General features: G+C 39.5%; 4 protein-coding genes across 6 annotated transcripts; 2 read left to right on the plus strand and 2 right to left on the minus strand.

Moving 5' to 3' along the window:
* Positions 1 to 34,142: 34,142 nt before the first annotated feature.
* Positions 34,143 to 46,977, minus strand: cpsf2 (cleavage and polyadenylation specific factor 2). The gene is made up of 15 exons (XM_041805479.1): positions 46,820 to 46,977; positions 46,313 to 46,479; positions 45,545 to 45,704; positions 45,344 to 45,449; positions 45,121 to 45,250; positions 44,886 to 45,001; positions 44,215 to 44,402; positions 43,716 to 44,006; positions 43,492 to 43,592; positions 43,035 to 43,238; positions 42,781 to 42,933; positions 40,610 to 40,832; positions 40,087 to 40,404; positions 37,947 to 38,081; positions 34,143 to 34,602 (listed from the first exon to the last, which is right to left on the minus strand). Exons 2-15 carry the CDS (start codon positions 46,459 to 46,461, stop codon positions 34,510 to 34,512), a joined length of 2,367 nt encoding a protein of 788 aa, XP_041661413.1. The 5' UTR covers positions 46,462 to 46,479; positions 46,820 to 46,977; the 3' UTR covers positions 34,143 to 34,509.
* A 102-nt stretch (positions 46,978 to 47,079) lies between these two features.
* LOC121521469 (NADH dehydrogenase [ubiquinone] 1 beta subcomplex subunit 1-like) lies at positions 47,080 to 50,684 on the plus strand. Its single transcript, XM_041805483.1, has 3 exons — positions 47,080 to 47,236; positions 49,276 to 49,420; positions 50,504 to 50,684. Exons 2-3 carry the CDS (start codon positions 49,281 to 49,283, stop codon positions 50,538 to 50,540), a joined length of 177 nt encoding a protein of 58 aa, XP_041661417.1. The 5' UTR covers positions 47,080 to 47,236; positions 49,276 to 49,280; the 3' UTR covers positions 50,541 to 50,684.
* A 43-nt stretch (positions 50,685 to 50,727) lies between these two features.
* On the minus strand, positions 50,728 to 60,805 carry riox1 (ribosomal oxygenase 1). 2 transcript variants are annotated; one of them, XM_041805480.1, is made up of 15 exons: positions 60,674 to 60,805; positions 60,304 to 60,444; positions 60,045 to 60,196; positions 58,082 to 58,181; positions 57,649 to 57,762; positions 57,236 to 57,342; positions 56,610 to 56,717; positions 54,451 to 54,485; positions 54,178 to 54,356; positions 52,028 to 52,132; positions 51,808 to 51,949; positions 51,590 to 51,710; positions 51,381 to 51,480; positions 51,204 to 51,290; positions 50,728 to 50,968 (listed from the first exon to the last, which is right to left on the minus strand). In XM_041805480.1, exons 1-15 carry the CDS (start codon positions 60,758 to 60,760, stop codon positions 50,909 to 50,911), a joined length of 1,638 nt encoding a protein of 545 aa, XP_041661414.1. In that variant the 5' UTR covers positions 60,761 to 60,805; the 3' UTR covers positions 50,728 to 50,908. The 2 variants fall into 2 exon arrangements, with proteins under 2 accessions (XP_041661414.1, XP_041661416.1); XM_041805482.1 differs by having other exon boundaries at positions 60,045 to 60,190; positions 60,674 to 60,797.
* Positions 60,806 to 63,911: 3,106 nt separating this feature from the next.
* Positions 63,912 to 121,694, plus strand: extl3 (exostosin-like glycosyltransferase 3). Of its 2 annotated transcripts, none has more exons than XM_041805450.1 (6): positions 63,912 to 64,090; positions 108,954 to 111,597; positions 112,478 to 112,605; positions 116,972 to 117,116; positions 117,223 to 117,351; positions 119,707 to 121,694. In XM_041805450.1, the coding sequence occupies exons 2-6, from the start codon at positions 109,462 to 109,464 to the stop codon at positions 119,914 to 119,916; spliced, it is 2,748 nt and encodes a 915-aa protein (XP_041661384.1). In that variant the 5' UTR covers positions 63,912 to 64,090; positions 108,954 to 109,461; the 3' UTR covers positions 119,917 to 121,694. The 2 variants fall into 2 exon arrangements, with proteins under 2 accessions (XP_041661384.1, XP_041661385.1); XM_041805451.1 differs by lacking the exon at positions 63,912 to 64,090 and adding an exon at positions 97,085 to 97,204.
* Positions 121,695 to 125,319: the final 3,625 nt, after the last annotated feature.

Consider the following 125,319-nt stretch of genomic DNA (forward strand, 5'->3'; position numbering starts at 1 on the left):
TGGGGGCCGGATGGGAAGCTGTGGGGGACCTGATTTGGCCCCCGGGCCTCCAGCTGATCAATGCTTTAAAGAATGAATGGGCACAAATAAAATCTTGTGGCTTTCCAGGAGGAGTGGAGGCTGTTAAGCTGCAAAAGGGGGGCAGAGGGGCCAAATATTTTTGTCCATATTGTGTCTGTTACATGCATACATTTTCAATCTCATGCTGTTTCCTTTTTAAGAGTCACATGTATCCCATATTTAAAAAACGTTAAGGCAGAGACTGTAAACAAAGGCTATTTTCAATTTAATCTTTTTATGTGACACCTCTGCCATCTCAGCAGTTTGAGGCCTTAAAAATAACAAGATCCAAATATTCAGTTTTATAATGATGGTCTCTTTTACTTTTTTAGGTCATATAGAGGCATCAGCTTCAATTTCAGTCTGTTTCATAACCAGCCAAAAATACCTCACAGCTTTAATAACCGCCCCTCTCTTCACCTGCTTTCATAGTGATCATTTTCATGCCATGCTGAATAATTGAGGTTATAGATCTTCAGGCTAACGGGCAACGCTTCCCTCAAATCTACAACCTGGAAATAATAATTTCTCTTTGCCTTGAGGGTTTCCTTTGTTGAGATTTAAATGGTTTGTCAGATAACAGATACGCACAAACAGAGCTGTTTGACTAGAAATGCGTACTGTGTAATGAGTGGGCGGGTTTGTGTAGCGTAGAGTAGTAAATTAAAATTGCCCTGCAGTCAGTGATGATAATGAGCCAAACAATCATCATAATAAGGAAAAAAATCAATTGAGCTATAAATCCAGAACAGCATTTACCTTGTTTTGAAGTGCCATGAATTTTTCACAAATGTACATGTCAGCTTAAAATGCTGAGTGAAGTTGATTTAGCTGCAGCTACACTCCTAATTATTGTTTGATAGCTGGCAGCCCTGCAAATGTGTCACCCATACAGGCCAACTGAGCAGTAGAGTCTTGTAGTATCCTGCAAGGGATAAGCCTTGTTTATACTTCAGCCTAGAATGTATGCAGTCATGAGCTATGTATACTTGTACGCTGGTATGTCTGCATAGCTCTGCAGGACTCCGCCTGCTCTCTGCTTGGTGTGTACAGGAAACCATGGTGGCTGAAACTGGTCATATTATGCTGAAAACTGAGTTGATAAGTTTGAGCAGCAGCAGATTGTATTGCAGTTATTGCAAGGAAGAAAAGTCTAGCCCCTGAGAGACATGCATGAGGAAATGCACAGTACTGTGCAGAACTGTTAGGCATGTTAAGGACAAAAATTTATGCTGATGTTAGGTGTAGATGTGGCGATCAAGCCACCTGAAGGCAATATTAGGGGGGAAGGAGGACTGACACAACCCCTCTGGGTGTCCTTGCATATTACCAGGGGCACAGGAAAATAATCTGTTAAAAAATGTAAGTCCACACCCTGATGGGTGGAGTAAGGGGTGAATGTGGCAAGTAAGTACAGCCTAGGGTACTGCCAAGGTGGGAAGTAGCGTTGCCACAAGCCTCTAGTCATGCTGTGGATGTCCACAGCAACAAGGGAAGAAAAGGCTCTGAAAAAAGAAATGCCGTCAAGCCTGACCTTGTGTGTTGACATGTTTTGTGTGACTCTAACCCCCCACCCCCCCAAATCTCTCCAGCCTTTTGTTTGGACACAGCCATGAAGTCTCATACCCTTATAGGGGTCCAAAATTTTCTAAGGTTTTAAAGGAAAATGTGCACAAGCTTCAAGTTTGCAAGGGCATGGTACTTATCAGTTTGAGAATTCAAGAGGGGTTTGGCTGCAGACCACAGATGGTTGCAGAGGTCAAATTATGTATGGACCTGTTTCAGAAGTAGTTGTGTGAACAGTGGCTTACTTACCTACTTCACTAGCCATGTCGTCATATTTCTATATAAGCTACTACAGAAGCTAAAGCGAGCCACCGTTCACATAACTACCCCTATAACAGGTCTAGCTTTAGCAAACGTAGCATAATCTAACATAGCTAATGTAACTTCATTTGCTTTATCTTTTGCTACGTTAGTTTTGTAGCCGTGTTACTCTCACAGCTAATTGAGCTTTCTAAGCTCTAAATTGAGCTAATTAGCTAATGTAGCTTTGTTTGCTGTATATTTAGCTGTTAGCTATGTAGCTATGTTATCTACATACATCTCTTGTATTGAAGAGGCAACAGACTTTTGCTACATCCTCACACAGGTAGGATGTTGCAAAGGAAAAAGCGTGGCGAAAGCTCTCGTGCTTAGCTAGTACTACTCCTTTTCCATCCAATCCAAAATGACGACAATTTCTTGGACTTGAATTGCAATTATATTGTTGAATCTGAGGGGACTTCAATAAAGTTCTCTTCTACAGGGCTGAAGTCATCAGCTTGACCTTGCCCCCCCATCTTAAAAGCATACATTTCTGACCTGACAGATGCAGAGTCTCACTGTAGTGATCTGCAAGGGGCGTCTGTGGTCTGCAGTCTGCAGCCAGATTGTCTTGAACATTTCAGCAGCTTAAGGACATGTCATGGATCGCAGCTAAAAGCTTCTCACTGTGTCTTAAGGACCAGGTGTCTTTTCTCTCCTCTGTTCACTTTATGCACCTGGAGGTAGTGTATTCCATTGTGTCAGAAAAAAAATCGACAATTTCATTCCCTAGATGCTCACATGTATGAAAAGATCAGTATGAGAAAAGCTGTTATACTTTAATAGAGGTAGCCAGTTCAAGCCAAGATATTCCTGTGGTATTTTCAGCGTTATTCAATTTTGTTTTGCTGTTTTCTCCCACCAGAGTAAGATTCAAAGCAGCGAATTAAAAACTCTATAGCTACTAGATTAAATTTTGCAGCAGTGTTAGTGAGAATAGACCCGCTGGCCTGTTGTTTTCTCTAATGAAGAATTCCTCTAATACTCACCAGCTAATTTTTAGTGTAATTAAGTCACTGACCACTGCTGAACTTTTAATAGTTAGACCCATTCAATTAAAAGAATATTATGCTTACTCTTAGAAAAACTTTAGTTCTCTGTAAGTACTAAAACAAATTGAAAAACAAAGTAGAAATAAACTTGAAATTGTTCTACTTAGTAGTAAATGTGCCGAACGTAAGTTCAAGATCAAGAGCTGAATGAGAAGAGTGCTAATACAATGGGGATTAATAAATCAACCAAATATTAAATTGTGCCTTGGATGAATGGTTTTTCAATCAGTAACACAGTAAAAACTTTAGCCTTTTATCTCAAATTCAAAGCCATTTGGGAAGGAGTAAAAAACAACCCCCAGGGCCCCAAAAAGGACAAAAAAGCTGACACTTTAACGTAGATAGATGGCAGTGCCTCAACTGGCCACTGGAGGCTGGCTCCAAAAGCCAGTCAGTCTCCATGTAGAACAATTTTCCAAACTCACGATTATGTAAAAGAAAAAAAAAAATGTTAAGGGCACATTGCATGATAGATGTTTGCCACCTTAAAGCTAGGAGACAAATGACACCTGAAGCAGGAGTTTTGTGCTCATCATGCGAGTTAAGTTTTGAATATCTGAAATCTGGATCTGGTTTAGCACAGCAAGAGGGATGGAGGAATTTGAAAACAATGATCAACACTGATAAGTTTCATACTAAGCCAGTGTGTCGGTTTGACCCTAAGAGGACTAAAGTAGTGACAGTGATAACATTAAAAACAGCATGAAAAACTAAGACAAGTTCACATTTAACAGCATCAGTCAGGTAAAGAAAGAGAGAACGGAGACCAAGGGCTTAATAGGGGGCTGTTTTAGTCAAATACACAGGTGAGCTGAGGTTTTATTGTTATTCTTTACTATACTTTACTATACATGTCTTTACTATAAATTTGATGCTGACTTTAATATTTCTGGCTTGTATGAATGTAAGTTACGGCGGGTGAGTGTGCATTTGTGTTGTAAAATATGAGATTGTTGATGTTTGCACCGAAAATGTCTTCTGTGTTAATGTGGCGCTGTCCATGGTGCTGATATGTGTCACTCACAGAGAGGGAAAAATTAAGTGTAAGAAGTGTGTGCAGATAAATAAAGAAATAAAGATAATGATTATATCAGTATCATTAAGGATAGAAATGAATAACTGCTGACTGATAATAGCACTAAAAGACAAAAATAATGAAATACAGTTGCAAGAAAGAGTATGTGAACCCTTTGGGATTTCTTGGATTTCTGCATAAATTGGTCATAAAATGTGTTCTGATCTTCATCTAAGTCACAACAATAGACAAACACAGTCTGCTTAAACTAATACAGCACAAAAAATGATATGTTTTCATATTTTTATTGAACAAAATATGTAAACATTCACAGTGCAGGTTGGAAAAAGTATGTAAACCTTTGGATTTAATAACTGGTTGACCCTCCTTTGGCAGCAATAACCTCAACCAAACGTTTCCTGTAGTTGCAGATCAGACCTGCAAAACAGTCAGGAGGAATTTTGGGCCATTCGTCTTTACAAAACTGTTCCAGTTCAGCAATATTCTTGGGATGCCTGGTGTGAATCGCTCCCCGGAGGTCATGCCTCAGCATCTCAATCAGGTTGAGGTCAGGAGTCTGACTGGGCCACTCCAGCTTCCGTTGAAGCCATTCTATTGTTGATTTACTTCTATGGTTTGGGTCGTTGTCCTGTTGCATCACCCATCCTCTGTTGAGCTTCAGTTGGCGGACAGATGGTCTTAAGTTTCCCTGCAAAAAGTCTTGATAAACTTAGGAATTCATTTTTCCGTCAATGACAGCAATCCGTCCAGGCTCTGAGGCAGCAAAGCAGCCCCAAACCATGATGGCCCCTCCACCATGTTTTACAGTTGGGATGAGGTTTTGATGTTGGTGTGCTGTGCCTTTTTTTCTCCACACATAGCGTTGGGTTTCCTTCCAAACAACTCAATTTTGGTTTCATCTGTCCACAGAGTATTTTGCCAGTAGTGCTGTGGAACATCCAGGTGCTCTTTTGCAAACTTCAAACATGCAGCAGTGTTTTTCTTTTTTTGGACAGCAGTGGCTTCCTCCATGGTGTCCTCCCATGAACTCCATTCTTGTTTAATGTTTTACTGATTGTAGATTTGTCAGCACAAATGTTAGCAAGTTAGCAAGTCTTTAGCTGACACTCTAGGATTCTTCTTTGCCACTGTTCCCTCTAAGGGGATTTTCTGCACAATTGCGCACTGCTCTCCACGTCTCTGCGCAAAAGAAAAAAAAGTTGCACACTCAAATATCCCCGATGAGTTTTCACTGTTATTTTCTAATGTGCACTGTGATCAAAGGGGCATTGTTGCACAGGCTAGCTGGTACTGTGGCCTAGGGCTTCCACCTGCATGGGTGCCTCATACCTGAGAGATGTAAAGTGTGGCTACCAGATAATGCAATAGCCAGCACACCACAGCTGCCAAATGGATGGATGGTGGATTCCACCCACGGGAGGTTCCTCAGTGAGGCGCTTTGGTGAGTTACATTTATCAGCATCACAAACTCCACCTTCCTCTAACTGTGCTCGGCTCTTACTGCCAGTGTGTGGGAATTGGAAGGTTGTTTCTATGACTGATTTACACATAAAGGGAGGATTTTTTTTCCCAAAAAACTGCCATATGGCCGAGTCTATCGGTGCGTCTGTCGTGCGTATTTGCGCAGACACTTTTGGCTTCATGCCATCCACACAGCGACGCAAACACTAACGCCACTCACAGACAGACAAACACAAGCTAGCGTGTTGGTGGTGCAGAGGAGAAAAGGATTCAACACAAAGCTGAACTTTTCTCCTGCTTTAAAGCTCCTCTCTGATGCACACGTACATCTATATGAATAACCGCTCTCTCTCTTTCCTCCCTCTCTCTCCTCAGCGAGCTGCAGACTGTCAAATGATTGTTTTATTAACACTCTACTTCCATATTTTATCACAACGACAAAGATTGATTAAACATTAGTATTGAGCTCATTATCAAAACATTTGATAGGTGACCCATTGCAGGAAATATTATAGATTTACTGTATATTGATAATAAACCAATTAAAAAAACTATAAAATCTCTTAAACCCTAATAACTGATCAGCGGGGCAGTGAAAAACAGAGGCAGACAGGAGCCAGGCATAGAAAACTTCTACAGGAGTAAAAAAGACTTCAGCTGAAGAGAGTAAAGCTGTAAATTTCTATTTTTAATCATTTTATTATAATAATGAGAGTTAAAACAGCTCACTACATCTTTCCCACATGTTAACTTAATGTTACACATTCAAACAAGCTATTATTTTAATAGTTATCTATAATTTTTTGTAACATTAAATGGATATCTATTTTTATGTCAACAAGGTTCCTTTAAAGAATGAAGCTGGCCAAAATGATCTACAATGAGACCAGGAAAGAGTTGATCTCCTATAATGGCCCTGTTATAAAATGATTTAAACCCTGATGTTTCTAACAGTGTGACATATTTCATATAATGTGTAGGTAGAAGTCCTTTAGGAGACCTTACTCTGATAAGGTTGATAAAGCAAGGGAACAGAGCAAGAGTTTTATCTCATCTAAGACATTCTAGATTTCTGCCTTTTTATATGAAACTACAAACTTTATTAATGTCGGTTTTCACCTGAGGACAAATGCTTATAAGTTAGAATCACAGTTTACTTTCACATTTCAAAGGATTGTAAATCATCAAAATGTAAACCTTGATTTAAAAAAACAGGGTTTGCAGACATCATAATTGTGGCTAGCTAAAACTGAGAGTGGCTTGTGAATGAATGAATGGTGAAATTCATGACTTGAACAGTGATTGTTAATCTTTATTGTTACAGTCACTTGATAACACCTGTCAATGATATTTGAGTTTGGAGAGGTGATTCCATGGCGCTGCCTTGTGGACGTAGTGTATGCATCAGATGCCACCCACAGTTGATGATGTAGTTGCTCAGTGTAGTCGAATGTCTGCTCAGGAGTTTTGAAAATTAAAGGGAACATTGTTCTTCACCTCATTGAGCAGTCTGCACTGTGCTCTCGCAGTCATCTTTACAGGATGACCACGCCTAGGGAGAGTAGCAACAGTGCTGAACTTTCTCCATTTGTAGACAGTCTGTCTTACTGTGGACACATGAACATCAAGGCTTTTAGAGATACTTTTGTAACCCTTTCCAGCTTCATGCAAGTCAACAACTCTTGATCATAGGTCTTCGGAGAGCTCTTTTGTGCCAGGCATGGTACATAGTATGAGAACAGCAAAATTCAAAAGTGGTCAATCTCATCACATTGATAGCACTCCAGGTTGGCTGACTCCTGGCTCCAATTAGCTCTTGGAGAAGTCATTAGCCTAGGGGTTCACATACTTTTTCCACCCTGCACTGTGAATGTTTACATATTTTGTTCAATAAAAACATTAAAACATATAATTTTTTGTGCTGTATTAGTTTAAGCAGACTGTGTTTGTCTATTGTTGTGACTTAGATGAAGATCAGAACACGTTTTATAACCAATTTATGCAGAAATCCAAGAAATCCCAAAGGGGTTCACATACTTTTTCTTGCAACTGTATGTGCACAGTTGTTTCTATTGTAGTTCTGAATCCATGCATGCATCAAAATGAAAATTATGATTAAAAGCCATGTAGAATAGAATAACAACTAAGTGGAAAGTTCTCATCAAATATGTCAATGGATGGCCACATACTTTTGCTTTATCAGCTATGTCATAGACAAAGACTGAGGCTGATTGACTGCATCACCTTCTGGTTCAAATGTGTTTTGTGGTTCTTCAAAGATTTTCTGGAAGGGGTTATGGACAAAAATGGCTCTTTGACCTGAAAGGTTCCCGACCCCTGGTCAAACCAGTTAAAAACCTCTTCTAGAACTTTTATAACCCTTCAAATATAAAGAGTAATTAATATAATTTGAGGAATTACTAGGGGTATGAACTAAAATATCTCTTGCCAGGGTGCAATAACATGTTTTGATATTTTTAAAGGACCAGATGAGGTGTTTCCAGTCTTTATGCTAAGCTAATGTGCCCTGTTTTGTAGCTTCTTGTTCAGCAGACAGACATGAGAGGGGTGTTGATATTTTTTCTTGGCAGAGGAAGCAAATAAGCATGTCTCCAAAATGTCACACTTCAGCCTTTACCGCTGGAGAGAGAAATCTTTTCTTTAAATAACAAACGCATCAGGGGACTTGTGAGGCTGCAGAGCAGAGACTGCCTTTTCAGCCTCCAGGCCTGCTTGCGGGTCACCTTTACTGCCAAGATAACAGACAGGAAAGCTGCCTCGCCCTCAGAGCCATCTACGCACACAGATTGACACGGCTGAAGCAGCATGTCAACTTCCTCAGCCACCGCTGCTGCCCACTTAAGCAAAAACCAAGCTACACATAGGGGTCAGAGGCCGAACACTCAGACGCAATCTCCTGCAAACTGAGGTTATGTAAGATCAGGACTCTCCCTGTCTGTACAGTAAGAGGCAGACCTCAAAAACATCACCAAATATCCAAGACTTTGTGTTAAGGCTGCTAGTTAAGGAAGGCGTGGAGGTTATAATTCAGTGCTCTCAGAATCCGTCGCCAGGTCTTGGCTTTATCCTACAGCTTGGGTTTTCTGCATGAATACACACGAACATACGTACATAGGCATCAACATGTGTGACCTATGCCCATGCCAAAGGATTAGTCCCCTCCAGGCCCCTGCCCGCACAGCAGGCAGGCAATTGGGGAGCCATGCCAGGGCCTGCTTACAGAGATTTAGCTACTGCTGTACACTCCCCGGCTTGGTCAAACATACACACATGGCCTCCTTTGCTGTCTGCAGGACCCAGAAACCGTCCGCCAATCTGCAGCAGAGATAACATCCAGCGTGAAATGTGGTTATAGCTGCAGGGAGACAGCGAGAGATCGGCTCTGTAGGAGTGTTTAAATGTGGGCAGAATGTCAAAAGGAGCAGTCAGTGTAATGTAAATGTGTTGTTTGATATAAATGCCAAGCATGTGTCACCTCCTTGCACAGCAGATCACTAATGACTTGATGTCAAGGGTGTTAACAATGAACGGTGAGAGTGTTACACAACAATTGGTGTTTTGACTCAGCGTTGTTCATTTCAGCTTCCAACACCGTCACTTCTGTGATGATTCATGAGCTTTTTCACTGTTTAAATGCAGCGATTAAGATGTGGGCTTTAACGCTTGTACAATAAAACAATGGAAATGTTTTAGCAATGCTGTGGATGCAAAAATGGACAAGTTTGCCTGTCTCACTCTAAAAATGCACTTATATGGATTTTATTTGTTCTGTTTTTGATGCACATGTCATTGTCATATCAGAAGTAACCAGCCACATACTGTATGTGGGAAACTTAACCTAGATGGATGGATGGATGGATGGATGGATGATAAAAGGATGGATGTATGGCTGGATGGATGGCAAGGGGATGGATGGATGGATGGATAGCTGGCTGGCTGGCTGGCTGGATGGATGGATGGATGGATGGGTGGATGGATGATAAAGGATGGATGTATGGCTGAATGGATGACAAGGGGATGGATGGATGGATGGATGGATGTTAAACAGATGGATGGATGGATGATAAATGGATGGATGGATGATGGATGGATGGAAGGATGGATGATTAATGGATGGATGGATGATAAATGATGGATGGATGGATGATAAATAGATGGATGGATGGATGGATGGATGGATGTTAAATGGATGGATGGATGGATGATACATGGATGGATGGATGTTAAATGGACGGATGGATGGATGATACATGGATGGATGGATGGATGGATGATAAATGGATGGATGGATGGATGATAAATAGATGGATGGATGGATGGATGGATGGATGTTAAATGGACAGATGGATGGATGATGGATGGATGGATGGATGTTAAATGGATGGATGGATGGATGATAAATGGATGGTTGGATAGATAGAAAATAAAACAGATCTGCATCCACAAAGGAAATTCTCAGATTCTTAAAGATTTTTAACAGATGGATTAGCCAAACTGCATGTCTGTTAACGGGTAGATCCATTTTTCAAAGTTCTGATCTATGGGTCTAAAAACTGGTCCACCCAATCAGCATAATTTGAGGAGAACGTGGTTGTAGCTACAGGCAAGGTTTAGTTGTACTGGAAACAGATAGCAATGGCTGCCACCGATGTAACCATTACCCCAGTTGTAGCTATAGCAAAGAGACAGTTTTACCAGAACTGGACCACATTTTTTTACGATTTGTCTTTTTGCTTTGATTGGACTGTAATGAATTTCACAGTCCCCTTCCAAGAAAAGTCCTGACCTCCTTAAATACTTTGTATGAGAGGTTCTAAGATGAATGTGAAATATGATCTATGCAATGAATACATGAAAAAGTCTAATCGGGGTGGAGCTCGGACATTCAGAGGGAGCTCAAAGTAGAACTGTGGCTTCTTCACCTTGAAAGGAGCTCATTGGGGGTTCCTGCATCAGAGCAGGATGCCTCCTATCACCTCCCTGTGGAGGTCTTCAGGGTATGTCCAAATGGGAGGAGACCCCGGGGTAGACCCAGGACTTGCTGGGTTTATATGTCTCATCTGGTGCCCTGATGCAGAGATGGGAAATGTTGCTGATGAGAGAGCTGTCTGGGCGTACTTGCTTAGCCTGCTGACACCGGAATCAGACCCTGGATGAGGGGAAGAAAATGGATTCATAACAAAAGGCCATAAAAACAAAACAAAAAAATGTCATGTAATGAGAAATCATTCTCTTTCTGATAACTACTGACTGTCATAGGAATTATAGTAACATGAGTAAAGTCATTACTTTCCACCCCTGATTGTACATTGGCCTGCAGAGATGGTGGAACATCTATTGGTTTTTATCAGCTATTTATGCCACTTTTTGTTATCTTTCTCTGATCATTTTGGGGCCAAGGGTTCTTCCTGGGGTTTTTTTTGTTTTGTTTTGTTTTGTTTTTAAATAAAGATCTATCATTATGTCACTTCATTTTCTCTTGACACCTTGTTAACATTTAAATTTACATGGAAAATAGTTTTAGCCGTGAACCCCATATTTGATGAACACCTATAAAATGACTAAAGCTTGAGGCCCCTTGGAGCATGAAGCCCCAGGCAGTTGCCTACCCTCGCCTAATCAAAAAACCTTCAGTGGTTGTTCACATCTTATCTATGCTCTTTTAAGTTCAGATAGAAAAAGTTTAGACCTTTATCAAAATAACATTTAACAAGAACTCACTCTGAATCTAGCTTCAAAGTCTCGGTTTCTGCGAGTATACAAAGAGAGAAAAGGGCAGATGGAATACAGTATGTCCTTTCACAGTATCCACACAGTGCTGGGATATCCCGTGTATAAGTGGGGCTGATTCTGCTGACGTGTGTTTGTGGTGGATCGAGATGACAAGGTGACACCGAGCCAAAGAAAGAGGTGTGACACCGTCCACTAACGCGCTGCTGGCATTGCCGCTAATATTTCACCAATTATCTAAAGCAAGTAAACAGATGGAGGCAGAACTGCTCTGAACCCATTTTTTCCCCTCAATCTGCCAACTTTCACTGAGCCCATTTTAGCCAACGGCTGGTACTTAACTGTACTGTACAAGCTCGGTCTACATGCACACGCACAGGAAATGTCTCTGGAGACCTGCTGATTTTACTCCTTGCATAAGCTTCTCAGTCAGCTGCGGGAAAAAAATAAAATATTAATCATGAATGTTGAGCATTCTGAGGCAGCACTGCAGGTTTATTTGTATGCCTGCTCAGGTGTGAAGAGTAAACAGGGCAGAGAAGAGCAACATCGAGTCTAATCTGTGTATTCTAGAGGCAGCACCTATCTCCTGCACTCTCTTTATCTTCCGGGACATGAAAAATTACACAAACAGCTGTCGACAACTAAGACGACTCAGTCAACCTCAGACAGCCAGAATCAGCACCTAATATTAAGATTCATATGGTGCCTGGTATGCCATAACCACAACAAACAGGATTTAGTGCTCGGGAAAACAGCAAATTGATGATTTATGTGCTCTGCTCCTCCTGACTGTAGGTTCCTTTGAATCAGCTCTGAGTGAACTGCTAGATATCTTACATTTACAGATTTTAGAGAAGGAAAATTTTGAACCACAAACATTAGTATACATATCATAAAGTGTTCAGACCCGAACTTCACCTTTTCCTGTCTTGGTATGTTGCAGCCTGATGCTACAGTCATTTACTTTTTTTTTTTTCTCAAAGTGGAAACAGAACTTTAGATTATTTCTGCAAAATTATTGAAAAGAAAAAAATTGAAATATCACATCAACACAAATCTTTTTTAATAAGCTTTGCACACCTTGTTTGGGAAATTTTCTGCCATTCGTCTTTGCAAATCCTCTCAAACTCAGTCAGGTTAGGTGGGGGGACCGTCCACTGACAGCCTGGTCTCTCCAGAGATGTTTTAATGGGGTTTAAGTCAAGGCTCTGGCTGGGCCACTCTGGGAGATTCACAGAGCTGTCCCTAAGCCACTTCTATGCACACTTGGCTTTATGCTGAAGTTTACTGTCATGTTGGAGGGTAAACCTACAGAACATGTTTTCATTGAGGATATCATTGCTCCACTCAGCTCCATCTATCCAACCCTGACCAATCTCTCAACCGCTGCTGAAAAACACCCCCACAGCATGGTGCTGCCACCACCATGCTTCACTGTTAGGATAGTACTGGGCAGGTGATGAGTGGTGACAGACATAACGTTTAACTGAGGCCAAACAGCTCAATCTTTGAATCTTGATTCTCTCAGTCTGAGAGTCTAGGTGCTTTTTTTGCAAACTCTAAGTGGGTTCTCATGTTTTGCACTAAAGAGAGGTTTCCTTCTAGCCATTCTGCCATAAGCTCAGCTTGGTGGAGGGCTGCAGTGATGTTTGTCCTTCTGAAACTTTGTCTCATCTCCACACAGGATCTCTGGAGCTCAGTCAGAGTGACCATCGGGTTCCTGTCACCTCTCCTATGAGGCCCTTCTTCCTCAGTTGCTTGGTTTGGCCGGGTGACCAGCTTTTGGAAGAGTCCTGGTTGTGCCAAACTTCTTCCATTTAAAAATTATCGATTCCAGTGTGCTCTTGGGAACTTTCAGTGCAGCACAATTTGTATTGGGAGACTTTCCCAGATCTGTGCCTTGCAAGGCTCCTGTCTCTGAGCTCTGCAGGTAGTTCCTTTGACCTCAGGTCTTGGTTTTGTGTTCTGATATACATTTTCAACTGTCAGAGAGGTGTGTGTCTTTCCAAAATATGTCCAATCAGTTTAATTGACCACAGGTGAACTCCAATCAAGGTGTAGAAACATCTCATCAATGGTAAAGAGAAATGGGAGGAACCTGAGCTAAATTTCAAGTGTTTTTGCAAAGGGTCTGAATTCATAAGTCAATGTTATATCTCAGTTTTTTCTTTATAGTGAATTTGCATTATGAGGAACTGAGTAAAGATTAATGAGAGAGAAAAAATAATCAGATAAATGATTTCAGCATCAGGCTGCAACATAAAGTTTAAAAAAGTGAAGGGGGTCTGAATACTTTCTGAATGCACTTTAAGCAGTAATGTAGGATTTGTCGGTCAGTGTATTTTGTCACAGTTCAATTTCCTGTTTGATATGAATCTCAGAAATCCAGAGAAACTCGTCTCATTCTCCTTTTTCGTTTCATTTTTTGACAGAAAATGGGCATTGAAAATGTTTTTTTTCTCTTTTCTGACAAAAAATTGAAAACTTGTTATTTTCCTTTTTTTTCCATTTGAGTCATGAAGATGGAAAAACAGGACAACAAAATTTTAAAAATGGATCCAACTTTTTTTTCAACTCCATTATTTTGTTTTCTTGTTTGATGAAATACCTGAGGAAAAGGAAATCATGTGACCCAATGGGAAATGTGAACATTTCAAAATAAAAGCCCTCATGTCAAAATTAAAGGTGACATATTTGATCCCTTTAAGACAAGTTTATATTTGTCTCAGAGGTCCCCAAAACATGCCTGTGAAGTCTGTTGCTGCAAAAACTCCTGTATTTGATTTTTGTGTTTCTAAAACCCTCTGTTTCAGCCCTGCTCAGAACAAGCTGTTTCTGTGTCTTTAAATGTTAATGGTCTGTCTGACTCCGCCCCTGACTCCACCCCTCTCAGGACATGGATGTGGCTTAATGGATGTTGCCCTCCTCTCAGCTGCAAGATCAGGACAGGAGGGTGGAACCTGCTTCCAAGCTGGGAGGGCCATTGAACTTGGGGGCGGGGCTAACTTCCCACATGATATCATGAGGGCAAAATCTGAGAATGGCTTGTTCCAGCATACATTTCCTGAAAGGTGGAGGAGTGTGTGTGGGGGGGTGGGGGTGGGGGTGTTTTTTGCATACGTGACCTTTAAAGCCTACATAGCCTTCCACTGTGTTTAACAGTATAATAATAGGCCTCATTTAATGGATGTGTAAAACTTAATCACATTACTGTAAATATGGACAGATGGACATCTTATAAAAATAATGACTCTGACTCTTGCTATTGTAGCATGGGGGCATTAAAATGCAGTTATTGAGGGAATAAGCAACAAAAATTGCTTCAGTTGTTGCAGACACAATTCACTCCAGACCCTGTACGCTCACTGTAGCTGCACAGCTATGTGTAAAGTGTTCTCAACCATCCTCTAAATAAATACAGTGTTTTATTAAAAAAGAAAGACCAGTGTCTGAAGAATGATACATCAGTAGAATTTCTGTTGAAAGCTTATGGGGCTTTTTAAAGCTCACTATAATACTGCTGAATTGAAATGCTTTACACGGCTGAATGTTTACATTATTTGGTCCACATCTATACACTTAACAAAGGTTAATGAATGCCCTCATAACTGTAAATATGCTCCTGTTATTGTGGAGCTGTCTCTTCAACACTTCAGATGAAAAATCTTAACACTTATTATGCTAATTGTTCCCAAGCTGTTACTCCTCTTCATTATTCTCGTGACAAACTCCATCAACAGTTCCCTGTATTTTCCATATTTGTCACCTGTCCTACTTCCCACCTACAAACATTGTATTTCCTCCATGAAAACATTGCCTTCATCCCCTGGGCATAAGACATCCATTTGACTATTTGGAATGGCTTTATGCATCTGAGCATGAGCATCGGGGCTGTGTGAAATTGGATGAAGGTTTCACTGTTCAGGGCTGTGCTGCTGCATAACAGCAGACAGGCTGGAGGAAAAAGACCATATCTGAGAGAGAGTTACCCTTTTGTAATGAGCTGAACACAAATAACTTCATTATTCATTTGTCTGCAGAAAAGAAAAAAGAGGGAGGTTGGGCAGGCAAAAGAGCAACCCTTTCCCCTGTCTAAGAACAGCAGAGAATCCCTCATTCAGGCTGACCACAGAGGTTATTCCCAGCAGAAACATGGAGCCAATTCATTCTTGGATGATAGCATCAAAGTTATACAGACAAGGCTACAAAGTCAGTATTAATGCAGGCAAAAGGGGCTCTGAAAACAGAGGGCGAGTGAGGGTGAGTTCCTGCTCTTCATTCACTTGGAGCCGGAGGTGGAGGGGTGTATAATAAAGTCAATGAGCCGGGAGATTTCCCTGCAGTGCGATTTGCTCACACCTCCATACTGGACACAAAAGTTATAGGCACAGTGTAGTAGGAGGATGAGTAGGAGTTGTTAATGTCACAGTGTTGTTATTCATGAGCAGGCACGAGGCCTGGAATGTGAGTTTTGATGGAAAAGTCATCCAAAGTGTTTTTAAGAAGTAAAACCCCATTAATATTCAGACGCAGTTATCAAAGTGTACAGCTCAGCTTGTGAAAATCTTGAATGGTTTCTTTTGTGGGTATGATGGGGGATTTTAAACGTCAGTTGGCGCATGTTTGATGACTACTATCTCTTTCAGTGAGAGTATGAGAAAGTTATGAGGGCAGAAGTTGAAAAATGTTGGCATTTTTCAGGCAACACTGCTTATCCAAAAGATAAGGGAGTAACGTGGGAAATTTGAGAACACAGTTAATTTTGAACGCCTTTGTTGATGAATTTCTTTTAAAATCTGTCCTTTAACCCCTAAATTACACATACTCCATTTGAGTAGCAATCTGTGTGTTGCTGGACTATTAATCAATTAAAAACTTTCCTTATAACTTTAAATTCTCAAAGAAGTTAAAAAGCCATCAACACTTAGGACTCAACAAAAGTTGCACAGGTTCTGTGTTCTTAAATCAGGGGTGAGCAGAGAGAAAACACCAACAAATATAAAACGTTAAAAGGGGTTATACGATTAAATTAAAGACACAAAAGAATGAAACTAGTTTAAATCCTCCAAACACATGTAAAATCAATAGGAATGCAACGATATCAAAATCTCATGGTACTATAATAATTTGGCAATATGTCCACAGTACAGTATTTATTGCAGCAGATTGATCCAACCAGGAGGAAGAATGTGGGGGCAAGCGTTTGTAGCCTGTGTGAGACGGTAGATGGCCTCCTGGAAGCAAGTAATGCCCACCAGTTCCTCGCCGCGCTGCTCCGCAGTAAAGGAAGAACGTGAAAAGCATCCAGTCAATACCAAAATGCAACACAATGCACCAGTGTTGTATATTAAAATTTTCTGTATTTTTTAGTACTTTTTATTTCAAACAGTACGGTACCAGAATTTCCAGGACCGTACTGTTTGCCTGGTAGATATTAATGACCCTGTAAAGTGAAATCCAAAATTTGTGTCTTAACACACTAGATATGTTGGAAAAGGTTGCTGTAAACATGTGAAAACACTGAGATCTAAATTTGACTGAATTTTGGATTAAGACCCTCTTTAACTTGTTTCCTGGCTGGGTTCAATTTGGGCGAATCCATCTTGCAAAGCTCCCGTCTGAACTGTTCAGGCCCGGTTAGAAAGTGACAGGACCAATCAGCGACGAGGGGCAGTACTCTCAGGCACGGCAGAGTCGTGATGTATGCAAGCAGCAACAAGAGGCCGATGCAATTATGGCAGAAGAGCTTAGCGTGGATGCTGCTAAAGCACCAGTTTTATCAGAACTTGACGACATTTCTCTGTTAAAAGAAGAACAAAGAACAGCGGTGGGTTGTTTTCTTTTCAAAAGTGACAAAAGTCGAGTACTTACATGTCTATTGTCGTCATGGTTCGCGTTATTCCTTGGTAGCTGCGCAGGTCACCTGTTTTGTTGCTCTGATTGGCCCGTAAAGATGTGACAGACAGAACGTTCATTCAATCACCCTGCAAGTTTTTTTCAAACGCCCTGGCCTTTCCCAGTCGCTGTATATTGAAGGTTTTCCAGATGGATATGTGAAACAAATCCATCTGGCATGTCAGGTTAGTTTCAAGTCTCAAGTATTGTTTTAGTATCGTGATACTGAATAACGTATTGTATTGAACTTAAAATTTTGGTATAGTGACAACATTACAATGCACAGACTCCTGATTATATCTCAACACTGTATCATCAATGCATCTCATCCTTTGGCATAAGCTAAAGGTTCTCATTCTAGCAGAGGTAGCATGCTGCAGTGGACAAAGGAGAGTTTACTTTTGAGGTAGAAAACCACAGGAGTTTATATAAAACCACACTGCCCTACAAAACACAAACCTTCTAACCTCCAAGCAAAAAAAATCACAGAACAATATTGAAGTAAAAGCCCCGGAAATATCTTTAAAAGGCAAGCCTAAGGTCCAACCCACACTAAAAGATTTTTAAATCCTAAGAGACGTGGAAAATTTGAGAACCAAACAAGACAGAGTTACAGCAAAAGAAGAGCAACAGCATGATCCAAACAGCACATACTGATAGAATCTGATACCAGAAATCTCTCTGGTTAAAATTCAACTTTATAGTAAACAAGCATGGTGGACGACAGGCAGAATGATCATTTTTTGACTTTTAATGGAAGGTTATTAAGAAAAACTGTGAATGCAGTCACTGAGATGGCTTAAACATGGTCTCTACAGTTTGAAACGAGCTGGAGGTGAGTAAAAAATTGATTTGCTGCAATGTTCTGCTTCTTTTTCTGTCAGCTGTCGTTTCACTGCACGTGATAATCCACAGAGCGTGTGCCCTGCTGTCCTTGGGGTTCCACCCTCAGCAGGAGATCAGATTGTGGATTTGAAATTGGTGCTTTCTCCCCAGCAGCTTGGATCCCCCCTAACACCCCTCACACTGCAGGAAAATCTGGCAAGATAATCATTAGAACCATCAAAACAAGAGCGACCGCCTGGTGGTTGTACACCTCCATAAGGAATACTAATTTCAAACAGTGTTGTTGAAAAAGAAGGGCTCGGTTGATTTTTGTTGTAGTATAATTGGTAGAGATTTGGTTTCTTTCAAAAGCTACAATACACTACAAGGTCACTGTAGTATTATATGTACAGTCACAGTGACCTTTGACCTTCAAACTCTGATCAAGTCACCCTTAAACCCAAGTGTAGGTTTGAGCTGGGAAACCACTCATAGACAGCTATTGGGAAAGGGCAGAGCATTTGAAAAAAAACTTGAAGGGTCATTGGATGAACGTCCTGTCTGTCACATTTTTACAGGCCAATCAGAGCAACAAAACACGTGACGTAGCCGCTACCAAGCTGCACCCGTACCGAAGGAGTAAACTCTCCCACAGAACTGCATAACCCGAACCGTGGCGACTGTAGACATGTCAGTACACGACTTTCGTTGTTTTTCAAAAGAAAACAACTTCGTGCTGTTGTTTGTTCTTCTTCTGTTAACAGAGAAATGTCATCAGGTTCTGATAAAACTGGCGCCTTAGCAGCATCCACACTGCTCTGTCTTCTGCCATAATTGCACCGGTCTCCTGTTGCCGCTTGCATATGTCATGACTCCGCCTTGCCAGAAAGTACTTCCTCTCGTCGCTGATTGGCCCTGTCACTTTCTAACTGGGCCAGAACAGTTCAGACGGGAGCTTTGCAAGATGGATTCGCCAGTGAGAAACACGTAAACGAGCGTATCCATCTGCTTTGTAAGGTAAGGTTTGAGCCACATCTAGCAAAAATCCTTCAAACCACAAACACTGTGCTCTCAAGATTTGAGTTCACAATGACCTTGAACTTTGATCTCAAATCTATTCACTTCATTCAGAGTCAGAAATATAATTAATTCAAATTAAATGTAATTTTATTAAAATCAAATCAGAATTTTTTGGGGGAAAATTCAATTACGAAATACCAAGAGTGCAGTTAAAAAGATTCATCAGTTAAAATATGATAGTAAGATGGTAGAACTCACCACTGCAGTACTTGGATGGAGTGGGGTCAGTGCACATCGATTATTTTTAGATCAGCTTTTTTGGTCCGCAATCCAAAAATGTTGTGCACTCAAACTTTGTGTACTTGATCCGTCACAATTTATTGCAAAATTTCATAGAATACAGCAAATGGTTTTGTACAGCGAAGAGAAAAATCACCAACCATTTAAATGACTTGGACTGCTGTGAAAAAATGAAAAAAACTAAACCTGTTTGGAAAAAAGATAATGAAGGACGATTCCTTAAAAAATCATGGAGAAATGTCTTATGAATTTGGGTAAATTCACAATGAAAATTCTTGAATAATTCAGGGAAAGAACTATGCAAAGCCATTTTATTTCCCTTACTGTCAAAAGCTTAAACAATGGGAAAAAACATACTTAAAAGACCCTTAGGCAAACATCTAAGTGTGGCTAACATGCAAAAATAATCACAGGAAAAGTCTCAGAGAGAGGGGCTCCAAAAGTTTCAGATGAAAACACCCAAAGAAAACTTCAAAGAAATAAGTAACAGGGTAAATACTTTTCACAGCACTGTATACAGTCTGCCTCCTGATTCCACTCTGCCCTTAAGTGAAAACTTTATGTTATTAGAGACAAGTGTGAATAACAAGATGGTAAAATTTCAGGGGCAAGCTGTCTGCAGGCTGCGTATATGAAAACAGCTTTAGCAGCTTCCATGAAAGTGATACAGCAGCTCCTTTCAAACCCATAATCTCATTTTATTGCCTTTATGAGAGCACAGAGCTGGATTTGTTTCCAACATTATTCGCCTGTTTCAGTCACGAAACTCAGGGGGTCTGGAGGATCAAGGATCCCCATGTGGTGTTTGTGATGGTTTGATTAAATGCACATGTGTTTTTGTACCACGGCACCACAGCCAAACTGTAGTGACATGGGTCTTATAGTGACATCTGCATCATTACATAACCTACAGGCTGGCCTTGTAGAGGAGATATGAAGTTAATCTAGTTCATTAGTCTGGTCTAGTCAGTGAATCTTGTGCTTACACAGTGCATATTCATTACATACATGTCAGCTAGAGAAAGATACCACAAATTAATGCGTAAGATATAAACAGAGGAGGAAAATGGAGGGGAAGCTGTTAATTATCTGCCTGGAAGCATCCTTGAGGGCTGACAGTACACTGGGTTGATTCATTATCATGTGATATCAGATGATTGTGCATGAAGGGAAAGGTTACAGCAAGTTTTGTTTGTTTATTTAATATTTCTACAGAGGGACTATTACATAAAGAGGCTGCTATAATAAGACTGAACTTCACAGGAAGATAGAAGACATAAAGAGGTTGGCACTTAGACTGAGTTTTAAGTCATTGAGTGTATATAGTCTATGTCCATTGCTTATTAAAAGGCTCAATTATTACCTACAGTCAATGACAATTTTTACACAAATACAATTCTATTTCTGATGGTAACTGATCTTTTTTTTTTTTTTTACACTGAAAATCAAGAGAACTTTTGGCATGTAACGAACTTACCACAGAGCCATCTTCACATCGCTGCTAGTCACGTGACTGATACAGAGGCCCGCAGGGCAAAAAGAGCTCAGGACAACGGAAGCTACCTTTAACCACTATGTGGAGCTGCAGCACAGGATTTTTCATTTTCAATGACAAGATTACATCCCTTGACACCTGCAGAAAAATCTAATCTCCATAAACTTTATATTTTAAACCACATAGGGCTCTCTATTCATCATTTTCCTGTCTATTTTGACTGAGAGATGTGCACAGCTCATAGGAAAAAATAGACAAGCTTTCTATTTGCTAGATGCGGAACTCAGTTAAAAGGTCCCGACTTGTTAACATGCAGATCACAATGACAAGCTGTGTCATGGCCAAGACATACAGTATGTCTCACTTAAAGTCCCTGTTAAGTGAAAAAAAAATCTGTATTTTAAGTTTGTAAGGCCACTGTGTTATGAACCACCAGGCCAAATTTTAGTCATGAAAAACATTTCTAAGTTTATAAAACTAAGCTCCAAAATCATGAAAAATGAGGCTGTAAAATCAGCTCTACACTGCTGTGGGCGTGTCTGTTGAATGAGCCAAAACCACACCCACTCACGAGAAATATCTTCAGCGCAGCTGCCTAGCTCTGTGCCAGAACAGAGACAGAAATTAAATGTACTGTTTTCTGGCACAAATCTACATTGCCCCTTAAGGGACATAGGAGAAAAAAAATGGGAGAAAAAAAATGTTTTTCAACAGTTTGCGAGATCTCGCAAAAGTAGATTTAAATGGCGTAGCAGTAACTATTTCCAGGTCAAACCAACCAAAACAACAGAGGGCGAGCATCTGTGGGGGAGATTCATTGAATTTTCCTTCAAAATTGACCTAAAATTTAAAGAAATTCAATCCATGCTTAGTCGCAGGCATGCTTTTCATCTCAGAGAAAGGCATTTGAAGGCATTTTGGGTGAAAGGGTACTCTTTGGTTGTAAAACTTACTCGGATCTAGTGTACCTGGTCGAATTCATCAGCAACTGGTTTCAATCTTCCGGACAGCTGTACAGTACAGATGGGTCCACCAGATCCGAGTGTTACAACAAGAGTCCCCTTTCACCCAAAATGCCTTCAAATGCCTTTATTTGAGACACAAAGCATGCCTGAGACTAAGCATGGATTGAATTTCTTTAAATTTTAGGCCAATTTCGAACTTCAGTAAAGTGATAAAGATACTCACAGATTCGGCCTTTCTGCCATAGCAGAGGATCATCACATTTACAAAAACTCTCAATCACCGTACATATTATGGTATAATTTCAATCTACTTTTGCAAGATCTCACAAACTGTTTAAAAAAATTTTTTTCACCCATTTTTTTTTCATATCCCTTTAAAAAAAAAATTTCTCCCACTCCGTACAAATCTCTCCATTATGATACCTTTAATGACTTGTAGGCCACTGTAGCTGATAGATCTTCGGAAATTTACCTCACAATCAACAAAAGCACATTTAGCTGTTATGAAGGCAGAAACATCAGCTCATAACAGATTATATTTAGAAGAACAGGCCTGTGATTTTATTTTGTTGTCGCATTAGGGAGGCAAGGTAATTCCCCATAGGGACCAGTGACATGGCGAGTCCCTATATTTGCCCTGCTCAAATTAAAACAAAACAGGAAAGAGGTGAAAAACTTCCTAACTGTCTAATTCCAAAATTCTATCACACGTACAATCTCAGTTTGTTCACATGTTTACAGCAACTTTATTCCTACAAATCTCACAACAAATTTTGGATTTCGCTTTACAAGGACTTCACGTATTCTCAGGCAGTTATTTTACTTGGATGTCAGCAAAGTGTCTAATAGTGTTAATCTCCATTAATCTAATCTCTGTGAAACTATTTCTTTCTTCTCTTTCTCAGTATGGCCCATGCATGTCTCCTCATTGGTTCATGCATTCAACCCTTTTTAAAAACATAGAAAAAAAGCTGTTTTAAACATGTAGTTGGCAACTGTGATTATCTGCTTCTCTTGCCTTTCTTGGCTGCCATAAGTGTGTGCAAACTATCAAAGGACAGCTGTCCTCTCTCTGGAAAAGAAATAGTAATCCTGACTCCCATAAACTGGCAAATAAATGCTCATGCGTGGAAAACTGAGTTAGACATGGGGCATGTATATGGAGTGTGGTCATGCATACCTGCAGATCAGTGCAAACATGTAAATAAATACTGAATTTCACTTATACCAGAGGAGCTGGATCATAGACTAAGGCTCTGTTTAAACTTTGAGACTTTCAGGCTTAAATCAGATTTTTTTGTTCAGGTCTGAATCTTTTGTTAATCTGTTCACAGTAGTTTTTAAAATGTCATCTGTATCAGGCACGCACGGCACAACCAACAACTCCCTGCAGACTAGAGAGAGTATGTATGTGAGCCGATCATAAGAGGGGAGAATGGTGAGACACCGATGGAGCCATTGTGTTTCCTATTATTATCATTCATACAAAATACATTTTGTAGAATAGGATGATATTCTGATGACTGATTTGTCCATGACTATAAACGCCTGGGTGAATTAAACTTGGTTTGTCATGCGAGCCGCTCCACCACCCACCCTGCCAGAGTAGACCTGTGATGAGTGACATCAAAGTTCAGACATCCTGACCTGGCTTTTCAGACTGAATCTGAATTCAATCTACATCAAAGGGGTCGAAATCTGAATTGAAAAGATCAGATTCCAGGCTGTTCCCACTGTCATAAAAATCAAATCCAAGACTGCAGTCAGTAAAATGAGATACACGTCACTGTTGCCTTAAAGCGTAAATGGTCCGTCTATTGGTCCAGTTAGCATCACAGCAAGTTATGCAACTGTCATTTTCAGCTGGGATAGACAGGCAGTGAGCATGAACATTTTCATGAAAAGTAACGGTTGAAAAATCTATCAAGCATGGGGAACAGATTGTTTCATAAGTAAAAATTGGAAGTTATCTCTGTTAGCCCATTTTTGGCAATTTTCAAACTGTGTTAGCACAAAGCTGTCAAACTCATAATCTGGCAGGGCTTTACTCTACATCCTGGTCCATCTCTTAGGGTGAATTTCTTTGACGAGGACTTTTGAAAGGTAATTCTAATTAAAATAAACATGGCTGTTTATCAGGAAACTTTCCAAAGAGACGTAGTTCTGCACCACAGCTAGCAGCACATACCACTCAGTGGTGCTTAGTATGCATTGCCTTAAGCCTAAATAATTTAAAAGAATAGACTCTCATGTGCCTGTCATATATGAGTTGTACGTATCTGGCTGTTAATATTTGTTTCGGCTGTAAAATGAGGTATTTCATTATGGGGCCTAATAAGGACTGTCTCACTTTTGGAGAAAGCCTCTAGTGGCCACCTGAAGAACTTCAAGATTGATTGTAAACCCAAAAGTTTCATTATCCAGTTCTTGAAGTTTCCTTGCATGTTGTTAATCTCCCATACGAAGCATTTGGGAAGGGCAGAACTTTTGAAAAAATTCTCTGAAGGCGACTGGAAGGATTTCGCATCTGTCACATTCATTATGGGCCAATCAAAGTGACAAGACAAAATGCAGAAGTAGGCACGCACAGGTCTGGCAGTAACCTGAGCTTGGCAGGCTGCCAAAATTTATGAACGATGGAGCTTGTTGGTGGATAAAACACAATGCAAAAACATCTTGTCTGCCAAGAGAAACTTTCAGTGTGACTCTTTGCTCTTGTTTTAATAAATTTACCCCAGTTCTGATAGAACTGCCGCTACGCTTTAGCTACATCTGAGCTAATCGCTACATTGGCAGTAGCAGTTGTATATACTAGCACACAGTTCAACTAAATCCTGCCTGTAACTTTTGCAAACTTATGCCAAAGTCAGGAGAAGAGCAAAAACATCTTTTCTGTCATGAAAAGCTTTTGGTGCTGCTTTTTGTTGAATAAAGAAGGTCCAGTCCTGATGAGACTGCCACTATACTGTAACTACAAATGAGCTTAATGCTACATCAGTGGCAACCATTGTTATCGCCTTCAAGTACAGCTAAACCAGCCTACACCTACTGCCTCATTCTCCTTCATTGATGCTGATTCGTCAGGCCCCAATTTCAGATTGGAGATTTGCAAGATGGATGATGAGAGTATGGGAGGGGTCAATAGAGATGATAAAATGCTAGAGTTATCGCATAAATTGTAAATGTGATGGTAAATAGACTATTTTTTAATGTAAGATCTTAATATGTGTTGAGTTTTTGGGCAGACACATTTACATAAATTAAATCAGACCTTTCATGCCCAATTCAAGTTCTAAGTCACCACTTTTGTGACTTAAATCTGGCATCTGTCTTGTGTCTCATCAGACAAAAACTTCATAGGAAATTCATCACTCTTTCCTGTGATTGAACCTATCTGAATATTTTATGAAGCAGCTCACTTTTAATGTGCTATGAAATGTTAAAGCAAGCAGAATAATTTGGACATTCTGTTTGACCGAGGTCTGCGGGCCACCACTCAGAGTGCTGGCATCTAAACTGAACTGCACGAAGATAAACAGTCGTAGTGCTGAGTCACTTCTCTGGATTCACACTCCTCGGTCTGGCCTCGACTAGTTTTCACATCGACATCATTCTCTGCTGATGATTCAGCCTTATTACACAGCCCCTTGTCATGCCAGAGACTCGTCCTGAGTTTAGGAGAGACGTCTGCAGGGGTAAACACAGCAAGCTAATCCTCATCATGTTTCCCGAGCTTGAATTAATCATCGGCAGGGTCTCCTCACAGCTCTCAAGGCGGTGTCAGCCATGTCACATCAGATAAGGCCGGTTACCTCTGATGTGCTGAGCAGAAAGAGCAGGCCAGCCAGGTTGCATTTTGCTGACTGGCTAGAACCACATGTCAGCCTGAATGCAGTTTGCTAAGAGGCTGATACTGCCCTCATCAAAGAACGTGTTCCCTGATCCTATTGCCTGCAGCGCCTCAAGTTACGGACAACCAAACGGTCAGGTTTGTTGTGCTCTGAGAGGAGAAGAATGTCCTGTTTGTACACAAGCCAAGCAAAACAATCTCATGTGATCTGTCCTAAATATCCACTCACATACACATGATCGTTAAGTCAGCCACATGTCTCTGCCAGAGAGCCAGCCGGGATCAGTCCCAGCCATGAATGCACCCAACAAAACGCATTGTTCCATCAAAAAGGAAAAAATGGCAGCTGCACCATTGTGGACGGTGGATAATCTGGCAGCCAGTGCCTTCATGGATTTGTGCTCATGAGCATTCCCGCTTTGTGGACGGGTGTGAGGAGCAGTTTGCATAAGAGGATCACATGCGTAATGGTGTAATTCAGGATTCTTGCTCAGCACAGCTTTTTAATGTGCATCTTCAAGGGTGGGTGGGCTAAAGTGGTCCCTTAACTAAAAGGACCATCACTACAGGAAGATACGGGCACATGGGGATTACCCAGAGAAACAGGAATTAGGAAAGAGAGGGAGGAAAAGGCTAGCAAGGGCAAAGAGGGGAATTAAGATGTGTAAGTTGGGAGGAAATGAAAAGACTAAAAATAGAAAGGGGAACAAAGAGTTTCAGTTCTCCCAAAAGTACAAAAACTATTATTACGACTACTTTAGGTTTATAGGATTGTTTAAGAGGCAACCCTTCATAAGGTGATTCTTAGAGACAATGGGAAATAAATCTTAGACACTTTCTGGCTGAAATCATGATCAGAAAATGCTTCTTTTTTAGCTGTGTAGAAAAAGTAATGAGTTTAACTTAGCATAAGAACAGAAAGGGGTCCTTCTGCGGACCTTACATCTCTGCCAGCCACTCTCAAGGACGGTTCATCTGAGACACTGTATATCCCATAAAGGAAGTGCCGTAACTTGCCAGTACAATGTATTTCCAGTTCTAGATGTTGATAAAACTTTATTCTTTTAAAAGTATGGTAGTTACATTCATGAAATTAAACTGCTAACATTATAGAGTTAGCAACATTTCAGAAACGAACAGGGAAAAGGTCAGAGGTCTAATCTGGGATTAAAATATGCATAGACCAACTTTAGAGGTAGCTTCATTAGCTTTCTCTTAAGCTAAAACATCTTAGCTAGCTACGTAATTACCGTTACTACATAAGCCAGTTTAGCAAAGATAGCTTTAGAAACATAAGCATTAGCAAGCATCGCTAAAGCTAACATAGAAAACATTTCTATGTATGAAAAGCTACTTTGTGAGCTTAGCTTTAGCTTCATAAAATATGTAGCTATGTATCTGAGTATCCAAATAGCTTAAATAACAACTTGGGGACTTTAGATTTTGCTACAGAAATTGAAATCTCAGATGAAATGGTCTGCAGCTAGACTGTTTTGTAAGAACTTGAATGGGCCATCTACTACTAGCCGTGATCAGTTCAAAGTTGAAAAATGTGTCTAAGAATGTCTCTTAACTAGTAAGTTTTCTCACAATGTTTGTTTACTCGACGGCCTTAAATAAAGTAGTAAATTTACCATTTTTTATCATTATAATTAGGCTATTTGTTAGCAACATTCTGTAGTGTCCAAAAATATGAAGAAATACTCAGAATTTTTTTCTTACTGATCTGTACAAGACCTTTTTTTTCTTAAATCCCAGTTACAAGCCAATATAAAGACTACAGAGATGCTGATTGTATGATAAGCTAGTTAGCAGCGTTGCAGTGTTGTGTATTTCATGGCCACCCAAGGGGCTTTCAGATGTGGTGTGCGCTGCTTACTGTAAGCTAACAGTAAAAGCAAAGAACACGTTCCATACTTTGTATTTTTTCACATCACAAACCATTTTAAAAGATAAAGTTGATAATTACACTTAAAAAAAAGTCCTGATTATTTTTGGGTTGAAACCAAGATGAGAAAATAGCCTTTCTTTCGACTAACTACGCAGCTTGGGTAAGGAGTTTAGCTTAGCAGGGGAAACCGCTAACAAGCTAACAATAGCCTTGCTCTCTTCATGGATTAAAAATATGCCTTCAACACAAGTAAGGACATTTTTTTCAAATGGATAGAAATCCAATAACTACCTGTAGTGATAACAAGAGGAAAATCGTCCATTTTCACCATTGAGTAGTTTGTAATATGTGTTTGGCAATATACTAAGACAATCAAGGACTAATATCGCATTTCAAGACATGAGGAAGTTGGCCTGCCACAAACATTGCATATTAAAAGAGATATTTCACAGACGTACAAATGACCAAACAAACCTTTTTTTTCCATATTTCATATCAAAGTAATTAACCTTACAACATTTTATATCAGGCTGATGAATATAAGACTCGTTATAGCCCGTTAGCTAGTTAGCAGCTTGTTGGAGAGGGGTCTGGCTTCATTCCATACATCTCTGACAACCACTCTCCCCTGTTCATCTGAGACGACCTCTCTGTCAGAATGTAAATACAGGCTAAAAAAAACACAAAGCAGCTACCTAGCTATGTTCTTCACAAAGCTATGTTTGCTAAAGCTTACATTGCTAATGCTATCTTAGCTACATTGGCTTATGCAGTAATCTTGATTATGTAGCTACTGTAGCTATGTTAGCTTTAGCTAAAGCTAACAAAGCTAAAGCGAGCCACCATTTGTGTAATTACCTCTAAAACAGGTTTTAGCATATTTCAATCCTGGACTAGGCCTCTGTTCTTTTTCTCTATTTCATTTATGAAATATTTCTTAGCCTTAGTCTGTAGATAGACAACACAGGTGCAGACAGCTAGATGGCAATGAGCACAAATACTGTGTGAAGTTGTTAGTGTGACTTTTGCAGAGCTGTGTATTTTACTACAACTCAAGAGGATAACAGATAGGATGCAGTATATACCGCTTTCATTGTCTGCATGCTGTGAGACACAAAAGTGTATCTGACTCACACAGAGCTGAGCAGAGCACAAGGTCACGTTTGCCCTGATGAAGTTTAAAAAAAGTTGAACTTGGGAGCAGTGCTCTGTAACAACACCTCTGCATATCCAACAGGAGGGAAGATCAGATCACAGCACAGAAAATGGAGGAGAAAATCATCTTGGCGGTGTCCCACTTTCCTGGGCTTTACACCAAATTAAGGACCTACCGGGACCTCAACAAGAAAGCCCTGATTTGGAAAGAAATTTCCAACAGATTGGGCTTACGGGGTGTGTTGAAGAAAAAAAAAGCAGAAATGTGTGATTTTTTTTTTTTTTTTTTTTTTTTTTTTTGTACTTTCACAATAAAATGATCGCCTTAACTATAGTCTGTGTTTTCCTCATCATAGGTATACAGGTCTCCCCTCTCTCTGCTTGCCTTCTTCTCAGCAGAATACAGGACTGGGCTTTCCTCAGATTAGTGGACAGATACGCTCTGCTTCTAAAAACATTAGAAGTGATATGATCTTTCACTACTACTATCCCCAGCTTCAGATTAATCTTTTTGTCGCGAAACAATTTGCACAAATGACCAATATGTCTTACACTGTGAACGCAACCAACCCCTACAGTGAGTGGGGCGTTCGCCACCTTATCTGAAAGTCCATATACAAAACTTTTGGCTGACCTCAAAACTAAACAGAAATTCTTTTATTTTTCTCCTGTCTCTTCTTTCTGATCCTGTCTCTGTTTATGATTCATTAGTTGTCCTGTGGGATAAGATAACATTTTTGGCTCAAGTTGAGAAATCTGCAGCTGGTTTTGATACATCAGGATGTGCTGCACTGAATGAATTTGCATCTAATCAGGTTTAAAAGACTTCCTTTTTCCCCATCATTCCAGTCTTGATGCTAAGCTAATCAGTTTAAGACTGAAATGAGAGTTTGACAGAACAGGAAGAAAGGTTTGTTCTGGTGCCATTAAATAACCTATAGAAGGCAGTATTGCTTTGTTGTCTAGAAATTATGGCTGTCAAACAATTAATCTCTGAATTTCTGTTGTTACATTTAATCTCCCTTTTTGGAAATTTGCATTTAAAACTGTTTTGTTACTGAGTGCCAGAGTTCAGAGGGTGAGGGGACCCTATTGTAAATCCAAAGGATTATTTTGTACCCACATTTCCTCAAATTTCAGTGCCTAAACATACTCAAACACTCACCAAACTTGGCAGGCCCATCAGGCCTTGTGAAAGATGTGATATTTCATTGTTCCCAGGCACGAGTGTGGAAAATTGGTTCAATAGCGCCCCTCAACCCATTTAAAAAGCAGCCCATTTTACCTGTAAGATTGAAACTTGGTACACAATGGCATAACTCCACAGCACGTGAAATTTGGCTTAGCTAGAAGCCAGAGGAGATTTTTATCTAGAAAAGTTGTTTGTGGATAAACCAAAAAGTGTGTGGCCACGATGAGGTTCAAAATACAACAGGAAGTTTTTCATAACTAATGCCCTTATAACTAATAAGGCCCAGATCTGAATACATGTATGAGGAAATACATTGTACAAGTTATAGTAGCAACAGGAAATATGTCTTCTTCTTTGGAGTTCATCTCCTAATTTGTTGAATATTTCCTCATCAACTTTACTTTAAAATAAAATTAAGACACTGGTCTCAATGTGTACCAAAATCTGTACGTTTTTCCTCAGAGGGTGTAGATGTGGCGTCGCTTTGAATTTGGATTTTAAATGATGCTTTGCTATGACTTAACAAACTGGTATAACTGATAACTGGTATAACTAACCTCGGTAGAAAAAAATCCAACTGGAATGATTACATCTTTGATTTAAATGTGTGGTGGGCGTGGCTTAAAGGCTCAGTGGTGCCCTCTTCAAAATTTCAACAAAAATGTCTCTTGAACCCATATCGCCAAATCAACGGGAAGTCTGACATTTTGAATTTTTGGTGAACAAAAAATTGAAAACAAAGCTATTTCCAGGGATTCTTTCAGGGTTAACTCCTCCAAGGGGGGGCTCTTCCTATCCTCTTGAAATTGAGTTTGCTGCTGAAAAGAGCTCTGTGGAAAAAAACAAAAAAAAATCTACTTATGTACAAAACTCATGCCCCATCTACACGGAGACAAATTCAGTAGTATATGCAAAAGTTTGTTGTATCTGTGTTTTGGGAGGCCTTAAATGCTACTTTTTGAAACTGGGACCCAGAGTGAACAAATCTGTGTACGCCTACCATTTTGTCTCAGTGTGGACAGCCAACCACATCTTTCTTGAAACGATTACGTCATACATAGCATAGCCCACTCAAGCCACATGCGGGGGTCCAGCCTAAAAAACAATGGCGGATCCAGGGTTGTGTTTGGTTGTGTTAAGGCTGCAACATAACAAAACTGAAAAAAGTAAAAGGGAGTCTGAATACTTTGTGAATACACTGTACAGGAAAACTGCTCTGTCGCAGGAAAGCTAATATGCATATTTTTGAAGCTAATTCTCATTTTTTCTGCATCATAGTCTAACTTTATTGACATTTCTCCCTTTTATTTTAATTTTAAAAGGTCTTTGAAATTTTGGTATTACAATTTCATTACTTCATTTTGCATTTTCACAAGTCTTTGTTGAAAGCGTGATGCTGAGAGCATATAAGGCATGAATCTACAAATGTGTAAATATAATAAAATGTGGAATTGTCAGAGGACTTCTTCAAGCTTGTCAAACAAAAGTAATAAAGCTTGAGAATTATCAACGTGATGTTCATTTGGGCAAAGTGACAAGCACTGATCATGGGATTTTTGTGCCTTATGCTATGTTTGAATATTGTGAGGTTTCATAGAAATCCACCCCCTTTTCACATTATTACATTGATGTCATTGGCATTAAGTGGTCTGCTTAGTGAGTAGACCGGGAATTCAAAAGGGATTAAACTCATTCATCCTCCAATCCACACAGATGAATGGAAACACACCACCAAGATGCTTCTTTCTGAGTGTAGCTTTGTGCCAGTGAGTACAGTACGAGCAGCAGAGTGAGGGGTGTTCACCCTGGAGCCAGGTTATGGATTTATGCTTTTGACATAAATCGCCCTGACAGATTGGCAGGGGCACTTGTTGAGTAGGGAGTAAACCTCTCGCCGGCCTCTAGGGGGCAGAGCTGCCTCGGTCGGTGCCTCAGGGCCACTCTGTGCTGTGGGCTTAGCTGCTCGTTACATTAAAACAGGGGCTTCTGTGACAGAGTCAGCATTATGAAAGCTAAGAGGATTAGCTGATGGACATTTCTGGCGTTCGTGGTCAATTATCAAAATGAAAAGCAGTGACTGGGCAGGGGCTGGCATGCTCTGTGGCACTGAAGAGCTCCTCCACCTCCTCCTCTTCTCCACTCTAGCTCTCACTCAGCTTGTCTGTCACAGGTTAGGGGAGGGGGAGGGAAAGAAATAAATAAAGGCATCATTTCTGCACATGGAAGTTTTTAGTGTGAGCTACGGATTAAAAAAGAGCATTTAAATTTTAATGTTTCTAAAGTGCAAAACTGTATGTTATGCAACTGTATAAAAACAGGCCTGCACGTCAGCCAGTCATCCATGCTCAAGTCTAACTCCTCCATCCATGTGCATGATCATCCTCCCTGCACATACTCTCACTCTCCCACTTCTGTGTTTATGAGCACCCCCTTCACAGGCTATCAGTGTAGGAGTCATCTCCCCCACTATGCTGTGATGCACGTGTGATGTTGGAGAGTTCAATGATGAAGAGGAGGCAGCAGAAGAAGAAGAAGAAGAGAGGGGGGTTGTATCCATAAAAGTAGCATTCTGCAGCTGCCCGTGTTAAGGATCTACCCCCGGGATTCACACAACGCTGCAAACGTAATCAACCGGCTCAATGTGCCACCACGGCTGCACAGGACACATCACTCTGACAAAAATGACACCCCCGGCCTCACCTCCATCCAGCAACATTCCCCCTCTCTTATCACCAGACTTTCTAATAGTAGACCTCAGTGGAGCACAGCAGAGGTGAGGCTGTATATCCATGTGTGCCAGAAAAAGATAAGAAAACAAACTGCTGAAGCGTTTCATTATTTTTTTCAACCCTGGCACAAACAGCCAGGGAGGTAAACAGTTTTTTTTTTTTTTTTTTTTTGCTTGGAGAGACAGTTGCTTAAAATATAAAGTGACAGACGTTAATCCTAGCTCGATCCATACCTATCAGGCTGAATAATATTCAATCCCAGTTATCACTTCAGGGACAATGCCATCTCACTGCTGTATTACTGATGGTCCTGCTGCATGGGCAGATTGATATGGGTATTCAGAGGCTGGTTAGATAGAGCTGAAAATGTCTCCATCTGCTGTTAACTCAGTTACTAGATGACCTAGGTGGAAAAAAAGTGTATAAAAACAGCACATGCAGCAGAAAAACAAACTGGACTAAATTTGTTTAACCTACAGAGACCCTGCATGTTCATAGGAGGACATTGCATCCTGGTGTTCCTACAACAGAATTCCTGCTGTCAGAAACTTTGTCCAGATTGTACATTGAAGTTTAAGTATGTTTCTATGATGATGGGAAAATTTGCTATGAAATTTTAGGGAATTTGTTTGGAATATCTCATGTATCTTCATGAAATTTTTAAGGATACATTTGAAACTTTGGGAGTGTTTTATTGTGAGGTTTTTAGTAAATTTGTTTTGAAATGTTAGGTGTTTTCATGAAAATCCGTTTGGAAAAATTCATGGAAATATAGGAAATGTATTTGTAATTTTTGGGAAATTGCATTGGATATTTGGGGGGATTTACTTTGAATTTCATAGATATTTTCATGGAATTTGGTAAACTTCAATCAATTTTTGGAAATTTGATGAGGATTTTTTTGGTGGAGACTGCCCTTTAAAGGTTTCACGAATTTCATGGGAATTTGTTTGGATGTTTCAGGGAACTTTCCATCATTTTCATGGAAATTTAGGGGATTTGTTGATATCTTTGGGATGCTTTGATATCATCCTGTATTTTTGTGGAAATTTGGGGGTTATGGTTAAATATTTTAGAGTTTAATTGGAAGTTGGTAAATTTGGTGTAAAAAAATTTTGATTTTTAAGAATTTTTTTAGGAAATTTTGATGGAAATTTGGTAAATATATATTTTGGGGAATCTGATTAGATTTTTTGGGGGGCTATTTGCTTTGAAATCCATAGGTATTTATGTACAAGTAACATATTTGTAAAACTTATTTGAATTTTTTGGGGAAATATGATTGGAAATTCTGGGGTGAAACTTTGTTTGGAAGTTTCAGGGAGTTTTACATCACCTTCATGGAAATTCGGGGAATAAATCTGTAAGTTTTGTGGAACCTGATGAGAAATTTAGAGGGAAATTTATTTTGCAATTTAGAGTTATTTGCTTGAAAATTTCCAGGAATGTACATTTGAATTTTGGGGATATTTTTGATTGGAATATTTAGGCTTTATGATCAAGTTTCACTGAATTTGAAACTTGAACTGAATTTGATACCAGCCTTTCACCTACTGAAAAAGTCTTTTGGGACAAACCTTTGACAGAGATACAAACTTGAAAAAAATGTTTTAATGAGAGAATTGGAGAGGAATTGCATCATTTAGGATGTCCCTGTACAAGATGAGGAGTTTTAGGAGAAATAAACCCCATGAGCCTGATCTTTCGAACATGAGAGGTAACCCATCTGCCTCTCACATTATTGATGCAAACCAACAATAAAAAAAGTTACTTGGAACAAAACTATAAAAGGAAAATGTACAAAAAAGTTTACAGTGAAATGGCTGGAGCCACCAATGAGAGTGTCTTTCAGTCTCCTTCTCTCAGTAGAGTCCTCTGTGAGGATTGTCTCTGTACTGCCGTGGTTTGCTCTCTGCGGCGTGTCCTCCTCCTCCTCCTCCTCCTGCTGCGGCTGCTGCTGCTGTTATACCACGGCGTACTGCTGATACAGCAGCTCCCGGATCTTATAGTAGTCGTCACACAGGCAGCCTTCCAGGCCAATGCGTCCGGCCTCCGTCTGGACAAAGAGTACAAAGATTCAGGGGTCACACGGGTCCAAACATAACACTCATTTACACATTGTACAACGAGCTTTCACCTTTAATCACAGACAGATCAGCCAGCTTGTTTCTGACCTCAAAAATAAAAAAGGATTCCCACCTTTTCCCACAGACGCTCACAGATTTGGGATTTAAATGTCTAATGAGTCAATCCACTTCCAAGATTTTAAATAGCACACACGGACACACACACGGCAAAAACACACTCCTTTAAAAGACTCACTTCTCTTTGATTTCACTTTCTGGGTTGCGCCTATTTTAAGTTCTTGTCAATTATGCATTTTGTTGTTGGTGTCCTGACTCACTTCTACTTTTTCTTTCACTTCAGTTGTTAAGTTTCTGCCTCTGATTTTTTTTTTCTGGATGAGTTTCTTCTGAAGTGAGATGTTCTCGTGTACCACTGGGGTTTTTTATCCCACTTTGGCAAGCTGTGTTTGTTTACTCTTTGTGTTTAATGATGGAGTGCGTGTTAAGAGCAGATACTTTATTTATTGTTAGTAATTACATTAACCTCTAAATCAAACCTCTTTAAGCTCATGACCTGTGGACCAACATCAACTTTTAAACAAATTCAGTCTGGCTCGTTAGCTAGTTATATAAAGATAAAATTTTAACCTTCCAGTAACTTTAAATCTCTGCTATCAACACAAGCCATAGAACACTCACACTTGTAAGAGCACATGGTTTAAATACACAATAAAAATCTATATTCTATGGTAGGGTTGGGGCAATGTTTGGTTGTTGAATCTACTTAATTTCCCTTCTTTAACCAGAAAACAGTCATATTGTATAAGTATAGACAGTATTTAATATTTCCAAAAACAATTCACATCATATATTAGTCAGTCTTTTTCTTTGATCATCCAATAGTACCAGTACCAAATATGGCTGTCAGTGGATTAAATTTTTTAAATAGCAATTAATCCAACACACCACACTACTGATTACTTTTAAAAATAAAGCCCACTTTAGCATTACTTTGGAGAAACTCCCTTTGTTTGTACATAATGCCTTTATTTTGAAAAGCTACCGGCACACTTCCACTATACAATGAATCAAGTCGCTTGTAGGGAGTTTTATTGAGGTAAAACTTAGTAGCAATGACAGAGCTTTGACAACAGAAAGACAAAGCCAACACGCAGCAAACTCATGCCTGGTATGAAAGCTGTTATGGCAGCAACAGCTGCAAGCAGCAAAACATACTGCCAGTCTGAAAAAATGGTTACTGCATAGGAATGGTGAGGAGCGCTAGTGACGTCACAGTACCAGTGCAGACCAAAACATGGCGGCCTGCTGCTGAGTTTATAAGCTCAAACTTACTCAAAATGCAAATATCTAGGATATCTAGTGAGTTTTTTTTTAGTTCAATATACATATGAGACATACAAATATCTATCCAACAAGATGAACTTGTCTGATCATGCAGGGTTCCTTTTAAAGTATTGATTCAGGCACTGTGGCACTGTTTAGGCACCATCACCTTTTTATAAAGTATCAATTTAGCATCAGTATGGGAAAAAACTCACACGATACCCACCCCTAGTGACAAGTCCTGCTCCATCTAGTACATGATTGGTTGCCAGTGATATCACCGCCTTGATGAGCATCACAATCTGAGATGTGTCAGTGATCACGCCAAGAGTGGTTGAATAAATTTAAACAGAATGTCTATAATAATGGTATATAAATTCATACATACAGGCAGATATTTACAGCTGTTATTTGCAGCGAATATATTAGTTGTAAATGTTGGTAGTATTTTCATACATGTAGATACCAATGTCATGCAGATATCACAAATCCCTACTAATGAGCTACCATTCTAGCTAGCTCACAGTGTGACAGCTGTATGAAGCCAAATGCACACAGCCATCACAACAACTTGTCTTTGGTTAACTTCTTTCAGTGAGGATGAAAATATTTATTAATTTAGTAGCTGGTTCAGTCAGAGATTGATGGAGGATGATGATCAGTAACAGCTTTATTAATCTCTCCCGCCTTGGTTGTGCTGAGAGCATAACAGTTGTGTCACACACACACGTTGCTGCTTTTTAAGATTTTGGGGATGTGTATTGATCAGCTGTCAGTGTTTCTGTCCTCAGAGTCCAGTGTAACTGAGTGAAACAGACAGTTTACAGTGACAAAAGCTTGGCGTGGCATGTCAGACTTAGCCGAGAAAGACAAGGTTGAACTAGGGAGAGATGCAAGGGTCTTTTTTGGCTTAAAATCTCGTTATAATGCAAAGCAAACTGAATAAACCATCTCTTAACTATGATAAACAAACTTATTTTCTCTTCTTTTTAACTTACAAACAATTTTTGTTATTATTTCTTTCTTTTGTGAAAGTGAACCAGAAACAATCATCCTTGAAGAACTAAGTAAATATTTTCAGGTTATATAATCCACCCTAGTTCATAATTACTAATTATTATTCAGACAGATTGATCTTCATTGTCATTTCAGTGCACAAGAAAAGTACAAAGAAATTGGATGGCTGCCATTAATGGTGCAGATGGCATAAACAACTGATTCAACTAAATAAAGAAAGACAAAACATACAAAAAAATCAAACGCAAATTGCAGCTTTGGCTCAGACATGAAAAAAGAATACTTTCAGTCACAAACTGCAGTAGTCTCATGGTAAACAGCTTCTCTTAAAGGCTGCTTAAATACTGACTATTTTGCAATGAGAAAGACATTTATGGAAGAAATGTACAGCAAGTAGCCTTGGCCTGTGTTTTTTATAAACTCCAGCCTAAGCTGTTGTATTTCTTACTGCAGTGAACAGCGCTGACTGCTCAAGAGGCACAATCCATCATCACACTGAGGGTTTACAAATGTTTACAACTATGTGAACTATTTTTACTACTTTTTATGGCTCGGTCAACATAAACCAAAGTAATAAATCCTCACATCACTTCAAGTGCTTTCTGTTTGTTCCTATTTGTTGCAGTGATAAATCACTCTGCAAGTTGTGTCTAAGGCACAACACCTGCTGAAGGATGCAGACAGGAGAAATGACAGGATGCATTATTTTTGGAGGCATTTTTGTCTGGACATTTTGTTCTTATAAGTGTTTCTTTGAGCTTCTTTAAATGTAATTTCTTTTAATTTTCCTGGAACACTGGCTACAAATGAAACATCTAAAAATGAATGAATACAGAGTCTTTTGATTGCGCGGTTCTGGCGGGAAAAACAAGCCTGTGCCATATGTCGTCCTCACTGGCCTCTTTCCATTTTTCTAACATTGCAGGGAACTGATGGATATCACTCTGGCTTTGCCTGCGGGAAGGACACTCACCCTGCGGACGGCCACCATGTTGTTGCACACCAGCACTCCTCCTACGAACTCGGCCTGGATGCCCTCTCTCAGCAGGACTTGCTTGAAGTCAGACAGGCGCGGCTCGTTGATGAACACCGACTGATGGCCTGGAATCTGCAGGGAGAAAGGAAGAGCACGCCGGTCAGGCTGAGAAATGTCTCCATTGCTTTTATGCCCTTGTGGACACAAAGTTAAAGAAACACATTTCAAACCGTGGAGTCTCAGGGCATGAAAACAAGACTTTTTGTCCGCTAGAGTTGGCTGTCTGACATTCACTGTGCAGAATGATGAACATGCAGAGTCAGACATGAGACGGCTATGTTCTCATTAAACTGCAGCGGGGGGGGGGGTTCTCCGAGCTCACCTTGAATCTCAAATTAAAGCATGTTTGAACATGCATCATTTGTGCCCAAACAACTAATTTATGGGCAAATTACAACCCCATTTACTGCCAACACAAACATAGTGTAGACTCTTGAAGCCATTAGCCAGTACAAGGAGTTCTCAGTAATAAGACTTTTTTTCTAAACAGAACTCTGAAAAGACCAGTAGGGATGGGGCTTATTCATTGTTGTTACTGATACCATCATGATGACTTCTTAGACAGTCCAAGTCTTTATCCAGCATCATTGGTACCATTCCAGTAGAGATGCACCAGTGATAAAAAATAAGGGCAAATGCCACAGTATTAATTTTGGCAGTTATCTTGAATTTACTCTCTATATCAAAATGACTTCAAGCTTTGGTCACATTTAGTCATTTCTAATCTTTATAATTTTAGTCTAGGTGTAGCTGATGGAAAGTCCCTACAGTTGAGTCTTTACTTTTAATCAAGAAATGTATTTTCTTGTACTTAATCGGCCATATTGTAGAGTTAACATCAAATGTAAACACTAGTATTTAAGCACCATCAATACTTTAATTACTTCCAAATGTGCAAATCAGAGAAATATCACAGAATCTTAATGTGTGAAAACAGTGAAATAACATTTTAGTTAGTCTAAGTCTAGTCTTTCTCATGAAAAAAGGTAGTTGACAATTTTAGTCATGGTTTTAGATGACAAAATAAACACTGCAATGCCAGTACTGCTCAACTCAACAGAGATCTATGCCGATTCCTGAAGACACAGTGGACTGTTGAGATTTATATGTGGTATCTACTGTAACACCTCAGCTTGTGTCTCTTCGTTAACGCATTATTATGACTCCAAACATTTCTATTAACATATTCCATCAGGCTCTGTACTGACCACGGTTAACAGTCAAAATGTAGTTACTAAAACAGCAGTTTTCAGCTTAAAAAATCTGCTGATTCTCTTCTGATTTCTGTCACCAGTACAAACTTTCATCTCAGCAGCTGGAACAGCAGAGACTCTTGCTGCCTGTGATGTCACATGCATAGCCTCGACAGTCTGACTGAGAAGTAAGGGTACAGGTGTCTGTGGAAACACCAACTATTTTGGGGGTTCAGCCTACAAAACAATACAAAATTTTAATCAAACTGGACCACCTGATGGAAATGCGGCTTATGTAACTGAAGGAGCTTGCCACAATGTTTGAATGTGCTTACCAAGGATGCTTTGAGTGTTGAATGAGGAGGTATATCCCTTAAGCCCAGTCAGAGGCTTATTCGCAACGAGACGATCTGAAACTTGCTACATCGTTCTAAAACCGTCTCGTCTGGGCTTAAGATGCAACCAGAGTTGATCAGAGATTTTTAAGGTTCTGCATTCTGGTTAATTTTGATGCATGGCCATTGAGGTTGTGTTCCCTTCCTTATAAGATAAAGGCTGATTGTCCACTCACTACACGAATACAACTGTAGAACTATCATGATGTTCAACCATCCCTGCTAGTGACTGACCATCACAATCCTTCTTTGCATAGCTTAATACCTGTTAATCAATGTTATTACAGAAACTTTATACAAAAACCGATGTATATTGAAGCAATTAATAAATAACATCTGAGCTATAGGTCATAAATAAAACCTGGTTTCTATCCCAACCCCTACATAAAGGACAATAAATATCCAAAGAAAGCTGGGGAAAATCCGGCAGGACCAGAGATAATTAACTATCAGTTCTACAGCTTTGCTCTATTGTGTCCTCTCATTTACCTCATGTGGTGGCAAAGGCTCCAGCGTGGGAATGACATCATTCTCCTCAGACACCTCCTTCTCATCCTCCCCGAACAGATTCTTCATAGCCCGCTGTGCTGCAGCCGCTGCTGCAGCACTGTGGTCAAGGCTGAGATCCGGTGTCACCTCCATGGCTGTTTCCACTTCCTCTGCCTCCTCTTTGGCCCCTTCCTCTAGCAACACGCCCATGTCCACCTTTGCCACCCGCATGTCCAGCACGCCGTCGATCCAGGCCAGCTCAGTGTCTTTGGCCTTGCAAAACTGCAGTGAGCTCACCAGCGAGTCTTTCAATCGCACCTTTGGTGGAAACATGAGAGAAATGGAGATATTTGCCAGTCATTGAGTGTTGTAAAGCAGCAAAACAATTACTGGGCTATATCAACAATTACCTACACTTGATTATGTGAAAGAATCTACATTTTTTAATTTACACAAGGCAATGAAGGAGCAATTTGATGACATCCTTTTAAAAAGGGCAAACAGGATCTCAACTCAATCTGACCTGGTAGATGTGTGTTTCACTGGTGGCATCCACAGTCTCCTGCAGTTTGGGCGTGTAAACTTTGATGTCCTTGCTGAAAGCCCTGCAGGACTCAGCGAGGTCCAGGCTGGCTTCTGGTGGCCCATGAACGATCACCAGCTGTCTGGGCTTCATCTGATTAATGATCTTCTTGATGGAGTCGCCATCAGAGCGACCTTCATAGTCGATGTACGACACCCTCGCTCTGAGGAACAATGAAAAAAGAGGAAGAAAGGCTTGTCATAATGCTTATTTAAGACACAGTTAGCGACTGAAAATGCAAATGATTGTTTTTGTTATTTTGCTCGAGAGGTTTGCCAAGTAAACTTGACTACACAGATGCAGGAAGAGAAGCTACAAGGCCACACATTTCAAAGTTAAATAAAACACAAATCTAAAGTCAGGAGGAGCCAACAGGTCTAAAGGTTTAAATAAAACACTCAGAAAAATAGTCAAAATGGAGCAAAGCTTAAAGGCACTGGTGGTATAGTATACTAGTTCCTCAGAACCTCCCAGCTGATCCTTCAAAGAACCCTTAAGAAAAAATGATGTACTGTTGTCAAAAAAGCCCACATTTTTCATTAGAATTTAATAAAAAGGTTACTTGCTTGCTATTTCTATTGAGGAAAATGCACATTCAACAACTGTAGCAATAAAGCTTTGAATAAAACTATATATTTCAATTAATGTTGGAACTCAGAAATTCTGAGATACCAGTCAGTTCTGTTATCACAAATGCCTTCTAATGTCAAAAATCTGACTCAAAAACTCAGAGGAACTGCTACAGGAATGTGGCCAACTCTGCTGTGATGACATTCCCAGCTCCGACCTCCAAGGAAAATGAAATGCAGCAAAACTGTCCAGTTAGCGTGTTATTATTTTTGTTATGTGCAAATCTTATTTTTGGAAACAATAAAGCAAACAGAGCATGTGCCCTCCTGAGATATTAGGGCTCCCAGAGGGGACCAGACCCCAGCATTTAGTCCATAAGTTAAACCGGGCATACACTGTGCAATTTGAAGCCAACTCTGTGACAGTAGTGGTGGAATTTCACCTCATACATGTGACTGAATCCCAGTGCGCACGATTTATGTGCTCACATAAATGTCTCATCATCGTGCTCGACCTGAGTGCTTACACTGTACAATGAAGTATGGGCCGACTGTGACAGAAATCTGTGGACCTTACTTTGAAAAAGTCTCACACTCTGAGGTTGACGGTCTATCTAGTCATACCTTTGCTTTCTCACTATCTCTATAAACACACATACAAATAGCAACTTCATCTAGATCCAACTAAATCTAGTGTTACATCCAACTGAAAGTCGGTGCAACTTCCCGGTCCTGGCTCAATCAGATGAAGTTCAGAAAGTGTACGCCCGGCTTCAGGTAACGTCCATGTACTGTGGCTATAGTCCTCCAAGTGATTAGCACAGGTTCCAGTTTGTTCCAGTTTTACCATGACTTTACCAACTCTCTCTGATTTTAACTCTATGCACTGTCCTCTCTAGGGCTGGGCAATTAATCACAATTTAGATTAAATTGCAGTTTTCAAATTGCAGAATAATTTGCAAAAAAAAAACCCTATTTTTCTTGTTTTTGTATATTTTTGTCTTATTAAAAGTGATAAAGACATAAAAGAATTTCCCCTCTGGGGGATCAATAAAGTATTATCAGAAAAGTATTATCATGTCTTATCTTAAATCATCATTATTCCCTTTCATACAACAATTCATACTAGATTTGCAATGAGTCAAAATGATTGCAATAAGATATTTTTCAGCCTTAAATCTATCCACCAAATATAGTCCATTCATGTATTTTCCACACCGCTTCTCCCATTCAGGGTCGCAGCGGGCTGGAGCAATAAACTGCAATATTGGGCAAAAAACTGCAATTAAATTATTTTCCCATATCATTCAGCCCTATTCCTCTCAAATAAAACCAGGCCCATTAACTGGAGCCATCAATCTATCTAGTTACAGGTGGCTGCTGCATTACAGCTAAGACTCAACATTTGACTGGCATTGTTGGCCTATCTTAATAAAAATGTATAAATTATAAATAAGCTTTTTGCCCTCATTTGATAGGACAACTGTAGCTGTGCACATACTAAAACAGAGCCCAAACCAGACTGCTTTAAAACCTACTGACCTTATTTCCAGATTTTCCATGCTGGAGACACATTTAGTCGGTACAACAGAGAGATCCTGGTCCATGGGCTCATCACCATTGGTCAACCCAGATTCCAGTTTGCTTTTCTCCTCTTCTGTGGCTTGAAGTTCAGGTACCAGAAAATCCTCTAGTCTGTAAAAGAAGAACAAAGGTTGATTAAAGTGGCTGATAATCTACATTAAAGTAGTTTTTCCTGCATCTTTATGTAACCTGGTGTTAATATGCTGTTCTACCTGATGATTTCCCCGTACTCATCCCATTTGATTCTCTCTTCATGTGCTGGGAACATTGGATATGACTTTTTAGCTTGTTTGAAGAAGCTGCCCTTGCGGCTCCCTTCGGCCTTCATCATCAGGTCGTGATGTTTGGTTTTCACAGCTGCCGGTTGATCTAGATCATCATCCATGTCGCTCTCATCACTGGAGTCTACATCCACCCTGCAAGTGAGAGAAAAAACATTAATTTCTCCAAGCCCAGACAACAGTCTTTTTGGTCAGCTACAGAGTACAACTGTGTTTTTAAGTGTCACGACTCATCGTCAATTTCCAGATTTACATTTAAATTACCTGCTTTAAATGAGCAGTTTAGACCATCATTTATATGTATGACTTTCACATAATTTGCTGTTTCAGCTGTATACAGAATTGCTCTTAAACACAAAACCAGCGAGTGTGTTTCTGCTGAACTTACTCTTTTGCTTGTTCCAGCTTTTTAGCTGCCTCTTTCTTTATTTTATCTTTTTCAAGGTATTCTTCCAGCTCCTTGCCTTCCAGCTTCACTCTTTTCCTCACCTGTCAAAAGAGGACAAAGGATGAATGTTGTCCAGTGAGACATTCACCAAAAAAAAAAAAAAAAAAAAAATCCTCCCATCAGGACAAATCAGGGTAAATCAGCACTGTGACTGTCACACTCACCTCCAGATCCAGCATCTTCTCCCCTGGGTTGTCGATGAGGTAGCGGGCGAGGGTTCCTGGTGTAGTGCGGTAAGTGAGAATGACAGAGTTTTTGACATCTTGACACCACTGGATGAAAAGTTCTCTGGAAAAGCCAGACTCCAGGTCAGGCTGGCTGCAGAGCACCACTTTAGGACTTGGAACCCGGGCCAAATCTGCCAGACTGTGACAGAGTGTCAAGTGACGGAACTGGAAAGGGTTGTTTCTCTTGTCTTCAAAACACCTCATGAGCTTATCACTCATCCACTCCACCTAGAGGAAGATGGTAAAAATAATAATAAAACCTAGTTAGGAGCAGGTTCATAAATCCTGAGAAAGGTTTTTGTGCAACATCTTTGCTACCTATGTTACCAGGTTCAGATTTTGTGTACAATAAAGAAGTATCAAAAAAAATCATGCTACACCATCAGCTACTGAATCGACCAAAATGAATTGTGATCTCAAAATCCATGTTTAATACCTGTGACTTTGAGAACTCCACCACATTATAGCTGACGTTGTTGAGCAGAGCGAGAGGGTAAACTCCCAGCCCAGCATCTTTTGTCCTCCAAATCTGGTCCAGCAGCTGAGCCAGCTCCAGAACACGTCCAGCTGTATCCACAGCAATAAGGACATTACCGTCACCTCGCAGGGTCTCCATAACATTGGCTGTAGGTAAAAAAAATAAATTAAAAATTAGGTCATTTAGAAAAATTCCCTTCATTGCACTGTGGTATTAACCAAGCAGTTTTACAGAAAGCAAGGAATGGCTGAGAGAACAATTAAAGATGTAGAGCATCATTTCCCCAAAATTTTCATTCAATTCAACCTTTTAACATGTAGCCGTATTAAACAATTAATGTAAATGCATTAAGATTCCTACATAATCAAACTTTTATAACAGCAAAAAATTACTTACTTGCTCTTTTGAATTTCATTTTTGATGTTTACAATAAATAAAGATTGTAAACCTTATTTATTAGACTGCAACTGAGCTGGATTGATTGGTAACCTTTTTTCAAATCTTTATTTATCCAGTTAAGGCCCATTGAGATCAGATCTATTTCTATGGTAGACCTGGTCAAGTTTTTTTTATCATTATTATTATTATTATTAAATGCATTTAGAAGAGTCTTATGAAAATTGACTTACTCAGCAGCATCTCATCTCTTTGTTTACGACGTGGCTGCACATATGTGGCGTTGAAGGAGTCTGTGATTAGTAAGGAAGGACGACTGATGCTCTCTAATGTGCAGCCATTGAGGTGACTAGAAAAAAGGAAAATGGGGAAAAGGCAGCGATCAACAGCCAAATAAAATATAAATGCAAAGTTTAAAAAAAACAACTAAAACGTATTCTATTATATAAAATGTTCTCCTGTGCTTACATCTCTCTCTTGTGGTTGAAGTCCACAGCATACACAATCTCCTCCTCCCCATCTTTTACAATTTTCCAAATAGTACCACCTATCATATGACCAGCTGGAAGAGGCATGATGGACAGACCATGCCCTTTACCTGTTGGATAAATATAAAGTCTTAAAAATTTTGCCATCTGTGATGCTTAAATGGAGATACTCTTAAATCTACAGGCATCCATGTTCATCTTACCTTTCAGATTGACAATCTGTGAGTATTTCAGCTGCTGGATTTTATCAAAAGCAGAGTCCACATCATCCAGTGTGAAGAGTGTGAAATCTTCACTGTTATTTCGAGACTAAACAGAGAGAAGGATATGATTTCCAAAGCATGAGTAATCATTATGAAGTCAGGCTCTCATAGAAAGAACTTTACATACATGACATTTCTCACCTGATACAGATCATACATGAACATCTGACCCATCTTATAGACAGGGATTGTAGCATATATAGTACAGTTAAGACCCAGTTTCCCCACAGCATATGGTAGGGCTCCCAGGTGTATGGGGTCAGGGTGGGAGAGGAGCACAGCATCGACCTGATGAACATACCTGCAGAAAAGGTTGGCATCACAACTCTTAGTCAAAGAACAATGGGACAAAGCAATTGTTAAATGCTAAAAATGCAACTTTGAAAATTAGGGCCACCACTGATACTGATGTTCAACACCATTTAGCTTTTTCATTACTTTCTTTTGGTGAGAGACATCTAGTATGTCTACATTTTCTCTCATGTTTGGTCATGAAATCAGATCAGAGTTGGTCCAAAGGGTTCCTTCTTTTGTTGAAAAAAAAAATTCTTCTATGATTTTGCAGTTATGTTTACCCGATACCAGCATAAAATTGATTGGCCCAGACAGTTAATAAAGATAACTGATATCAGTTTACATCGTATTATTTGGCTGATGGTGGATGTTTGTCAAGAGGGCTGATTTCAGCCAATATTGATGTTGAAGAGATGCATCTATGTATCCCTAAATATAATACTGGCCTGTACTACTTTTGACGTTAGTGGCTGATACTTAGCAATGTCCTCATTTTTAATTGAAAAATACACATTTTTTATAGATTACAAAATTGGATGGCTTACAGTAATAAAGTAAAAAAGAACTTAGTTGAGTTTCTCGTAACATCATGTGTAAGGTAGATAAAGCACACACCGTTTCATGGCATCAATGATGTCCATAGAGAAGTTTTCATCCCATCCACAGTCCAGGAGGAAGCGGAATTCATCCACCTGTAGCAGGTAACAGAGAGCCGACTCCTCCTGAACCCCTGACACCGCTGTCAGCTTGATAATAGACGTCATGTTTCTTCACTTCTCACGCTGAAAGAACAACACAACTGCTTCAATAAACAAGTCAACATTACCTTGGTAGAAGTTGCTCTTTATGACTTTAAATACAATTGAGCACATAACACAGACAAAAACAGGTTTTGAATGAAAGCTAAACAACTGCTATTATTGCATGAATCACCCTCAGTGACATATTAGCTATGCTGTTGACTAGAAAATGAGTTAAACGTAAACAGTTTGGTTTCTAGCTAAAGCTAGCTCGTTTAGCCTAAAACAAATTACCCGGCAAAGTCTTTGTATTCAGCATGCTAGCTACATTTGAGTCTGCTACTAGGAGTGTATTGGGTCAACACAGGAACATACGACATACCATTAATGACTGTAACATGAATTTCCTCCCGTTGGAGATACAAACACAATAAGTTTCTGACCTATAATTTCAATATTAAGACATTTTGGCTAGCTCTTTGAACGCACACTTCACTAGCAGACATGTTAGCCACTGCGTCATGCGTCAAAGGGTAACGGGCGTACCAAGTCGAGGGGTGTTAATAAAGCGCACTTTTTTTTTACAGAATTACTGGTACCTGCATATTGAAAAATATTGGAAAAAGGGTACAATATAATCAAATTTATGCGTACTGAGTTGTAAGAAAATACACTGAAACAGATGTTATTGCAACTGAAGTGATTTTATGTTCAAGTGACGTGCTCACAGTTGGTAGAGTCCAATGTCCTCTGCCTGCACGGTGACGAACTGAAGGCCACGGCTTGGAATAAACAGGAGGTAATTTTACACATGCTTTTATATTATGTCTCTTAGTTTTTGGTCCCCTGATTCAAAACATAATGTGTTTGCCAAATATTGATTGTTACTTGAAAATAAACCTCTCACAACGGAAACTTGACACCTATTACTAATGCTAACAAGCTAGCTGTTGAGCTAGCTAGTACAAACAGCTTGTGCTGCAAGGTGTGTAAAAAATCCTGTTTATTTTATCAATTACATTCATCTATTTGGTGGGTATAGCTGTAATTATTGTGTAAAGGAGACTTTCAGTACATCTCTGAACTGTTGCACTGTTGCTTTAGTAGCATTAGATAATAAATTAATGCGGAAAGTAAACCCTGATCCATCTGAGGCTGACAGAATGCAAATCTCTGCCCTATAAATGTTTAAAACAACGAATGAAAAGTCTAAAGGGGAGTATTTCATAGTATTTTTATTCAAGGGGTACAGAGTTTGATGTCTAGTCGACGTAGAAGTGCCCCTCAAAGGCTAAAACAAAGCTGTCTTCAGTTATGAGTAGTTCTGTGTTATTTTGGATGGCATATCTTATCAAATATTCTGAATTTGAGCATTAACCTTAGTGTTAGCCTAGCTGTATGGAGACTGACTATGTAAATGGTTCCCCTGGCTTGTCATGTGAGTTTCATATCAATTCTTAAAAGCAGTGGTTTTAATCTGTTCCAACATCAGCACCCACTACCAACTCCTTACTGAGCAATCAGGACCCAAGTTTCTATTTATTTTCAAACTAGAGTCACTTAATGAATATAGTGTTTTTTGTACCACAGACAGTACAAAATGTGACTAAACAAAGATTGAACAAAATTCCCCGAAGTTTCTGGTTACCCCAAAGTCTCCAGGAGAGTTTCCAAGAATGAATTCCCTAATGTTTCCAACAACAATTCCTTAAATATTCCTGGAAAAGACCGCTGAAAGTCTCCATGAAATATCGGGTTGGGTGTTGTTTGGGTTTCTATTAGATACCAGTGCTAAATCGATAAGTTGTATACGGTGCCACTGTCCTTACAGTGCCTGAATCGATACTTGTGAGAGAAAAAAGGTGTCTTGAAAGTCAGTGGGAGAATAAAAGTTGTTAGGGTATCTTAAATGATTGCAGAAATATCTTTGTAAGATGCCAGTGGAACATGGGATAAGAAAAGAAAACTGGTGCAAATTAACACGTAAATTACATAAATACCATGGCATATTTCATGCCTTTCATTTATGATCAAAAGGGGTCACATTAGGGTTGCCGGAAATTAAGCTCTGTGTTAATTTGGTCCAGCAGGTATCAAATATTGGTACCTGTACCAGATTTCCATACGCATACCTAATGAAAAATCCTAATAATTACTGTTGAAAATTTCTTGTAGAATCTCTTTACATTTATAGGAAGGTCCCAGGGAATATTCCCTAACATTCCTGTGAAATTGTTTGAGAAAACTCCCAAAAATTGAGGGGAAATTACTTTGATTTTCCTGAAAAGGTTAACAAGGAAAATTCCTGAAAGATTTCAGGCTAATTTAGAAGAAAATTACTGAATAATACAGAAAAAAAATCTGTCAAGTGCTTTTTTATTCCTTTCTACTATCAAAAACTCAAACTACAGAAAAAAACAATAACATTTTGACGTATTTTTTTCCAAGCACACATTCACAACCTGCTGGAAATAGCCCAACAACCTGCTTTTGGGTTCCAACTCACCAGTTGAGAACCACTGCTTTAATGTATACAGATGATGCACTATTCTTGAAGGATATCAAAGTTTTAGATAGTACAACAGGTTTCTTAGAAGAGGAAATGCATGTAAACTCTCGTACACTTTTTACACAAGACAACATAGGCAATATTTTTGTCAATGGATGTGTGCTGTATAGACAGTATGAAGGGGTTTTCAGGGTAACCTGAATGATTCCATTGTTTTTACCTTGGCAGAACCCAATATGAAAGAGTCAGTCCCTCTACCTAACAGCAAATACATCTGTGTGTAACACAACTGCTACAGAGGTAATGCAACAATCTCTTTGTCCCTGCAGGAACCATGGTAAACTTTGTAGCATTCGCCCGGGCACATTGGGTGAATGTTTTGATACCAGTTGGCTTTCTGCTTGGGATGTATTTTGACAGACAACAGGACCAGAAGCTGACAGCTTTCAGGAACAAAAGCGCTCTGTACAGCAGGTATGAATTTTCCTCAGGATTCATAAACTATCTAAACAAAACCATTTTAAACCCATATCTTCATAAAAAGGATTGCCACACTTACCAAGTTAATCCAGAGAATATGAGAAATTTTACTGTTTCACACCAACTTAACCATAGTTTGATCAAAGACTTAATAACACCCTATCTGATAATCTGCAAGTTTTTGTCTTATTGATCACACACAAATAGGGATGCATGATATTATCAGTATCATATCTGTATCGGCAGCTTAAAAAAATGAATTGCAGATATCGCTACTTACGAAAATTTCTGCTGATATAGGCTTTAAAAGTCTGCCTATATCGGCTGTAATAGTGAGTTAGTGGAGTTTAAGGCTGGACCAATAGACCTACAGCAGCTGAAGTCTTTTTCTTTACTCATTCATTCCTTAAACTTTGAATTGTTTTTATAGGGCTGTGAGTTGTTCATCTCCAATCTTTAAATTGTGTTTTATGGATGGACTGCAGTTTTGGGTATGAACTACACTTAAATATCAGTGTTGGCAAAAATTTTTTTGTAAATATCAGCTATCGGCAAATATCCAATATCATGCATTCCTCCCAAAAAAAGCAACACATAGCTGAAAAAAAAAATCTCAACTTTCAGAGCTTATACTCACTTCTGCAACTTTTTCACTGAATCAAAAGAATGAATTGAATATTACACATAACCAGTTAAATGATCAAAGTAGTAAATCGTCATATTTAAAGGGCTATAACTACTTTATATCTAGATGTTAAACATTTAATTTAAATTTATCAGAAATATTTTTTTCTCTTCATGCATTGTTGCAGCTGTAGCTGAATGGTTTAAGCAAAACATAATATTTGACATGCTCAGCTGTCACCACATTTAAATTGTAACTCAGTTTTAGTAATGAAAATATTTTATGAAGACGCTAGTGTCAGTTTAGTACCAAAACTCCTGTTTTAGATTATACTTTTGTCTTTTCTGTGTGCTGCATCTAACTATTAACATTGAAAGTGACAGAAAGCACTAGCAGTGTTGCTCTGAGTTGTAACCTAAGCTTAAGAAACGTTTGACTTTTGTCTTCCTTAGGGAACTGAAGCCTGGCGAGGAGGTGACCTGGAAGTAGACTGGTCCTATCCAAAGTGTGTCCTGTCATCTGTGGTGTAAATGACCAATGGATGTCCCTCAAATCAGTAAATTTAAGAAGACCTCTATATTTCTGTTAATGAGTTGTATCAACCAGTAATAAACATGCAATTTGTCATTAAAAGTATTGGCATCTGTTTGATATCTTTGCACAACATACAACAGGATTTTTCATTAAAAAATGTTTATTTGATGCTTTAACCTGCAGGTTTTTTAAACAGGTCATTTGACAGTAGAGCAAAAGAAGACTACATGGAACAAGACATGTTTTGCATTTAGCATCATATGTTGTTCAGAGGCAATTTGAATCTGTTCATGCAGTCAGCATGACTAAAGAGTCTGTGGTCACTACAGAGCCTCTGCTGTGTGGATAATCCCCCTTTCAAAAAGCAGCTCAGCCAAAGAGATCTGGAGGGAAAAAACATAAGAGGAAGAACTTAAACCTTTAAAACAGATGCTCAAATAATAATCATTGAGTATAAATATTTCTACAACTGGATTTATTTTGAGCATGCCTTGTACCAAAAAGAGTCCCAAAAATGAAAGCCTTCATGAACTAAAAAATTATAAAAAGAATTAATACAATGTCTGAATTAACAGTATCTCATCTCATCTTGACTTGTATGCACTGTAAACGGCCTACCCTGTCTTCTGCAGAATCACACGGGAAACTTCCTACAGTCACAAATTTGGGATATGAATGGATCAGAAACTCCACGGCATCCGTGTGCTGGAAGAAAAACAAAATAGGCTGTGAGAAAATTCTTTAGAGAATTACATACAACCCATATAATTACAATATATCTTCCATGTTCTGTACCTCTGCTTTTATTTCAAAACTCTTGGGCTCCTCTTTGTGGTAAACTCTGGAGTTGTCAGTTGTGTAGAAAAGATGAACAGCTTCTCCATCGCTGCATAACCTGGGAGAGCAGAGAGCAAATAATCCAAATTACGCAACAGTTTTGCTTTCAATTATCACTGATGCAGCCATTTTCCAGTTATCAGATATGCCTTAAAAATATGGTTTACCTGGCACATCCAGCACGTAAAAGTCTGACTCTGGTCTGGCTAGTGATTTGTGTTCCCACATCCTTAGCCTGCCCACGCTCCCACCTAGCAGGTGCTCCCAGCACACTGCTGGACAGCTCATCTGTGACAGAGCAAATAAATAAAAGGAGATAAGTATTTCAAAAGTATCTCCTCCTGAATCAAGAGTTCACTCTAAATGGAATGTAGTGATCAGACACCTGGAGTAAGCAAAGGTGGAAGACAGTCGTGCAAGAAGTCTCGAGCTTTCTGATCCACTGCAGCGTCAACAGGAGCGTAATTTGTTAGCTTCTTCATCAGAGTCTCAATGCGGGAGAAGAACTTATTCCTGCGTGGGTCATCCTGTGCACACAAGGATGGTTTTGGTCATGAGTGAACAGCTAAGGATGGAAATGACATTGAAATATAAAGTATCTGTACCTTGTCAGAGTTTTGGACTCCCATGTAAGTCAGGTAGTCCAGAGGTAAACCCTGTCTGAACTCCACATCCTCCTCCATGGCCACTTCTAACGCTGCTGGGACCAACTAATGAAAAGATGTTAGGAATGAATGCACATTTAGTTAACATTTGAGTATCACAACATTAAAACACTGTAGAATAGAATAACCCTTCTCATTGAAGGTAGATACAAACAATGCCAATGCTAAAATTGATATCACATGAGAGGGAGTGATGTGCTGGGTATCAGCACTACTGTCTTAAATGACAGACATTGTGTGACCATGGAACAGTGGCTGTGTTTATAAATTTGTAACTGTGAGACATTTTCCAGCACTTTATCTGCAATTACCTATGCACTTTAAAAAATTATTTGTTTTAATTTGTTTTTGTAATCTGTCTCTGAAATGTATTATTTTGTGGCATGTGCTGCTGACCCCTTGGCCACCTATTCTGTGATTTGCCATGCTCTTCCACTTTGTGGCTGAGTTGCTGTTGTTCCTGAATGCTTCCACTTTCTAATATCTTTTTTACAGTTGACTGGAATATCCAGCAGGGATGAAATTTCACAAGCTGTCTTATTGCAAAGGTGTCCTCCATCAGAGTGCCACACTTCACAAAGTCACTGAGCTCTTCAGAACGACTTATTTTTATCACAAAAGTTTTGCAGATGGAGACTGAATGGCTAGGTGTTTGATTTTTACACCTGTGTCAACAGGTCTGATTGAAACACCTCAATTCAATAATTTACAGGCATGACTAATTACTTTTGTCCATATAGTGTACATAACACATAAACATACATCAGTATACACAGAGGAAACTATCTCACACAGGTAAAAGAAAGGAGCACGGTCCTTCAATTCCAGCTATATATTCCTATAAAAGGGAAGCAGAGGCCTAGATATTGATATGATTCATCATATGTTCTTCTCTTTGTCTTTTACCCAGAAGTTCTCTGCTAAAATCTGCCATGCCCTGCTAGCACTAAAAAAAACTGTCTGCATTGTTTTTATTTAACCTTGCTGAACCCCCCTGTCATAGCTTTGGGCCCCACTTTAGGGATCACTGCAGTCCCTGACTTGACTGAGAACACCTGGCTTAGGCAGAGAGACACATATTGTGAAAAGTCCTGGTGATGTGGTTCTCTGTCAGCACTAATGGACTGCCATGTCCCATTGGAATATGGGACTGAAAATAACTGTTGTATACACAAGCATTATTAAGAGAATCTGTCTCCTCTATTTTGCAGGTAAATCCTGATTGTATTTCAGGCATCTTACCTTGGTGTGGTTTGGTTTGATGGATATTTAACACCTTTAACTGTCAGTGGAACAGGAATTGCGAATTTGTGATAATCCACATTCTGGATTTAGTGTAGACATTTATTGTGATGGTGTGGTACTGAATTTCCATCACTTACCTCCTTGGTTAAACTGCGTTCCTCCTCTATATGTTTTACAACTTAAGCTATCACTTCTCACACTAACTTTTCTTCTACTATCTGCTTATATTACAAAAAACTTGAGCTGCTGTAGCAGCAAATGCAATAAGCAGGGTCTCCTGTGCAAATATTTCTCCATAATGTAGATTTATTTTGCATCCTTTTACTCTCCATGAATCAAAAACAATAAAAAGGTAGAATTATTCTTTAACTTTGTTCCACTTTCTGGTTTCTGAATAGAGCTTTTACATCTATATGAAGGTTTAAAGAAAAAGCTGTCTCCAAACTTTATTGAATATAATACTCATGCATAGGCTCTTATATTTTAGACTCATTTTAAAGGAGATAAGATGTTGATGTGTTTTTTTGTGTTACACAGTATGCAGGTTATCAAATACTTGCACAGCAGGATTACTGTGAGTAAAAGATTTTATTCTTTTATAACCTAAAGCATTTTTTTTGTGCACCAATGTACTATTGTTGCTTTTAATTTCAGAGAAAATAACATGATAATTATACAGTGTAACCTCTTAGTAAGTGGCTCCAAGGTAAAGGGTATCATAAGGGAGGTGGCAGTTACACTCTATCTTTAATGCTTTTTCGATGAAAATGACTGACATATTCTACTGAACCCATGCTCTGGTGAGGCTTTTTGTTAAACATGTATGAGACCCAGAAGTGTATCACCTTCTGCAGCAGATCCCCCCAGCTGTTCTTCTGGTAAGAGGAGACGGTGATGTGGAGGGAGTGAGCATCTGGAAGGCAGTCGCCTTGGTGGATGAATCCACGGGGGAAGTAGAGGAGATCCCCGGCCTCCAGAACCACTTCTAGGATCGGCTTCCCAATCTCTGCCTGATCAAAGTTTGCTAAAGAAAGCAAACATTTCAGAGATATACTCCAACCAGGTCAAAAGAATGGGTTTTAATACAATAAAGAAACTATGAATACATTTTTACTTACGACTTGAAAGCACTGGCAGGACCTCATCTTCTGTCCTTTAAAGTCAGAAAAGAAAGAAAATTCACAGTTTTTTTCTTCATATCAATGTCTCAATAACTTGTTTTTATCCAATTAGCACTAAGAAGCATTTTTTAGTCTATCAAGAGTCACAAATGGGAAAATTCATAAAAAATATTGGGGGAAGAAAAGGGAAGAGCTTTGCCTGTTGGGCCATAAAGGTCAGCAAAAACATGGTTGATTGAAAGGTTAGGCTTTGACAATAATTCAGTTTTAACCTGATTACTAACCAGGCTTATCAGTGCAACAAATACGCATTTTATTTATTGTTGCTTCAGTGAAATTCAACCTGTTTAAAAAATGTAAACCTTTTCTCAAAACAGTATAAGCCTTTTATTTGGAGGTGGAAAAAGTACACAACTACTGGACTCAAGTAACTGAATAATTACTCTGGTAAAAAAGTTACTTAAGTAAAAGTACTGGTCTGTAAATCTACTCAAGTACAGTAAAAAGTATCAGGTAAAGTCAAGCCTCTATAATTTAAGTAAACAGCAAAATTGACAGTGTCAACTGAACTCATTTATAGTTAAATCTAGTACTTTAAAAGTGTCTGTATTGGTCCAGACTTCATATAGTTGAACTACTTTTGGAAGTTTTAAATATTTTCCAAAATGACAGAGCAGCATTCACTTTTAAAATCTATGGCATTGGGGTCTCCTGTGGCAAGAACAAAGCACAGAGTCAACCTCACAGCAAGGCAATTCATACTGGTGAGGAATACACACTATGCATCCTTAGGACAGTGGTTTTCCAACTCAGGGCCCACTTTTAAGTTTAAAAAATTTTTGCGGCCCACCTCCAACCCCATAAATTGGGGCCATATAATATGTTCTCAGAGAACTTTCTTTAAATTTAAGATTGAAATAAAAGGTTAAGGCTGAATGACTGAACTGAATACAGGAGAAACATGTTGGAAGCTTCACAGTCGCTAACACAGCATCTGTAACATGTTGCAACACCTTCAGTATTACAGTTTTCAAGGAGCTGTCCACACAATAAACTCTAGATAACAACAAAAGTTCCTATCTCTCATTTGCTTGACACATGTCTAATGCTTGAAGGAAAAACAAAACAAAATAATGAAAAGAATATTTGAACGTTTTCAGTATCCTTTTAAACATAACTGAGGTTTAACATTTAAAACACTATTCTGTTATATATATATATATCTATATATACATATAGATATATATATATATATATATATATATATCTATATGTATATATATATATATATATAATTATCCCCCCCCAAAAAAATCATACTATTTTGGAAATGATTTGGTGGCCCACTTGCAATATCTTCAGGGCCCACCAGGGGGCCGTGGCCCACAGGTTGATAATCACTGGCGGGAATTCACTCAGTAGATAACTTCACTCACGATGCAAATGTCTCACATCAAAAACAATAATCCAATAGAAACATGACCAGAAAGGACCCCAGCAGGGATCACTGTGCAGCAAACAACATCCAAACACAACGAAACACTCTACCCAAGAACATGATTGGGAATTCCACCCACACATCCCCCCAGTGGGCGGAGCTTAGATCAACTGTCTTTTTACCAACACTGGTGTATTTATGCTGCCATAATATTTATGCAGGACACTTTCACTCAGAGTTAAAATGACACTTTGGGAGTTAAAATCCGCTCCGTCATACTTTTTTACTTTTACATGAGTAAAAATATAGGCCAGTACTTTTTCCTTGAGTGCATACAGTAGTCGTGTACTTTTTCCACCTCTCTCCATACACATGCAGTGAAATTTACAAAAACATCCTGGGAGGGCTAATTCACTGGATCGTTCCCAGGCCCAGCCACTCTGTGAGCAGACCTGCATGTTTACTCATTAACGGCAAAGCCCTCCCAACCTAAAACCCTGCAGTATCTTACAAGAAATAACAAAAATAAAAAAGTAATATAATGTAAAAAAAAAAAAAAAAGAATGAACTCTTTATGCTTACATTTTTTTTAACTGCTGAAGATTAATGCCCATTATTTGAAGTGTCGTCAAAAAATGAACTTCGTATCTATTCTTTAATATATACAATTTTGCAAAAAAATGTGTGCGATTTAACTTGGTGCTTTACTGCAGCTTACCTGGGGTAGTACACTCTCCAGTGTTTTTTTCCCTCCAGCTGAACCACAAATGCCTCAATGTCGTCATAATGAGGAGCAAAGCCTTGTGTTCCAGGTGGTGTCAGATATCTGGATAAAGGAAAACAAACAGCTGAGATGAGCAGGGGATCCCCAAGATTGTCCAAGATAAATTCAATGCTTTTAAAGACTGTTTTAAAGACCACTCAAAATTAAATCTTATTCAATGCCACAACAATACTGGCAAAGGTAGGGGGCATACTAAGGAAAATTTCTAATGAATTAAAAAGAAATGACACAAATGAATCTTTGCAAAAAATGTACTTACAGGTCCAAAATGCTAGCACTATGTCCTCAAAAGTGCTGGCAGCATAACTTAGTTTCAAATAATGAGCAAAAATGATAAACAGCTTTATCAGCATATTCCAACTGCAGTAAATCTAGCTGCTGTGCCATGCTGTGATGCTTGTTCTCCCCCTTTCTTTGCAGACTCATCAGTGAGACCACACAGACACTCAGACGGCTGATGTGAGAGCTTCAGTCATTTCAAGAAAAAAGGAACCCAATTACCCCACGTCTGTCCCTGCAGACTGCCTTAAAAACTCTTAGTTAACTGTATCCAAACTCACATGTTGGCCCCTGCCATGCTGCCAAACTGCTCCTGAAGGATGGAGAGCACGCTCCACACAGTGGAGGAGAAAGCCTGAGGGTTGAGCATGCGGAGCGAGCAGCCACTCTGCGAAACGGGAGATTCAATGATGATGATGATTACTAATCAGCAATGAGTGCAGATGGTGCACTTATCGCTAAACGCCTTCTAGCTTGCAACACAGGCATCTACTGCTAACTGCTTTTTAATGAAGGTGCTGCTGAAAGTTTGGAAATGAGAAGAAACTTTAACAACGCTGTTAGAAAAAAAAAGCTGGTACAGCTAAAGTACTGCAAACTTATAAGGAATGATGCAGCTTCCATACTAATGCAGAGTCACAGTGACGCTGAGTTTGAAATGATTACATGACGTATACATATCTTGGGGCCTGACCTCATAGAAATCCCACACAGTGAAAGGCAGAGCTCTTCCTGGAGGACTGTGCGTCTCTCTTTTGCCATTTGTGTAGCTTGTCACATCCAGGTTCACTCCATACTGGACATCCTCCTTCCATTAGACAACAGAGACGTATAGTTAAAGAAAACAAAAGACAACATCTTAATGTTAATGACTGAGGAGAAAACTGGAGCAAAAAATACACAGAAAAGTACAAATATGTCAAACATAAAATAGGATAAAAACACTTATTTTCTAACCAATTCTCCCCAATTTATAAGGACCATTCATTAAAATGGGGTCTGTAGACACACATCCAAAGCTTTGTTTGGACTTTGTGTAGTAAATGAGACCTGCTTTCAATTGAAAGCAGCTGGGAAAGCATTGTAGCAGCTTTATTTGTTTTGATGTACAACACTGATAACTTTACCTGTCTCAATATGCGATCAAACTCTGCTGTGGAGAACAGTCCTTTGTAGTAATGTGGATTCTTACGCTGCACGAGAATGGGCTTCTTCTCCCATGTTTCCCTTAAAAAGGAGGAAAAATATTAGCTAATAAATGATGAAAGATAGAACTAAACCTCTATCATTATAAGTTTTCAATATGTATCATTTTAGACTTTAAAAATGTTTTGATCCACAATGTGACCCCAAAGTTTGATGTCTTACAGTCTACAAAAATATATACATTTTTCCCTATATAAATCTTAATTATTTATCTATTGGAGATTAGGCATATCACAGTATGAAACTCTTAAAGATAAGCCTATATTTTTAGGACAGTTACAGAAACCTGCCCCACAGTCAGTGTACATCCTCTTATAATCAATTTACAATACTGTCACTGAAAGATTCCCCTGTGTAAGGAAATGTTATTATACAGTACTCTGTAGAACTTTTAGTCTTGAGGGCGCCATTGGGTGGTAAAGAAGATTGACACAACCCCCGCCGTGCTCTGGATATCCTTGCAATAACCAGTGGCATGAGAAAATAATACACTGAAAAATAACAAGCATCCACACCTTAACAGCGAAGTAATGGTTGGATGTGGTGAGTAAGCTCAGCCTAGAGGCAGTGCTTCCCAAAGTGTGGTTCGGGGCCAACTTGTAGGCCCCAGAGAGGTAATTTATCATTTCTTTTTTGTCTGATGTTTACATCCAGTTAATGGGTTAAACTAGTGTTGGATTAATTGGTGACACTTTGTTGAGCACTTGCTTCCCAATTTTAAGAATTTATTAGTGTCTTTGGAGACACTAATGCTACTAGGAAAGAGTTTGCTGTGCCACAAAATACATCTACAGAGATGAATATTAGAAAGTAAATTTAAGTGACTTTGCAGATGCCTGATTAGGACCAAAAATGCATGGCAGTGGCTCCTTAATTGTACTCTGTGACCCCAAAAAGACTTCTAATATATCTGAAAGCAAAGCATAAGTATTGATATTTGTTATTCATTAAATAAGAATATAATAGATAAAGGTTAAATACTTGAGTCTCGTATTATGGATGTACAAGGGTTTTTGGTTGGCCCCAGAAAATGTTCAGGTCTCAACATGGGCTGCAGCATACTGAAGTTTGGGAAAAGCTGGCCTAGGGCACTGTCAGGCAGGTAGTAGGGTTGCCACGAGTCTTTGGCCGTGCTGTGGATGCTCAAGTGCCCAAAACCCACCAGCAGTCTCTAGTTGTTTTACCAGAGCTGAAAAGGCCCAGACAAAAGAGATGTCCTCGAGTTCAACCTTGGTTGCCCAGCTACACACATGTCAAGCTTGACTAGGTAATTAGGGCCCATTCAAATAGTGTTACTAAAACATGCATGCAAATTACTAAATAGTGCATCTGTTTCACACAATGTGCATGCAACAGGTGCACAAAATACAAAGTGTGCATGTTTAGAGAAATAAATAAATGAAACCATCTTTATGTCCCCTTTGGGGTTCTGCAGAACGAAAGGTTGGACTTCACAGGTTTTCATTTAAAGTAAATCAATTATTATCTATCCTTTACTTTTGTGTGGAAAATGTTCTGTTTGGTAACGCAGAAACATAACAAATCCCTACAAATGTTTTAGCTATTACACGGATATGTTGTGTGAGGTAGATAATTGCTCTTGTCTTAGTGGGACATTTCTGTCATGTGTGGGATTATAACATTTGAAGAAGCTGCAGAACTGCATAATGTTCGTGGGCTGTTATGCATTGGTGGGCGTTACAGTCCCTACTTACAGAATTCAGTTCATAAATGAATATTTGAGTGTAATCATGATTGAATGTATCTGCATTTTAAGTTATTTGGGGCATAAACTGAACTGAACTGAAGGATAAATACATTTCGAAAAGACATGAGGCAAATTTACAAATTTGAAAACAGCACAGAGATCCCACTTATCCTTACTTAAAGAAGGTCTTTGCAGGGATAGGACTGATGAGCCACTGAAACAGCTTGCTCGCTCTCTCTCTGCTGTTGTTTATTTTTGAAAGGTCAGCAAGAACCTCCTCCAGGGCTTCACCATCTCCATTTACACACTCCTCCTCATCCTCCTGCAACTGACACATCATATAACTCATCAGAAGATATTCATGTAAGACTTTCAGGGTTAAAACAATGGTGTCTTTGAGATTTCATCACTTTCATAAAAACCTACAGCACCTACCTCTGCTATATCCTCACAGCTCTCCTCTCTTTGAACTGTCTTCTGGAGCTTCTTTCGCTTTTTCTTCACTTCAGGCTTTACCTGAGGTTTGTTTACCTTGCTCACACCATTCTCCTTCTTCTTTTTCTTCTTTACTGACACCTGAAAAAACACACATTCAATTGTACCGCTAAACACAGTTAAACTAAAAGTTAGACTTGATGAATAAGGAGTTAATGATCACATTATTGTTTGTCACTGACTCGATATCTGGGGAATGTGCTAGTTTGTGCACTGTTCCTCCTCCTGCTGCTCTTACAGACACGACTTTTCATAAAATAAAGCAACAAATTTTTAACAGATATTTATCACATCACCTTACTGACTTTACCTGCAGGGAAGGCTTCTTAGCAGGAGGAGGCGCCTCTACAGAAAGAGTTTGATACAAAGCAAAAGCTGACATGTGTTTTCTCTCCATTTTCCTGCTGCTACGTCATCACCATGCGTCCGCTGAACACTCTTCTTCACGACGCTTTGTGCGAATGTTTATGCGCTAAGTGACTCGCTACTGCCACCTACGGAGCTGTAGTACAAGTAACAACCAAGAAAGGAACAAAACAAACTTGTTTTCATAATAACTCAACAAAAAGTAATGTGGAAGACACCTTTTTGGGAGGGAAAGTGAACGCAAACAAACTTAAAAGATGTAATAATTGTATATGTCTTATTTTCTTGCTAAAACAATACTCAGTCACATCTAGACCTTCTACTTTTGATAAAAACAGAAATACTATTTGGCAATTTAATGTATTTGTGAAGTAAACGAACTCTGGGCAATAACAGAACAATGGTGGGTGAAAAAGAGGAAGTGCTGCGATGGTTTCTGTGGGACTATGATTAGCAGATATCTTTTCTTTGCTGGTGTTGATACACTTTTTGTAATAAATTTTGTAGAGCTAGTTAAATGAACAGGGGTCAAATTGATGCATACATTTACACATAAAATAAATACTAATTAATTAGGAAACTGTAGAAAGTGAAATTGCATGTATATGTGTTTACGTGAATATTGTTCACATGCTCAACAAAAAAGCTATTTCTATAAGGAACACATGTATAGTCACTTCAATAGTTCCAAAGAAATGACCTTTTTCTGCCACTTTAAAGCCTTAAATCTAAAGATACTATTAACCAGGGGGTACTGAGGTTTATAACTAACCTGAAGTCCTTAACTCATAATTGTCTCCTGTATGATTGTACTGGGTGGCCCTCATTAGCTGCTTGTAGACAAATCATTGTAATATCCTTATTTATGAGGCGATATTAAACCTGCTCCCATAGTACTTGTGGGATTTTATTTTTGTGAAAAGTTCTTGAAGCTACAGTCTTTGCTCTGTGACGAAGTCACAAGACTTATTTTTGCTATCTGTCCCCAAAGTCATGACATGGGAAAATGAATTCTGGACAATATACTCCTGCAGCTTGGAATCTACTGCAGGAAAATGTATGTCTTAGGGACTTGGTCTCTTTAAATTGTTTAAAAAGTAGATTAAAGGTGTTGGAGGAAGATGCATCATGTTGTAGATGTTTTGATTGATGACTTCCTGTTCTGTGACTCAGGAGTTGGTTGGTCGGTTTGTAGTGTTTTTTTTATTAATGTTTCATGTCTTTTGCTTTTAAATGTGCTGCTGCCTGTATCGGCCAGGATTAAAGAGATTTTTAATCTCAATGAGGTTTGCCTGGTTAAATCAATTAAACTAAATTATTCAATAACAGACAATGCTTTAAAGATGATAAAGCCTCTAAGAAGCTGGAATAAAGTTCTAGGTTACTGTAACCTCAGAATATGGAGTGTCATATTGACTTTTGGATCCAATAATCTGATCAGTTCACCAGCAAATTCAAGTTCAGGTTTGTGCCAAATGTGACAGAAATCTTTTAATGCATTATTTAAGCATTGTGCACGCAAAAGGTCCAGTGACCTTAACCTTTGATCTCTGGCTCTGGTTGTCATTGGCACAGAGGAATAACAAGGTCTATAATTTTCACACTGTATCATTTATGCATGATACAATGAATAGTTTAATTACTATGATTTCAGAGCTGTGTCTGTTTTGATAATCTCCTATATAATATTTCAAAATGTAGAGGAGGAAAAGTATTCTGTATTTTAGAGAACAATATTATCACTATGGTACTGGTATTGGCAGATATTATCTCATAAAGGGATTTGGCAGCGTCAGCAGACATGAACATTTCTGCGGATATTTTCAATTGATGTTTCGGTTCTAAAATTCTGCTTTCGTCAGCTATAAATTTTTGCTGCACAAACAAATAAGTTAGTGGAGTTTTAGGGTGGACCAACAAATCCATGTCAGCTGAAGTATTCATCATCAAGCCTTACACTTTAAAGTGTGTTTAAAGGACTGAAATGCATTCATTTATTCATCCTCAAACTTTAAACTGTGTCTGTTAGGTCTGATCTACAAGTAAATATGCATATCAACATTGGTGTTGATAAAACAAGTTACTTTTCAAATATTGGCATATTGGATATGGACAAAAATCCAATATTGTGCCCCCCTACTTTATTTGGGTTTTCAACAAAGTTCTATAAAGTGTTTTCTGGTTGCAAAATTATTGTTTATGCTTTTGTTTTATTGAATTCTTTGAATTTGTTTTTGTTTTTTCTCCTTCTCTTTTTAAAAAAATGATGATTTGAAATCAAAGGGGCAATAATGCTCCATGAAGTGACACTGGGAGAACAAAGAAACATACCAAACGTGAAAATCCCGATAAAATTACTTTTATCATATTAGTCTTTCTGAAAAATTTAAGAAAAATCAAAAGGGAAAGCTATGTATCAGTAGGTAGGAGGTCCCCGACTGGGAGGTTTGGGGTTCAATCCCCAGCTCCTGCAACCACATGTCCGTGTGTCCTTCGGAAAGACACATAACCCCAGTTTGCTCCTACTGCTTCAGTGGTGTGTATGGATGGGACTGAATGAGATTAGCCAATACCAATTCTCCACAGCAACCTCTGCCATGAGTATAACTAGAAAATATACAAGCTTAAGTCCATCTACCATAAATACAAAATGTGTGCAACTGAAATCCAATCCAATTAAAACCAGGGTTGTCCCTTTAAATATTGATTTCTGAAAGCTTATTAAGTTACAAGATTGTGTTTGATATCTTTATATTTGCATGATCCTGGTTTAGTTAAATTTTTGTCCATCTAATGAATTCCACTTTTTTATTGATTATCATTTTCTGAAAATAAAACACTTATATGGGAATTATGTATTTTGAAGTCGGGAGAAATGCTGATAAGAAAATAACAATAACTGTTTATTCATTCATTCAACACAAGTTTAGAAATAGTGGATTAGGAGAAAATCATTTTTGTAACCGTGTCTTAATTTCCTCTGGAGCTGTTGGGAAAAATGATTTAAAGCCATTTTTACTGTATAAAATACATTTCTTTTGCGTCCTTCTTTAAACGCCAAAACTGGCCACTAGATGGAGCATTTTGACTTGATATTTGTATGTCTCAATGGCATAGTTAATCAACACCGTTTCCCACAGTGCTTTGCGGCATGCTGTCGGTGCTGTTTGTCCATCCGTCGCTCCAACAATGCAGCTTTTAATGGTGCTGTGAGCGGTGCGAACCGAAAACGCAGCCGCACCGCAGGCTTGTCCGTAGACTGTAGTCGTAGCAAATTCAACACTTCGAGATTTTTACGGTTTGACAAACCCGCCGGGCGACTGAGGCTTAGTTTTTTGGACATCCTGGACTCCTCTTCTGGGTGAGTAGCTATAGAAGCTAACATTGGTGTGCCTGTGTAGTGGAGAGCAAATGCATTTTGTTGTGACCACTGCTGCTGGCTAGCAGGCTAGCTAATTGGCCAGATGAGACATATGGCCCCTTGTGTGATTCCCCTGCAGTTCAGCTTTATTACAACATCTTTGAGGCTTCTTGTTCCTCGCTGTGTTTTAGTGGTGATTAATGACGAGTTTAAATGGAAAATGTTCGCAGTTTAGGAGGAGACTTTGTTGAGTTGTCCCCTATGGACGCTGCAAGTCGTGAGTATGTTTTGCTTTGATCTCTGCTGAAGCACACGTCAACCAAGCCGGTGTAGTCGTTGCTTTGCGGCGATGTTACTACAGTCATGATGGGATTTACAGGGTTGTAAAATAAAGGTAGAATTTCTAAAGGGATCTGGCTTTATGTGAGACCCCTCTTATGCTTGTCAAACCCATAACACCGCGAAACATGCCGCTATTGGTGAGTGTAGTGTAGAGTAGTATAGTGTAAATGTCACGTAAACTCCATTCAAAAAGCGGGGATTTGTAGCCCAACAGTGTAGTGGCAGGTGTTACGATGTAAAGAGTTACCATGTTAGATGGGGATTGGAAGCGTTTGTGGTTGTCGTAGTTTCAACAGTTGTGAGGACAGAAAATTGACCCCATAACTGCCTCATTGTTAAACTTTATATAAATGTCAATAACGGGTATTAAAGAAAAGATAAAAAAAAAAACTATCAAGGGGCATTTGTGAGGAAAAATTCTGTCAAGCATCATGGATATCAAATGGATACCATTTGATACCATCATGGATACCATTCCTCAAACCATGGGAATAAACAGAGGAAAAATTCAGAAACATTAGAAACAATTATAATGACAGCAAAATAAAATAAATAAATCATAGACAGTCACACAGTCACAGAGTTTTGCCTGTAGGTTTTGAATACACCTGAATATGCCAGTCTGTCCGTGTATCAGCTAGGAGAAATAGTTGTAGGATTCTTCCTTTAATCCACAGTCAGTTCCTTTGTTGTAGGTGAAATAACTGACTGTGGACTTTAGCTACATCTGTTTGAGCTACAACAGCCATAGATGCATTGGGCTGAAAGTCGCCAGATAGCATGGTCACTCCTTGAAGCAAACATATTGGCACAAGTATTTGTTCTAATTATGAAGAGCTTTATCAGACATACATCCACAATGTAGCCATAGTTTTAAGTGACTTGTGTACTATAACTGCTATTGCAGCTTTATGCTTAATTAACAACCCAGTTATAGAATAGTCTATGGATAATGAAAAAGTCCTTACACAAACACAACTTTTTGCACATAGACATGGAAGCCAGAGGTGGAAAGTAACTAATTACGTTTACTCAGATTACTGTAAATTAGTAGTTTTTTGCTGTACTTGTCATTTTTTGAGTACATTTCCAGGTCAGGTCAGGTATGGGAGTATGCCAGTTCGACATTTCACCGCCTCAACCTTGATCCTGTACTGCTCTGGCCTCCTGCTGGCCTTTCTCCACACCTGTGTCAGGCCCATGCCCCATTTCTCCAGGTATCCTCCCAGCTGCACCCTCCATGACGCATGCGGTTATCCCCAGCATCTGGAACAGCCCACCGGGTCCTGGGTGCCCAGTATGCTGGATCAGGCCTAGGAAAGCACGCCAGGTGCCAATAAAAGTGCAGCTGCTGTCCCTGTGTCAGGCAGCTGACCCCTCCCATCCCCAACATGAAGTACACGACTGTTGTACTGAAGTAAAAGAACAGTTTCTCTGGTTAAAATTGATTTAAGAAGAAGTAAGTTCTGAATTATTAATCTACTCAAGTAAGAGTGAAATGTATGTAATTGAGAGTTTACTCAAAGTAATGAGTACTGAGTAGCTAATATGGTGTTGTACGGTAAAATATGATCTTTCCTTATTGGCAAAAACAACGAGAATAGATCTCCAAACAGGCTGTTCAGGTAATGTCACACCTCTAGAATTAAGTCAAACATACAGCAAAATTGACAGTGTTAATTAAACTCCTATAGAGTTAAATCTAACACTTTAAAAGTGTCTATATTAGTCGACACTTCATATAGTTGAACTACACTTTTGAAACAAATATTTTATAATAGAGCTGCAGTAAATCTAGACAATCTGTAGCAGGGTAGGTCACCTGGTTAGAATAAAGCAGAGAGTCAAGAATTGTCCTATGCATTCCTTTCAGACAGCTAAAATCACAGGCGGGGACTCTAACTCGGTGAATACCTTCACTCATGGTGCAAATATGTCTCACATCAAAAACAACAATCCACCAGAAGCATGAGGAAAAGAACCCCAGCAGTCATCAGCTGTTTTTGGTTGTGATGTGGACTCATTCTCTCTATGTGCTGCTGTAAAGTCAACAGAGGTGTACAGAGGAGTCTACATGTACTCTGATTAAAACTTGATTAAGTACAAGTAAAATGACTGATTTCAAAATAAACTCAAAAAAGTACAAGTCCCCAAAAAAGCTACTCAGTTACAGTACTTTGAGTATATGTAATGAATTACTTTCCACCCCTGATAAAATGCAGCCAGAGTAAGTTAATGATTAGGTTTGTGTTTTTAAATGTTGCAAACTAATATTAGAATCAAATCTCAGTAGAACATGGTGCAATTCAACAGCAGCATGAACTACAGCTGCCTGAAGGTGCAGAAAATTGAATCAATACCTCGCTAAAGCACTTTACATTAGACAGTAATAAACATAGTGATGGTCTAGGGGTTCTATATCAGATAGACTGCAGTCTTTGTTGCTAGGGCCACTGAATAAACTGCACAAACTGAACAATTTGCGTGTGTTGATCAACCATTGATTGTTCCCCTTAAGCCTTTTTGAAGTTTTAGAACAGTAGCTGCTATTAAGACCAGCTTTGGCAAGTTTGAGGGGAACAAAGAGGTTATGACGAGGGGTATTAATTTAACAAAATGTTTCTGTAACCTGTAAATCCTTTTACTCTGTTTTCAAAGCCCAGAGTTGAGCACATAATAGCAGCCCTACCGGAGCTGTCTTCAAAAGCTTTGTGGTCAGTTTATCTGTGGCTAGAAAGGATTGAAGAGTATGCCTTTGTGCATTTTTAAATAACAGTGGGGGGCTTTTGTCACATGTGCACACAGTATTGTAAGCCTTTTCCTTGTTTTGCAACCAATATTTCCGTCTTATTTGCTAGTTTAGAAACAGTTCTTGTCATGTTTGTTAGATTTTGGATGTTGAAACAGGCAATAACCACAGACAGGTTTGTAGATTTGAGCTTATTTTATAGATCAGGATATGTTTTAAATCCAGATTTTTAAAAACTGTACAATCCTTGCTATTTTAATGATTAATTGTATTAAAAAGTACTAAAGATTTAGAAAATCTTAAGATTGTCAGTCCTAATTTTATCCAAAGTTTACTTTTGAAAAGAAAGAGAGCACCACTTTGGACAAATAAGAGGTTTCAATGTATTTGTGTAATTTAGGCAGTATGGAGGAGCTTGGTTGGGTTGCTTGAATTTGACTACAAATGTATTTTGTTTAAAACCTAGTATCATAACAAGCCTTTTCCATGCTTTCTATTTCTTTGGTAGGTGCTGGTTTTTTTGTGGGTTTGCCTTTGTTGTGAGAAATACTTGCAGTTTTTTACTTCCATGTGTTCAACTTCAAACTAACCAAAAGAGGCTTGTTTTGTTAGTCACAGTCAGACAAAACAACAATGTAGATAAAAATGCATATCTTTTTGATATTAAAAAATCACTGTAGGAAAAGTTGTCAGTTTTTTATATTCAAGCCCCTCTTGTTATGCTGGGGTTTGATCACGTCATGCATTAATATGGACTGCATGTTTCTCCATGTGTCCCACTGAGGACAAGGATATTGATTTTTTACACACAGGGGTGTGATTGCCACGCTTCTTTGAATGATTTTTTTCCCCTCCTGTGGTCACGTAGTAATGAAGAAACGCCACAATGCTGAAAAATGGCAATATCAGCATTTCATTATGTGTCAAGGTGCTTGTAGATGTGCCGTCCTCATTAAACACTCTGACACCTTCCTGCTGCTGCAATTTCCTGTGTGCTCCTGTGTGTGCAGGCCTGTGGCACCATTAGGGGTGTTTGGCCTCTTTCAGTGGCTAATCATTGGATGGGCCCTTTTTTAAATGCATTTCCTTCCAATTTAATGCAAAGTTTAAATTATTTTTATGACATTACGTAAAGTTAGTGTGAGGATTTTTAGCCTGATTATGAAGTCAGTGGATGTTAATATTGATGCATCCACGATGTTACAGATGGGGGATCCTTTTTGATTGCCTTTTTTCATTGGTGCCTGTTTATTAGGGTTAAGATTCATTTGGGTTTTTTCCAGTACTGGTGCAAAATCAATGCTTTTTAAATGGTACTAGTGCCTAAACGGTGCCTGAATTGGTACTTTTAAGAGATGAAAAATTGTATTTAAAGTTGGTGAGTGAATTAAAGCTGTCTCAGTACTCCAGGACTCAGAGAAATATCCTAAAAAGTTGCATATACAACATAGGACAGTAAAAGGAAAAGGATACTGACTTTTTATTTAAGCAACCTCAACAAAATTACATACTGGCATTGCATCAGAAACAAAACAGAATTTTAACATTTTTGTGCCGGTCATTTGGAGTGGCAGAGGATCCCACTAGGATGACAGAGTACCAAAATGAGGCACAGAAATCTGTGTTGTAGTTTGGTCCGGTTGGTACCAACATGGTACTGGATTTCAATACTTATCCCTACTGGTTGTAATGCGCTAGTGCAGCCAGATGTTATGTATGTGCTGTCATCAAATTAAAAAAGAAGAGAGATGCTAGGAAATAAATTTAGCATCAGTTATATATAACCCTTAGAAGTCCACAGGCAATTTTTGCCGTTGTGTTTATACTTTTATTTTGACAATAAAAAAGATAAATGTCCCTGTCATTTTACAGAGGGGGCACTAACGTTCACAAACTGAAGCTCTTACACAGGAGCTTTAAATAATAAATGAACTACTCTCTAACAAACACCTTTACCTTTACTATTACATTCACCATGTCTACCCACACTATCATACAATGATGGCTGCTTATGTGCTCATCAGTGCTTTATGCTTTAGCTCATTTGCATCACACAGAAATCTCCCAGCCTTCAGAAGCCCTTCATGGCTAAGTGTGGTACACAAGGACAGTTTGACATGCATATTGATTGTGAAGGGGACCAAACTGCCAATTTTCTGATCAGTGGACAGCTCTCTTTATCTCCAGAGACACAGTCCAACAAATCCAGTTTAACAGGGAAATACTGCCCCTCTATGACCCTGTGGACAATAGCAGTTTTCATTCTCAAACTTTATACAACATGAATTAATTTGTTTAAAACTTTAATTCAAGGTCAGTGCTGCTGAGAGTGTCATTAATTCCCTCAGGAGGTGGTGGAGACCAAAAACAGAGCCAAAATATTGGCTTAGAGAGAAGCTTTTATTTTTGACAAAAATGTGCGTAGATAATAATGTGGCACAGTAAAAGCTGAATGTGAAAACAGCCAAAAGTCTGCAAGCAACAGGTTATGAGTCAAGGCTGTTATCTCAACTTGTTGTGCCAAAAAAGGTCAGCTGGTTCTGGTTTGTGTGTGTATCCTTGTCCTTTGTGTGGCATTTTCAATAAGAGAGAAAAACTGAATTTCCCCTCAGGGATTACTGAAGTATAAGTGCAGCAGGATTTAATATTACTAATAACACCTGTTATATGCTGGGCATGCTTTTTAGTATGCCTGTTAAAAAAAAACGCTGAATGCATGGCCTTGATGACTCATCAAGAGCACCCTCCTCCTGTGGATAGACCCTTTTCACAGCAGGAAAAGCAGTGATGTAACAGATAACAGTATTGATGGTTTTCTCCACTGAATTGTATCAGTGACCATGGCACTGAACCAGCATGAACAGTGCAAATGCACTGGGACTGTGACATAATTTTCCATCATGACATGCCAAAAATCTCTGCTCTTTAAGAGGCTTAGCATCTGCATTATTGATGGAACTTTTATGATAACTAAAGGCCACGTCTCCTCTTTGTGTTCTCAAAGGCGAGTTATAGATGTCAGCACACGTTAAACTGTCAATGACATTAGATCATATATTACTGGTAATTATCACTGTCTGAATGGGTGAAATGCATTCGTGCACACATGCGGCAACAAAGACACACTGCCTGTTCAGGGAGTGTCAAGGTTAATATTTGATCCTGATTGGCTGTAGGCTGACTGTTTCCTAACAATGGAATTAATGAGCTAAAAGCAGTCCTGTTAAAGCCATCTGTGCACCATTTAAATTAATGTGCCATGGCGTCTACATGGTTTCTGCTTTTATCAAATAATAGCTGTAATATCACCAGGGGGGGGAAAAGCCCCTCTGTTCACAATGCATCAACATCTTTCACAAATGTCTAAAATTATATGAAATGACTCGAGCCTTTTTTTTTTTTTTTTTTTTTTTTTTTTTAGATAATTTGAGGTTTTGACAGTTTTGGTGGCTGGGATGCATCTGAACAAAGAGATAGTGAAAAGGGGAAGTGTTCAACTCACATCCCATTTGCCGTTTATCATCAGGCGTTGGCCAGCAGTAACATGATTTGTCATTTCTGCAGGAACATCTTGAGGTTCCTTTCAGGGCAGTTGCGACTATAACTTTGATATCAATCGTACAGTTCCTTTTTTACTCTAAATTAACTTTGTTACATGGTGTTGCTGACTCACTAGCAAAGTGTAAGCATTATTCCCTTTTAAGTTCCTTTTGGGGGACATTGCCTTTACTAAATAGGACAGATATAGAGAGACAGGATTTGTGGGGAAGAGTGAGTGGGAATGGCATGCACCAAATACCATCATAATCAGAATGGAACCTGTGCAGATAAACCTGGTCTGAGTCAGTGATGCTCTGTGGGTGAATAATTTCAAATCCAGAGCTCAGACAGGATTGGTGCAAAGCAAAGATCTGGGGAAGACTACAGAAAAAATTCTGCTGCACTGAAGGTCCCCAAGAGCACAGTGGCCTCCATAATTCTCAAATGGAAGAAGTTGGGCACAACCAGGACTCCTCCCAGCACGGGTACCCCGGCCAAACTGAGCAGATCAGGGAGAAGGGCCTTAGTAAGAGGGGTGACCAAGAACCCGGTCACTCTGACTGAGCTCTAGAGACATTATTTGCAAAATCCAAGCAATACTTTCTGAATGTTATCCCCTTTTAATGGGATATGCCGTTGAAGTAAATCTGTGTGTGTGTTGTTTTGGGCACTCGCCTGTAACTTGTTTTTAAGCGTCTTGCAGCATGAATGAAATTGCAGTTGGCTAAAGCTTGTCTTTTTTGCTCTATGTGTAAATAAACACAGCCCATCTTTATCTTTTTAAAGCACAGACGTTGTCACTTTGTCTGATGATGGTTCTTATTTTTATTTTTCAAAAACTTCTGAGTGAGTGAGGAAAAAAGGCATGTGCACCATCGCACACACAGGTAAAAAAACTTGGTATCTGTCCTAAATCACTTTCAGCATCCCTGTAGTAAACGCTAAGTGTCCTTATTGGCTTGGTATTAGGTGTGCTATGGGCAAAAAACTTATCTAGAACAATTGAAGGCATGAAGAGGTACCAACAATATATAATGTGATAATGTGGTGGTAATACTGTTTACTGTGGAAGAATTTGAGTAAGGTTTAATAGTATCTAAAATGAGATTCTGCCCAGTGGTTCCTATTTTTAAAAAGGGGGACCAGAGGACGTGCTCACACTACTCAGCCTCTCAGGGAAAGTTTACTCCAGGGTGCTAGAAAGGAGACTCTGGCTGGTTGTCAAACCTCCTATACAGGAGGAACAATGCGGACCCCGTCCTGGCCGTGGGACAGTGGACCAGCTCTTTACTCTTGCAGGGCTTCTTGATGGAGCATGGGAGTTTGCTTATCCAGTGTATGTGTTTTGTGGACTTGGAGAAGGCTTACGATCGTGTCCCTCTGGTTGTCATGGGGGGGGGGTTACTGCAGGAATATAGGGTACCAGGGTCGCTGCAGCAAGCCATCAGGTCCCTGTTTGACCAAAGGGAGAGCTGTGTCCACATCCTAGGCACAAAGTTGGACATATTCCTGATACATGTTGGCCTCCACCAGGGCTGCCCCTTATCTCTGATTCTGTTTGTGATTTTTCTATATAGGATCTTGAGGTGCAGCCATGGAAAGGAGAGTTTTCAGTTTGTTGACCTTAGAATTTCATCTCTGTTGTTTGCAGATGATGTAGTTCTTTTGGCTTCTTCAGTCAGGGACCTCCAGCAGTCAGTGGGGCAGTTTGTTGCTGAATGTGAAGTGGTTGGGTCAGCACCTCCACGTGCGAGGCCGTGGTCCTCTGCTGTAAGAGTGGATTGCTCCCTCTGGGTGGGTAGCGAGTCCTTACCCCAAGTGGAGGAGTTCAGGTATCTTGGGGTAACGTCCCATGCTACCCTTGAGTGAGGGTAGAATGGGCTGTGAGACTGACAGGGGGTTTGATGCATCATCATCATCAGTACTGCAGGCGTTACACTGGACTGTTGTGGTGAAGAATGAGCAAAGCTCGATCTTTGTTCCAACCCTCACTTTTGGTCATGAGCTTTGGGTACAGAAAAAATGAGATTGGAGGCTGGACTAAACCTAGAAATAGGATGAGGAACTCTGACATCTGGAGGAAGCTCAAAGTAGAGCCGCTGCTCCTTCATCTCGAAAGGAGCCAGTTGAAGTGGTTCAGGTATTTGGTTAGGATGCCTCCTTTTTGCCTCCCTGTGGAGGTCTTTTTGTCATGTCCAACTGGCAGAAGACCCCTAGGACTCACTAGCTCATGGCCGCTTTGGAGAGGGATGTCTCGACTGACTTGCTTAGCCTGCTGCCAAAGAGACCCGGCCCCAGATATGTGGAATAAAATAGATGGATGGATACTACCCAATCCTAGTGTGACGAGGACTCTGTATGTGTCTGCCGTACCATTTGAGACAATCCTAATGGCTGAGCTGAACAAAACAGCAGAGAAAATGTCGTTCTGCCAAGTTTCACACTAGAGAGTATTAAAAAAAATCCATTGCATAGAAACAGTAAGGTATAATATTGATTCCATCAGATAATTGTCAGATTTAGGTGTTACTGAGGCAACAGAGTTCTTGCTTGTCGTAAACATTGTAGCAAAACAAAAATTAACTGGCCATGCTGTAAGTGTAATAATGCTCTTTGAGATGTCTGTAATCAAGAATTAATGGACTCTGTGGAGGTCGTCATCTAATGCACACATCATCCATAAATTCTTGATAATGGACACCTCACAGAGAATTACCTCTAACAGAGGGCCACCATGCAGGCTCTGCTGATACCCAGGATTCAATGCACTTCTTTATTACAGCCCTCATATTTGATTTAAGTCCGATAGAGTTTCACAGGTCTGAGTGGGAGGTTTTTTAGCCGTGGTGTTCAACTCAGAGGCCCGGGCATTAATTGCAGCGTCCTTGTAATGCGAGTCCAAATGAATCACCGAGGGGATCTGCTGCCTCCTGGCTCGCTCGCTGTCAAACTGTCCGGCTCCTCGTCTGAAAAAGTGCAGAGGTTTAGCTCCACTTGAATAGCTGAGTGTTCCCTGGTGTGGAGGCACAAGCGCTTCTACTCTAATGAACATCTTCTTTAAGAGGAGAGGAGAGCGAGGCTGCATTAACCCGGGATGGCCTGTTCTGTGTGTTTATTGAATAACAGCAGGATGTTTGAGAGGAATAAATGTCACTGATAAAAAACACAGATGGTGTAGAGGTGAAAATGCTCAGAGAAAAGAGAGATGCTTTGGTTTTATTTCCGTCACAGTTAGTAAACAGCAGCTCCAAGCCATGCCTGCTGGTCAAACTGTAGGATGTCCAAGCAAATCAATTTTCCAAGCAGTAGTAATATGGCAAATTGAAGGCACCTTTTGCTTTCCCACAGTGTAGATCTTAGTTAATGTTTGTCAATGTCAAGGTAAGTGCTATCTGTCAGAGAAGCAGGTAAAAATAACCTTGTTGCAAGGCAAGATTGGAAATATGATTGTCCAGTCTGTCCTATAGAAAAATTCTAGAGCAGGGTCTGAAATTAACAACTGCCATACAGACAGTCAGAATATTTCAGGGCTTTTTGTTACTGCAAGATGTTTTTTACCAGAGTATTCATGTTAAGGTGGCAATTTAGCTCAGTTAGTAAACAGAGGCTACAGTCCTCTACACACTGGTTTTGTGCATGTCTTCTCCAACGCTCTCATGTCCCTCTTCAGCTGTCCTATCAAATGAAGGGAAAAAAAACCCAACAAAAATTAACCCTGAAAAAAACGTATGAATTTTAAATAATTTTCTGCTTTGTTTTGGTGACTCTTCAGCTTCTTTCTCCTGCTCCTCTGCTCGTCAGAGCTTTGCCTGGGTTTACACACACATGCATACACTAATGCATGTGCACACAGGAATAGCCACCATGCTCCACTGTTTACTTTATGAGACATCAGCTACTCTACTGTTTGCTGCTAGCTAGTGTTAGGCCAGGAACCTCTGGTATAAATGGGCAAGTAGGGCCAAGCCCTCCCTCATGTATGAAACACAGATAAGAAAATTATTCTACAGTAACTTATAACAGATAGTTTTACATTTTTGTAGGACCTACTGTAGTAATCAAGCCCAACAGCTGCAAGAAGAAACAGCCCAAGCACTGCAGCATCCTTTTCAAAGCACATTAATAGTAAAGTGCCTATGAAAAGTATTCATCCCTGTGGATGTTTTACCATTTTAATGATTTTATACATCGATCATGGGTAATATATTTTTGCTTTTTTGGTAAAAAAAAATACAACAAAACTTGTTCGTGTCAAAGTGAAAACAGGTTTTCACAAAGTAATTTCTATTAAATAAAAATATGGAATATAAAATGAGTGAATGCATAAATACTCACTCCCTTCAACTCAGTATTTAGTGGCTGCACCTTTGGCTGCAATCACAACTCTGAGTCTGTGTTGATAGGTTTTGCATATCTTGACACTGTAATTTTACTCCATTCTTCTTTGCATAACTGCTTTTCAAGTCCAACCACAGTTCTCTATTGGATTGATGTCTGGTCTTTGACTCGGCCACTCCTGAACATTTACGTTCTTGTTTTTTTTACCATTTCTGTGCAGCGTTTGCTGTGTGCCTCGGGTCATTGTCTTGCTGGTAAATAAATCTTCGCCCAAGCTGTAGTTCTCTTGCAGACTGAATAAGACTGTCCTTCAAGATTTTCCTATATTTTGCTGGATTGATTTTTACCCTTTACAAGCCTTCCAATGCCTGCTGCTAGAAAGCATCCCTACAGCATGATGCTGCCACCACCATGCTTCACAGTGGGTGTGGTATGTTTTTGGTGATGTTCAGTGTTTGGTGTCCTCCAAACAAAGGGTCTTGGCTGATGGCCAAAAAGCACCATTTTGGTCTCATCAGAAAAAAGAACTTTCTTCCACTTGACCATGGAGTCTTCTACATGTCTTAAGGCAAACTGTCGTTGAAACTTAATGTGATTTTTTTCAACTCTGGCTTCTCTTTGCCACTCTTGCAACCTTTTCTCTGAGTTGCTTGGAGTGTTCTTTTGTCTTCATGGGGAAGGCAGTCTCTGTCCTGAGCAGTGTTAGTCTCTTCCCATGCTCACAGTTGCAATTAGTGCGCTCATCAGTGTAACTTCAACCTAGATGACCAATCAAAATCTAGAAGAGGTGGGACTTCTTCTTGCTTGTCTTGTCTTGAAGGTGTAATTTCTAGGTCTACAGCAACTGTTGTTTTTATGTTTTCTTGGTAATATTTCCTCAAGTAAAGGAAAAAATAAAACACACGTAGCCTTTTAAAAACAACCATATGAGAGTTTTTATGGTCATTTGTAATGAACAGATTCCGTACGGGGCTTTCGGTACTGTGCAGATTCGTAGCACAAAAGAAATAACTTGAACACTCCCTGCTATTATTAACATCTCCTGTTTGGGAACACTTTGGCTTCCCAGTGAATTTGATCAAAAAGTAGAGTTTAAAATACAATAAGAAAATAATACAATCTAGGGAGTATGTCCTACGTGAGCGACACGCCTTTATTTACTGATTTTTGGGGGTTCAGCTCAACTTTTGACCAGTAGCACAACTGTAGCATTACATTCTTAGAGATGCAGAAAGCCTAACTTTCCATCTCTAGATTCATTAAGAGAGAAAAGCTACTATCCTCGATGCTAATTATATAAGCCTGTTAATGTCAATTACCATTATTTGTTAGCATTAAGCTAAAAAAACGAGGCCATTAGTCCATCTGTAAGAAGTTGCACCCCCTTTAGGGAATAAAGCAACCACTGCAACTGCGTTTAGACTTCCTTTAAAGATAGCTGTTGTGATATTTACAGAGCTCAGTGACCTTTTAAATGATTTTGTAAGGCTTAAGAAACATGCTTGGCCTGTAGACTGTCAGTTTTCATTAGTTGAGTGTTAGTTGTCTGGCCTGCCACCTTGGCTGGTGAATCAGAAAGTTAATTCCAGAAACTGCACAACAGAATATGTTGACTCAGATCTCCTAGGTTTAACGTCTTTGCTCTAGATAGTGAGAATCTGATGACATAATCCCACCACTTGTTGTGACTGACATGCCAAGTTCAGGCTGGGTTCATTTGTAAGGCCTGGCGGACATTAACAACAGGACATAAAGCAGTGAGAATGCCCTGTGTTGACACCCAGGTTCAGTCTCTTCTGGGGTGCTACACTGCAATAATTTCTCCCATGTCATGGGGGCTAATCACCCTGGCTTCCCTCCCACAATCCATCAGTGTCTGGAGGACGGGGCTCGCGGGGTTCTGGCAGCTGTTGTCGGGCTGAGTCAATCTGTTATGGTGGATGCCAGCCCGTGCAGGAGGGGGAGAGGAAGAGCTCTCCGGAGGACACAGCGAGCGGGCTGCTGCCACTGCTACGGCGAGATAACAAGAGGATTTATTTGTTGGGGGGGGGGCAGGATTTCAGGGCTTGTGTGTTCATTTAGCTCTGTTGCCCACAAATTGTTTGCACTGTGAAATACTTGCAGGGTAACACCATGCTCGAGAGTTAAGACTGCTTCTATCAAATAGAACTCAAAACAATTTTGCTATCAATACTTTGTATTAATGGTTTAAGACCACATTTTTTACATTTATCAGCTTGCACTGATGTGGTGACCCTGAGACACATGGTAATCAGCGTTTAAAAAGCACGCGTTTTCAGTTAAAAGGTAGATACCCTGTAGATGTTACCCCTAAGCATTAGTCTCTTAGGTCGGCGGAGTGACGAGACTCTTTTCTCACAAGACAAGATTTTTAATTTGATAACAATATATGACTGCAGCATTTTGTTTCATTCAAGTAAATGCAAAGATGCAGGTCCATTTTAAAAAGTTTAATTATTTATCTTCTTGCACTGAGTATCACTGCAAACATGTGGGCTACTTTAGTTTCTGCCTAGTCATTTCCCAGTTCCTGTCTTGTCTAGTCATTTTGCAGCACTATGCATCAAAAATTCATGCAATGTAATAGTGTGTCACATCCTCGTTACTTCACTTCCTATTGCTACAGTTCCAGTGAGGATAAAGAAACCAGAAGCAGTCTGATAAGCCTGAACTATCTTTTTATTTTGTAAAAAATGTAAAAAATTTCAATTTCAATTTAATTTAACTATTTTTCATCCTCTAACACCTTTACAAACACTTAAAAGAAACTTTTGTTCTCCAATGAAGCTAGCCATTGTGCCGTTTCATTGACTCTATCCATCATCTTCTGGAAACATTTCTAGTGAGCCTGGATTTTAAATCCACATTGATAGATCAAATATTGAATGTCTCTTTTATCAATTTTCTGTTCCATTTTTGATCATCTATTGTTGATAGCTCAAAAGCTAGCTTCAGTATTGTTTTCCGAGATTGCTTTGTAAGCGGCAGTTCCATCATCACACTGTGTCAACCTAACCTGTCACGCCAGATGGATTTGTTCTACACATCCATCTGGAAAACCTGCCATAGACAGCGTTTGTGAAAGGGAAGATCCTTCAAGAAAAACTTGGAGGGTGATTGGATGAACGTTCTGTCTGTCACATCTTTATGGGCCAATCAGAGCAACAAAACGTGACGTAGCCACAACCAGAGGACTAAACTCCATATAGAACTGCTTAACACAAACCATGGCAACTGTAGACATGTCAGTACACGACTTTTGTCAGTTTTGAAAAGAAAACAACTCACTGCTGTTCTTTGTTCTTCCTCCAACAAAAAAATGTTGTCAAGTTCTGATAAAACTGACGCTATAGCAGCATCCACGCTAATCTCTTCCGCCATAATTGCACCGGCCTCCGCCTTGACTCCGCCGCACCCAAAATTACTGCCCCTCGACGCTGATTGGTCCCGTCACTTTCTAACCGGGCCTAAACGGTTCAGATGAGAGGCTTGCAAGATGGATTCACCATCCATCTGCGTTGCAAGGTTAGTGTCAAACTGCACATGCTTAAAAATTCAGATCATTATGAAGACGGCCTGAATAGCTCATAATGTATTAGTAAAGTACATTTCCATTCTATTTGTTAAGCCATGTTCTGAGTTCACTATTGAGCTAAAATAACGTGCCAGTTTTCCACAGCACACTCGGTCTAAGATAGCTCCAGTATTGGATGGGGACTTGATATCAGCTCTGGTATCGGGAAGGAAAAATAGTATGGGGATATCTTTATCGTGACAGGCCTAATGGTTAGAGAGGGTTATGAGAAAAAAAATACATATGAAACATGTTCAAGTCTCTTTGTGACACATGAATGAGGTGGTTGTCAGGAATGAGTCCTAAAAGGGCTGTTCACGCAGAGCTGAGAACAGCAAACTCAGAGGAAGCTTCTCTCTTTTGCCAAGCTCTTACACCATTAACAAACATTATATTTATTCCTCACAACAGGCTAAGCAATGGCATACATAAAGTCTTCAGTGGGTTCAGTAAAAGTTCAGTGTTCATAGAAATAATTTCTATTTGCAACAACTCAAGTTTTGACACATAACATTTAATGCAATCTGTATTGATTTAATTTGAATGAATGATGACCTCCTATCCCTGGTTCATGTTATTGTTAAGGTAATCTGTTGACATGGGATCTAACTGCCTCTGCAGTCTGAAAGTGTCTGCTGCTTGTTGCATATTGTGCCAGTATATTCATGATTTATTTCAGATTTTGTCTGTTTTTCCCCCAAATGATTGGATCCTTACCTACAAAGGAAATGCCAGTTATTTCTGCCATCAGCAGCAAAGTGATGTATGTTTAAATTGGTCTTATTTGGGGAATGAGGACAGTACTCTGTGGATTCAAACACTCTTGAATTATAGCCAAACATGGTCTATTTTTCTTGGTGATTATCATGGCTTACAAACTGGTCTTGTTTATGGATTTAGCCAGACTGCTGATAGCGAGAGGCTGGCACAGAGCAAGGCTGCTGCTGCTGGGAGAGAGAGCTGGCACAGACCTCATGATTAGATTCAGTCGTCAAAGCAAATATTTGGAGTCATACTTCCATTTGTGGACCATTCGAAGAGCACAGCTGTTAAAAAGTTTCAGAGGGCAGACAGAGGAGAAGGACACAATAATTGGTCTATTCTGAATCACATTCCTGCGACATATGGAGACGTGTACTGAAAAAATGTGATCAGAACTCAGTGAGAGAGAAACTGTCTGAAAAATAGAAAGTGTAATTAAGAAAAAACAGGTTTTTCTACTAATATACCCTTTTAATAGTTTTGCAAAGTACTGATGACATTTATGATTGAGCTGTTTTATTTTAGTCCTTAATGCACAGTCCAGTTGTCAGCTAGGATATGTCCCCAGTAAATCTGGTATTTGGCATTCAGTACTGGTTAATTGAGTGATTACTGGCTTAAAAGACTGCATTTTGGTGTTGTTTGTTTAATAACTGATACTTTGAGGTATTATGAAATGTAAAAATAATGGAAATTATGTCATTTTAAGCATGCACTATCAAAAAAGTCTCAAAGTATATCACATTTTGACAACCTTAGCACAGACTGCAAAAAAGGCGGATGACATAACCTCTCCCCAAGTGAAGCCAAAACATTTGGGGCTTCCCCTGCTTACCGGCTGCCAAATTGTTATAAGCCCCGCCTGCTCCATGCTAACAGATGGGGCATTGGTCTGTCTAGAAAATCAAAATAAATGTGAAAAAAATCTGAAATCGGTAGTATGTCAGCACCTGCTGTGAAGGTATTTTGGCTTCACTTATGGACAGTGTCAGAAGATGGTGACATATGCATCTTAATATGATATAAAGAGGTATTATGCACAAAGCAGCCTCTTGACACATTGATATATTTTACACCTGTTGTAACAACAGAGCATCTGTTGTGTAAAAAGACCTTCAAACATTTATCTATCATGCTCTAATTTACATCCATGACACATCTGAGAGGGTGAGTGTGGACTGTGTGTGATAACAGCTGTTAACATCAAAGCTTTCCCTGTCACCGCTGCTGTAAATCTCTCATATGGACACAGTTGCTCATGGAGATCCCCAGTAGGATCATGTTGGTTATATCTCTCCCCAGTGACATGTGGGCCAGTTGGTAGTACATGATATGAAAGTATTTATGAAGCCTTGCTGTAAATTATTCATGTGCTTTGGTGTTCATATCTGAAGGATTTTGTGGCAAAAGTTGTAATAAAGAAGGTTTAAGTTCTTAAAATTGACATATTTCTCCAATATTGCTTCCCCTCATCCCTGAACATACCCTGTCCCCGATTCTGAAATGAAAGTATACAAACATCAAACCATCACAGGTCGTCACAGTACCAGATTTTTAGCTTTGGGTATAATTCTAGAGAAAATAAAACAATACTGATATTTGTTTGGATACCACCACAGCAAAAATCATCACCCAGTATTGGGTTATCTCATGTTTTTAAATCTGCTAAAAAAAGAATTCATGCAAACTCCAGCACACGTTCTAAAAGATGGCAAACCAATATGTGCAATTTAGCCCTTACTCCCTCTCTTTAGTGTCCAGTTCTGCCCACATCCCACACTGATTCTCACAATCCTTGTTAAATATTCAGATTTGCAGACAGTGCATCTATTTAAAGGCAATATTGATCTGTTCACTTAAGCACCATTCTGATTAAGTTTCCTCTCTTGATGGAGGAAAACTTATGGAAAACATCCACAACCATCATATTCTAGTCGTGCATAACGGTGCTAAACATGGATAAAAAAGCAGATAGATGCCATGGACTGGTTTATCTCCTGGTTACGGCAAAGTAATAGCGCCATCAATGTAATATTAACCAACCTCATTTAGATATTTGTTTTTAGATCATACTGAGGTGGAATTGTTTCCTGATCCTGGAAAGTTTGTGCATCACAAAAACTGCAGCAGACTCCAGGAGGCCTGGCTGACAGTAGGCTGATCTTTACTCCATCTACACCATGCTGTTATTGTCCTCGTTATTAGATTCCCAATGCAATAGGGCTAATTTGCACGGAAATTTTTTTTTTTTCCTCCCAAATAACTGCAGAATGGCTCAGCGTCTCCGCGCGACATATGTGGGAGCGATAGGCCTACAGCATGATATGGAGAGCATTAATGCTATGCCTTTTACTTAATTCCAGAGTTTTACTGCACACACTTTTTTGTGGAACTTTAACAAAGCATCACACTGTTTAGCTGCACGGATTAAATAAAACAAACCATGTCTTATAATATTGATAAATATTAATATTTTCAATCACATTCCTCTTTTCAGCCTGACTTTGTTATTTTATGTTCCTCTTTTCTTACCTTGATTTTTTTGGTAAATGTACATTCTTAACCCTAGGCATTGGTGTGCTTGATAATTTGACATAATAATGAAGCCCTCCTAACATAAACGCTAGCGTTTACACAGGGTAAGTCAAGGTGAGTGACTTTACTCTAACACCTCAGGCATCTGGAGGTTTACGCTGACTAATACCTGGACCCTCTATATTTCATTCTTTAGTCGTCCCTACAGACGATTCATCGTCCACCCTTCACATGAGCCAGTGTCCTGGTTGGAGCCAGTATTTCCAGCTGGGCTGCTTCAGAGTGTATTGGATCTTTATCCAATTTTTGCATCAGTGTGGATGAGTTACTTTGCTTTCAAACACTCAGAGCTTGCCATTATTCCTATCATCAGTTTCTTTAATGATTTTCCAGATGATTTATTGTGGTGATGAAGTCCAGAATAGAGCAGCAGTGCTGTCATGTTAGTTCATAAAATGGGTACAAAGGCTCGAAAGTAGGGACAGTAGAGGAAGTTACAGGAAATGTTCTGTACTGAATTTCCCGCAGTCCAAAGCCTTACAAGGTTGGTGATAAGAAGCGAAGGATAAGAAGTAGTGATGCACAATACTTATTTTTTTTTATCACAGTACAATTGTTTTTCATTAGTCTGAAGTTATTACTACAAATAAGAGTTTACTTTAAAGTTCTAACCAAACAGCCTGGACTGATCCATCAGTTGGTTGAGAAATTGTCCAGTAAATTGGTTGTATTAAAAACGTCTATCCACCTGATCGTCTTTGAGACACACCTGTACTGTGAATTTCCTACAGCACACCTCTGTGAGGCTCTACCATGCTCTCCACCATCCTGAACTTTCTGATGAGCTAGCAGCAGGCAGACAGTAGCACGCAGATGTATTTGTTTGATTATCCAAATGTCAAAGCAAATAACAGCAGTTACTCAGTATGTTGCTGAAGTACATTTGCTTTTACTCACCATCATTCTTTTTTCTGTCAGTCCCTCTGTGACACCTCATAAATGCAGGGATGTAGCTGCCAGAGCTCCGCTTACGTTTCCTTTGTCTCATACTTCAATCCCAACGCACCAGCTTCATCATTCCTCTTTTAGTTTGGTTTGCTTATGCTTATGTCGTAATGTGCAGAGCACTCTGTGCTTTTGTTGGTCAACTTCACCAGCAGGATGGAACAAATTGAAGGAGACAGAAATTAAAATTAAACAAGTCGGGCCTTTTTTTTCGGGAGGTTGTGAGACATCCCAGTTGTGGCCTTGGTTGTTATTCACGATGACATAGGATAAAATGGGATAAAATAATTGATTTTGGAAACCCTACATCTGCTACAGATCAGATCAGGCTACCATCGAGCTTAGTGTGTAGTATAGTATGATTAGTCTTGTTAAGGTTCTTTGCAAGTCACATCACACAGCAGTGAAGAACACCCCTTGTGGGGCAGGAAGTTATTTCTGCTTAGAGAAATGCCACCAAAAAACATGTTTTGAGCAGTTTACAACTGTGCTACCCATTCAAAGTGCAAAAATATGAACATTGTTAATTTTTAAGCTACTTTTGTGTCCTAAAAAATAGTGAAATATTCAGGGCAAATTTAAAAAGTTTAAGCAAGCCGCAGAAAAACGTCAGCAGGAAATAATGTACGCCCAGCCGTCTCTTTTAAGAGATCCACATCATTTGGCTCAGCTCACTAGAGCTGGTTGTTTGAGTCCCAAATGGCTCTTCATTTCATACCAGTGTGGCTTTTTAAATGTGGACTGAATAGCGACAAAGGGTGGAGGAAAGAAAACTGGCACTCAAACGGGAGCTAGTTACTGTGGCTCACAATAAAGAGTGGTTTTGTAGCACAGGCTCATTCACGAAGGGCACATCTTTACTCAATTGCTTACCCCACAAGGTTTATTCAGTTGATAGTGTGTCACTGTTTTAATTAAAAGCATGTTTGTGGTCGATCGCCAGACAGCACTCGCTTCCTCAGCCATAATGGGTGGAGTGTTTTTATCCGTGAACGATGTCATACGGCGGTTATTTACAGATAAAGACGTAGATGTAGTCGGCAAGCTAAGGGAAGAGATCTGTCCTGCAGTAGTGTCTGTCTGAAATATATCCACACAGCTGAGAGAGGACAGGAGATCTTCTTTCCCTCAGCCACAAAACTTTAAGCCACTGCTGCTACTTAGTTAGCTTGCAGCTAGCTTGTTGAGGACACTGCCTGGGGTGGAAACTGTCAACAGGCATGCGGGGGAAATTTCAAAATAAAAGTGTAGCTCGAAGCATCTATTTAGATCGATGTTTTGACTTTCCATCAATCTGATTGGATTATCAATCAACTATTGATATATCGATATACATCGATGAATCGTTACACCCTTAGTAGAAGTATTCTGATAATAACTACAGCGAACAAGTAATGGCTTTCCCTCACTTCCTGACCCTTGACGGACGTTGTAATCATGTGATTGCAAGCAAACTTTTAAAATGTAAGCTCTAGTTTTAGATTATGAAAAATATAATGGATGAATTTCACAATGAGGGTGAAAAGCTGTTAAAAGTGCTCCACCTCCTGCGCACAGGATCCCATTGTATGCACATTGTATCGGTGGCTATCTTTTTGGGGGATTTTTATGCCTGTGCATCAAGAAAATGACAGTTTGAAATAGGGATGAATGACTTTACCCCAGGCTACCTGTGTTTAAGTGGTATAACCTTATTGCTAGGCCATCACCACCCTGTTTTTGCTTTTATTTTGATAGGACAGCTGAAGAGAGACAGGAACCATGGGGAAGGAAAGTGGGGGAAGATTTGAACCAAGCAGCACTAGGGTTGGGAGTTGACCCCCTTGACCAATGTGTTGTGGGCTGTCACTTGCTGTATGAGTGCCGCTCTACCAACTGAGCTGAACTGTTGTCTGATAGAAACTTTCATTTGTGGGGATGCTGAGCATCCACCCTGTTGATATTCACATCGGCCATTTTGTTTATGATTATTCTTCCACGCCGGCTATCTCCTCCTTCGTACTTTGTCGTATCGACACCATTTAAACTTTAAGATATAGCTATTTTCAGCTATTTCTATGCCTTTTAGCCATTGAATGCAAATTTCAGCTACTGTAAGGCCAAATTCAGCTATTTTCAGCTATTTTAAGGCTACTTTCAACTATTTTTAGGCCATTTTCAGCTTTTTTTTGGCTACTTTCAGCTAATTTTTATCCTTTTTGAAGCTATTGAATGCCATTTTCAGTTACTTTTATGCCATTTTTATGCTATTTTCAGCTGTTTTTGTGCTTTTGGCGATTTTCAGCAGTTCTTCCACAATTTAGCTCTTAGCATCCCCACGCAATTTCAGCTGAAATTACAATTTTAATCTAGTTTATAGCTGATATGCTCTGTTTTTGGTTAACTGCAGTTTGCATTATTATTGCAGTATTAAGCGAAGTCGTCACACATTGGCATATCTGTCATATCACACAGGCCCAGTTAGGCTGCTTTATCTACCATTCTTCACATGTACCCTTCTTACATAGATGTGTTGGATCTGACGGACATTATGGAACTCTATATTAGATGTTGTCAAAGAGAGATACAGAAAGAAGAGTCTTCCTTTTACTCACTGGAGACTCTACTGCTGTGAACTTGACATGAATTCAATCACTGAAGCAGCTCCTACTCTGGAATACAAAAAGACTCTTTATCTTCTTTTTCTTTGCCCTCATTCTTCTTCCTGTCTTTGACTTACTGCTGTAAGCTCTGAGCCGTCGAAGTGCTTGTAGTTGTGACAGTGAGATATCAGTCTTGCTTTATATAAAGCAGGATTATAGCACAGGTGACACATCAAGGAGGACCTTACCTTTCAAAAAAGTGAGATCATGACTCAGAAATATCTCCTAGTCTTTATTTTTGAAAGGGGTTTACTTTAATTTGACTCTCTTCAGCTGTAGCAAACCATGTTTGATATGCATCAGGTTAGAAAAATCCAGACAACCTGTTTTTATTTGGTGGAAATCAGAGTTTAACTGAAGAAATAAATGTAATCTAAGATATTTGGGGAATTAACCGCCTTGTTTTTAGAGATCACAACACAATAGAAGTGTGTTGTATGGGTTGTAAGTGGAAATATTTACTGTATTAAATAGTTGTTAAGAAGATCTTGTTAAGAATCTAAGGATTATATATCACATATCATATCACATGTAATTTAATGTAGCGGTGTACCAGCGCTTGTCTCTGAAGGGTGTGCATCGTGTGACGGGGCTGTTTATAGCCTCAGACTTCTCTGCACCCTTTTCATCTCTCACTGAAGTAATTATGTCGACGCAAATGGTGAAATGAGAACCATGTGGCAGTCTGTAATTAGATTTTTTGGAAATGAATGGGTCAAATACCAGTTGACGGCACTCAGGCTCAGAAGTTCCCCCGCTGAAGAAGGGGCTTGACAATGCAGTGGCTGCTGTGTCACACGGGACGGGCACATGCCCGATCACAGGACGTGATTAGAAGCTTGTTTGAACTTTGCTGGTGTTCCACATTCGAGACCCAAATATGGCTGAATATGCCACTTGAATAGAGGACTTGTTATCCCTCGGTTTTATTCTGGGAAAAACTAGATTAAAACGCTTTTTTTAAATTGGTAGCGGTGGTAGAGTTGACAGGTTGTCAATCAAGCAACATTGGCCTCAAAGGTACAGTATGTAGAGTTTTTCCACTGAAACATCTATATTAATTAAGAATATAACTACCCTTGAGTTATGTTCTTGGTTTAGTACTTATGCATTGGCTGTCACCATCAGCTTAAGTCCCTGCTGTTCCAGCTGCTGAATGATGAATTACGAGCTGGTTAGAGGAATCAGTAGGGAGTATACAGTAAGTTGCATTACTTCAGATGAAAATTGCCATCTTTTTTGTAATAACTACATCTTGATGATGTTCACTGTGGTCAGTATAGATCTCCAGCTGATGAAATATTATAGAAATGTTTGGAGTTTAAAGGAATATCAATAAAGCCAAAGGACAAAGCTAGGCCAGTACAGTAGCTACCACAAGTATTAAGTCAGTGATGTGTATAATATAAACTTCACTCTATTCTCCTTCCTCTTATCTAAAAGGAAAAATAATACCTTATATTTCAGCCCGCCAACTATACGGTAGTATTATATCCAAGGTGACAGGCATTTGTGGTAGTGATCTCTATGGAGTCCAAATATCCCTAATTTACGCAGATATGTGTCTGTTTCCGTAGAGATGGGAATCGAGAATCGGTTCCAGTTGGTTCAATCCATATACAACATTTACATTTAATCTTAACAATATCCTTATCTTCCGCGTGACTTGAAAAACACATCTTGAAAGAGACAGTCAGCAACATCAACTTTGAAAAGGAGGACGTCTAACTCGTGCAGTGTTTGTTAAAATACGCCACAAGATGACTCCAAGATAACAGCGGCAGTAACAACAGCCAGGATTTAAAAAATCTCATAGACACTTAACCCAGAATACGAGATTTGCCTGGGTGCGAGTATTTTGCTGAAAACTCCCTGCCAGAGTCGTACACGTCAGAGAGAAGACGGCCCAGCAGCAGACTAGTGTGATCCTCTTCTCCACAACAACGGAGCCTTATCTCAGCCTTACAGTTCAAAACACCGACAACGAAGAGTTAAATTGTTCCTGCCTCCAGCAAGCTTTTTCCCTCATGATCACACAGGAGAGTTTCTTAAATAAGATCTAAAGACGCTCTCATGTTATGAACTTGTTAGAAACTGGTCCAGTATTCATCAGCACAGATAACGGACTAATATAATCACAGCTGTGAACGTTAATGGAGGACTAGACTGCAGGGTTTTGGCCTCTGGCTGCATGCAGGATTGGTGAGTTTTGTGAAGGTTTGCTTCACCCTTAATGAAGGAAATAATCATTTTATAATCATCAGTAGTAAACATAACATAGAAAACACTTCAGGACTTTCTATACATTGTAAAAGACTGAGTATTTCATGATGTATGTATTTTTGATTCATTAGTAAAAGATTGAATGAAGTCCTTTTCAAACTAAAACTGCTAAATTTGACTTTATATTGATTTTGACTTTTTGCACACAATTTTATACAAAAAAAAAAATTATGCTCCGTCTATAGTCTGAGACCTTTAAAAACCAGGTTGAATATCTGATATCCACTGTGTGTCCGTTAAAAGGTGCTGGGATACATCTTCAGAAGATAATTCTTCCTTACTGCAGCAGCGGCATCATCTGTAGCTTCATATTTACATCATCTCTCCCTCTAATCAGTCAAACGGTATCAGCTCCACGATCACTGATTAATTCAGGAAGCTCATCAGCACCAACTATTAGATTAATCAAGAAAGTTAGGTCAGACCATTTATCTGTGGGATCAGGAAGCAAACTGCGACACAAACAACATTTACACTCACACATTACAAACTCTGTTTGTTAGCACACATTAGAAGAAGATTATGGCTTATTATTCAGCTCTGCAGATGTGATTTTTCTCCTGTTTTTCCCTGATGCTCCTCACTCTCTATCAGGAGTTTCTTGTACTTTTTGATAATGTGAAAATGATGTAAACCAAGTCAATATTGGCTCTTGACATGTGTTAAGACAGTCTCTTCGGTCTGGCAAGCTTCTGGGCTGTTCTTTTTAACGGAGGAGGAAAACTAGAAAATCTGTAAATAGACTTAAAAATCCTCGCAAAAATTGAATTCTTAATGCTCAAGGGGAAAAGGAAGCAAAGGGGGAAATACTTCAGTTTTTTCATCGAGAAAAAAATAAGGTGTGAAGGACTGGAATCACAGCCTTCACATTTATTTGTATAATACAAATTAACTCAAATGAAAGCAATAATTCAGATGCAAAGACACTCATATAGACATTTAATGACCTCATTCTGGCTTAAGAAAATTCAGTAGCTGAGACAACATTTATATGCTGTGGTGTATCATTGTCCTGACTCATATGATGGAATCATCATAGCACTGCTGCCATATATCCATATTTTGATAAAATAAAAAAATATGTCTCTCTAAACAGATTTCCCTGGCAGGTTGAGTCACTACTTCATGATTCACATGAATACCCATGAGTGAGGGTTACGTAAGTAGAAGTTTGCAGGCCAAAAAGGAAGTTGATTGTTAGATAAAGAAGACAGCAGTCCAACAGCTCAAAGGAGAAACCTGCACCAAATTAAAGTGAATAAATACACCAGTCCTGCTCTTCATCTTTAGTGGGACCTTTTGTATTCTTCAGTAAATGAGATACGAGGCATGAGCATTTACAAACCCTTAAATATTAGTGTTTGCTGCAGCGCTTTATTGTGAAGGTGGCCACCTAAACAGCACACAGCTTCCACCTGTTAACATCATGTACATGCACACTTATACAAAAAAGGACTCTACTGCTTCTGGGGTTCCAGCAGATCCTTGCAAAGTCTCAAATAGTCTTAACCCTCCGAGACTTACATTGTCATATATGACAAGAAGAGACATGGGTTATTAAAAGTTAAGTAAGCCTGGAAGTCCTCAGTTTCACCATTCTAATGATGCTGTCCACATCTTCGTAGCTCTTATAGTAGCTTTTCTAGTGGCCCTTTGGTGACTTTCTGGGGTCTTTGAAGACTAAATCCACACCAGTAACTGTGATAATGAATGTCTTTTTATCCACTTTTTAATCCATTTTTGATTATATCTGATGCTAGCTTGGTATGAGTCGCCATGTAGTGTTCACAAAATAGATGTCACATGGGCTGTGACGACCAATGGCAGGCTGTTCCTTTGTCACGTCAGGGTTGCAAAACAGCACATGTGTAAACTGAAGTAGAGGGCCTGAGTGGCTTATAATGGAAAGAAAAAGAGAAAGACAGCCTGAGATCTGTCCCTCTGTGTCACTGCAGACAGGAAATGCTTTGAGTAATGGCTCAGCAAATATAAAAAGAGCAAGAATTTTTTTTTTTAATAAATATGTGAATATTTTAAAGATTTTTTTTGTCAGAGAATGATTTATAGGAGAACAAGTTTTTGAAAAAAGTCTTAGTCATTGTTGTTTACTGTGTCACACATAAAATGATTCGAGTTTTAATTTCGTTTTCATTTTTTCTTCTGTCTTAATAGTTCAACAACTTTTTTTTTTTTTTTTTAATTCCAGGGGCATTACTGCAGCACACAAATTCTTAAACCCCAGGTTGTTCTGAAAAAATAAGGCTATGTTTACAGCTTTACTGTGCACCACATGGTTCATGTTTTACAAGCTTTTCATGACAACAAACCCAGGAGAGGTAAAATGGTAAAAAAAATAAAAAAGAAAAGAAAAAAAAATCTCACAAATTTCACAGTAAAAATATAAGGCCATAAAAAGTCAGCATTTTACCAGAGAGACATCTTAACTTTTAGAGGGTATTTTGACTAAAACATGTCCTTATCCAGTCTTTGTTTCTGAGCCAACCTTAAACAATTTTAATCATCTTACTCCACAAATTATTGCATCAAACCATGTAATTCAGGGAAGTCGGTGCTAGATGTTTTAAATTTCCTGAGAGAAAAAAATCATCACATTTGGGTGTTTATTACCAAAAAAGTCTTTTGCCTTGTACCATTTGACATTTCATAAACAGTTCATTAAATCAGAATATTCATCCCCACGAAATCTCTTGCCTTTCAGTTTTGACCTTATTCTGTGCAAAAAGTGTTATTAATTTTTCTCACTTCAGTTCTTAAGAAGTCTTGAATTAGATTTTTAAAAGCATGAAGGGACCCTAACTTTTGCCCTTCTTTTTTAAAGAATCTTCCTCCTTGCACACAGCCCAGCCCAGCCCAGCCAAGCAAATGGATATATTTACTTAGATATGAATATCAGGTCGAGAGATTTGTGATCCGGGTCAGGGTATTGCTCTCTCCTCCGTCCTCTCTCCTGCTGTAGCTGTGAGTTAGCGCGCCTACGTGCATGCTGCTCTCAGTTTTAGAGCAGGAGGAGAGATGTTCACTGAAGAAACACAACTCTTTCTCAGCTGATTTCTACCAATCAGTAAGAAGTAGCTTCCCCAAAAATGTCAACAAGAGTATATGCATTTGTCTCTGTGACAGTAGATGTTCTTGTTTAATTAGCGTGCAATTATGGTGGGATCACACGGCATGCCTTAATCTCCATTCAAACAGATGTACAGCTGCAGATGATGAATAAAGGGATACAGCAGGAGTAGGTGATGTAAGAGAGTGAAGAAAGAGATTGGGAAAAAAAAATGCAGGCTTTACTGAGTCATCTCCAGACTGTGTGAACATTTCTGGGATTGTTTCAAAATGTTCATAAAATGGCAAAAAAGTCATAATAAATTAAATGCCTTTAACTTTTTATCCCCCAATTTCATCTCCCAAAAGCCTCACAAAGTCTTCACATCCAAGCATACTGTAGTGAGCTAGGTTTAATATTAGATCAATAATTTGTACTGTGAAGACAAAGAGAATGACAGAGAACAGCATGAACTTTATGAACTTAACTGGAAAAGTGTGTTATGACTGTCTATAATGTTACTATAATGATAGGAATAACACAGTCATTATTAAAATACACAGGAACTGCTGGGCACTTTACTGTTAATGATAGATAAACTAAAATTCTCAAAGCTTTATGCTACTCTTGGACAAAAAAGAATAACGTGACCCCATGGTGGAATCTGTCCAGCCACTCCCTCATTACTTTGCAAATCAGCTCTCAGTTCAGCTACACTTTCTTCATTCCTCTTTTTGTGGCATTTGTTCACTGTTATGTTGGCGTGGACTCTGGGCCGCCACCATCAGCTCAAAGAAGACCTCTCCTTCCAAAGAACTTACTATGTAGTAGTATGTAGTATGTAGTCCAGTCACCATTATTGTGATTAGCAGGCTAACCTTCTCTGGTCTGGTATTATCGCAGTGACTTGTGCTAACTGGTGCTAACAGGACTAGAAAAAGTATGATGCCAGTCTGCCTGATGCCTGTCTCTACTGCTTTCAACTTTTATTTTAAGCGCACATGGTTAAGCAAAAAACAGAGTGTGGCTTTGTAAGTTTAATGACACATATCTGACTGCACGGTATATGTTCTTTGCAGATGACTTCACACATTAGCAGAGAACTCCTCTTGGGGCATTTCTACTTAGAGAAATCCTACAAAAGTTCTTTGTTTTGAGCTGGCACTCTAAATGCCAACCATTTTAAGTGCAAAAACATAAACGTTCTTGATTCTTACCCTACGTTTTGTCCCAAAAGTAGTGAGATATTTAGGCAAAAAAAAGATTAAAAAAAAACTCACAGACAAATGGCAGCAGGCATGTATGATCTCACACTTTACTAAACTTAAGCATTGTGATGCTAACAGACATGAACTGTTGCTGTTTTGAGAGAGACAAAGCCACAGTCGGCTTCTTTTAATTATCTAGGACTAAAGACAAGTTAAATAAAACATACTTTCACCAGGTAAGATGTTTGTTCCTGCTGTACCTTGTTTAAGTGAAAATTATTTAAGTATTCCAGCAATTAGCCTGACCCCTGACCTTAAGTTGATCTCTGGTCAGAGCGCAGCTGCCTAGCTGTGCCAGAGTAGAGACAAAGTCTGTTTTCTGTCATAAATCTTTCTTTTATGATGCTTTAAATGAGCCATAGGCCACTATGGCTGATAGATTTGACATATTTACCTCACAGTGATAAAAAAAAAAACTCAGTACGTAACTGCCTGTTAACTTTCAGTGAAGGCAGTGACACCAGCTAACAACAAACTGTACTGAGATGAACTGCTCTGTGATTTTACGTCTTTGTAGTGTTGGGGGGCAGGGTAATTCCCCATAGGGGCCTTTTGGGTTCATGTAGATTTCAGTGGTTTCACATTTACAGCAACCTTATTCCAACATATCGAGTGTGTTAAGACACATACTTTGAATTTCACTTTACAGGGACTTTAAACTGTGATAAAAAAGGGATTGTACTCGATGCATGCAGACATTTTCTAATGATGATTGCAGCATAGTGGTCCATTTAGAGCTGTTGTGCACAAACTTTCCTTCGTTCCCAACAGACATTCAGGGTCGCGTGTTTTGAAAATAACCTTTTGTTGTGTTTTTGACAGAGCATTTTCCAGATGTTACTTTTCCTAGTCACAGCTGGCGTGGTGCATAGGTAACAGACTGCTCTGTTTGTTAAATGCTCCTGCCTTCTGGAGGAGTCCTTGGAGATTATTTTGAATAAAGCTAAAGCCATGGCTAGATGTGTTAATCCTGTTTGAGTTTATTATATCTTCATTAAATTTATTATAAAAGGAGAGGGGAGTGGATAGCTTATTTGTCCCTGTAATCTCAGCTGCTTGTTTGAAAGTTCAGGACAGTGCACTACTGAGTGGAAACTGTTAAATAGGTGTTCTTGAGGAATTTCAAAATAAAAGCACAGCTAGTGTTGATTGTTTTGAATTTCTTTCGATTTGACTCAAACAGTTGATGCACAGTGGTGGATCATTTCACCCTTATGATAAACACCTAGGTGATCACATGTCATAACGGGGTTAAATTATTTTAGTCTAAAATAACACAGGCAGGTGCAAGAGAAGAGAGACAGTAGGTGTACTCATTTATATTTAACTTTAAGATAAAGCACCATACCATACTATAATTAAGAGCCGATTAAGTATCAGCCACATGTTGCTATCTCAGTTCTTTTGTTTTTCGGAGGAAAAAGTACAGTAACATTGCATTCTAACCTTTTGTGGAAAAAACGACTCAAAACACAATTAAATTTCTGCCTGCTGTGTTTGTCTCTGGCAAAGAAAAGGCAAGTGAAAATTAAAAATGTCAGACTGGGTTTTCAGAAGTTGGAGCTCATTAGAAAAATGTGCGAGCTGTTGTGTGCTGAGAAACAGGGGCAGGCCAGTGCGTCAGTGCGTCTGCTCCGACTCTAATTGGTTGTCACATCCTCAATTCTCACTGAACGCAGCGAGAGACTCCGTACGTCTCGGCACTGTGGGCCCGCGAGCTTGTGCCACAGCAGTTTTACAGCTGAGGCTTCAGTGACAGATTAGGGCTCGCTGAAAAGACGGCGTGATGCATTTTGTTTATCACTCTTTCGGTACATGCAAACACATCGCTGAAGATGCTCACAGATCCGTTAAAAGAGGCACTCAAGTTGCCAGAAAACTGTCTTTTTATGCATATATTGTATATTTGTTCCATAACTCTCCAGCCTGCCTGAATATGAGCGTCTTTTTTGGATTGCTCTCTGGTGTAATCTTTGTCATATTGCAGGAGCTTTGGAGGTTGGAAAACACCCAGGCCCATCTGTCATTATGAACTCATTCCTTCTCTTTCTCTACCATGGGTTATCTCTCTCTCTCTCTCTCTCTCTCTCTCTCTCTCTCACTTCTTCTTTTGTTTATACACGTTTCTTTCAGTCTCTTCCCGTGTGAAATATCATTCAGCAAAGTCATAAATACACATCACCAGAAAAGCCGCGTGTGATGTTTGTCTCCAAACAACAAGGCTCTGTGATGGGTGGGTTTTTCTGTCTCCCTCCGTTTGTCTTTGTCTCCTCTGCTTAATGCTCACACTGAGAGATAAAGGTCAACGCACTCATATATCTCACTCTGAGTAGGAGGTGGTCCGCGTGGAGGAGGGCGATCTTAATTGCTTCTGCGCCGGGTCATCAGCACACTCCTGATACTCCTGATGATCATAACAGCTTTCCTGACATCTCTTATGCGTTATTAGATAATAAAGGGAAGAGCAGAGAGAAGCACCTCCAAGCATGTCTGGGAAGTTTTCGCTGCTTGTACAGGCTGTGTTACCTAAAGTTTTACACTCTAATTGAAACTTCTTTGTTAAAAAACAGTTTTAATTCACTTTCATGTGGATGTTTTTCATTTGAAGCCAAAACTTTTTCCTTAAAATTCCTGTGGTCACAGTGGTCACAGTGGTCTATGTGTGCCATGGCTTTATCCTAACCATTGGCATTTGCCCTCGCCTTCCAGGTCACAGCTGGAGACAAGAGATCACAGGAGAGCTAAAAGTTCCCACTAAAACTGCTGAGAAAAGACGCACCTTTTTCTCTTGTTGCTTGTTATTGTGTTACTTAAATGTCACCCACTATTTCTAACAACATTGAAAGTTACATTTAATCTGTGATTAGCCCTGTGAGTATACCTACAACAGAAGCTTACCATGTTCAGCTGCTCAAACCTGCAACTTTAACATGTGGCGACGGTAGGGTCTACCGATAATCGGTTTGGCTGATTATCGGCACCAATATTTGGCATTTTGCCGATTATCGATATCAGCATTTTATTCCACCGATCACCAGTGTTACCAATGAATTAAAAAGTCAGCTACTTTGACTCCTCTGCAGGTGTTTCTTCCCTTCTGGCTAAGCTCTCATTCAGTCACACTCTCCCCTAATGTCACGCCCACACGACCTGATTGGCCACAACATCACGAGTCATAGCCAATCAACACTGCAGCGTTTGAAAATTGACACCAACCAGAGCAGCAGTCTCCTGTGTCACCTTTGGGGCTAGGCAATTAATCGCAAGTTAGATTAAATCGCAATATGGCCTGCTGTAATTTTTAAATTGCAGAAGTTGCAACATCTCTTTAATTTGAAATGTGTCAAAATGCCAGTTTAATAAATCATATTTTGTGGGTCCTGAAGCCCACAAAAAATGATGATGTGTCAATTTTTGCCGATTTTTCTAGAGAACTTGTGAAATGACTTGCTTATCTTGGGATGTCTTGGAAGAAGAGGGGATAAATTATTTGAAATATTTATCAAAAATTTAGATTTCACAATAAAACAGGGTAAAATAAAAGGTATCGATGCATGTCCCAAAAGGACTTAAGGACTTTTGCCTCCATTTTTGTTTTTCAGACTCCTAGTCACAACCCACGACCAGCTTTTGGGTCCCACCCCACCAGTTGAGAACCACTCTCTTAGACCCTCTGTTGACCTCTGTGTATGCAGGACATTTGATGAGCCTTTGGAGAGTGAAAACAAAACTAAAGGGAACACCTTGCAGTGAGGCCAAAGTAGTGCACAATGAAAATAGAACAATTTAATACATCTATGTAATTAAACACTAATGTAAAAACAGGCGTACTTATAATATTATGTGTCATTTTTACCAAGTTTTTACAGCTAAATGCTATTGGGTTTAATATTGCATACTGTACCTTTGATCTTCCATGAGCCAAACATTTGCTAACAAACAGCAAAGTGGCTGCAGGAAGAGCTTCCTTTAAACAGACAGAAACCTCAAGCAGGTCCAGACTCATACTCAACAGCTGTCTGTTAAGAATGAGTCTGACTTAGAAAGAGGGGTGATGATACAAACTCATGGCTACATTGCCAGTAATGGTGGTAAAAATGTTAGTACAACAAGCAAGAACAGAAAAGTAAAGTCTGATTATAGTAGTTATAAGAGTTACAGTCATCAGGTCTAATATTAGCATTTAAAATGATGATGATAATTACTGGGGTAGGTCTGATCTTATCAATTATATCAGTTGGAGTTCTGTGATTAACATCAGCATGATAACAGTGATTATATCAACCCTGCTCTGATTTTTCTGAAGGATAAAGATCTACACGTGAATTAGGAGAGATTTCCACACATCTTCATAACACTTGACCCCAGTTTTCTTGAAACTACTTTAAAATAATTCTAATTTACAAATCCTGATCAAAAAGCCAGTGTGCATGAAATGGAACTGAAAAGGTTCAACTTTTTACTATAGAAGGAAAATAACAGCCACACATGGCATTTTATAATCTAATTTCTCTAAATTATTGTCTGCTAATTTATTCAGCAGTCATTCCACATCAGTTAATTAGCATAATAAAGTGCTGAAGAAGAGGTAAATTTGCTACTTAAAATGTAAAAAGCCTCTCATTTCCTGTCCTTTCATTACCTTTCCAAGCACCACTCCACAGCTCTACAGCTACCTCTGTAAGTCGGCAGTGAAAAAGGTCCTTGAGAAGGCTCAGTCAGCCGTCTGCAGATGAGCCATGAACCATGGCTACAACAGCTGCTCCACTCACAGCCCTGTGGCTCCAACTTCCCCTGCAGCTGCCCCCCCCCCCCCCGCCTCCACAGGGAACGCCTCACCTCAATCCTCTTCGTGAAATCGCAATTAATTATGGGAAGGTTTCTCTGCAAGCACAATGAGCCAGAGACCCTTAAGGGGTGAAATACATCAGGATAACCTGGAGTCCCACAGGGGCACGATGATTTTCTGAAGTGCCGCAGAATCACCTCCAGTGAGCTCAGATTGTGTGTGACTGCATTAACAACTCTTGGATGCGTCTGTTGCAGTACTATCTTTGTTTTCTTGCAAGTGCAGCTCAAGGCTACAACTAACTTTTACTTTCTTCATCGATTATTCTGCAGATTTATCACATGATTCTGTCCCTTAAATGTCTATGTATGAGAAACAGCTGTGTCGGTCATTAAGCTTTCTTAACACAGTGAAAAATGGCAGTTGTAATTTTCCAAGGTGATGCCTTTGAGCGCGTTTTATTCCTCAAACTCAAGCATAGTCTGTTTATCCTGATATAACTCTTGAAAAATACTTGCAAATCCATTATAGACAAGCCATTGGATTGGAGTGTTTGGATTTGGATTGAAAAGGGACGTCAAGAAACAACAGTTTCACAACCCTCACCAGCGAAGAAAATCCAAAAAGTGTAAACAGAAAAAATGATTTCTTTGTTGATTTGACTGTGTTTGGGATAACTACATGTAACCTTCTCAGTGCAGCAGTGTAATTTCTTAGTAGCTGAATGTAACACTGCAGAAAAACTTCTCCCTTTGTCCTTGAACAGCTTTATTCCAGGCAGGGTTTGTTTTGTCTTACTGTAAGATGGACAAAAAATATTGCTACTGCTGCTGTTGTGCTACTTAAACCACCACGAGGTTGAAGTTGAAACCATTTTGTCTCTGGTTAAAATATAGCTTCTTTTATCCACTAATGCTTCCTGTTGTGGTTGAATGATATATTTTTTATTCCCAAATGCAATTTGCACATAAGCAAAAGCCACATAGCACATACAATGTAAGTCATGTGACCTGCAGCATGTTGTGCTTCTGCTTTTGTTGTCTAGTGCAACCAAAACCACTGTTTTTTTCAGTTCTACTCTAAACGCCTGTCTGATATCACCATCAGCAGTCAGAGAATTGAGCATGCGGAGCCTGCATGTTTTCTGCATGTAGAAATGTTTTGGCTAGAGGCGAGGCTGCTGCCATCACAGATACACCAGCATGACTCTTGAGGCAGATGCTCAATGTGAGACGAATCTTAAAGGGGACATATTCTGCAAATTCAGCCTTTTCTTTTAAAAATGTGCGCCCCTTGCCTATCCACAGCCCCCTACAGGTACGAGAAAAATGAACTGTTTGGTTGGTTGGTTGATATTCTTTCATCCAACCAAGATCCTGCTCTTCGAGTGGTGTCACACTCATGTGTGCATGCATGTTGTAGGATACATGATGCTAAAAAATGATCACACTGTGATTGCTGATATTATCTGATTATAGGTATGTGTACACTGATCGTCTCTAAGTCAGCTGTTAATTTAGTAGAACATAACAAGGTTAAAAATAATCAATACTGCTCCATAAAGCTTGTTATGTGAATTTTTAAGATTTAAACAAACAGCGTGAGTGCAATGAGGAACCTGTCAGGCATTAAACTGATTTTGAGTTATTGTGAAGGTTTTGTGTTTTCTGTCTTTTTTCTTTTGTTTTTCCCTTTTTTTTTTTTTTTTTTTTTTTTGCTTTTTTGGATTTTGTTTTAAACCCTTACAACTTATCAGTTGGTCAGTGTGTGGGTGTAATTTCAGTCAACTAAGTTTTTCTGTACAGGCCTCTTAGACTCTGTGCTGACTTTGAACTTTGTGACAAATGTTTGATGATGCTTAAGTAACACAGTAACAAGCAACAGGTTTAATTTGTAAAGTTGATGAAGAAACTTCTCTATACCTGCTCCCTCTCCACTTTTCCTTCTCCTGTGTGTATTTGTGTGTCTGTGTATGAGTGCAAGAGTTGCTGCCATCAGGCTGAACTGTGTGTTATGAAAATAAGTGTAAGGTTAGATTTAAAATCTAAAAATAACTCCAAGAACCACAAGATTAGAAAATTTGTTTTATTTTATTTTAGGGGTACATAACATACTGTTTTTTTCTAAAATAGTTTCATTTTTTTTTCAAGTGAAAAATTGCAATTTACAGTCATGTGTAAAAGTTTTAAGCATGTTTTGTGTCGAGGCTTCATTAGGGGGACCAACATCACAGCTTGGGGCTGGAGAGAGGGAGGAGGGCAATCAGCGGTCAAGCTCAACGGAATCTCTTTTGTCCGAGCCTTTTCAAACCTAGTAATACGCCCAGAGACCTGCTGTGGTTTGCGAGCCTTTGGGACATCGCGTGACCAGGGGCTTGTGGCAACCCTACTAGGCCACATCCACCACTTACTCCACCCTTAAGGTGTGGACTTCATTTTATCAACAGATTATTTTCCCATGCCCTAAAGCATGACTGGGGTTGTGTCCATCCTCCTTCGCACCCGATGGTGCCCTCAGGTGGCTTACTCGCCACATTTACGCCTTACTTCAGTCTCCGTTTTTTGCCCAAAAAATTCTGCACAATACTGAACCTCAAAGAAGGAAAAAACTCAGCCCTAGTTAATAAAGGCCACCATTCACTCACCATTACAGTTATTACATGATTTAAGTTTAGGCTTAAATACCTGCAAATGTAAAGGCATCAACAGTTATCAGGCTGACATGATATTTTGACGGCCTTTTGTTTCATACACCCACACATTTAAGAATTAGGGCATTCTGTCACTGCTGGAGTGTTGTTCTGTGTTTTCTTTAGTCTTGGCTACCATTTAGAGGATGGGAGTTGCAGGATAATTTCCAAAATTTTTTCAAAAAAAGGCCTGAATATTAATGACGGTGAAGGCAGCCATATCTGGATAAAGATGTTTAATACTTGGTAGCCTAATTTTGACCAATACTTGATTATTCAATTATGCCATGTCTACTTATGTACTATTATGCTGTATGTATGACTGAATATTTTTCAGTCAGTAACACTTAAAACTAAAATCATGTGTGATACTTATCTCACAATAACTTTCATACTGTGATTGTGATTCTTTGATTTGATATAATGTAAGACAACCTGATGATCCATCAAACTATCTGATCAAATAATATACAAATAAACCTCAGACATTTAAAGTTTAAGCAGGAATTAAAAGTCCAGGTCTGCCAACCTCATCTATAAATGCTGTTTGAACTCCTGGATGCATTCAGTCATTCAAGGCTCTAGCTTTCCCTTCTGCTTCTTCTAAAGTGTGCTGTTAATTCAGCCTCTCTGGTGCTCTCGATTGTTTGTGCAAAGTTTAGACTTGTCTTACAGAGATTTGAATGTCATGTTTTTACAGAGAGATGCTTTGGGATTGGATGTTGGGAATAAAAATAGAAGCTGTCAATTTCTAACTCAAAGCAGACAAACTACAGATTTAGTTTCTATACTTCCCAAACAGATTAATTGATGATGGTGCAGTGTGACAAACTACTGATGAGATTAATTGATTTGGTCTTCTTTATTTATTTGCTTTCAGATTGAATTAGCAGTGTTCAAGTAATGGAAGAAGGCTTTTAAGTGAAGAAGGCGCTGTCAGTCTCATGATTAGATGTTTTCTACAGCACTAAAAGGAAAATCAAAGATCTATCTCCTTAATATTTCAGTCCTTGCTTAAGCTACCTCAGAGCTTTTCTGTCTGGGGCCTTATTAAAAATACAAGCTTTGTGGTCTTCCTGTCAGCCCTTGAATCCGTCAATTCACTTTACTGTCTGTCAGAAAGCTCTCATGAATGCATCTCAGAAAAGCCCCAGAATCCCCCGTTCTCGAATTTTGGCAGAATATGCCAGAAACTTAAGTTTGAGATGACTTGATAGTGGCAAAGTAAGATCCTGTTGTATTTGGATGTCAGTTCTGTCCTGTTCTTTCATGGAATTTGAGGACTGTCTCAGAAAGCTTAGCCAGTGTACTGAGAGACTGTTCAAACATTTATACAAGCACTCTCCCTCAAATGTCTGCAAACTTGGAAGCAGCGTCCCCGTTTCTCCATTTAAACTCTGAGCTCTGCACCTGCTGCTGCTATTCTTTTGACTGATAATGAAGATGTTTTGCCCAGACCTGCTTAGAATCACTCACGGCTTGACGCAGCTCTGTAAACACCAAAATACTTTCACTCTCCTGTGACAAACTCACAACTTGATCCTGACTGATGTTAAAGCTTGTGTTAAATGTGCCCCGTCTCTTTTTATTCCTCTAAATCAAATTAGCAGAATGCTACACGTATGCAGTCTGCGTTATTCATAGGCTTGGCCGGTGTTTTGCTGACTAAGTCGTTGCTTGCTCAGTGCTCACCGTGCAGAGCAAAAGGTTTTCTATCTGGGTCATCAGCACGGTGGCTGTGCTTTGGTTTCTTCCCCTGAGAAGACTGCAGAACTGTGGGTTTGAATGTGGTGCAGGATTTTGCCCTCTGCAATGAGGCTGGATTAAATTATCAATCTGTAGTAATCAGTTAAGAAATAATGCACAGACATTGGTCATAAGAAAGGTGGAATACTTGAAAAATACATGAAATTCTTATCTGGGTTACTGCATCTATACAGTATTAATTTAACTCACTGAGTAAAAAGGAACACTATAAAAGTGTCTTCATTGGTCCACACTACACATAGTGTGTTGAAATTGATATATGGCCACAAATGGAGATCCCTAATGTTTATGTGAACCTGATTTTAAGTACACAAAGCTGAGCCTGAAGGCTCAAATCAGCCTGGTTTATCCTTGATGGATGTGAAACCGAATCTTCCGACTTGCTCTGCATGTGACGTCAAACGCATAGCCCCTACAGTCCACCCAGCAAGGGAGGGTGTCCATGGAAACCCAAACTGTTTTGGGATTAAGCATGCTGAACCATACCAAACCATACTAAATCAAACAAGACCACCAAATGCAACCACGGAGGGAATAGGGAAGTGGAAGTCAATTCTTGTAACCAAGTTACAGCTCCGTTGAGAAGTGTTCAGAATCTAACGGCACAAAATTAAACACAGTCCAACACAAGTCAAAGAAAAGTAACTGCATCTAGTATACTCTAAAAGAAGGGCTGAAGTATGTATCATTTTACAACTTTGAGGTGATATTTGTATGTGCAATAGTCATATGACCTGGAACACTCTAGGCTGCCATTTCTTCGTTGTTTTTTTTGTTTGTTTGTTTTTTACATTTTCTGGTTTCTGTGAATAATTTGCGTTAAAATCTGTCTAAAAACACCATCAGTAGTCAGAGCTCATCACAATGCATGCGGAGTCCATGCGTGATAAACAGACATGTCGCTGCTGTTTGCAAGTAAGTATAAGGCCTGCTTTATCATTAACTTTTTGCTTGTTTCTAGATAATTGAAAGTTAGTTCGAGGTAGCATTTCCAATATGGTGATGGCTTCATTACTCCTCTTCAGAAACCATTCGCTTATGTCACCAAGACCTGGTCTTGTTCATCTCTTCATCATACGTTTATTTTCAGAAATCCCAAATCCAATGGACTACACACATTGCATTTTTGTTGATGGATTCAGAGCTATGCTCAGTCTCGTTTTGCTAATGCTGTCATCTCTGCTGCACCTTTTTTTTTTTTACAAGTAGCTCAATGTAAAGTTTAATGCTTAGACTGTGTTCTCTGAGGCTAGGGCAGGCTTGTCAGCATTAGTGCAAGTATTTTTTGTTGCACGGTGTTAAACCTGTGCTGCCTTATTACAAGTGATAATGGCTACAAAAGCAGCTATTTAGGTGCTTAACACCAAACCTCCTAGCAGGCAGCTCAGCGGTAGGTAATGACGGCATCATCATTGATCCCTGCTGAATAAGTTCAAACCTCCACATCAAGGCTTTCCTGTGTTTTCTGTGCAGAGAGCAGTCAGATTAAGCTCAGTGTGACGGAGAGAAGGAGACACTCTGCAGATTAGAATGCTACAGCTGCAGAGATTGAGATTTAGTTTCCATCACTGAGTGTGTGTGTGTGTGTATACATGTGTGTAGCTCTGTTTCCAACATGCAGCCACAGGCAGAGCTTTAAACCAGCGTGTTTTCCTGGCACCAGATTAGGCTTAGCCACAGCGTTTGCCAACATCTGTCTGCTATTGCCCCTGTGACACTAGCAGTCATGCAGCAATTAATCAGAGTGTTGTGATAGTGGCCTCTCGGTCACTCTGCACCTCAGGCACGGCGGAGCAGCAGGGGGGAGGGGGCAGCGTTCAAAGGGTCACCTGCTCTTGGAGGGTTTACTGTACACTCTGCTTCCTAACTACACCTGAAACCCTCATTAGTAGTTACTGTGTAGGACCAGAGCCCCTTGTTTAAACTTTATCAGATTCCTCTTTTTTCCTCATCTGTCTGTAGCTGCTCCTTTAGAGCTGATACAGTCCGAATTTCTTTCAGTATCAAATGCATACTGATGCTCTGTCACTGGATGTTGGAAAATTCAAATCAGCCACTTTGGAAATACCTGATTTAGTTTTTGAAATAAATGCAGAAATATCCAGGTGGCTTATCCCAGTTATCACAAATGTGCTGTTGAAAATTTCTGTAAATATTTACATACCCTGCTCATAAAATCTTAAATCGCTTGTCAGCCTGGCTCTGGCCTGGCTCCTCTTTTTTTCTTTTTTTTTAACTTCTGTCGTAATTTGGCTCTGTTTATATAAACATATGACTGATTATATTCTTGATATCTGTGTTTTATTGAGCAATAGTAGAGGCTTTATGACAACAGAGACAAGTTTTTCGTATAATAATGCATAGTGTGCACGTGAAGGTGGTTAAACTGTCTTTTTTGTTTTGATCAGCTGATTTTTCAACACAGCAGTTGTAGATTGTTTCCTCTTGTTCCCTTGTACTAGATCAGTTTTACTAAACCCTGCTCAACTGAAGAGCCAAATTGTCAAAAAAAAAAAAAGATGTTCCATGAGATGTTAAGCAACACCATCAGAAGTTTGTCAACTCCATAAAATATTTGTCAAATTTGTCAGATTTTTTTCAACATCAGATATTCATCAATTCCAGCAGACATTTGTCAACTTTGTCAGATTTTTTTCAACTCTGTCAGACGTTTGTCAGCTCTGTCAGACATTTGTCAACTCCATCAGATGTTTGTCAACTCTGTCAGACGTTTGTCAACTCTGTCAGACGTTCATCAACTCTGTCAGATGTTTGTCAACTCCATCAGACGTGTGTCAACTTCGTCAGATGTTTGTCAACTCCATGCAATGTTTGTAAACTCCGTAAAATGTCTGTCAATGCTGTAAAATGTTTATCAACTCTTTCAGATGTTGGTCAACAATGTCAGATATTTGTCAACTCTTTAAAATGTTTGTCAACTCCGTAAAATGTCTGTCAACACTGTAAAATGTTTGTCAACTCTGTCAGATGTTTATCGACTCCGCAAAATGTTTGTCAACTCTTTCAGATGTTGGTGAACAATGTCAGATATTCGCCAGCTCCATAAAATGTTTGTCAATTCTGTCAAATGTCTGTCAACGCTGTAAAATGTTTGTCAATTCTGTCAGATGTTTTTCAAATCTGTCAGTTATTCATCAACTCCAGCAGATGTTTGTCAACTTTGTCAGATATTCATCAACTCCATAAAATGTTTGTCAACTCCGTCAAATGTTTGTCAATTTTTTCAGATGTTGGTCAACAATGTCAGATATTCGTCAACTCCATAAAATGTGTGTCAACGCTGTAAAATGTTTGTCAACTCCATCAGACATTTGTCACCTTTGTCAGATGTTTGTCAACTCTGTCAGATGTTTGTCAACTCTGTCAGATGTTTGTCAACTCTGCCGGCCGTTTGTCAACTCTGTCAGATCTTATATTCACAGCTGAAAAGAGCGCGCTGTCGATAAAAGAATTGATAGCAGTTACGCCTATGGAATTAAAATTATAGCACTTTTTTTTTTAAATGTGCCTATCATGATAATAGTATCATTTTCTTGGTATTACAAAATTAAAAGATATACCTATTTAAATGAATATTCAGGGGTTACAACCTCCTTCTTCCCCTAAAACAAACCTGTGATGACATCTATCTACGTGCACATGGCAGACAACATTGACACTATCAATTTGTGTCCTCTGTTGCACTGATAGGAACCCATGGTAAAAATGATTTTGTTTAAAGCAAAGAAATTTCCTTATTTCACTAATTCAGTGTATATTGATTGCAAGGTGGTTTGGAGTGGATTTTTTAAATAAATCTTTTCCCCAAAAATTGTACTGGCAAAAGACTAATGTTTTTATGAAGAAAATAGTTTTAAAAGATGTATCTGAAGTTTAAGAAGTGATGAACTATGTCAGAAGGAAGCAGATCTGACGTGGTGCAGCCTGATAGTATGCGAGCTTTAGTGCTCAGTCAGACATGCAGCCACAAGGAGACAAGTAGCAGCATGATGTCGGTCATTTTAGGCAAGATGCAATCACGTGGCATTCATGTGATTGGCTTGTACAGTTTCCCATTCCTCTCCTTGACAGATGCACACACTCATATACTCACACAAATGCCAGCTGTACAGCAGGATGCCGTTTTTCAGGAGTCGAGGGAGGAGTAATCTTTGAACATCAGAAATGCCAGACACATGGAGGCAGCAGGGAAAAGTGATTACTTGAATCATACAGAATGAAAGATGGCTTTTTTTCAGTTTGTTTTAAGATGCTATCTGTCTACATTGAGATCTAAACAGGCTGTAATGAAAGCGTTACAACCATAGAGGCTTGGATTTAGTAGCAGAGGGAAAAGTTTCCTTATCAAGAGAAGCCGTTAGAAGGTAAACACCATCTTTGCCTCCGGCCTCTGTGACTGTGTCACCCTGAACTGCACAGCTTAATCACAGCTCGCTCTCACTGTTGTGGGTTCAGTTGTGTGTTCGATAAGGACTGTTTGGCTCCTGGCCTATCTGTTTGACATCCGCGAGGTTTGTGCTGTGGTGTGATATCTGGCTTGAACTCTGAGGACAGACTGTCTGCTGCTTGTGGAAATAAACGAGCTGTGTGAATATTTAGATTGTGTTGATGATGTAAGAATCCTTTAGGGATGTTTACGCCTGTTAAAGCAGAGCTAATATTACTTCCAGTTTTGTTCTGGCTTGTAGCCTCGAGCTGTCTTTTCACAACATCTGCACACTGAACATGCAGCTCTAGCAGGCTTAGATTTTTACATTCTTTGCATTTTTTAAAAAGTTACAGAATGACAGTTAATCGGAGCACAAATATGTATGTGGGTAGGGCTGTACCTGCCTCTAAATCCTGTCATATAAATAACATTTTGCTTTTAACAGAGGCTTTGTCAATCAGGATGTAGTAACACCTCACATTGCAGTTAAATCAATAAAACTATGAACTATTTATATCAATTTGAACAACATCAGCAGTAGAAATGAGTGCAATTAGCTGGCAAAACTGTTGGAAGTCAGATCCCTTTGTAATTGATACCAGAGTTAAAATTTACTATAACATAGCTGCCTGCTATCGTATTTGTCCTGAATGGCTCCTGCCTAGCTGCCCCAATACTTATGACTCCAATGTAAACAATTACTGGTAGCAACAATAGCGTCATGTAGGAACAGTACAGTTAAGCACTATTTTGATCTAGAAAATGGCGATGAAGTTTTCTAGATACTGTATCAGGTTTTTCTGGCCTATAACCGAAGTATTGAGCAGTGACAGTCAGCGCAGAAATGTTGAGTTGAGTTACCGGTACAATGCGACGCTGGTTTCCAAACATATACATGACATTTGGACTTTTTGGTGAATACAAGTATAAATTGAATTGAATCAGATGGCAAACTATCATTCCCCTAGTCCCCTTCATTTCAGGGCATGTTTTTGTTTCTATAAACAGAAAAACAAGCTTTTTTTGGGTGAGTAAATGTGCAAAATAAAAAAGGTATTATTAGTGATATTCATTTTAAGGAAAATTCATTGAAAGCCACTGACAATTATCTGATGAAAGATTCTAAGTGATGAACCAGGATGTCCTGAGTTTGTTAGCTTGATGCTAACACGGCATGGGAACTGCCTTTATCAGGATTGCAGATTTAGCATTGCTACTATTAATTTTATCTTAAGAAAAAATCATTTCCCCTAGACCAGTGGTTCTTAAAGTGGGCACACTGTCATAATGGTGAAAGAGCATAACGTCTCACTGGTGACACTACCCAGTCTGCTCACTCTCATTGGTTGTTGTGAGGATCCCTTCAGCGGCATTACGACCTAGAATTATAAATATCAAACGTGTTTGAAATTTTGTAGCCGTCAAATAATCGTGTTGAGATCACACACTTGAAGATTACTGAGACAAATAATTGTTTGCGATGAGCCTCCCCTCGGAATATGCCCCCAGGATAGTTGGGGGACGCAAATCTGACCCTGTGAAACCCTGTAGTGTGTGGCCACCGTAGGTGATGGTTGCTGCTGTTTCTAAAAGAAAAATTGAGGTTTTGTGTTGAAGTAAATGGCAAAAAAACAAGAAAGTTGTCGGCAAAAAATGTAACATGTTGATGTGTACAGTGAGGGAAAGGGGGACCTCATCTGCCCAAGGGGGGCCCTGGCCAAAATGTATGGGAACCACAGCCCTAGATAATGCTATGTTAAGTAGATTGAGTGTCACTGGACATTCCTGCTTTCCTCTCTTGTGTTATTTTTTGGCAGTTAGCAAACAGCTTTAAGATGCACTTCAGCCACGTCTGCTACTGGCACCACATTAAAACGAGTTCCTGTAGAAAATAATGAAAAAGTGCTTTTAAATCAACTTCTGTTTAAATATTTTAAAGAATTGACCATCCCGATTATGAAAGGAATAATTTGCTTTTTCATGCTTATAAGAATTAGGAAAAATGTGATAAAATAATACTTGAACCCAGAATACTGCCCTTTATTGTACTGTGAGTGTAACGTATTGTATCATCACAATTTCAAAGTTTTTTCACTGATACAACGAAAATCAAAAAACAATATTACCTGTTTTGATACTGCAGCAACAAAAACTAAAGTAGGAAATCTTTTTCTCTGATAATCAAAAGTGGCAGCAAACACTGTAGATTCTATAGGCATGTTTCCCTAAAATACTCCCTCAAAATATCAGTCTCCAGTGTCCTCAGGGACCTCTCAAAAACGTTGGGAAATGAAACAAGACTTCGGCAGACCTGTGTGCATCGGAAGGGGACTCTGGTTTCCTTTGTTAAAGCCTGAGCCCTCTTCTCTCCTGAGATAATGAAGATAATTCCACATCACTCTCTGTGTGATGACCGTTATCAGGGCTGCTCAGTAATTTGAGTCAGTGACAATTTCTGGATGCAGGAGGAGGCCTTTAATGAGATTCGCTAGAGGTGTTGGCTTGCAACAGCGTGTAGTTTACTAGCGATGGCACTCCCCTGTTTGGTGCGCTCCCAGTGTGACTTGGAAAGAGATGAAATTGGAAGAAACAGATACCCCCCCCCTGGTATTCTGCAGCATTTTCTGGACCTTGCAGTGATGCACAGAATGCAGTGGAATACAGGAAAAACAGCAGAGCTTTGCTTTATGAGGGAGCGTTGACACTGAAAATGGAAAGCTGTATAACATTTTATTCATGGATTGAATCCTAGGGCTGCAGCTTTTCACTTCTCGTGCCTTTGGGTTTGCTGAGAAGTCTGTTATATTTATGCAGAGTGCAAGATCATTTCTAATGAGTTTCTTTCTAATATTTGTTATCCATTCTGTCCACTATTGGATGGATAAAAAAAATGTTTGCTTTTTTCTTACAGCAGAAAAAGTTTGACTAGTTTTTGGCCTACAGCTCAAAATGTTTATCAAATGCAGCTCATTATTTCTTATATTTACACCATAGAAATTGCATGATTTAATCAATGTCACTCATTCCTCTTATTCTTTCTTGCAGGTTCTTGTTTTGGAGAGTACAAGAAGATTTCAAAGCCCATCTCTGAAGGAATTTCTGACAAGGGATGAGAAAATGAGTACATCTCTGGTAGAAGCAACAGGCCCTCCCAACATTTTCAAATAGCCACCTTGCGACCTGTGAGCAGTCATGCCTTTCCTGCATCTCCTGACGAGGGTAACCCCTCTACAGATGTGGGAATACTTCCTGACATAGATAAGAAAAAGGTGAACCTAACATTCGAAATGGCTTTGGATTATATGAGCTTTAACACATTAGAATATGCATTAGATTCAGATGAGGCTGAACCTTTAGCTGTTATCCAGAGGACTGTTTAAGGAGAGGAAAAAACAGCCTCTGATGACCTTTCAAGAAGGACAGAGCTACAGCCCAGCTTTGATGATTTAGTATCCATCCTGCTGCCGTGCTGACAAGGTCGTACCATGGCTGCTGCTGATCCCCATAGCTACGGTTCCCTGGTGGGAAGAGGAGCCGACTGAGAGAGTCAACAATGCAGCGTAACGGTGGAGGAGTTGGTGCCGGTGGCCAGCCATGGGTGTTGCGGCGTGTGAGACTCACGTGGCTCAGTTTTATGCTATTCTTCATCCTGGTCTTCTTCCCACTCATTGCCCATTACTACCTCACCACCATAGACGAAGCTGGAGGTCCTGACAAGCGCATCTTTGGGCCGCGGCCTGGTGGTGAGCTGTGCGAGGCCAAACATGTGCAGGACCTGTGCCGAATTCGGGAGTCAGTCAGCGAGGAGCTGTTGCAGCTGGAAGCCAAGAGGCAGGAGCTCAACGGGGAGATCGCCCGACTCAACCTGCGCATTGAAGCCTGTAAGCGCAGTATTGACAGCGCCAAGCAGGATCTGCTGCAACTCAAGAATGTTATTAGCCAAACAGAGCATTCCTATAAAGAACTTATGGCTCAGAACCAGCCCAAGCTCTCGTTGCCAGTCAGGTTGCTCCCAGACAAGGAGGATCCAGGACTGCCACCACCAAAGTCGGCACGCACCTGCCGCCTGCGCTCCTGCTTTGACTATGCACGGTGCCCTCTTACGTCAGGGTTTCCTGTGTATGTATACGACACAAGTTCCTATCCATGGGGGGAGTATCTTGACCCTCTGGTGAAGCAGGCATTTGCAGCAGCAGTTAAGAGCAACATTTATGTGACTGATAACCCAAGCATTGCCTGTTTGTATTTGGTGCTGGTAGGGGAGCTCCAGGAGTCCTCTTCTGCACTTCCACCTCCTTCAGAGCTAGAAAAACAACTTAAAGCTCTTCCTTACTGGAGATCTGATGGACATAACCATGTTCTGGTGCATCTGTCTCGAAAGTCCATGACACAGAACTTCCTGTACAATGTGAGCACAGGACGGGCGGCAGTTGCTCAGTCCACGTTCTTGGAGCAGCAGTACCGTGAGGGCTTTGACTTGGTGGTCTCCCCGCTGGTTCATGCCCTCTCAGAACCAAACTTTTTAGAGGTGCCACCTCAAGTTCCTGTTAAGAGGAAATACCTCTTCACCTTCCAAGGGGAGAAGGTGGAGTCACTGAGGAGCAGCTTACAGGAGACACCTCCTCAGTCTTTTGAGGAGGAAATGGAAGGAGACCCACCAGCCGACTATGATGATCGCATTATTGGTACCCTAAAGGCAGTGCAGGACAGCCACTTGGATCAAGTGCTGGTGGAGTTCACCTGCAAGAACCCGCGGCCAAGTTTGCCAACTGAGTGGGCTCTTTGTGGAGAGAGGGAGGACAGGCTGGAGGTGCTCAAGGCTTCAACTTTTGCCTTGGTGATCGCTCCAGGTGATGGGCAGGTTGTGGCATCCGCAGGCTGTGGGATGAGGCTTTTTGAGGCCCTTGAGGTAGGGACCATCCCAGTCGTATTGGGGGACCACTCCAGACTACCTTATCACCATTTTATTCGATGGAGTGAAGCTGCCATCATAGTCCCTAAGCCTCGTGTCACAGAGCTACACTTCCTGCTGCGCAGCCTATCAGACAATGACATGTTAGCCATGAGGCGGCAGGGCCGCTTTCTGTGGGAGACCTACTTCTCCACCTCTGAAAATGTTCTTAACACCCTCTTGGCCAGCATCAGAACCAGCATCCAGGTTCCTGCTGCACCCATAAAAGAAGAGCCTGCTCAAGAGATTCCTCACAAGGCAGGGAAACTGGCGGGGACTGATGCCAATCTGGCTGACAACGGTGATCTGGATTTGGGTCCTGTTGAGACTGAACCCCCCTACGCCTCTCCACGCTTTCTCCGTAACTTCACATACACAGCTGTAGACACCTATAGAGCATGGAACCGTGCTCCTGGGCCTTTCCATCTGTTTCCTCACACTCCCCTGGACCCCGTGCTCCCCTCTGAGGCCAAATTTCTCGGCTCAGGTACCGGTTTCAGGCCTATTGGTGGAGGCACAGGAGGCTCAGGGAAGGAGTTCCAGGCAGCTTTAGGAGGGAATGTGCCCAGAGAACAGTTCACTGTGGTCATGTTGACATATGAGAGAGAGGAAGTGCTGATGAACTCTCTGGAGAGGTTGAACGGACTGCCGTATCTCAACAAGGTGGTGGTGGTGTGGAACTCGCCCAAGCCTCCTTCAGATGATCTACTTTGGCCAGACATTGGCCTGCCCATTGTGGTGAGTGCATAGAAATGGTTTATCTCCTTAGCACCTTTACATTTCTCTTTCAGCATGTCTCTGAAATGCATGAACAGGAGTTTGTAACTGTTTCTTCAGTGCCAATTTGGTTCATAGTTTAAGTCCTTTACCAATGTGTTGTCTGGATCAGAGCACCTTTGAAAATCTCCAAAAGCCCATGAAAGTTAGCACAGCTTTACTTAAAGAGATGTGAAGAAGTCTGACACCCATGAATAATACAATTTGTGCTTTGAATTGGGTCTGGAAAAAAATAAAGTATTCATGTGGTTTGTAGTTGCTCCATTAGTTTGTGACGGAGAAAGGACTAGTGGTAAGCTTTGTGTTTGTCAGTGTTAAAAATGTTTGGCATCAAAATGGATGGGGCCATGTGGCAACTGTATGCAGCCTTAGGACAACCTAAAGCAGTTAAAGTTATTCATGAAATACTGAGGATATGCTCATTTATTAAATAAAAGTGAGATGCTGAGCACAGTTTAATGCTTACTATTGAACTGGCACAGACAAGATTTATCACTCTTATCAGGGAATATTTCAACAGGGTTATTTTAAGATATTTAAGCTTCTTAGGTCCCTTTTCTAGTCTGCTGAATTGAACTTACATTTGCCATGTGACCAGCATGAATGTTGCTGTGTTACTTGGATGTGTAAATGATACAATGTTTGCTTACAGTTCAACATACAGCTCTTTCCTGAAGCCTCAAATTGGCTGACAAATCATTTGGTTCAGCTTCTATGTAGGTCAGGTAGAAATTCTTGAGATTTTATCAACCATACTGACTTGAATGCTGAGAGTTGGTATGTTTCTCAAAAGTTTTCTCAAGTGTCTTTACTGACCACGGTTTTTGTCCTTCACCTGCAGGTTGTCCGTACAGAAAAGAACAGTCTAAACAACCGCTTCCTGCCATGGGACGCTGTGGAAACAGAGGCCATCCTGTCGATAGATGATGATGCTCATCTCCGGCACGATGAGATCATGTTTGGGTTCAGGTATGTAAAACAACAATGCATAATCACTAAACCAAAATTACCTTTTAGTCAGAACACTTTGACCTCTGGTTAAGTTGTAAATTATCCTTATATGCCATTACACACACACACACACACAGTGTGTACAAGATGCATTCATTCACCTTGGCGTCTTAAATGTTTTACTGCCTTAAAATATTGATTTATATTGGATTTAATCTGGGCTTTAAATCGGCCACCCCAGAGCTTTAATTTTGTTGTCTTTAAACTATTTCTGTGTCGCTTTCGCTGAATGCTTCGGATCATTATCTTAATGGAAAATAAATCTTCCAAGCCATAGTTCTCTTGCATCCTGAATCAGATCATCGTCTAGGATGTTCCTATATTTTGCTGCATTCATTTTGGCCTCTACCCTTACAAGCCTTCCAGGGCAAACTGCTGAGAAACATCCCCACAGCATGATGCTGCTACCACCGTGCTTCACAGTGGGGATGGTGTGTTTGTGGTGATGCGCAGTGTTTGGTGTCGGCCAAACATAGCGTCTTATCTGATGGCCAGAAAGCCGTCTTGTCAGACCAAAGAACTTTTTTCCACTTGACCACTGAGTCTCCCACAGGCCTTTTGGTGAACTCTACCCCATATTTAAAGGGTTTTCTCCAACAGTGGATTTCTCTTTGCTGCTCTCTCATAAAGTTTTGACTGGTGAAGAACCCAGGCAACAGTTTTTGTATGCAGTCTCCCATCTCAGCTACTGACGCTTGTAACTGAAGCTGTATCGGAGGCCTCTCTCACTAGTCTCCTTCTTGCATGGTTACTCAGTCCTCAGTGAGGACGGCCTGATCTAGGCAGATTTTTACATTTGCCATATTCTTTCATTTCTTGATGATGGATTTAACTGAACTCCAGTGCTTTGGATTTTTTTGTATCTATCCCCTGACTTGTGCTTTTCAACAACCTTTTCTCTAAATTGCTTGGAGTGTTCTTTTGTCGTCACGGTGTAATGACAGCCAGAAATACTGATTAACAAGTGACGGGACCTTCCAGACACAGGTGCCTTTATTCTACAATCACTGGACTCAGGTGATCCCTATTTCACGGATTGTGACATTCCTAGCACCAGTTGGCCTCTGTTTAATTTGGTCAGTCACTTGAAAGAGGGAGAAAATGTATGTAGTCATTTATTTTTTATTGCATATTTTTATTTAATTGACATTACTTTGTAGGAATCCGTTTTCACTTTGACATCAAAAAGAGTTTTTTTGTATTTTTTTGTCAAAAAGGCAAATTTTATTGACCATGACTATATAAAATCAATAAAAGGGTAAAACATCCAAGGGGGTGAATACTTTTATAGACACTGTACAGAGTTTTTGTTGGTCATGAAACAGTCTGAAACTGATGTCTTTATATAACCTACAAAAGCAGGCAAAACCATCATCAACAAGGTAGAAAATGTACATTTATATAGATTTCTCGTTTGTTTGGGTGTGTGGGTGTGTTAGCACTGCCACAGGGAAGGTGTCAGACAAGAATGCTACCAAAAGAACCTTTTTAACATTTTACATGGTGGCGATTCTCAGTGAGTAATGCATTTGACTTTTGCAGTTTTTCACAAATGTTTCCAGGAATCGATGCTCAGTTACAAATTCTTACTGTGTCAAAACTGTCAGATTTCTTAAAAATGAAACACAGAAGAGCACAATCACTTCCTCACTTCTCAAAAATTATTTGTTCTTCCAAAACACAGCTTCTTTATGCCTATGTCTTGCAGAGCATGAGATAAATTCTGATGTGATCAATGCATAAACAATCAGCAACTGTGAACGTTCTGTATGTTTTAGCTTCATGAAGCAACGTTACAGTTTATTTTTAAATGTAGAAGTGTGCGGTTGTAGTTCCCCTTTATCTTCATGTTTTTTTGCAAAATAGCATTTGTAGTGAATGGTAATGCATCATAAATATTAGCCATTTTATGAAGGGTGCAACAAAGCTGAGTATTTTAATCCCAGGTGCACTCAACAGCCACTTATCTGGTATATCTATTCAACTACCTTTTAACAAATATCCAGTCAGCCAATGACATGGCAGCAACCAATGCATTAAAGCAGATGCTGAGCATCAGAACGGGGAGTAAAGGTGATTTAAGTCCTTTAAATCAATCAAACTAAATTTATATAGCACCTTTCAAACAAACTCAATTGCATTTCAAAGTACTTTACAAGATAGCACAAAAATGATTGACAAAAAGATAGAACAATCAGAGGATTGAGAGACTAATGCACACCAATATTGGTTGAATAAAATACTAATAATAAAAATGGGTGATTGAAAGAAGGAACAATTAAAATAATAATTGCAAGAATTAAAAGTTAAAAGAAAAAAATGAAATGAATTTTAAAAAACGGTGTCTAAAATATAATACAACAATAACTAAAGATTACTTAAAAATATAAAATGATTTAATGCCTATAGAAGTAGATAGAAAGAGTTGGGATAGTCATAATAAGAGAGGTATATAATATAAAAATAATTTAATGTTGAAAATGATATGAAATGTGACATTAGTTGTAAAATTAAATATTAGCAGGTTTAATAATAAAAACATGAGATCATAAAGTACTGCATAAAAGCTAGAGTGAATAAAAGAGTTTTTAACTTGTGTTAAAGTGTGTCAATATTCACAGCTATTCTCAGACTCTCTGGAAGGCTGTTCAACCATCTTGGACTGTAGCAGCCAAAAGCAGAAGCAGAACAACGTTTTTGTTCTGCTCTGTGGTCTGGAGCAAGGCCACATAGTGCTTTATAAACCAATGAAAGTATTTTGAAATCAGTACGAAAACTAACAGATGACCGGTGTAAGGTTTAGAAAATTGGTGTGATGTAAGCTTTGCCCTTGTATTTTTTTTCCTTTGCCATTGGGTTTTGTGTTGCCTTGTTGTTGAAATGTACTAAAGGAATAAACTTTGTCAGTACTGGTGCTGCAGAATTTTGAATGAATCAAAGCTGACTTGTAGTATTCTTAGGTATGCCAGAAAAGAGAAAATTGCAGTTGTCTGGCCTGTTATAAAACAATGCATTAGTCTCTGTTTGAACTCCGTTGTACTCAGAGTGACTCTGTGACTGTTTAGTGGTCATCAGAATGACTCTGTGACTGTTGAGTTGCCATCAGAGTGACTCTGTGACTGTTGAGTTGCCATCAGTGACCCTGTGACTGTTTAGTGGCCAGCAGAGTGAGACTGTGACTTTTGAGTGGTTATCAGAGTGGCCCTTTATCACATGTCTCTCCCCACTCTCTTCCCTGTTTCCAAGTCTATCCACTGTCCTCCTCTATCTAATAAAGGCACGAAAAGGCCCAAAAATAAATCTTAAAAAAAAAAAAATGGATTGTATTGTCAGGCAGTAAATAATTCAACAGAATTTTATAGATACTTTGTCCAAACCTAGACATATTTTAAATTAGTAAAGCTATTCCTAAGGAAAGGCTCTGTGATGAAACACCTTGAAAGAAAAGGGAAATTTTCTCCTACAGAATGGAAAATGTCCCCAAAAATTCTGCAGGAGCATCAGACCAAGAAACTAAAGCAGCCACTGGAGAGTGAACCAGACGAAATAAAAAGGACGCATGCTGCTGGAGCCTTGTGTTTATGATTCATTTGCTAATGCTGTACTTAGATAAGCTCAACTTGAAGGCCATGTTTAAACCAATTAAATGATCAAGTAGGCTGTAATGTTATTTTTATGCACCACCCCTCCCTCCACCGGTCTTGTCTGTGACATGGCGCTGCAGCAGCTTGTCCAGGCAGGCAGAAATTGGCTCAGAGTTTGAGTGTGAACGGGGTCATTTGTCAGGAATTATCTCAAACTCCCCCAGAATTACCCAGGAATGTTTCTTCACCTCCACTTTCTGCTAAGAGGAAGCATTACACTGCTGCTGAAACTGCTACACACGAGTACTTACAGAAACTAGATGCCTCTCTGAGAGTTCTTGCATCTTCTGCGTGTGGAGGAGGATTTCTAGTAACATTTCTAATCTGAGCGACTGGAAAGCATTTGTTAATGTAAGACTGTCTGCAGTAACTGGGCTACAGTATGCATAAATATGTGCCAAGAGTGACATTGTGGTTTTAAATATCTTAATAAAACTGTCACATTTTGCAGAAGAAGACAACAGAATGGTTATTTAATTGCTCCCGAGAGGCAAATAGCTGTCACATTGCTTGTGTGGATGACAAGTTGAAACAGATGGACGAAAAAGCACGGCATATGCACAGACAGACGATTGGAAACCAAACTACTGTTCATAAAAAGTATCACAACCACAGAACATTTATTAATCCTGTCTTAATTATTTCTAAATGAGAAGTTTTGCTTACTTTATGTCTTGCAGAGTGTGGCGTGAGGCCAGAGATCGTATCGTAGGGTTTCCTGGAAGGTATCACGCATGGGACGTCAACCATCAGTCCTGGCTTTATAACTCCAACTACTCATGTGAGCTCTCCATGGTCCTGACAGGAGCTGCTTTCTTCCATAAGGTCAGATCTTGTACTCTACATTTAAAATAAATAACATTTTGACATACTGATTGATTTCCCGCCTCACAGCCTCATCATTAACATGTCTGTTGATGTTTTCATATAGTACTATGCCTACCTGTACTCCTACGTGATGCCCCAAGCCATCAGAGACATGGTAGACGAGTACATCAACTGTGAGGACATCGCCATGAACTTCCTGGTCTCTCACATCACTCGCAAACCTCCCATCAAGGTCAGTTATAGAGCATCTGCACGCTCTGCATCCCCCTCAGGCCTCTGTGTATTTCTATTTCTGCCCACTTAACCCTCACCATTACTCAAAGTGACATGTCCAATATTCCACACAAATTATAAATCAACAACACAACATCGAATTCACCCTGCTTTTTTTATGCCTGGAGTTTTTATTGGAAGCACATTTATGACCAGAGTGCATATTTATGGCTAGACAAATAATTACAGCAATCAAGCCTGGGAAGCTGTTGGAACAGAAAAGTCATTGCAGTCTTCAGTTTAAGTTCTTTTTGATTTAGCAGCATGTTAATATTCAGGGTGTTTCAGAGGGGAATTAAGGACGTCTTTTGATGGAGAGTGTTTCATGACAGCAATTTCACTGCAAGGAATAAGCCTTGTGAATAATGAATTTGGGGCAAGTTTGAATGTTGAGTCCTAAATATCGAGGGGCTTTTTCTCCACATTTCTCTTAGACAAATAAAACTGAAAATTAATTGCTCTATATATGTCTCGGGTGCTGATTTAACAACATTCAAAATCAGCTTTAGGGGTGTTTATCCTTCTCTTCATTTATTATTTCGCTGAGATTTTATTAGTTCTAGCTGCTGAGATAATTAAGCTTAAATTAGGTCCTAGAGTTGGTTTGATAGGCCGACTATCTGAATTATAAATTTCTTAGACTGATTTGTTTTTTAAACAGGAATCATGTCAGTTGTACTATATGACGACAAAGAAAAAGTCTTAATCCTTAAATCCAAGCGAAAACACATGTGTATGAAAGCCTTAAGGGGACGTGCATTCATTTAAAAAAATTAATTTACCCAGTTTTCTTGTGACGCATGCAATTTTAGTTTGCATGATAATTATTCCATTTTGACTGTTATCTCAAGGCTTATTTATCCTGCTCTCAATGTGACACTGTTATGTTAATTTCTCAAGAACTCAAGAAAGGGCTGCAGTCAACCTATTATCATGAGAAAAACAACATTATTCTGAGATGATGTGATGAGTAAGTAAAGACCTAGAGCAATAGTTTTTTAACCTTTTTTTTCCAAGGCACATGTAAGATCAAGACAGAAATCTCAAGTTACACCATATCAATACAAAACAGCCTCTTTAAATCAGGTTACAGTGATTAAACTAGTCAAGTTATAGTGATAACATATGGTGGTACAAAATCCCATGACACAGCTAGACTACACTCACTACACCATTTCAGAAACATAGCCATTTTAAAGATGTAAACCTAAACAAAATTATTTTCTTTTAGGTATTGATAACGATGTGGATGGGCACTCTGAACCAAACCATTTGGAAAGTAATGTCAGACGTCAGGATGCTAGAAAAAAAGTAGATACAAATTGCAATGGAAAACATTTAAATAATTGTGAACAATGTAGAAGTGGGCCATAAATGGCAAAAGAGGTCCAAAGTGGCAAAAAAGTGATGAAAGTGGGTCAAAAATAGAAGACATCAAGGCATCAGGGTCATCTAGCCTCTCTGAGAGGGCCTAAGTATTTGAAAAAATAGTATTTAAAGTTTAAGTAAACCCCTGGCTCAGCGCTAACTCCACCTACTTTAGAAGTTTAAAAATTCACAAAAAATTTGCAGTTTGGTACCAAGAGGAGAGAGGGGAAAAGAACAGGGTTTTCCAGATGAAGCAGGAGTGACAGTGACTCCCCTTGCCAGAAAGTGACACAGAGTCCCGCAGCACTGCTGCCTCAGAGCGATCTTTTGAGGCTGAGGCGGTGCAGGATGGGAGTGGTCTCTGAATGGTAAAGTTGGCTAGAACCAGTAGCATTCTGCCTTTTATATAAAGTTCACATAGGCCACACCTTTGCAGAAAAAATGTTTCAAAGCAGATGTCCGTTTGAGCTAATTAAAGCCATAAAATGGAGATTTTTTTTATCCATTTGGTGCAAATGTCAGAAATAACACCAGCATTTATCTGTTTTATCATAGTTCAGTCAGATACTTCGGTGTACAGGGTAAGGGGAATATTTCTGAATAATATTTTCTGGCTTTTGGTGGTGTATTTCATAAAGACATGATTGTTCTTCACTGCCCAGGGCGCCTCACATCACATGACTAGGGCTGGACTTTTTTTATAAGACAAGACCTTTGTAGCTTCTTAATTTTTGCTTCAGTGCTCTAATTGTAGCCTACTTCCACAGTACTATAGGCTGCTTTTCATGCTTTGAGGGATGAGGGGTCGGAGTGTAAGAATACACTCTTGTCATCCTGCAGCAGCATTTTGCTGTCCATTACCTCATGAATAAATGACCAAAAATACTTGATACTGTACAGCCAACAACACACAGATTTACTGACTATCTCCATGTCTCTTTCTAAGGTAACATCACGTTGGACTTTCCGCTGCCCCGGCTGCCCCCAGGCCCTCTCACATGACGACTCCCATTTCCACGAACGCCACAAGTGCATCAACTTCTTCGTCAAGGTGTACGGCTACATGCCGCTACTGTACACGCAGTTTCGTGTGGACTCTGTGCTTTTTAAGACTCGTTTACCCCATGACAAAACCAAGTGCTTCAAGTTCATCTAGCATCCAGCTGAGCAGCCCAGCAAAGAGCCCAAAGCAAAGTGGACTGAAGGAGAGGATTTATTCAAAAGAACAGCCGCTCCCACAGAGAGCCGTGATGAAGATGGATGGACAGACTGTCAGGTTAAAAGCACAGGAGGAAAGTTTCTTGGTTGGGATTTGCCTCGGGGAGAAAAGACAAGTTAACTTTAAAAGCTGTTGGCTTGTGGTCTCATCCACAGCTCTCCTGAAAATTTGAAGAGTGGAAGCTGAAAGGAACCACTGCCAACAAAATTAGCCTTTTCAGTGGATGTCACTCGTCCTTTTTCATGTCCTGCAATCATGCTCTTCATCAACCACTACAGATGTCATTTGCACCTCTCGACGCCCTGCTGAGGAAAGAGGGCGCTTGTACACAGTGTACAGAAACTCTCACTGAACCCTACCTGACAATGGAGCGATCAGTTACTGAATCACTGACAGACTGATGTCAGGCTGCATTCACAGAAGTGGCGAGAGGAGAAGTGGCGAAGGCACACAGCTGCCACTGCGCTTTTTGTTTTTCATTTTACAGTTACAAACTGTACTTCTTGTACATGAGAGAAGCACTGATGGTCAGAAGTATTTTATTGAACATTTTCTTTTTTAAAAATGTCGTTTAAATGTGTAAAAATCTCTTTATGTGGAATGAACACTTTTCAGAACCTCTGCCTGTGGGAGATCAGACGCAGACATGATAGTCTGAGGAACAGACAGGACCTCGATCCAAACATGTTCAGTAGATTTTAGCGTTCAAGAAGGAATTCACTTCAGCGGTCACCATAATGCCTCGAATTTATCATGAAAACCAGCCACCGTTTTGTCATTTAGTTATGCTTACAGGATCTGTTAAAATGGCCATTTTTTATGGTATAGGGTGTTTAGGGTGTAGTCACATTTTAAATGTAATAATATCAAGCAACAAACCATTATGATGTCCCTTAATCAAGTGCAACAAAGTCAAGAAAAACAGCTGCCAAAAGCAACAAGTAGTAGTTTTGGATGTCTGATCGATGTTGTAACTCAAAGAAAAATCAAGTTAAATGTTTCTTAGAATTATGGTAAAAATGTTAACTTTGAAGGGAAAAGTTTAACATTTTGGGAAGTATGTTTATTTGCTGTTTTGCAGTGCATAGGATGAGAATTTGGTCCTCAAGCAGATCTGTCTTGAAACATGAAGCTTCAGCCTGATGCCGGTTAGCCTAACCTTCCCCAGCTCTGACTGAAAGTTACAAAATCTGCCTACCAGCAAATCAGAAGCACATTCACTTTAATCCACAAAAATGTTAAACATGCTACCCCATTGTTTAGCTAAGCTACATCAACTAGCAGCAGGATGTTGTGATCACGAGAGCATAAACAGCCAAAGCAAATAAGCATATTCCCCAACGTTTTAAACTTTTCTTTCATATATTGCCAGGTCTGGTTTTGCAGTAGAAGTGTTACATATTTCCTGCCATTGTCATTTCACCTTTCTGTGTAGAACCTACAAAGCTCAGACAGAAATGTCACTTTACAGTGTCGCCATATTGGTTTCACTTTGTGTTTTTTTTTTTTTTACCATTGCTTAATGAATGTTTTCTTTGCCAAATAGGTACGATGTCTGCTGCTTTACAGTATAATTTGCAGGGTGCAAAGTGTGAATGAATGCTAAAGGGGTCCAGTTTGGTTCACCCGTATCCACTCTGCATGGTACTTTACCAGGAGTCGATACATTGGAGCCCTGTCTTATCATGTATTATAAATCCAAAGTTTTTATTTGACCTTGTCTGAATTTATCTGTAATCTGAACAAAGATGAAGCTCCCTTTAAAAAAAAGCATTAAGAAGTTAGGTTCTATATGTGAGGATGCAAACATAAACTCCCAAAAGTCAATGGTTCCTGTATATTTATTGAATAGAATATTAAAAAGATTTTTTAAACTGATTGACACATTCAATAAAAATGACAACACATTGTACTTTATTCCTAAAAGGTCTCGGCTTGATTGAGCCATCATCTAACTTCATAGGCAAGGGAAACTAGCTTCTGCCATTGAATTCATGACAAGGGGAAACTCAAATGATCTGAAGGCAGCAAACCTGATTCCTGAATAGTAAAAATGTCATAAAATAGTCAGTGGACACATATTATGATATCCTTTAACCAATATCTCTTCTTGCTCTAAGTGAATTTAGCTGCTCCCTGGCCTCGCCAGTAAAAAAAAAAAAAAAAATTCCTGAATATTTAGAGTTGTTTGGCTATCATTTCCTAATTACACCAGGGATAAATTGCACTACAGTTAAACACTAAATTTGCACTTTGGTTGCACCAGGCTTGAAAAACCAGCCTGACTCCTAACCCCAACCTCACATCTGAACACTTTTATTGGACCTCCAGGGGCCCCATAATTACCTGGCTGGCTCCGAACCTGTCTTCAGGGCGTGGATGGGGTCGCCTGTTCTTTTTTTGAAGCTCTAACCTCCCATTCCTCCTGTCCTGGGTTTCCCCCCCTCAAGGATCTGCGGCACAGCTGGTTTTCCTTGGCCCAGAGCAGGTTACATTTCCCCTGGAAGGCTGTAGTCAGTCACTCTTGTTAGGTGTGTGGAGTTGTAAAAACATGTGCTCCTGGGTCTTATCCACGAATGTGGGCGAGGCTCCAGCCACCTGAAGCTGCTGCCTGCACTGTACCAGACTGATGACTGATGACTGAGTCAAACATACCATTGAAGGCTAGATAAATGGAAATAAAAAACTCTCCACATTGTTAAAACATTGTCTGGCTTACTGCCTCTTTTTTTTATTTCCGCTGCACAAATCCTTCCCGTCTTTACCCTCAACATTAAACTTAATCACAACTTTGTTCAAAAATGTGTGGAGTTTAAAGGGAAAGGTTTTATTCCTAGCTTTATTACATTTTTTATCATGGCAAAAATTGCTACTGAAATTTTGTAGGCTCTACAGTGATGTCATCCATGAACAAGTTGGCACAAAGAGCCAACTCTTTTTACATGCCAGTAAGATCAAATCCCATTTGAAAGACATTTAATGATCTCCTTCCTCTTCAGCTTATTATTTGTATTTATATTAGTATTGTGTATTTTGAGTGTGCCTGTGTCATGTGATCCATCAGTAGGCAGACCTTTTCCCTACACTGCTCTACCACAGGAAAACCACACATTCAGGGCATAAGCTTGATGGTTTAAGATTGTTTATATCAGGTAGGTCATACAGAAAGCGGATTTCATATGACCTACCATGTAGATTCATGACGGTTTGTTTTGAAAATCGATCATTGATATTACTTTAAAAACGAACTGTAGTTGAATATAACTACAACTATTGATCAAATGTCATGGCATTGCTAATATTATTGGCAGGTTAAATTAAAACAAACTGGTACCCAAATGGAGATCCAAAAGAGTCGGCTCTTCTTGGTGAGCCAAGCAAAATGACCCAAATCACTAAACAGAGCTGAAATTCCCATCACTGTTACCTAGTTAAGCGTTAGCTTAATGCAAAAACTTGAATGACGAAATGACCCGATGACCGTGTACAAAGCAAAATAATCTACCTAACAGCTCTTTCAAAACGCAATAATTTTTTTTTTTATCTGTTTCGTTTGTTTAGTTTGTCCAAAAAAAAAAAAAAAAAAACGTTAAAAGGACATTTTGATCAATTAAGCGACATTTTTCAGGGTCCGGCTATTTCCTGGATAGGACTGTTGCTAGTTTACAAGTGCTTGCGTCGGGAACGTTACTGATCCCTACCAAGGAATAGTCGCGTGACAAGCTCAACAAAAACGTTTCAATCACGCCGTCAAGACTGGAAATGAGACACGATTTTCTTTTAATTAAATTTTAGTCACTATTTTCTGTTGATTCTAATTCAATAAACCTTTGACGGGAAACGCGTACTTTTTTAACCCTGTACTAGTTTAAATGCTGGCTCTGCACAAAATCTGCTTAAGAAACAAATAAAATCGTGCTCCATTGAAGGGTAAGCTACATGCCTTCAGTTGATATTTTCCTTTTCTGCAATCAAGAGCCAGTAGTCTATCAGACAGGAATGCTTCACATCTGGTTTACATTCATCTCATAATGAATCAGATTTAACTTAGTAGAAATTTGGCACTGCATGTATAGCCTACTGGGTGTGGTTTCAGTACCCCTTACCCTCAGTTTGTGTTCAGCTGTGACATAAGTGGAGCAAGAAATAAAAACAAAATTAACCCCACACCCTTTAGCTTCAGCCAGCAGAGCGGAGAGGGGTTTCATAGTTTTACTGAAACATGGGTGTAACTTTATTTTTTATTTTTTTTAATGGTGCTGTATGGCAGTGGTTCTCAACTGGTGGGTCAGGAAACAAAAGTCTGTAGGAAATGTGACTGGCAGAAAAAAGGCACGCATCTATGGCATACAGAAGCCCTAAGAGGATATACATCCATACATTTAATTGCTATCAATTTTTCTTGAGAAGAGAATTATGAGAAAGTGTCAGAAAAAGTTGAAATTCTGAAGAAAGCCAGAATTCTGAGATTAACATCAGACTTGTTGAATTAAAATCAGACTTCTGAGATTAAAGTCAGATTTCTTTGTTTGAAGTTGGAATTCTGAGATTAAAGATCAATTCTGATTAAAACCAAACCAAAAACCAAAATCCTGAGATTAAAATCAGACTTGTAAGATTAAACTCAGACTTGTAAAATTAAAATCAGACTTCTGAGATTAAAGTCAGAATTCTGAGATTGAAATCAGAATTTTGAGATCGAACTCAGATTTATGAGATTGAAATCAGAGTTTTACTTAAAACCAGACTTCTGATATTTAACTTGGAATTCTGAGATTTAAGTCGGAACTCTGAGGTCAAAACCAAAATTCTAAAATTAAAATCAGACCTATGATATTAAAATCAGACTTCTGAGATTAAAGTCAGATTTCAAAGATTCAAGTTGAAATGCGGATATTAAAATCAGACTCCTGAGATTAAATCAGACTTGTAAAGTTAAAATAAGACTTCTGAGATTGAAGTCAGAGCTCTGAGGTCTAAATGAGACTTCTCTGATTAAAACCAGACTTACTTGCTTTAGGTCAGAATTCTTAGATTAAAGTCTAAATTTTGAGATTAAAGTCAGAATTCTGAGATTTAATCTTGGAATTCTGAGTTTAATATCAGATTTCAAAACCAGACTTTTAAGATCAAAGGTAGAATCCTGAGGAAAAATTCTTAATTCTACCAAAAAAGTCAGGAGATTTGAGAAAAGTCAGATTTCTGTCTCTAATCTTTATATTCTTACTTTTTTCTCAGATTAATATTATTTTATCTCTGACTTATTCTCTTGAGAAAAAAAAATCGTCTGGCCATAATTTTCTTCCGTACCCTTGACGAGGTAATTCCTCAAGGAATTCC

This window comes from Cheilinus undulatus, linkage group 14 (assembly GCF_018320785.1).
Source record: "Cheilinus undulatus linkage group 14, ASM1832078v1, whole genome shotgun sequence".
NCBI classification, from domain to species: Eukaryota; Metazoa; Chordata; class Actinopteri; order Labriformes; family Labridae; genus Cheilinus; species Cheilinus undulatus.

Excerpts from the sequence above, each read along its gene's own strand:
- cpsf2 (XM_041805479.1), bottom strand. The coding sequence starts at position 46,461 with ATGACGTCTATTATCAAGCTGACAGCGGTGTCAGGGGTTCAGGAGGAG. Across the intron at positions 45,450-45,544 it reads TCATGTATGATCTGTATCAG|TCTCGAAATAACAGTGAAGA; the intron begins GTGAGAAATGTC and ends CTCTCTGTTTAG. Across the intron at positions 44,403-44,885 it reads AAGAGATGAGATGCTGCTGA|CCAATGTTATGGAGACCCTG; the intron begins GTAAGTCAATTT and ends TTTTACCTACAG.
- LOC121521469 (XM_041805483.1), top strand. The coding sequence starts at position 49,281 with ATGGTAAACTTTGTAGCATTCGCCCGGGCACATTGGGTGAATGTTTTG. Across the intron at positions 49,421-50,503 it reads AAAAGCGCTCTGTACAGCAG|GGAACTGAAGCCTGGCGAGG; the intron begins GTATGAATTTTC and ends TGTCTTCCTTAG.
- riox1 (XM_041805480.1), bottom strand. The coding sequence starts at position 60,760 with ATGGAGAGAAAACACATGTCAGCTTTTGCTTTGTATCAAACTCTTTCT. Across the intron at positions 54,357-54,450 it reads CCTGCCAGTGCTTTCAAGTC|CAAACTTTGATCAGGCAGAG; the intron begins GTAAGTAAAAAT and ends TGCTTTCTTTAG. Across the intron at positions 51,481-51,589 it reads TTACGTGCTGGATGTGCCAG|GTTATGCAGCGATGGAGAAG; the intron begins GTAAACCATATT and ends CTGCTCTCCCAG.
- extl3 (XM_041805450.1), top strand. The coding sequence starts at position 109,462 with ATGCAGCGTAACGGTGGAGGAGTTGGTGCCGGTGGCCAGCCATGGGTG. Across the intron at positions 112,606-116,971 it reads GAGATCATGTTTGGGTTCAG|AGTGTGGCGTGAGGCCAGAG; the intron begins GTATGTAAAACA and ends TATGTCTTGCAG. Across the intron at positions 117,117-117,222 it reads GAGCTGCTTTCTTCCATAAG|TACTATGCCTACCTGTACTC; the intron begins GTCAGATCTTGT and ends GTTTTCATATAG.